Genomic DNA, 144,179 nt, shown 5'->3' with positions numbered 1-144,179 from the left:
GTGTGTCAGTGGTCCCAAGCTCTCCCTGTGGGCTCCTCCTACCCTGCCTGCTTCCTCTCTCCAGGGAAGGAGGAAACAATCACCTCTTTGCCAGGCACAGTGTAGGCACAGCCTGACCAAATTTAAGAGGTGTGAAGGTTGTTCTGAAGTCACACCTTTCCAGAGAAGAAGGCTTTGGCTTCAGCTCTTAAATGGTTTCCTGTGCTTATGGTTTCTTCAGTTCTCTCCCTTCACACTAAAGATGTGACACCAACCTGCCTCACAGGCAGCAGACTGGCAAGGATGTCAGAGACCAAGCAGATACTGTGCTAATGCATCCTGCAGAGACATGGTTTTCTGCTTGTGTTTAGTGCCTTTTACTGAAGGTATAAAAAAAAAAATTAAAAAAACCCCACACATTTTTGTCTTTTACAAAAAGGCTTTATTCTGCTTTCTGTTAGGATGCTGTGGCAGGATGTCTTTTAAAAGTCTGTAGGATAAAGAGATAATGCTATGCAAGCTTTTCCCAGAGAATTGAAAGCCATTTGTATCATTATAGTTACTGCCAGTAGGGGTTGTTCACCTACAAAATCATTAAGTTCAAGAAGCTTTAACACCATATACAAGTTCCTGTAGTCAGCAGAAGTTATATCGATATGTACTCCATCTTTTAATCTCATAAGTGATAGCTGCTGCTAAGATTTTGCGACGTGATACTAGGAGCAGGGAAAATTGCCTAGCTGAGGAAGATATATGCACTGATGTGCTTTATCACCCAGAAGTCCAGAGGTAATCTAGCAAAACCAACTCTGTTCAGAAGCTAAATTCAGCTATGGAGTTATGGAATAGCAGCTCTCTCTGGTTCATCAGTGTTATGCAAGGGATACTCAACTAATGTCACAGGAATTAATTATATGAGTGCTAGTGCTTCATTAAGAGTTCTCACTCTCAGTAGTCATTCCTCATTTATGTCCATTCACTGGTGTCATCACAGGCAGATGGCTAGAAAGATATTTAGGCATGAAAAAGCAAAAAAGAGATGGAATTCAGAAAAAAGTTTCAGAAAAAAGTGGTTGGTGCAGCAGGTAACCTGCACCTCAGTTCATCATGCAGCTTCCTTGACGATGCTGGCAGCAGGCAGATTTTTTTTCCCTCCCCTGAATTAAATAAATTTTGAAAAAAATTAAAAGGAAAATCTTAAGTTCACTGCCATGAATCAGACCAGGAAACCAGATCCACAGTAATCCTACTGAGTGCCCCATTCTCTCAGATATAAAACCAGTCTTTCTCCAAACCAAGGAATGATAAATTATTTGTTAAAACATAAGTGCTTCCCCAAAAGTGACCAAAAGGGGAAATATGTATTCTTGTTTTGTCAGGGGGGAGGAGAATTGCAAGTCTTGAAAATTAATCAGCAATATTTGAGAACAATCTGAACGGTAGAATGTTGGCAGTTGTATCTCAAGTCTCTCACTCTTTGATTTGTTACTAGAAACATTATCTTCAAACAGAGCAATCCTTTCCTGAGGACACTTTCATTGAAATTGTCACATTCTCACACAGGATTTTAATTGAATCGTATCAGAGTTTTCTGACAAAAAGGAGTCTGTCTGGAAATGCTGACCTACTTTAATGAGACTATTTACTTTTTAGGTTTGATATTAAAGCCTTTTCTTTAAAGAGGAACCTGCTAGAAAATAAACTTCTAGTGGAAATCAGGTGAATCGAGAATATTGCTAAAGTTAAAGAAACCCATAAAATCTATTTTCTAAAAGGATCCTGTTTTTCCATTATACTGCACTAAAACTATTTTCTACACAAGACAAGACTGTTAAGCAAACAAAGAATTACAGAGTAATTTTAAAAATTCACCAGATTTGTCTGGAAGATTTCTAATGACAGCTATTGCTTGTAAGTGTGCTACTCATTTTTATATCTCTCTTAAGACTCTGCTTTTCAGCCCCTTACACCTGAGGGAGGAGACACAGAGTTCTCATGTTTATGTACTTCAGAAATCTTTCTAGTGAGCTGCTCTGAAGCCACTGGCTTTTCAGATCTGAGTTTGGTCCTGACAGGATAAATAGCTAGGCTTCTCATTCCAGCATGGTATTTCTGTCCTATGTAGAAGTCACATTTCAGAAATTACTGCAGAACAGAAACAAAAGTTTTTATAAAACCTTTGAAAATATGTTATGGTCTTCACAGTATTGGTGATTCTGTGCAAATCTTCAGCAAATATGCTGTTTAAAGTATCTTTGCTCTCAACCAAGCAGCTGTATTATTTCAAATGAACTTTAGAAAGGGAAAATTTCTCCTCACCATCCACCCCCCTCCATGCAGATGCTTGTGCAGCCCTGAGGCTTACAGTAGATATTGCACAGTGGGTATGTCTTACATGGATTAGCCCATTACTGCCTGCAGTTTGGTGCTGGGGCTGTCAGAGGTAATTCTTCTTAACCATCACAGCAGAACTGGAATTCAGCCCAGATGCTGGAGAAAGCTCTGAGTTTATCATATAGCCTATAAATAATTTATTCAAACACTGCCACATCATCCATGCACAACAGGACGTGGGAGAGCTTCTCTTGGCCACCAACGTAGCCGCAACTCCTGTCACAATGCACCCATTGCTCAGTGTTTGGGGGTGCTCTCAGGAAATGTGAACTTCTGTACTTAAACACAAAAGATGACAGGCTGGAATTGTCCATGCTTTTCCTACAACTACCTCTCCACTCTTATATCCTGCTTTTCCAGGCAGAGGGGCCTTATACTTCTCAGCAACCCCAAAAGTAAAGATTTTTTTTGCGGAGTACTGCAGGGACTGCTGAACCTGAATGCTGTCACTAAGGGTTAAACACACTGTTTCCTTTTGAAGCTCTGCTGCCCAGTGAGTTACTCAATGGAAAAAAGAAGTCTCCATATGTAACCCTATTTCTTCCACTATCTCACTGTGTAAGTTTCAGCAAGAAACTTACATTGTGTTTTCACTGTGCTGTCTTTTAAACAGAGCTGACTTTGTCTGTTTTAAAGACATGTGGTGAGGTTAATTACTGATGTTTTCACAGTGTTTTGACAAAATAAAAATGCTTTTTACAGCCTAATGTTATTATAATTGTGTGTTTATACTTCTACATAAAAACTATTTTCACTAGAAAATACAATTTTGTTGAAAGAAACATTATCCCTGAAAATATATACTTCTAGAGAGAAAGATATTTCTTCTAGAGAGTGTAACAAAACAGAAGAATGTTCCTTCCCTATACAAGTAAAAAAAGGGGAAGAAATGCAGTGGTGTAGACTTCAAAACAGGTTTTCTCCCTGTAGATCCTGCCTGTCTGCTCCCTGACTGACTCTGGGTTCCAATCCTGTATCATGCCTGTAACCACTCTCATCTGAAGCACTTTCACAGAGAACATCGGAGCAGTCCAGGGTGTGGAATGTGCCAGAGCAAAGCCGCAATTACTTGCATAAATGGGATGCAAGATTAAAGTTTGCCTTCCCCAACTCTGTGTGTGTCTTAAGACACTTAAATAATGGGCTGGAGAAATGGTTTTCTATTTATTCCACTGTATTTGAAAGTCTGAGAAGCCCAAATGAGGAAAACAACATAACTTCAAATAGGAGGCAATTTGTTACAGGAATTCCCACAAATTTTTTATTTTATGATGTAGCTATAGCTTATCATTTTCTTGTCCTAGTGTGGAAATGGAATAGAAATCAAAGCAAGTTATAAATGGATTTTCCACTGATACAAAGTCTGCTAAAATTTTGCCTTTGGCAGCCTTGAGTAGCTAATAATAGAAACAAGCTACTTCTCTCATTTATTTTCAAAACCCAGAGGCAAAAGTTGGATTCCCTTATGCTCCTCCCACCCTCACACTTTCTATTTTTATCTGCTTCAGTAAGACTGGATGGAAATTATTATTTTTTAGTGTGATAGGCAACACTGCTAAGTCTTTTGACCAATGAATACTTTGATTTCTGGTTAATCTTTTTAGTTTTTTTCTGACTTCATAGAGCTCTATTAGAGATACAAGGCAGTTCAGGGGTTAAATTTTTATTTCAGATTTTGATTTTTAGTGAAAATTCTCACTGAAATATACAAAGGAATAAGAGGAATGCAGATTAAAAACTTTAATAGTGCTTCTCTGCTTTGCAATGCTTTTAATAATGCTTTCTCTGCTTGCACTATCTCAACTTTTCTGCCATATAAACTTCCAAACGAAAGAAGAATCTGTTTTTAGCAAGGATTTGCTTCCAGGTTTTCTTCTCTACAACAAATACATTTTCAAGTGGATAAAGGCAACAAATCAATCATGCACATCTTTATAGCAACCTTTATGGATTTAAAGAAACTTTTCTTTCCCACCAGCCTCAGAATTCTGCTGTTTCCTGAGTCAAACACACAGGATCATTCTGGTTTTTCTCACAAGCTATGGCTGCTGAACTTCTTACAAGATCTGTCAGTCTCCCCCCAGTTTGTCTACGGCTTTTGTAGTAGCAATACCCCAAAGAGAGCATCATATTCTTGCTGAAATCTCTGCAGCACTGCCAGGAGCTCATCAGTTACTTTTTATTTGTGCGTCTCAGAATGATGATTCCTTTGTCTAGCACAGCATCACTTTGTTGACTCCAGTTCAGGCTTCTATATAAGCCCTGTATTGGGGTTTTTTCTGACTAAATAGACTTTCTCCATTTCCACTCGCGCATACATCTTGAATATTTATGCTAAATTTTAACTAATATCTCCAGCTAATTCTGAATTTGAATTCCTTAGTCCTGAATGTTAGCAACTTCTTCCAATTTGTCATTCACCTCCAGTTTTGGAATCCTGATGTCTGTTTGGTCATGCATCTTCATAACGATATGGAATTCCATTTTAAACACAACCTTTCAACTCACAGGGAACAAGCCTTCCCAGCTGGCTGAAAAGCACTTATGATAGTTCTGATACTGAGAAGACTTTTCAAATTTTCTTTGTCCATCTGACAAGCCGTGCTATAGTCTCTAGAATATTGACATAGAGACAGCATTTTGAGGTGTTTTATTTTCTTTAAAAATGACTTCTACATTTTTTAATGTAAGTATTCTTCTACTATTTTTCATTGTCTAATACATCAATTTGATATTTTCTGGGAGTTTCATGTCTAGGAACATTTTATAATTCAACTTTAGGATAAAGGTAACATTTTTTGCACCTTCTGTTATCACTAATACTCCTATACTCTGAGATCAAGCAGTTAAAAAGATACTGTTTGGAAAAGATTTTAAGATAAATCTTGTTATTGGTCAGTGTCTCAGAGGCTTTGCTTCCACTGGGTTTTAGAAATTGTCTTACAGTTGCATTTAAGACCTCTAAAAATGGTTACAGGCAAATCATTTTGCAGCGGACAGAGAAAAGCCCTGTTAGAACATTATTTTCAAACTCCCCTTAGACTGTTTGTTCTGCACTGCTCCTCACTTTTACAGTCAGCTGTATCTTTGCAAATTACATGTGCCTGTTCTAATCCAGCAAACTTTCAGCTTGCACCCACTGAAAAAAAATCACTTTCTGGGGAATATTTATAATGCTTTATTAGCTTCAGCGGGGAAAATCCTCTGTTTTAAATTGGCTGATTAAGCCAATCCCATTTCCTTTAAGCTTTGAAAAAAATAACCTCCTTGATGGGGCTAGAACCACCCTGCACCAGTAGGTAATTTTATTGTACAATCTTTTTAGCTGGGAAAGCAAAATACTGAGTAATTTCTGATAATTGCTTTGCATCAAAGGAGCAAAGAACACTACCTTTTTCAGTTCTAATTGCAGTGCAGATCACCTGGTTTACTGCCTCTAGCTGAATTTCCTAATTGCCAAAATGTTTTAATTATTATGTACTTTTGAAGTGAACATAATATTATGACAGCTGTTTCCAATACAATGAGCATCAGCTGAACTGCATAACCACTCACTGCATGGAGAAAAGCCCTTCAATGATTTTGGGTCTCTCATCATTCTTCTCCATCCTTCATATCATGAATAGCTCAGGGGATTTTTTTATTTTTCCTTCCTCTCTACCAAGTGCTGTTCTTCAGTTCCAGGAGGCAATTGCTGGTAGGATTTGCAGACAGGTATGGTCACCTTTGTGCAAATGACTGGCTCATTACTGCTGCCTGCTTGGGCTGCTGCTGGGGGAGTGCAGGGATGTGAAGAAAGTTGTGATTTCACATACTGAAAAGAAAAGAGCTGCTGTTGTTACCCAGTGTGGATCTCAGTTAATTTGGAGAGCTGTGTTAAAACTCACAGGCAAATAAGGGAAAGGTGTCTCTGTAATGGGAGAGCTCAAGGCTGCAGTTGTGAGCACTGCTTTAAATATTGCTATTGTTCAGAGCAATAGCTGTGGGCACGTCAGGTGGTTTATATCTTAAAAAAAATTACAAAGGAATGACCTATGTCCCCTTGTGCCAAAATCTACTACATGATGCAACTGTTTTTTTAAACTCCACTCCTGCATCTGCTGACTGTATCCATCCTTCTGTGTTTTCTTATAAGTGCTACTAAGTGTGGCTGACATGTCTCTCATGATCAGAAAGGTAGAAAAATGTGGGAGCTGGTGTTGTAGAGCTGTTCATGACGTACAGGCTATGGGGATAAGGTAACAATCTTTTGAATTTTCCCTTAAATATAAAGTAAAGATTTTGTTTCATTGACAAAACTTTGTTTCTAGAAGAAATGTATATACTGAATTAGGTGGTGAGAGAGGTCCAGTTTGATAGAGCAAAGGGACCGAACAGGCTGTGTGCTGGGTGTTCTTAATCTTACACATGTAAATAGAATTAGTGAAACCAATCCTGACACTAACCTATCTACCATGTAGATATTTGGGGATTTGTATTTTTCAGAAATTATTATAAAAAGAAATGATGGTCGCTTGCTTTGTATCTGAGTTAAGTCTGCATTTGCAGCACCTTTTCAAGCCTCCCTCCAGACTGTTTTGATGTGGAATTGCTCCTTTTGTTTCTCTATAACCTGAGAACAAAAAGTGCAGTGCACAGAATAACACTCCAAATACCACTGTCATTGTCTGAGACATTTTATGCTTGTACTTGAACTACAAGCCCAGATTCAAAGCAGCTAATCTGGAAGATTTTTCCCCAAGAGATTTTTACCAGACAGTGTTTTACAAAGATGTCACTGAAAGGTCAGATACCACATAGTTCTCTAAATCTGTCGTTGTTCTTTTTTGCTTTTACTCACTACTTGCTCTAAGGGCTGCAAAGTCATAATGGTTTGGTTGTCAGTAAAGTAAAAAACACGTTAAACATAATCTTTTTATTTCTTTTTTGGTGGGAGTGCACTGTCTTCAAGCAGATGAGAGGGAAAGGGGCATACTGAATCATCCTTTCCCTGATGCCTGGAACAGGAAAATACCTTGGTGATTTCCACAGCAAAGGGAAGATGGCTTCCCGAACTGCTGTGCAGCAAAGAGCCTTTCTTGTTACCTGTGTCTTTTACATTGTAAAAACAAAATCATGCTTAGAGCTCAATCTTTCCAGGAAATTGGAGTAGCTTTACTTTTAGAGAGTAAATTAGATTACTTCATATTTGCCCCAGGCTAAGACTGTGTGGAAAATCAGGACCTTTGCTTTGGCTGACACATGGCAATTTATTAACCCACTGTAATTCAGCAGCATATGGGGATGAAAGGAAAAAGAACAGCACCCTGGGAGCACCTGGAGGTCACAGAAACTTGGGCTGAGCTGAAATTTGGTGCCACTGAGAATAAAAATTCCAGTGACCTATCTTCAACCTCCTGGATATTGAAAATCAAAAACCTGTGAGCCAAGATGGACTTAATGCTCATGTTTCACAATGCACAATATTTGTCCTGTGAGAAGGTGACACCTGGTTGTGCTGGCACACTGCCTTCCCTGGACACTGGCCACTGCGCAGGCCCCAGATCTGAGTGCATACAAACTGCAAGATCTGTCTTTCACTATCAGCACCTCTGACTTTTACTGACATTCTCTAAACCCCACAAAGTACCTCTGAGAGGATTAGGGCTATGGATTTTCTCTTCAGAAGCTGCATAAAGTGAGAAATATAAATATCCTGAGCTAGACATAAAATAGCTTGTTGGAAGAGCCTGGGGTAGGAATCAAGTCTGGGAAGACTTGCTGCCCCCCTTACTTGATTTCACTACATTTTCACATGCTGAAAAAGCTTCCCCTCAGAGGCATCTGTGGATTTTCTTCAATTGCACTATATTCATCAGCCAGCAATTTAAACAAGAAAGCTCTTGCAGAGAAAGTTATTCGGCTATTAGGGAATAGGTCAGAGAGTAAATTTTGTCACAGAATATGTTTAGGACTTCTTTTATTATGATTATTTCTGCAGCAGATTCTTGAAATTGCCAGACACACTATTGCCTCCTCTACCAGATACCCAGCAGCTTGTGACCCAGATGTAGCATTGCAAGCCTCCAAAGGTAGACACAGAAAACTGTGTCTGAACAAGTCCATTTTACAGCTACTTGACAAATGTTTCATAATTATCCAAGCAAATCAGTGCTTGCTATCTACTGCTTATGAAATGAAGCCCAACTACAGATTTAAGCCCCTTGAAATGTCAGTGAGGAATCTCACTGACAAGATGCAGTGATTTTCCAACAGATCCATCTAGATATTTGCTCAGAACTGCTTAGATGGAACCTCTTTTCGGGGGAAATTACTTTCTCAAAACCAGTTCTAAGGAGCTCAGTCTTGACTGCCATTTTTGAAATAGCATTTAGTGCTGAAGCTCTGGTAAAAAATGATGAGCATTTGCTAAATTCCTGCTCCTCTTCACAGGGACACAATAGTTGTTTTCTGTTAAGGGAACTCTTCCTGCAGTAATGTCTACTCTGTTTAATTTATTCAATCTAGAACACAGTGTATAGAATTGTGTCCAGATGGTTCTTTGCTCTCACTGAAGAGGATTCCGCAACCTCTCTGGGCAATTTGTTCCATTTTCTGTTGTTGTCTTAGAATAAGTCATTAAGTTTGAATGAATTACATGGAAAACGCCTAATCAGACAATCTGAGAACCCCAGGGGGCAGAAAACAGTGGAGATAGGACTTACAGACAGCAACAAATTATAGGTGACTGAAGACCTGATTTTCCCACAGGTGCTCACACCCAAACTACTTTTGGCTTCAGTTAGGGATGTGGGTGTTCAGAGCTTCTGAAATCCATCCTCCCAAATTCACAGGCTGGGGATTGCAGCACCAGCTCAGCTCAGAATAGCTCTCAGGAGGTCTGACTCATGGTCTCTTGCTCTAATTGCCAGACGTTGCAGAGTTTGCAGGGAAATTACTATTGTTATTCAGGAAGGGTGTATTTAACTGTATATATAGATCCATATGCTTGACTAGTGTAAATTGCAGTGATTCCATTGACTTCCAACAGCTGAGAATCTTATCTTTACATTTCAGTAGCAATAAAATTCTGACTATGTGAAAGAAACTAGGCTTGCTGGTTATTGGTTTATGAGTCCCTCTCCCATCATTGCTAACTGTCCAGTCCCAGCAAGTATGTATAAATAGACTTACCATCATGCTTTCTAATTAATACCTGCTTTTTGAAATTCATTCACAAGTATGATCACAATCCTTTCTTCATGCTTTCAGTTGGTAATTATCACTGGGAAATAATGAGTATATGAGCAAGGGTGATTAGAAGGGGTATGTAATTTTTTCTTCTTTTTTTTTATGCTTTGTATATAGATTCACTGTTTAAAATACAAAGAGGAACCTCCAATGGGGAGAGCATTCAAGCTTATTACAAGCACATACATGTTCCTAGCAGTGAATAGTTCTTAATTAATGTGAATAGCTGCTTGCTGTAAATGATGTCCCAGTTACAGATGTGAGGACTGATGCACTGAAGGGCATTCTGTGGGTGGAAGCCCACAAATCATGACCCTTTCTTTGTATTTCCCATTGCACTAAAAGAACACATACAGCTATTAATTGTTTGTACTAATATGGTGACTTCTCCTTTTTTCTTGGATGCTTTTTGTTGTGGTTCCTATTTCAAAGTAATATCCAGTTGCATACTTTCTTCCAAGAGAAAAAATTGGTTATTTTGTGCAACATGAAAGCAATGCATGCTAATGACATAGTGCAGTTCACTGATGCATGCAGTACTTAGTTTCTGTTCAAGTTAGTCCTGGAAACTTGGAGTAAAAGAGAAAATTTAACAACTTTCTATAGCAAATGCAGGCATAAGAAACTGCTCTGCAAGCAAATTCTGATTAACAAATTACTGCCACTTCTTCCCTCTTCCTCTGATGGGCATCTTCAGCACAGATTGAGTGGAGGGCAGATAAAGCAGCTGCAGAAGAAAAAAAATCCTGCTCATTCCAAAGAGGCCAAATGTTGAAGTGAGGCCACTTTCATCCTGAGTGAAAATATGGCTCAGCTAGAAAGGGACCAGCATTTTTTCCACAGGGTATGGTTATATTGCTGTTGACTTTCCCTTTTTTATTTCAACTTCAGAGAACAAGTATATCCACCCTTCTTTTTTTTTTTTTTTATCCTCCTCTATTATACAGAAAAAAAGGCAAGATACACTTTGTACTGACAGTTGCTGTGAGAACTGCACTTACAGATTGTTGTAGTTACAGCAAATTCAAAGCTGAAGTGCAATGTCTGCTTCTTTATTGCAGATAGAACGACTGGCTTGGAAAAAAATAGAGAATAGGCAGACTTCTATGTCGTAACAAACCAAATCTGAATCTGATTTTGATGACAACTAAAATACATGAGATTCAAATCTTGTTAAATCTCACCAAAAATAAAGTCCTCACAATTAATTTTTACTAACATAAAACATTAATGTGTGTCTGTGTTAAGAAAAATTCTTCTTTGAACTTTTGTTCCTTGTTGTTTTCCTCATGTTAGTGATTCCTGATGAAGGAATGCAAGGACTTTTAAATCCCTCTAGAAAGACAATAAATCAAAAAGTTAGGTTAAGCAAAATTTCATAACCATCTTGTATTTTGCAAACATTTTACGAAGTTTTGCTTATTCACAAGGTTTGGGCAAACAGCTTCATCTGTTCCAGCATTAATCAGAAAAATTCAGGCTATAACCACTTCTGAAGGAGAGAAGGGGATCTCAGTGCCTGAATAGGATCTCTGGGCTCCAGCTGCCACTCTAGAGAGCAAGTCTCACACAGGTTTTGGCAGTCTGTGACCCATGTGGATGTGTCTCCAACAGCATGCCATGTCCAGGGTGGCATGAGAGGCCTGTGTCTGGCCACCAGAATAGCTCTCAAGATGTGTAGACAAGAACTGTCACTAAAATCCCCACTAGGGAAGGGGTTGGCATGTTTCATTTTTTCCTACCCCTCCTGCTTGATCAATACGTTCTGATGCTTTTATGATATCTAGTCTTGACCTACAGATTTGCACATCATTCCTGATCTCAAAGAGTTTTCTGTGAAAGGTCTCTCTGGATTTATTTTTCGACTTGTACAAGCCTTTGCCAATTACTTCTATGCCTTGATCCTGCAAGACAAAACTCTTCTTCCAGGTAGTTAGTTTTTGCTTTGATTCGTTTGGGATATATATTAGGAAAAAAAAAAAATCAAAATTTGGAGTTCAATCCTTAAGCACTGGGCTGAATGCCCAAGCTCAGTAAATTTTTTCTTCTCTCTTTGCTCATTATACAGTCTGTGTTCAGCCTAGCACCACCTAACAAGCAGTCTTTAGTCCCTCATGTAACTCCTGAAAACTCACACTTTAATCAAGGCATCAAGAAAGCTGTGGTCTGAGAGCAGAATAATATCTGGGCTTTCCTATATTTCTCTCCAGTGGTGACATTGACTCTCTCTGTGACCTTGGAGAAGTCATTTGCATCTTAAGTCCCTTGGATTCCAAAGGACTTAGGTCATAAGAAACAAGGCTGATGGTCCACATGCCTGTCAGGAGTGAGTGGAGAGGAGAAAATGAGCCATAATTTAATATGACAAGGTATAGAGTTTTGTTTAAAGGAGCAGGAAGAGGTATCTTTCCTTCAAGTAGGGATTTCAGGCAGAGTCCAGAGTGCAGGCAAGTTTGAAAGTTCGTGTGGAACTGTACTTGCAGAGCAATTACCAAGTAAGTGTCTGCAGAAATCTCTCCTGAACCTGATGCTTATCTCTGTCTTTCTTCTCATGCAGATGGCATAGAGCATGTGAACTGGAGGAGGACAAAAAATTAGGGAGACCTGTGAGCACAGAGGGAAAAGGTTTTTGCCTAATTGGAGAAAAATTGTGATTCATGAGAGACAAATACAACCACCTGCGCTTAGGAGTAATTGTCTGCCAAAACACAGAGTGGGGAATGAGTGATAGGAAAATGATATTTAATTAACCTGGGATATGGAGGACTCTACCTTAGTGCCAGTTAACAGTGCTGCGAAAAGGGCAAGGACAAGTACTGAAAGAAAACATGTAAAAAGGAATAGACATTACAAGCTATGCCTTCTTTGGGTGCTTGTAAGGCATCAGTTGATTCAGTGTATTAATTTTCAGGTACAAAACATGGAAAAGTAAATGAGGGAATGCTCAGAGTCTGAACAGCATTGCTATTCTAATTGATTGAAGTGACAAAGTGTAATGGACAAAATCTTAAAGAAGTTCAGTTTCCTCTCCTGCTAGCAAACTTGGATGCTTTCAACAATTAGCAGGTCTTGGAAGGAGGACTGAGAATCCTCTGAATCTGCCTGCTCTGCATAATACTGTACTTGGGCTTTTCCAAAATATATAATTGATAAAGTTGGGGAAAAGGGAAAATTCTACTTAAGGAACGTTCATAGTCTTGTTTCAGCAGAGGCTCAATTGCACTTCAAGAGGAAAAAGGGGAGTAATAATTTAATTTTTTAAACTTTTTTTAATATGTATATTACTTTTCACATCTATAGTTAATTGGTTTAAATGTGATTTTTGTCTCTGGCACCACAGAAGCTCTGTGTTTATTGTCACTCTTTGGTTCCAAGAGCAAGTTTGAAAGGGAATGAACAAATAAAGACAAATAAATAAATCTACCTGTCAGTCATGCAAATTCATCTTTAGTCAAGATTGACTCTTTTATTTCTTTCTGACATTACTGTTAACACTACAACCGTCATTCTTTGTCGTGCTTCTTATCTTACTTCTTAATTGCTCTCAAAGGTACTGAGTGTTTTTCAATAAATCCTTTTCTTTAGCCATCTTATCATGTACAGCTATCTGACCTCTGGGTGATGCATGGCAAATAAAATTAGGATGTAACCTCAGGAAAACCTTATCATAAAGTTGTAAGAGCCATGCAGTACTAGAAGATATCTAGCAGAAATGGAAGAGACACCTTCTCTAACCAAAAAAAAAAAAAAAGGCATGATGGTTTTAGAAAGAAAGTGGAGAGAAATCTATGAGAAGGGGTAATAGCAGCTCTTATTTTACCTTTGCTGTAGCATAAAGCTTATACTTTCATTGATGACCAAACCCTCTAATCCTTACAGGGTCCCTGTGTGACTTTCGTGTACAAAACCCAACTTGAATGAGGCAGAGAAACAGTGACCACAGGTAAGACCCCTTGTGTGAAGCAATAGGAAAATGCTGGTAAATCTGGGTCTTGCCAAGCGCTAGAGACTCTGTGTGTCAGCAGCCAGCTCTGTTTGGTGAGGTTGCAGAGCTCAACAACAGTGCAAAAGGACAGAAATTTTTGCAGCAATATATGAGAAAAAAGTTGAGAATATTTAGATGTCTAATTACCTCAGCGAAATTGCTGCAAATCCCTGTTATGCTGCTTCTGGGACAAAGCTCTGGAAACAGAACCTTTGCAATTTCTCATGGATCCCCTGAACTGTGTATTTAAGAATCTTGCTCTAGACCTTGGTCGAAGTGGAATGTGGCACAATATCTTGATTCTCTGAGAGAGTATGCAGGGATACAGTACAAATGCATTTTCAGCTCTCCTGATCAAATCAGAGCCCCTTCCTTTCCCATTACTGGGGTTATAAATTTTATGCAGTAAATTGGAATAAACTGAACATATAATATTAAAAGTATTGGTAGGGCTGTGATAAAGTTGATACTGGAATTGGTGGGTGAAATATGAATCAGCAGGTTGTGTTGAATATTGAGGAAGAGCTTAAGACCTTTAGCTCCCAAAAAGTGAAGCTCTTCTGAGCTGTCACTATCAAAAATTTGAGAACAAAAGGTTTTAATCTACAATTCTTTTTGAACTGAAAATTTACAAAGAGCAAGTCCTGCTGTTAGTGCTAATGGAGATGAAACCAGAATAGTGCTAGGTCAGTACACTGTGTGATTTGTGGTGCTCCCACTTTTGCTCTTGGCTGAAACCATCCCAGATGAGATGAAAGGGCCCGTGCCTGGTGCTGACAGTGCAGTGATGGGGGTGGCAGGGGTAGCTGCTGCACTGTAGGAAGGCAAGTTGTTCAGATGACATATTAAATTAAAGATCTGTTTGGTTGCCTACGTGGAAATTAAAGATTCCGAGACAAGTTTTTAAAAGAGTGGAAGATAAACCAAACAATGATTTGCCTTCAGAGCTGCTGGCCTATTCAAGCATCAAACTCATTACTTTACAAAGCTTGTGGGAATACATGCACAGTGCATAAAGTGTACTAATCCATCTTTTTTCTTTTTTTTATTACCTGGAACCATGTAGGTTACACAATCTCTCAACTCCGTCACAATAGCTAGCTTAATTCTGAGCAGACTGAAACCTAACTCTAAGCTAAATCAAACTATCTCTGGAGCACAGAGGAGTTTTGAGGCCAAACCAAGAGTTCTGCAGACATACTGGTGTCATTTGTCTTTCTGAGTTTGTGATTTGAGAGCAGTGATATCCTTCACAATCACAGCTGCACTCTCCAACCTGTCCTGTCCCCCACGCTCACTCGTAGCTGAAGTGGTGACAGGTATTTGAGAGCCACTTACAGCATGTTTCAATTGCAGGTGCTGAGTACAAGCCAGGTGGCTTAATTTTCTATTGATTTTATTTCAGGGCACTGGTCCAGAAGATGTTAAAATCTCAAAACTGAAATAAGATGATCTTTATGATCTTATTTTATTATTAAATATTTCAAGTCATATTATTATTACTTACCCTCCTTTATGAGAAAGTAAATTGTTGATTTCAGTATTTGTGACAGCACACTTGCATTATATGGTGCAAGCATCAAGGCGTAAAGGCAAGAGGAAGTTATCTCAGGGCTCATTCAAAAGACAGGCTTGTTTGGGAGAGCAAATGGCAAAGGAGATTGTGAAGGATCCTGAACTCTGAGCCTCCTAAAATCCACTGGTTTTATGGGTCACTTTTAAGTAAGAATCTATGGCATATTTGGAATGTCAAAGGTTTTATTGTCTATTTCCTAAATAATGGAGATACCTTTTGAACAGCTTTGAGACAATTTTTAATTTTACTATGCACTCCTTGAATTTTGACCTGCCTAGCAATATGAAGCCATTCTAAATTGCAGAACATTAAAGCACTTGTTACTTTTCATACTAGAAAAGCATAGAAGTTGAAATAAAATATCCATAAAAGTTAATTAAATCAAGAAAGGTATTAATATGAGAATACTTAATGAATAAAGTCATCAGTATCAGGGAAGCAGGATACTCACTATGTGGAAATAAAACTCTTAAGAAGACATAAAATACATAAGAAATGAGAAGAGTTCTCTTCTTACATTGGAGACATAACTATTGTACTCTGCTGTAGGTCAGATCTTTTGGAACATAAATCACAAAAACTTCTTTGGCTGTAACTGAACTATAATTATTTACTGCAACTGACAGTGTATTCCTAATACTTTTTTTCAGTGAGCTAAGTATAGCTTATGAAAGAGAATGAAATTATAGGTTGCATCTAGGTATAGTTTTATGAATTTGAAATTTTCTTGTCTAAAAGGTGCAGCCAAATTATCCCTAGAAATAACTGTTTCTCCTCAGGATTGTCTAAATTGTTCCCATTGCATAAGAAATTACATGGAACTGTTTAAAATATTGGACTGGCCCAGAAAGAAAAATTTGGCTATTTTAGTAGTAATCCTAATTACTGACTTCATTAGAATTAGATAGGATTTACACTGCTGGACGGGAAAATAGAGTGTCTGGCAGCATTCAAGGAAATAAAGAGCAAAAGAAACCAATGCACTTTACCCAAAACCCAAAATGTGTGGTAGAGATAAAAAAGCATTGTTAATACTGTAGCTCCATGTACAGCCTTACTGGCGTGGGTGAAAGGGTGTGGCAGAAGTGACTGTAGATTTGTAAGCTAAGAAGAGAAATTTCAGGGGAGTCTCTTCTTCAAATCTCTTCTGGGCCTGAAGAAGTTAGACAAAGCCTGGGTCCCACTACACTCTGTGTGAGAAGAACACCTGCAGAGTAACTGGAGGGAGGCAGTTGCTGTTGTACTCATTAGAATTGCTCACATTGAAGCACACTCATAGAAATAATAAGATTTCTTGATGTGTGTTTATTTCCCACTGGCACACTGTGTTGCTTTATGATAGCTTTGCAGTCACAGTGTGCTTGTTCTGGTTGAAGAAACACATTCATTACAAGCTCCTCTTTTCAGATGCTTGTAAATTTCTGGAAAAGGCTAATTCTTTGGCCTGACATTTCCTTTGTTACTGTCAAACAAAAGGTGCTGGTATTACTCCTGTATTTATTAAAACATATTTGTTGCTTTGGGATTAACAAACAAATAAAATACATCCAGTTGGTTATCACCTATTCCAATAATATTTTTATCCATAGATAAACTATACTGAATTTTAACATATTCTGTCTTAGGTGGACATAATCAGGATAAACTGGCTTGTGGAAATATCTAGAAAATTGAAACAAAGCATGTAGTGATCAGAAAACACTCATGCTAAATGTTGTGTGAGCTTGATCCAGGATTCAGCCAGTTTCAGTCTTTCTTTCAAGTCATAAGCGTGACATTTCCATTTTTACAGAGAACAAATTTTGTAGACTTAAATGAATTGAGCATTTATCTTATAATCCCTACTAGATGGTTTTCCTGAACAACCAAAGCAGGCTTTTGAGGCTGAGTATGGCCTTGTTTGCCTCTATTGGCTATTCATCTCTCTTCACTTGCTACAGCATTAAAATCCTGCTTTCCAATATACACTTTGCATGTCTGCCGCCGCTGACATGTCTGCAGCATCACTCTCTGAAGCGCAACAGCAGCTGTTTAAGAGGTGTCATTTAGCCTGTCCTCATATTAACCACTCTTGACCTTCTGGACACAGCCCTCCTCCTCTCTAGGCCTGCTAGGGTGTTTAGATGAAAGCGTGATTATCGGAGCTTTCACTCCAATCAACCTTTTCATGCTTCACAGCCCTGCCTCGCGCAGCACACCACAGTCTTCACTGTATGTGTGTGCCTGCCTCAGCCTGAGCTGGGCATTCAGCAGCTGAAGGGAAGAAGAAAGAAGCCTGGCAGATTTATTTGGTTTACAGTATCCATTCAAAGCTAATCTGCCAATTTCTCCATGCTGCTGCTATGAACTGAGCAATGTTTATTAAAGCTGGTGGAATTAAGTAGATTGAAGCAGAATAGGCCAGATTGAACAAAACCTGCGCCCAATTTTAAAATTTTCTCTGTTTTAACCCCAGACGAGCCAGAATGTGTATGCCAGGTTACCCCATCCATGAAATTTTAAACAGCAAATTTAAATGAGTTGTACATTGTATTTGCTCATGAAATCCTAGGGGAAAATGTATGTTTAAATATATACAGTCATGCCTTTATAAAGACATTAGACATTTCTCTTTTAATGTGGGTTTCTGAATTGCACTACTATATAAATGTGCTAACTCTCTTGTTTCATTAAATGTGTTGAAGTATGAGTATTAAATTTTCTTCATGAATTCAGGGATAGTCCTGGAGCTGGTATGAATCGTCATAGCTTTTCTGAAGTGAAAGAGACTGTGATAATTTACAGGTGCTATTCCATAAATGTGAGTAGTACCTTTCAAGACTATGTTCCCTGGCCCAGATTTACAGTCACCTTGGGAACAATTACTCTGTATTGTATATTTAGATTCTCACTGTCACATTTTTTCTAGAACAGACTCTTAGCAGTCACTCCCAGTGTAAAATCCCCAGGATGTAGCATGATGGCAGGCATGGTCCCACAGCATAGGAACAAAATAAAGAGAAATTATGCAATCATTTAGAAAAGGCAGTGAGGGTCTGCTGTATAAGGAGAGAGTCTGCACAATTACAGTAAGCAAATGTTCTACTATTGCCTTTAGTGGAATATACTCCTTGTTGTGGAAGATCTGAGGGCTTAATGATGTGATCAATATAAAGTACTAAATGAGGCAAAGACAAGTCAGAATAAAAAGAGAGACTGATGCAATGTAAGAAAATATCATGAACGTAATAAACTCCTCAAGGAAAGAATAAAGGGATGCCACCTCTTATTACTTCATGCTTTCTGAAAGCAGAGCTCTGATCCACAAACTTGATCTGGCCACAGAAATTATAGAGACTGTATGTTTATTTCAAAGGGTAACTTTGAGAAACCTTCCCCCATTTGTGCAGTCCAGGAATCTGATTAAAGGTGTATGTATCTTTGCAATGTAAATGGATATTCACCCACAGGATTTGTTTGACAAAGGGAGAGATTGGACACACAGAAAATATGTAAACAATATATGGCAATTTTCTGGTGTAGAAAAATAACAAAATATGACCCCCCATGGTGTGTGAATGGGAGATATGACTTTTGAGCCTACTTTGCTCTTCAATTTTCTAAACCTCTCTTCGTACCATAGCCCTGTGAAAACATTCTGAATTTCACTGACTGACACCTGCTGTGTGTCACAAAGTTCCATCATGAGACAGAAATGTATTAAGTAGTTGGGAGTTACTGGTCTTGAATCTCCTAGAATTAAAGTATTCCCACAGAGATGGACCAATGTTTACTGAATGGAGCTTTGTTGTTTCTGGATGGCAACTGCATCCTCTTGGTCTTTTCTGAGTTATATGGATCAAGGACACCTCAAGTGTCCCAAATATACTTCAGATGTATTTCATTATTCCACTACAGAAAGAACCTAACACCTCAAAGGAGGAGATCACTTCACCACAGTATAACAAGTTTTTAAAATGTTTAATTGTTAGAAAGCAGTTGCACCATTACCTAGAGAGGCAGGGGACAAAAAAAGTGAAGATGGCATAATCAAATCTTCTCCTAAAAATTAATCTTATGTACCCTCAGGGTATAATCTATAAGTCCCATGGAGGGTTTTTTTCCTAGTACTATTAAATTTAATTTAACTAGATAATTTTTCATTTGTATTAAATATATTGAAGTTGCTTCACTTTGACCAAATCATGCCTGGAGTACAACTATCCAGCTATCAAAGTTAGCTTGATTATAGGGTCTTCTAGAAATAGGAAGATGTGTTTGAAACCTGAGTTTTGAGGTTTTCTATCCCTGTTTTAAGTGCAGTGGAAATTAGAGGTAACTGACCTATCACTAGCTTGGTGCAATTTTAGGTGGCATATCAGGTCTCTGAACCTTGTCTCAGTTTTAGCACAGATTTCCAGAGGAGATCTGGATATTCTCACTAAACTCACAGCATCAGAGTTTCTTGTAGGTAGTGCAGAAGTGATTGCAGTTCATTGCCAACTTCTGATTCAGGTGAGTTATATTGGTAAATCTCTTTATAGATCAAATGAGCTATATGAGCTTCACAAGGGCAAAGGTAATGTTCCTTGACTGTGGATCCCCTCAGGAACTAGAGTATAATAAAAGCCTTTCCTATTGCCACAGCAGTAACTTTTGGTGCTGAAGCAGATAAGAAATGGACTTTCTCCTCTTTCCAGAGCCCATTTGACCCTAGAGGTTTGAGATTAAAAATCCAGCCTAAAATCAGAAAAAATATCTGGTAGACTCTGTAAATCTTTTTTTGATAGATCATTGTCAAACAAAGCTCACCCCTTCTTTTCCCTAAGGACAGTGCTAGATATGTGTCTGTGCTTGAAAGGAAAATGGTGTAGGTTTCACTGTTAAGGAAAACAACCCATAACTTTTCCAACTACCCTATTTTTGAAGTGATACTGAATAGATCTTCCACATCTGTGATGATCATGGCAAGTGAGGGAGGGACTGACAGCACCAGGCAGTGATTTTCTGTAATGGAGGTAAGTTGGATGCTTACTCTTCCAAAATGATTATATTATACATCCTTTCTACATAAACCTCATTTACATAACTGAATCATGAAGCAACTTTGTGCTAAAGAAAGCTAATGTAAAAGACCACCAGAGCTTAGTTTCTGCCTAGCTAGCTTGCATTTTCCTTCTCTCTCTGCTTTGAACATCTGGAATTGGCTGTGGACAAGAGTGACATTTCCTAAAGTGCTCTTCAGAGGAACAGTGCTGGGAATACCACTCCTTGTTCCCTTACTTTCCCATTTTTGCCTGTCAGTGATTTTTTTCCTCACCATAAGCTCCTTTTCCACCCTTGGTTTCTCAAAGCACCCCTTGAACAAAAGAAGCCTTCCTATTCTACCACTAGCTACACAAGCAAATATCTTGCTTGGTTAATCATTTATCTATAGACTTCCTGTCACCACACCTTTTTGGTTATTTATCCCCTCATTGCACTTTTATGAGATTTTATGTATCTTTCCAAGCATGAAATAAGTACATGCATTGCCAGGAAATATATTTAACAGACCAGTGGGATAGATATTCTCACTGGGGTTAACAGCTCTATTCCCTATTTGACTCACTCTTTGAATGGTACAGGAGGCAGCTGGTTTTGCTTGCAACACTTGGATCTTCTTTTCTGGCTGTTACTTTTTAACAACAGTAACATATGAATTTTTAAATCTACTGTAAATATTCTGATAATAATATTTTTTACTTAAAATCCTAATCCCCTTGAATATATGACTCCAGACTTTTGTGTTAATAGAAAAGTACACGAAGTTAGTAAGAATAAGCACTTTTTAGAAGTGTTTTTATGATAAATGTGTCACACACCCCTCTTTACCATGTAAGAAGATACATTTGAGAATTTTCCTTCAAAATGCATTCAAAACTTTTAAATATGTTTCTAAATATACTCCGTGTTAGGGATTTCAAATAAATTGCTTAAAAAGCCAAAGAAAAAAACCACAAATAAGACAATATGCATCACTGATGTCTCCTCCAGTACAAGAAAAGCAGTGATAGAGCTTTCAAATTAATATACTAATTGGAACTTTGTCTGCTGCAAATTTCAAATTATATTTCTGGAAAACTAGTATCTATTCTTCAAACAGCAAAACCAGTAGGAAGGAGGTTTTCCATCAGAGAAACATTTGACACTTAGTCTGAGACAAAATATTACCTCCCATAAAGAGATGTATACTTATGCTCTAGGTGCCAAAAGAAATTACTAAATTACTGAAGAACACCTGTCTTGACACATCTATATTTAGAGCATGTACTCATCGTAAGGGTGATCTGTGTTGGTTTAGCCTAAGTTGCTTGTAACTTGTAAGACAGGGACAGTCAAATGCTGTTTGAAAACGTAGTATCTTGTGTCCCTCATCAGTAGAAAGCTGTGGTTTGACAATTTTTTTTTCCATTGGGAGAGTGGGATTCAACTCACTACCTGCTTGAATTCTGGTGTTGTACTGTGGGCAGTTAAATTTCCATGGCATAAAAAGATGAATGTAAGACTTTTCTTTCAAGGAAGCTGTTGTCCTTTAAGCTGTTAGGTTATTTATACAAATATCCACTCAATCATCAAAGTCCATAATCCTGGAATGCATCTTTCTTTCAATATTTAAGCATCTTTTTTTTTCAACATTTTAAAACATATACTTATTTTTCTGCATAACTTAAGCCCTACTGCTTTCAGTAGGACAAATACGTGTCACCAGATGTTTTCCTGATTTAGGGTTTTAGCTCAGCTAACTTTGTCATCATAAATGGTTTGTTCTAACAAAGGAAAAAAAAAATCTCCTTTTGGAGGTTTTCTTGGTCCTTACTTGCCCTGGCTCTTGTTACTTGAGAGAACAGACTGACCCCCACCTCACTAAACCTTCCTCTCAGGTGGCTGTAGAGAGTGATAAGGTGTGCCCTGGGTGTCCTTTTCTCCAGGCTAAACACCCCCAGAGCCCTCAGCCTCTCCTCACAGGTTCTTTGTTCTCTAGGTCCTTCACCAGCTCCATTGCCATTCTCCAGACATGCTCCAGCACCTCAAGTTCTTGTAGTTAGGGCCCCAAAGCTTAACACACTTGTGAATGGCCTCACCAGTGCCAAGAACAGAGAAATTACCACTTGCCTAGTCCTGCTGGGAACCTGGGAATTTATCCCACCCGAGACTCAGTTAATGATTTTTTGACTTTCAATGAGCCTTAGTGATGCTTAGCAGACCATTAAATCATGTAGCCAGAAACCCACAGAGCTTTGCCATTTCAAACCTCTTGGTTATCCAGCTCATGGTAGCAATACTGCTTTAAAAATGCATGGATTTACGTACACAGCTTCTTTATTTTCTCATTCACAAGTCTTTCTTTGGCCTCTGTCAGACACTTGGGTGGGACTTCTAAGTTTCTGCATGGGCACACCAACTTTGCCTGGGGCACTACACCACACAAAAGGAAAAAGATACACATCACAGCGTGCTCTCCCTAGTGAGTGGAATCTTTCCCAGGGCTTGCTGATGGGAAGAAAGCATGCTGAACCAGGGCTGCCTGGGCTGTGCTAGCAAGGCTGGTGTTAATTATTGTGCAAGTGTTTATAGATTCCCTGTGCTGCTGGCTCCCCTTGGCACTGCAAGGCATCTCCAAATATAGATAAATTGATTCCAGCCTTAAACCACAAGATAGAGATTGCTGTAAGCTTTGCATAAAAAGCACCAAATTGTTTTGTTTTGTTTTTTTTTTTTTTTTTTACTTCTCTTTATTCCTTGATTCTGCTCAGTCTCCCCTTCATTTCACTCTTCTTAACACGTTGCTCTGTATAATTCACTTCTGGGCCTCCTGGTTATTAATTTTTTGATTAATTTAATACAATAGTTTGAATTTAAGTTATTTAAGTTTCTGAGAAGCTATTACCCATGCCTGTCTCAATGGTAAAGAGCAGAAAAGTTCAAGTTTAAAATGGGTTTGAATGTAGCACTACTGAATTTCTTTGGATATACTTGGACTCTGTTCTAAAACTTTTACACACTGCTAGTGCAACATGTACCTGACTTTTTTTTCCTTCTAATCCTATTTTTTACATGCATGCATAAATATACCTACTCATTTATAAATGTGCACTCACAGCTTTGCAGTCTTTTCACAATGATAGAATCAATTCTCTTGGTATTCCCAGCTCAGATCAAAACCAGAAATGCCAGGCAGCTTCAAGCAGATTGTTGAGATTTCAGATCAGGTTTTATAGACCAGATTGACATATTTGGAATATTCATTTAATTATACAGAAAGCATTATCTTTCATTGAAGTTATAGAGAGTCCCAAAAGTTTCCAATGGATGGTAGTTCAATACTTTACAACAGAGTAGGAAGGTGTATAAAAAGTGCAATTTCTGTTCTAAACACATCGTGCTTTAACCTCAGCTGATGATTCTGTCCTGGTATATCTAATTCCTGGAGAGATTTCAGTGGGAACATACTCCAGAACCAAAAAAAAAGTTATGAACATGAGGCATTTTTGAAAGACAGAAAAATTGAGTGAGAGGTACATTCTGCATATTTCTGCAAGAGGGAAAGGAGAAGGAAAGAACTTGCCCAAAGGTCAGAAATACCAACACTTGTGTGGAGTCTGACTCTAAAAGCTTTAGCACCCAGAGAGTGCTAAGTCCTCACCTGCACGACACTGACTTCAAATAGAATTAAATATTGCAGTAATTACTTTTCCAAGTTCATCACAAAGTAGCACCTCCGAGGCAGCTCAGTCCTGCCTGATGATGTGGTCCAGCTTTCTGTTTTGGATCTTTCCCAGTGGACATTTTTGACTGTGTGGCACTTAGGTTATATCTGAGTGAAAAAAGAAATGTCAAGGATAAAATTATTCTGTTGAATAAAAACCCATGAAAAGTTATTTCAGAATGAGAGGTCAGGTGACACATCACAAAGAGGCTACACAGCACAAACAAAACTTGTCTAAACATAGACAACCCCACAAGACTAAAATAACTGACTTTGGTTGTTTCCTATATAATACACGGGACTGTCTGAATGACAAATGGTTAGCAAAGCTACTGCAGTCCCTATCCTCCACCAGAGATAATGAATCACTACAGGGAATTATAAGACCTATAAAACCATGGCATTCACTTTCCTAATACATGAGGATAGTTTTGTTTGTCTGTGTCATTTTATTTGGTTTGGTTTTTAACATTTGATGATACCCAACAAAGCACTGAGTTCATGTACAATTCAGTAGTTGGTTTATTTTTCCTGTTTATATGTATATCTATTTTTGGCTGCAATTTTTACCCTCTGGAGCTATTTCTATTTGCTCTTATGGATGTAAATGGCAAATGCTGTGCATGACAAAACCTCCTAAAATTGACTGCCCACAGTCAGTGTAATTCTTCTAATAAATTTTCTCCCAAAAGGTATGAGACAATCACACAACATATGCACAATGGTAGATTTGTAGTCATTATCTCCCAAATGTGTTTGTTAACAACTAGATTCTGGGCAAGCAACTCAATATGCTTGAGTATATTCTGGCTCAAGAACTACCAATGAATGTCATAAAAATGTTATCCTATTTCATGTGACAGAGGTTTCATTTTGGTTTTTATTTTTTTTTTTTCAATTTCATTTTCCATAATACCTTCAAGCCACCATTTTCACTTACTAGCTTATTTGGGGGCTTGCAAGATTTGGAAGCAGAATGCAGAGTATGGGTAAGATCAGTGTCATTTTTCTTGCATACCAGCATTGCATTTCTGTAACACAGCATCATTGCGTTTGAGCCTCCAGTAAATGAATATCACATTGTAGGTTAGTAAACAGTTTTACAGTATACACTGCTGTAAATTCTGCCAAGGAATTAATTCCACAAGCAATCCTCTGATGCCTGAAAAAAGCAGGTATGCTCATATAAATACATATACAAAGGCTTAGTGAAACTAGATAGGATTAATTCTGTACAGGCAGTGAGATTAATTCCAAAGATAACAGCTTATTTTCATAGAGAGGAGGGAGCTGCTTTGAGGTTTTTTGCAACTACATGTAAGCTGAAGGTATTACCTTAAATTTAAGCTCATGAAGACAGGTTCAGAATCTGTGAATTTCACGTCAGTTTTATCTGAGACCTAGATAATAAGACATGTTTAAGGAAAGTCAGATTAGTTTTGTCTTAACATGAAAGCATTTCATACTATAAATAAGAACTTGGTGTGCCCACGTGACTTTCTTTCATAGTAATTTGTGAGACTTGAAGAGATATCTCATAATAAGAATTATCAGCCATCTTTCTTTTCAAATCACCTGCGGTGTTTATAACACTGCCTGATATTGCAGGACTCTCGGATTTAGTATTTAGAGAGAGTTCTCCCACCATAATGAGATGTAAAAACTTTTTCAAGAGATCCTTAGTTTTTTCTTTTCAGTAATCATAACTGTCCAGATATTATCATTTCATGCACAGGGCTCTGATATACGTATTTACCTGTGCATGCATGACAAGGCAGATGGATGTGAACAATGTGCATGCAAGCACATGCGCATATTCACACACTCACCAACTCATGTACTCACTAGGAATAGTGTATGCAAGCTTATCTGCTTTATGGCAGATAAACACTTAAGGAATGGGCTAATTTCTGCAGGAAAAATTGAAAATACTTCCATTTCTTTTGCTCTTTCAAAAAGACAGTGAGAATTAATAATGGCCTAAATTGTTATTATTGTTATTATTGTTATTATTATTATTACTTCCTGGTAAAATAGCACAGAGAATTCCAGTTTTGCAGCAATAATGAGAGCAAAATATTAGGTCACTGTTTAATAACTGACAGCTTGCCTGTCTAAGGAAGACTATAGAATAACAACAACCTGCAGATAGACTCTATTCCTTGTATAGTATTCTTATGCTGTTTTAATTTATAGTAAACTAGAGAATTGAAACTCCTTGGAATTCATTACTCTGCAGCTGAAAATGTCAACTTTTTTTTTACAAAACAAGCAAGCAGGTAATTTGGGATAGAAAAACAGTGCTGAATTTGAAATACTAGATTGCAAAAAAGCTATTTTTGAATAATCTGTAATATTGGTTTGGGTTATTTTTCCTATTTTTTCAGCAATTTACTTCAACTGTACTTTATAAACTTTTAGTACAAGTTTTGTGGGGGGCTGTTCTCTGTATGATAGGCACTGTGCAAACACATAATGAGAAAGAATGCCTTCTCCAAGATGCTTTCAGTCCTACCTGGAATTTCTGAAAAGAGCTGGCTTCTACATCCCACAGCTATTCAGCAGCTCCTGTCATGGTTTTATTTAAACCCCTCAGGAAAATTCACCCTAGATTTTTATCCAAGAGGGAAAAAGAAGAGAAGTACAACAGGTTGGGTGTTGAGCTAACGGTACCTAATTCGGAAGATGCTCTTTAACTCCAAAAGGACTTTTAACTGCATAAAAGTGTGACATCCATGTAGCTTAGGGAGACTTAAGGTGCTGTATCTAGAAGTAGTTCTCTCTCCTCATTTTCAGATAATCCACCACAGCTTCATCTATTGTTGCTCTTCTTTGGTGTAGCAGAGTGGGTTTGAAGCAAACTGCCTGGTTTGAATGGACCACATCCAGAAGCTCACCTTTCAGTCCACAAAATGCAACCCACCCCCACAGGCACAGGAGGGTCCAAGACATTTATTTTGCCGCCACACAGGTTCCTTTTCATCTCCTTTCCTACTGCAAGTGATTGTGCCAGAGGCATTTCATAAGCAGAATATTTCCTTACAGGGACCATGCTGGTTAAATCTCATGTGAATTGTTTACATTTACATGGAAAATGAAACAAGTCAAATTTCTGCTTTCTGGGATAACATGTGAAAGATTGTAAAGGAAGCAAAGCAAGACAATGTATCTTACCTAATATATTTTAGTGGTTATATTTCCTTAAAAGATATATTGATCTAGTAGTTTAAGAGTGAGAAAAAAATTGTTTATGAAACGGTTTCTTCTTTATATCTTTTTTAATACTAATCAGAGTATTTTTGTGGCATTTATTATATCATTAAGTGAGGATAGAATTTCCTGACATTCCTGCTATTTTATAGACAATTTTGTGCTATTCTATTTTTTTCTGTTGTGTCTTAGCTATTGTTGATTAAAATGAATAGGAATGGCTTTGTGTAGTAAGAGAACAATTTGAAAAAAAATTATATCAGAGGCTATTTCATCTTCTGTATACCAGGTGTTTTATATTCAGGAGTTACTTTATCACTGAAATGGATTGACCCAGTTGCAGAACAGTGGGGAGCCAGAGACAGGGCAAGGGATAGTGAGTAGATGTGATGTACCTGTCAGAGAGGTCTAATCCAAACCCCCTTGGACTCTCTCCTGCATTTCAAACATCTGTAAAAACACATGCATGTATAGTATTTTTCACTACACCCAGGGAATCAGAAAACTCTGTCTCTATTTAATCTAAAGTGGTCTTTCTTAATGCATTATGGGCTGTGTAAGTTTGTAGCTAAATTCTCTGTCTTTATTGCAGAGGTGGAGACTTCAAAGCCTAAGGGTTTTTAGTTTATTAGGAATGCCTCATATCTATTATTCGTGCAATTTCAAACAGATAGCTACATTTTCAACACATAATTAATTTTAGCATCCAAGGGTATTCACCACATTTAACAAACATCTTTAATCTTTCTTTTATTTAAGCAGATACTCATTACAGTTATAAGTTCATGAAATTTGTAAGAGAAAATAAAAAAAAATAAATTTATGCTTTGTGTCAGACACATTTGCATGAACAATCACAGAAGTAAAAAAAAAAAAAGCTGGCTGGGCACACAAAAAAATAGTAGCTAATGGATATTTTGTATGGCCAAGAAGAAAACAGGAACTTTCTCAATTTGAGGGGAAAAACCCAATAGTTTTCCTGTAAAACTCTACACATATCTCACTTGTCAGAGAGCTAATACAAACCCCCCAGTGACATTAATGGAAAACTCTAAATGCATTTGAAGGGCTTTAAAAGAGGCCTTAAATCTCTTCAGTGTGGGCCACTAAAAGTCTCCCATCAATTAGTTTGTGAGTGTGAGCTTGTTTATCCCTTTCTTTTCTGTTTCTGTGTGAACTACCAGCTTTAATGCTACTGAGGAAACTAATTATATAATCATTCTTTACCCAGCAGCAGGACTGGAAACTGAGAGTGAACAGGTCTGTGGCCAGAGGAAATGGACAGAGATTGCTTGGAGCTGATGGCTCCTGCAAATCGCAAGGTGTTGTGGGCTTTTTCCTCACTCTTTGCTGAAATCCATTTGTTGCTAGAGAGGAGAAAAGGAGAAAAGAGTTCAAAGTTCAGCATAGCAAATCTCAAGCAAATGAGCTCTAAAGCAGGCCAGATGATGAGGAAAGAGAATGCACTCCTGGTCTGGAGTCGGCCCAGGTCAAAGTCCAGGTTGGCTGCAGTGCTGCAGTGGTCAAGGCAGTATTTCACTGCTTTTGCCCTGGTTAACCATATTTGCCATTCTCCTGAAGGAGTGAGAGAAGGTGTCTTTGTTCTTCATCACTGTCTGCAGACATTAGGTCACTTTGTGCTGTGGAGCAGATGTCGTGCATACTTAAGAACCCATCAGGACACATAAAATATTTAGATCTGTTCTAACTTATGCCAGTCCTTATCTTCAATTTCTAAATTCACAGAGTGACAAGAAGTAACTATGTGCAGACCTAATGCAAGCAGCTTTATCTGACACAACTCAAAGAGGTGGAGAGATGCAGAGTGTCATTTTACCTATATCCAATACTGCTATGTATGCCGTAGCCACTTATCAGACTGTTGCTCTTTTGAAAACATATTGATTCCATCCCTCCTTCAAAGACACAGCGAAGAGAACATAAGCCCCAAAGGTTCTGTGGACTTTTAAAACTCTTGCAGTTGTAATCCATAGAGGAACTCTCCAGAAGTGAGAGCCTTACATCACAGGGCATTGTATCCCCAAATCTTCATAGCTGAAGATGTTTGTTCTTGGATTTAGGCATGGCAGAGACAACAGATAGATAAGATATGAGTTTACACGTGTCATATTGTTTTCATTCACTTTAATTCTGCTACAAGAGCTTCTTCAAATCTGTCTTTTGAAAGGCACGTTCACAGGTTCTAGCAAGTTCAGAAGTACAGTGAAGGAGACTTATTTTTACAGAGAAATACAAGAAATTTGCACCTTGTGCAATACAAGGTGCACACCTTGATGGCTGGGGACCCCACTTCTGAGCAGTGAAAAGCAGCTCACCTCACTGCTCTGTGTCTTGGCTTTCCCACTCTCCACACATGGACAAAGAAACCACACTTACTGCTTTTTCATGTCACTTTGAGATCTCCTGGTAAAAAATGCTTTAAAAACTGAGTTTGCCAAGGATCCCTGTGGTCACCCCACTGTGACATAATGCTGCTCTCTGTTATCCTCGTGCCAGTGATGTCTCTTGTAACCTATGTCCCTTAGGTGTTTTGACTTCTATAAAAGCAAGCATCTTTAACCTCCAAGGAAAGCCTGTAATGACATGGGCTGTCTTGAAAACAGAGAGTGAGTTAGGGAATTCTTGGTTAATCAAACCGTAGTCACTTCGCTATATAACCTTAGTCTCTGAAACTCCACTTAAGAAAAAAACCCTTATGTTTTACCTGAAATGTAAGCTTTTTTATAGTCCAGTTGTCTTCAGGTGATAAGCACAAAAGTGAAAGACATAGGAAAACAAACCTGTGGTAGCGTTATGATTCTTTTTACTCCTTCCTATGGTGTTTGAGTACATTGTTCAGTTTCAAAATAAATTTAGCAAGAGAGTAAAGAACTCAAAGATATACAGTTTCAATAGCTTTTGTGAATGAAAAAAAAAATATTCAAGACTTAGCTCAAATTAGGCATTAATGAATCTACATAATGATATGGATACACCAGTCTGAAAATTGTGGAGTCATATTACAAACATGAGAAAAGCAGTATCACTTCATCATCCCTAGATCACCCCATCCCTTATTTCACCCTAGAAACAGCATCTCAGATGACTGCCAGCTGACAGACCTCGTAAACGTGATGGAGGTGACCTTGAGTGAGTAACTTATCTTCCTTTTTCATTTAAAAAACTGACATAATGATAATAATAATAATAATCTGATATGTACTTCACAGGAGCATGTAGCTCAATTAATGTTTCTGAAGTACTTTTAAATGAGATCTGATGATGGAAGCATTGTGCAAGCGCAAAGTATTATTATTTTTTATTATAGCTTATGGCTATGTAACTGATGAAATAGTCCAAACCTAATCCCACACAGATTCACTTCTGCACTATAAACCCTGATTATCTTCATGCAAAGACAGCTGATATTTGACTTGTCCTTATGACATTAACTGCATCAGTGGTCTCTTTTGTTCTATGTTCCTGTTGTTGACCTACTCTTCCATTATCTTTTTTGGCTTTAAATTAAAATTGTTTGCTTCGGTAACTAATGAATGCCAGCAAAAGCTGATTTTGGTATCAAATAATGGATTTAGGTGGCAGCTATCATTCTTTAATGATTTGCATTACTTGGGCCCATAAAAATAATCTAAGCTTTCCTGAAATCTATGGGGGTGATGCCAACACAAAGCAGTGGAGAGCTCAGGCACATTCATTTTTACCATGGTGTGTACATGGGAAGGGGTGGCCCCACTTTAGCTGTGGAAGAGAGGATAGAGGCAGTGGAGGAGGCAAATGAGTCCCTGCAAAGTTCCTGAAACCCAAGCAATGTAGAAGAGTGAGTTAAGGGGGCAGACTATTAACAGCAGATCACAATGGAGTCCTTGTCACGTTCTCGAGGTGATTTCTTCCCATTTATTTGCTGGAATCCAGACAGTGGCAACTAATACCTTAGGACTGGCGGATCATTGTTCCTGGTGTCCCTCTTTGCCATATGGGCAAAGAAAATTCTTTAATTGTTATCACATGACCAAGATTTTAATTTGCCAAACCACTTACAGATTTATCACAGGTTAGCACTCTCGCTTCCCAGAAATTCTGTGGTGGATAATACAGACATTGCTCAGGCACTGATGCCCAAACAGCCAACATCCAATTCCTTATTCTGTCCATGAACCAGAATTGCTGGATTTCACCTGTATGGGGAAGATGACAGGAATAGTAGAGCAAGTCATGCCAAAAGCTTGACAGTCCTTCATGAGCTTAAGAAAGGTTTCTGTTTGGAAGAAAACTTTGGAATGGTGAAGTGCACAAAACTCTGGACTTAAGCCAGCTAAGCAAAGTCCAGAACTGAGCCTGGTCCTCTGTCTGAATGCACCAGCCTGCTTGGAAAGAGTGTGTGAATCTCTAATACAGAGCTCACAGATCAGTCATACAAACACCTTGTCTGGGGACACTTTTTCAAGGGAAAAAAGGATATGGAGAAAGAAAATGACAGACTAATCAGGGCTGTGAGGAAAGCAAACTTGAATGGAGAGATTAGTAGAATCAAAGCTCTTCTTGACCTTTTTCCCAGTTTGCTTTGACACTGAAGAGTTTTCAAAGAGATTTATCTTAAGGCAGTAGCGAACAAAAATCTTTGAAGAAACTCCCAAATGGCAAACTGAGTTCCTGACCTATGTCTGGTGTCTTTGCTGTCTTACACATTCCAGTTGTTCTGTGTAACCCCAGTGCCATACAAGGTTTCATAGAAATTACAGAGCAGAGCATTTTAATAGGAGACACTGCCAGACATGCTGATGTTGGCTGAGTAGTCCCTTCCAGCAGAAAGGAAGAGTAGAGCCTACTACTGCAATGTGCCAGCACACCTGTAAGAGAAGTTGGATTTTGTGGTGAAATAAGACTTCCTCTTCTTCCTCAGTGCAACAATGAGCTCTCATTTTGGATGTCAGTGCTCCTGGGTTGGTCTTGTGTCAATGTGCCAGCAGTAGGACTGTGCTGGGGATGGGGGCAGGCAAGCCCAGGCTGCACAGAGCAGTAAATTAAAGAGAGTGTGACAAGACCCTCTGGTTATCCTGTATATCTAGATATTATCAAAGAGAATCTGAGTGTTGACAGCACCCTTACTGTGACTGAGAGTAAGTTTCTTTAAGGGTTACAGGATTTTATAAATAATCTTTCCCCTACCACATCTCTGGGTGAGGAAAGAGTTATATTTTTGCTGAAAATACACAAACAAATGAAGGTTTGCCCTCTTAATAATCCCAATGTTACAGCTTTTTACAGGCAGGTGTATGCAATCACAGTGTTTGGGTTTGCTTATTGTATTTTTTTCCTTCAAAAGCCATCATGTCTCTTTAATTTGTCTCAGACTGTCACACCAGTTTACAATTTTCCTGTTGCCCTGTGTTCTCAGTATTTCAGGGACTCCTGGGAACTATATTTGTGCTGCCCAAATGTTGACTGAAGGGGAGTGAGGAAGGAAAAGGTGTTTTTTAATCTCCAATGGTAAACAGTCCTGACACCCTGAGTGACACACAAACCTGACTGAAGAAAACAAGAAGTCAGGATGTAAAAACTGCCATCCTCAGCTCCAACAGTGTAAAGAGGGACAGAATCTTGCTAGGGGAACTTGATGAGCTTGTTTCCATGGCAGCCAGTTTGCAAATCTATAACTATCTGCAACCCCTGTTTAGAAGACCTTATTAACAAAAATCGGTCCTGAAATCAGGGGAGGTACCAAAAGGTAACGGCTCACAAAGCACTTCTAACTGCAAAGTTCCATTTCCCATTTGCTGTATCCTCTTGCCTTTTTCACTGTACTGATCCCCTTCCAATCTTATAGATACTCAATTATTTCAAAGTAAAGGAGATGCAGATGTGTGCTACATATCTGCTAGGCAGAAAACTGAGAGCTTGAAGAATTCATGACAAATCTTTCTCCATTCTGTATGCCCTCATAGAAAACAGGATTTAAACCAAGTGGCATTCACTGTCCCATTCTTCTAGAAATGCTAGGAAATCAAATAGAATTTCAATTTTACAGTCATGTCTATATGTAGTTCTTCCCTATTTTTTGTTTTCTAGCCTTGCTCTTCCTCAGCAGAGTTGGTAAATATTTGCATTCTCAAAATCCTCTACTGCTTTTCAAGGTTAATGCCACTCCATTACCCCCAGGTTAAAGTGTCATAGAGAAATGATAATAATAATATAGTATTCAAGTACAAAACTGTAAGTTAAAAGTTAGAACAAGGATTCTGCAAAGGAAAGAGATTTGAACAATATACCTCTTACTCTGTGTCAGCTAACCCTGTCTTGCCTTTTCCTACAGAAGAGGATGTGTTCCCTTGCAGAAGGATGGATGCAAACCCGTGGTTAGATGCTGGAGTAGCTGAGGCCTTGCAAGCTGGGCAGCTGCAGGGAACTGTTGAGGTTAATGGCCAAAAGCAAATTTTTGTCTTGCCCCTGGAGAGAGAGATTCTGATGTCATAGATCAGATCCAGAATAGCTCCCCTGGAAAAGCACAGAAAGCCTTCCAGTAGCAAAAGTAAATCCTTTTCTGTTCTTGCACAGGTTCACTTGGTACCTCCTGCCAGCACTGTCAATCAGTTGCAGCTACTGAAAAAAATATCTTTTTACATGCTGGATTTGATGGAGAGAAAATCCTTTTCAGGTTTCCTTGTTCTACTCTCAGCATCAATCTTTGCTTTCTCTTTTATTTATATGGGGAACTTACCTTGGCATTAAGAGGGTTCTATCTCCAGAGAGAGCATTCCTATAGCAGTTGTGGAAGAAGCAGCTGGGTCTTGGATGAGTATTAATCAGTATTTGTAATTATATCATGCATATGAGAGCTGTTATGCTTCTGCAGAACACTGTGCCAAGCTTTTAGCCCTCTGACAATTCAGCTGTGGAGCTCTACCCTTCATTGTCTAGTCTGTGGCTGAGTTTTGACACAGACTAGGAAGATAATCAGTCAGTTTGGATCCAGATTTTGTTTATTTTCTTTTCATTTGTCTTTGTATCTGTATTAAAATATGCCAGTAGTTCCTGTTGTTTCTGCAGAGAAGTGTTTCATTCGTGACTAGTGATCAAAGTATTCTTGTGAGCTCAAAGACGAAGTTGTAGAATTTGCTCTAGAGGAGAGCCTAGTGGTGGTGATGTCAGGTGGTCATGTCAGGTGGGAAGACTGCCCACATAAGGTGACATGACATATTAATGGACCTTTTGATGCACCTCTTGATGGCCTTTCTTCCATCCTGTATCCTTTTTCTCTTGACTTCTGCCGTGGTCAATTCTCTTGAGGTCACAGGACTGTGTCCCTAATCCACAGCCTCACAGAAGTACCCACTGTATTTCTTCCAAAGTCCTGCAGAGCTCATCAGGTTTTCCTGGAGAATGTGACATGCAGGAGGAAGGAGCCAGTGGGACAGACAGTCTGCAGTATCCAGGACTTGTACAACAGCATGGGGAGCTAGGACCAGTGCAAGTACTCTCCTGTGGCAGTGAGTACCTGCTTGCTAAAGTCACAGAGAAAATTCATTGGAAGGAAGAGATTTGAACTTTTTTCTCCAAAACCTCTGAGTTGTTGCCAGTTGCAAGAGGATGAGCACTGAAAGTATGCACGGACCTCAGTGCTCACTCATTTCCAGATGGGCCCCCTCCATGTTCCAGCATGCTAAGAAATAAAGCCTCCTCAGGCTTTATGCAAGCTTTTCACAGGTGTGAGAAAACAGGTCTGCAGAGCTCTGCAGGGTTGTCCCTGCAGCCATTTCAGCCTGTTCCCTGAAGGTTTTCTTCATGGGACATGTGTCAGGGTCAGGCAATTTAGGCTCTTTGGTAGTTTTCTCCAGGTGTCCCTGGAGCACATAGTTTTGCAAGTGGTGCCATGTGGTGTCCCTGCAGTGGCACCTTCATGGCTTAATGAGGACAGTTTTGGACTCAGTGCCATGTCGACTGACTGGTTCTGACTCATTGACAGGTTTAGCTGAGACTTGGAGGGATATGAACATTTTGTGGACTACTGAAATGCTTAGTGCAAGTCTCAATACATGTTTTCTAGAGACAGACAGACTGATACCCAGACAAAGATAAAACCATCAGTGCCAAGCAGAATTAACAGTGGCTGGAGAAAGAAAGCCATTCACAAATTTTCAGCATCTGAAATGCAATTACAGGACAGTATGTTTACAAAAAATTGTTGGAGCAACCTAGTGAATCAGAGAATTGACAACGTTCTGTCTTCATTTCATTTTTTCTTAATATATAGAGACTTATTTTATTAGGCAAAAACGCCTCGCTGTTTATAATGCTGGTTGCTTTTGTTCACCTTCTCAGAAAAAGGAAACAATTGAAAAAAATAAATAACCTGATGATGTCTTGATTCAATATGTGCAGTGAATAGCCTGGGCTGATAGTACTTTTTGCAGAAAAAAGAGGCAGACAAAACGCAATGAATACCCAGAATGGCTGAAGCCCAAGGTATTTTAGACTCGGATGCAGGAGTAAGCTTTTAATTGGTGTTGAAAAATAAACTGGGCAAAGAAATGGAATAAATAATAAATATGTCTTGTGGCAGTACAGCAAGAGGCTTATTGTTTGCTTGTTCTAAAGAGGGCCAGTACATCGTGTTCTTCCCACACAAGTTCCAAACAACTTTGTTTGGACTGAGAAACTTAAATCCATGTTTCTAAAACAAATCTATCTAAATATTTTTATATTAACAGCAGTACAAGAAAACCCAGACTGCCTGCACTTTCTACACAGCAGTGATGTGTTATTGTTATTGTTGCTATTAATTACAGCTGCTATTACTGCTGGTGACAGCAGAAGATGGTGCATGGCCACTGCATCTCATCCTCTGCCGAGGTCATCCCTGCTCCAGGCAGGCTGTAGCATATAGATGGAATAGAAAATATTATCCCCACAATTCTGCAGACTTTTTAATAAAATGGTGACAGAACAATCTTACTGCAAACTCCAGAAACATAACAACAAAAAAAAAAAGAAAGGGGACCAGGCTCCTCTCAGGACCATAGACCTAACAAACACACAACGGTATTTGTGTGCAAGTCTAAATGGCAGGTTTAGAACTACTGCCTTTAGATATTAAAAAAAAAAACCAAAAACAAACAACTAAAAAAACAAAAAACAAACCAACAAAACCTTTGTAAACTTGGCCCAAAGTACTTAGTCTGCTTATAGAATTGAGAAAAAAAATAAAAGAAAGGTCACTTAGTCCTTCCAATGAAGAAGCCAAAAGGTAAGACTTAATCTAACTCTACAGTTTTTTAGGCCCCCTTAGAATCCAACCTGTGTTCAGAAGAAATGGCAGCTGCTGATCAACTATACTTTTAATGCATAAAACAGCTGTAGCAGCAACAGTGATGTAATTCAGTTGGTATGGTGAAGTGGAGAGTGATGGAGTAAAAGTATCACTACATACTGAGGAGTGTATTTATCTCTCAGTTTTTTCTGCAAGCCCATTTTCTCTTCAGTTATAAAAGTTCATCTGCTTCTTAATAAAATCAGTAAATTAACAAGAATAATTCCATCTCCTTTATTAAAAAAGCTGTAAGACATCTCATTTATTGTGAGTGTTGCAGGCATGAAACTTAGAAAAATAATTTACTAGAGTTGCCTGGATCTTTGGAACAAAACACTTTTATCTTGAAAGGCACGCTGTTTTTTCCAATTAAATATTTAGCAAAAAGTTGAACGTATTCCTATTATTTTTCAAGCCTTATGAAATGTGTTACTCCATTAAAAATTAAGATTCTTAAAATGATTATTGAAAGTGATTAGCAGGAGGGAAAATATCCATAACCATTAGATTTGATTTCTTAATAATGTTCTCTGACAAAATCTGCAGGTAAAGGTTATAAAAAAAAATTGATGGAATGAAAAATTGCCCTAAACTTTTCAAAATAGGACTATTATTCTTCTTGAAAGCTTTTGTGTTTATGTGTGAGTAGGCAAATGAAACTGTTTTAATGGTTTCCTCAAGCTTTCTCCAGAAAATTCAACTTGTGTTTTAAGCCAAGTGGTATTCTAATTGTTCCTTACATACAGAAAGGCTCTTCTGTGAGGAAAAATATTTTTTCAGGATAACAGAAAAGAGGAAAAAAAAGTAGTGCTTTTCTGCATACCAGGAAATGTCTTAATATCATAAATGAACTAATGGATCCAAGGAATATCTGACATGGAGATTCATCTCACTTGCTTTCAGATATTTGAAAGTTAATTGAAGTGGTTTAATTCCTTTTATAACTGTTGGAATCCGAGTTGCAGGGAACTCTGAGAACTTTGGGCCAGTAAGCCAAATCTTAGAATTAAATGCAGGATTTGATCAGAGACCTTGGAAAAAGATTTCAAACTTAGGTGCTAGAAGTGAGAATGTGGATTTATTGTTTAAAGCAGAGACATATTAAGCTAAGTAAAATTTAGAGTTTTAGAGTTTAAGAAATGAAAATCAAAGTAGTTACAAAGGTAAACAAGGAGTTTAGAATGGAGTGCTGGAGGTTTGTGTGTCATAACATGATTGGCTAAGAAAGCTTATACTGTAGCATAAGTCCATAACACAAAATATTTAAGGATAGGGTAAAAAGCATAAATATCCTTGCTGGCAGTGTTTTGTTGGTCAAAATCCTTTTAAATCCTTAAAAGGTCTTGTAACTAGAGGTCTTGTGACCTTCTGAGCCATGGAGTGAAGATGTGAGAATTGATCATTCCTGCCTATATAGAAGATAAGAAAAATAAATCACACCATCTAAAGCAACTCAGAGGTCTCATCTAAAATTCCTTCAAAATTCCCCACACATTCCCCATATATAACCAAAGGAGTGAGACAAGACTCATGAACTGACAACCCACTGTCTTCAGGATATACCTACACTCCTAGCTTGGCTGCAAGTGGAACCTGGATAAATACAACTTTTGGGTGAATTCTTCTCTATCTGTGTCACTCTAGGCATTCCTACCAGCACAAAGGAATCTGCCTTTCTGTCTTTTTCTATGGTGGAAAAGAGATGATGAGAGCTGCTTGAACAGCAAAACAAAAAGACATTGCTTGGATATGAACAGGTAAAAAATATGGGTAGTGTTTCCTGGCTGTGGACACAAGTGAATGCATCTGTTTTATTTAAATGCTAGCAATTTATACTGACTCAGACCACTTAACTGTTTTTTTAGCTGTCACCCTACATTTATGGAAACTAGATATGCAGCCTATTTTTTTTATTTTAATTTTCCAACATATGTAGTAATTGAAATCTAAAGATTTTGCATCTTTGGTGCGATAATGGGTCAGAGCAATGGATAAAGAAATTAAATTCCCTAATGCCATAAATGGAAAAATGTAACCTTAAAATGTACTCTCTATTAGTGAAAAGTTCTTACATTTGGGAATGTACTTCACAGGATGACTCTGACCTGTTTAGATCTTCCCAGGCTGCAATATTATTCATACATGCCTTGTCTGCCCTTCAGTCCATCTTCTCCTCTGCAGAGGACATTTGTTTGCAAAAGAAGCAGTAATACACTTATGCCTCCCTTTAAACTGGCAATTCACAATTTTGAAAGAGACCTGCCATCAGCAGAAATAGAATCCACCTCCCTGCTATTTAGTTTAATTTCATGCAAATCTTGTTCCCTCCTCAGGCTTTATGCAAGCAGATCTGGACAGATCTGGCCTTTTGTTTTTACTTGCAGCTTGTGGTGCCATACAATGATGAAAAAACCTCAGCTTAAAAATCAAAACCCAATCTGTAGTCTTTAACTTTTTGGAGCTCCTGCTTACTGAGCTGTGTGTAACTCTCCCTGTGTTATCTGGCTGAGTCTGCAGCAGCTGGATCTACGTGGGAGAAACACCAAGTTGTGCTGGTGGAGTTACTGCAGTGTGTTCTGTCTGACGGGCTGTGAAGTCAGCAGATTTCCATCCTCTGGGCCTCTAGAAGTACTTTCCTCTGCAAATTTGCTGAAAGAGCAGCAGTTCTTCCACATAAACCCCAGGCATTTTGTTTTTGATTTGCAAAGGGAAAGAAAATCCTAATTGCCATTCAATAATGCGGGCAAAAACACTCAGGCAAAGCCAGCAGTTTGTAATCTGTAATTAGTAAACACTCTCAGAACAAGCCATATTTTCAAGGAAAATTTGACACAGGGTTAAGGAAGAGAGGAATGAATCTTCATAGACACATTTATACACGACTTCAAAGAGGGAAGTCTTTGCTGATTGTGAGTTGTTCTGGGATTTGTAGCCACAGCTTCTAAGCAAAGCTAAACACTTTTAAAATGTTAGCTACTGAGTCCACCTGCTTACCCCTATTATCATCTGAAAAGCATGTCAAAGAGCTTGATCAGAGACTTGGACTTTTGGATTATATTTTTTAACTATAAAGATACTATAAGAAAAGACACTGCTACCTGAATTTTTGGCCATGCAGTCATTTATTTCCCTCTCACCTTCCCTGATAGCTTTCAAAAGATAACTCATCCAAGTTTCTCAGAAAGCAGCCTTGAGTCTCCCTCCTGTGCAGAGAAGCTGATCATATAACAATTTTTGCGTCTTCTGTCTACAGTAGCATTAAAACATTAGGTATTGTAAACCCAAGAGTGTTCTCCTGAAACATGAGAAACACTTCATACCCTTGCCCTCTATCCCAAAGGGATATGTGTGTGTGGATGTGTAATACACTTGGGTTTCTGCCAGTGGATAACCTTACTGATAGTTTGGTAGCCCTAATAAAATCTTGATGTCCTTTCAGAACAACAGCTGCTATTCTTAACTGGTCCCTGAGATCTAAAAACACTATATGCTTTGGTTCATTATTTGGTTAATCTTTCCAGTCAAAAGATCATTGTTTGACTAATGTACCCCCACTTCTCAAAACTCCTAAGAAAATCCCTATAAACTTGTGTTGTGGTCTAACCCCAGTTGGTAACTAAGTATCCCCAGCCAAAATCAGCACAATTTAATAACCAGGCAATAAACAACAACCATGGCTATATCCAAACCCTCTCTTTCTTTGTATTGCCCTAAAACCAATAACACTAAGCAGTTCAGTGTGGATGGTATTAAAACAAATTAGAAGCAGCTGTTCACAGGGGCTGAACCAGATTTGCAACTGATATAAATCAGGGGAAAAAAAATCAATGGCTTTAGATTTGGGCTGCTGCTTTTCATGTCTGGTGGGTTTCTTCTTGTTATTTCCTATTTTAAATGGCTCACAAATTATTTATGTTTTAGAGAGAGAAGGCAGCAAGTCAGTCGGTTTTGTTGGCCAGAATTTTTGCCAAGGCTATTACCTCAAATGGTTTGCATCAGTAAATTTGGGAGGAAATAATTTTAAGGCGTTACTAGTGATGGCAAGTTTTCTTACTACTCCCCAGGAAGTAAGGGCACTTCCCGTGTAAGCAATTTAGCAAAGCTTCAAGCCATTGTTTAATTACATAGGGGTATGGTTTGTGGGTGATAATGTGTGAGAGAGATCTAATATAAGAGAAGAAGCCAAATATAGTTTTTATCTTTCTTTCAAGAAGCTACAAGCCTTGCTATATGTTTAGACAATGCAAAGGTGGGGCTAATTTTCACAGAAGATAGCTACATAAAACAAATAGCTAATCCTGCTGTCTTCATCAGTCTGGAGATACTTAATGTTGGAATAAAAACCAGGAAGCATTACCAACAGTAGTAACTGATATCTGCTTATTGCTGTGTACTTTCCTGTTGTAATCTCGGTGATACAATTAGAAAAAGCCTTTAATGTGCAACTACAACTATGTATCATTTCACTAGGCTAAATATTTGCAAATTATAAAGAGGACTCTAAATTTCTAGGCCTGACCTTTGAATAGGAGTTAACACTTGATTTTTTGTTTGGATTTTGATGAGGGTTTATTTGTTGAGTTTTTTAGTGTCTTAAAGTTAGGACTATAAAGAGGACTCTAAATTTCTAGGCCTGACCTTTGAATAGGAGTTTAACACTTGATTTTTTGTTTTGTTTTTGTGAGGGTTTATTTGTTGAGTTTTTTTAGTGTCTTAAAGTTAGGACACTTAACCATGCAGAACACAAAAGACTCAAAATATTTCTACATATTTTGATCATGACATCTTAAGTCAGATGGCAAATCTGTGCAACTGCAGCTTATAAATTTCTTCTGTAGATTTCCACAGGATGATTCAGATGGGGAGGGGATGTGGGGTTGCCTCTAGTTGAGCTTAGGGGTCAGAGCAACTTGTTCAAGGCTTGATTGGGTTAGATCGCAAACTTTAAAGGATGAAAATTCTGCAAACTGTGTTCAGGATTTTAGAATAGTCAGTCATCTGCATAATGAAAACCTTGGCTACAGACAGTGGCAGTCTGTCCTGGTTTAGTTTAGGAGCCTTGTTTTTCCTTTCTATCCATACACCTTAGGGAGGGGAGGACAAAATGCCTCTTCTTGGTAATCTCCTCCTAAGCAGAAGGTTACTTTTATGTCTTCCCTAAGCCTTCTCGTGTTCAGGATCGAGTTGACTCTCATGTAACCTCACTCTCTGTCCAGAAATCACACTGGTTGGTTTAGTTTTTATTTGGTTTTGACTGGGTGAGGGGGCTGAGAAGGAATGGTTTCAAACTGAACAACAAAATTGACATGTCCCGGAAATATGGCCCCATTCTGTCCCTGTTAAGTAATCTACTTTCTGTATATAAACACACAGGTGTGTAATAAGAAGCAATAGTGAGCACCTGGTTTTAATCTTTTCATCTTGCCTTTTTTCCTTGTCCTTGGTTTTTTTCTTTTTTTTTAAATTGTAAATTTTTCAGAAATTGAATTTTCTAATTTGAGCCACAAAACTTAAGCCAGTTAGGTGTAAGCACAATAGAGGTAATTATTAGAAGCATCCACATTGCTTTCTGACAGCAAAATCCTGCCAAGAACAAATAATAAGATTTCATTTTCTGCAACTGTCCCTGTCTCTGTCACTGGATACAACAAAAAGTCAGCAGATTACTTAGCTTGAAAAATGGTATTTAATCCAATTGTAGCTGAAGAGAGGTTTTGAGGTAGATGGAATAACTGCATTTGCATACAGTATTGTGTTGTAGTCCTCACAGGAGTGCAAAGAGGAGACCAGGATATGTCTGAATACTTGGTTTTTGCACTACTAAGTTGATTTTTGGTAGGCTACAAAAGCAGTCAAACAATATGGACAAGTCCTTGATGGCCACTGCCTTACAGCTCAGCATAATACAGAGCTATTTCATGTGACTGTAACAAATAAAAATTAAGTGAATAATCAAATTTTCTTCCAAAAATGATGCACCTGTCAAGATTTTTTTGACCCAAAGAATAAATATATTCCAAATATTTGAAATGATCCAAAAATTGTCTCACATTGCCTGTGAAGTAGCTATATGTCTTTGACATTAGAGCTAGAAAAGACAGGAAATTTCAACTGCTGGATGAAAATCATTACCTTCTTTCTATCAAGACCAAAGAAATAAAATGAAGATATTTTTTGTGAGCTGCTGCTTCTATGAGAAAACTACTTTGGACTTTAGGGACATTGACAGATGGTGATTTCTAAATTGGAAAGCAGGTACCAGCTGTGGTCCTGCTGTCTTCAACCTACTCTTGACTCTGCCATGGTCTGCAGTGTCTCCTCTGAGTACAATGGATCAGCTGATGGACTCAAGCTCTTCGAACACTCCTCTGAATGCAGCCCTGCAGGGTGGGGGTTCACAGGGAAAAAAATGTGGACAAGTAAGAATCACTTGGAAGGCCAGCCTCAGCTAGTCAGATTGCTCTGTCAAATTCTGATCATGACACAAATAATATTTATGCCCAGTACCTAGAGTAAAATGGCATCACTCTGTTAAGTATTGCAGTACTGAACACATGCCAGGAATGGTTATGGGGCACATCAATATTGTTCTAAAATTCTCTGCAGAAATTACTGGCAGTAACCACTCAGTCCCTTCGGATCACTACTGCATTTAACACCAGCAGCACAATTCCAAAACTTACAAATAGATAGGAAACAAATGCACTGAACCTCACATCATCAATATCATCCAGCAGAAATCTTATAGACTCATTAGGCAGCAAATTAGCACTGTTTAAACACCACTTGTTTATAAAAATGATGATGCAAATGTGAAACACGATAATCAGTTGCAGGTAGTATCTCCAGTTAGCTAACTGAGGAGATCTGTAGATGAGGTGTGTTTCTCCCATCCATTACTTTCTGCACAGAAAAAGTCCACCTGCATTTCAAATTAACTGGAAAAGTCCCTGTAGCAGTCTAATTTTGTCTTGAGATCTGTGGTACCAGGGGGAGCAAAGTTACCTCAGCAATCAGTGCTGTTCCTCACTTGCAGTTTTATCTGGTAAAGCAAGTACAGAATGAGGTGGCAAATTCTGATGACAAACAATTAAGTGAGGTGATAAAAGTGCTATGTGGAGTAGCAGAATCTCCTCAGAGTGCTAAATGATTGGGCAAAGAAATGGCAGGGAAAAAACTGGTGCAGATGAGTGTAGAATAATACAGACAGAAAAAGTCTGTCCTAAATACTAAAAACATGCTGATTGATACCAAAATATCTACATATATATATATAAAAAAATCTTCCCGTGCCATAACTGATAATTTTATTGAAATGCCAGCTCTTCACTTCTGCTTTACTCAGTCATGAGCAAAGAAAAGTCATTACCAAAAAACCCAGGAAAACAAAGCAGAAAACTTTTGTGTCACAATATTAATCCACACTGAGTACAAATCATGAACAGCCAAATATTTTCAGGTTTTAGCATCTTGAAGAATCAATGCAGAAGACTGGAAAAGGTGCAGAGAGTAGTGAGTAGTGATAAGAATGATCAAAGTTATTCAAGCTTTCCATTTGAGGGGTATGAAATAAACCAGGGCTCATCCGCATAAAGAGAAGAGAATTAACAAGAGCAGAATATGGGGCTGTGAAATTATCAGTGGCAAGAAGATGGTAAGTGAGGAACCATTATTCAGTGGTTTTGGTAACACACAGATGAGAGGCCATGAGTTGAAATTATCAGAAGGCAAGTTCCACCTAAATTATAAGATTTTTTTTTTTCCTCACCTTTCAACTCACAAAGTGTCATTAAACCCAGAGGTAGTACTTCTGCCACAGGAAGGTTTTGAAGTACATACTATTGGTTCTGGGCCAATAGATATAAAAGAAACATGATATGTTTGCTCTGCTCTTGGGATTTTCCTTCGCCATCCCTGGCTAGACAGAGCTGGAGACATTTTAGGGGGTTAAATAGACCTTTGGCTTGACTCTCTCTGTAGTTCTTAAGTACTAAAACATTATACACATTTGCAGATGAACCAGAATCAAAACTCTTGTCTTTGGTATAAAGGTTTACAATGAACTTTTCCATCTTAACATGACTGGATCTAGAACTCCTGCTGTTTTGCTTCAAGCACTTAAGATGCTGCATATAACTGCTATAGACCTTTAACTGCTACAGAGGTCCTAAAATCCTCATCCACTACAGAAACTCATTCCCTGCTTCTTCTTTAAAAAAGTAGCTAGTTATTCTGGAGTGATAGATATGAAATACTAAAAGGAAAGCTTTAACAGAGAGGCACTGAGTTTTATTTTGAAGACTCTGGGGGTTTGTTTCTTTCTTTCTTTTTTTTTTTTAATTACAACTTTTCTTTAATTAACACATGTGTGCAGCCTCCTATGAACCTCTTAGTGTGCTTTTCTGGCATAATCTTTACCCCATGGGGCTGCAGAGATAAAGTCCCTTGTTTGTGGTGCCTACCTTGTTGAGTGTTCTATGCCAAGTGCAGCAGAGCAGGAGCTCTCAGCCATCTATTTTCCTTTTGGATTAAGAGATATTTTACATACATGAACCTTGAAAACTGGAATGATTGCTGAGACATATAATTTAGCATCAAAAGCACAGTAGGAGTTCTTGAGTTCCCCGACAGTAACCCATGTGCAGGTGCACAGCTAGCAAGAAAATACACATGTTGAATTAACCAGGCTTCTATTGCTGGCATCTGTGATTAGTTATGAATAGAATAATAATGGATTTGTGTTAGAAAACAGCTTGACAGGACATGTTACTTCATTTTCTAAGGAAAATGAAAGCAGTGTAATGCTAGTACAAAAGAGAAGATCATCTCACTGCAATATATATTTACACTTAGCTTAAGGCCACAGTTCAGCTCTGCAAAATTACAGCTATGGTTTCTTGATTTACAAATATATTACTTTTTGTGCATTCTAAGCTGTGTTTTAGAGCCAAAAGTTAACACAGCAAAAAAAGCCCAAATATGGGGGAAGGAGCTGAATTTTTCTCCTAACAAACCTGCCTTCAAGAAAATTTTTAACTAATTTTGAGTGATGAAGGTAGAGTCTGCCTTCAATAACAAACAGTTTGAGATTGTACAAGTTTTATGGCACACAGACTATTACTCGTGACAATGAACAAGCTAGACAAAAAGCAGCTGGGTTTTTAAACCCCAAGTTTTTTGTAGAGCTGACAGAATAATCTCTTTATTTTTACCTCCAGCTGGCCAAATTGCTGTGAGAGATAGAAGGAGAGAAAAGAAGTTAAACTTGGGTTGATATTCCTTTTTTTTTTTAAGAGGTATATTGAAGACTGCACAAAAACAAAACATAATAAAAAAAGAACAGTCTCCTAGGTTACATTCAATCCTCAAAGTCACCCTGTTTCGCGAGCTACTCCTATGTTTGGTCACCACAATGTCAGCTCCTAGAGACTGCTTTACTAACCAGATAGCTATGGTCATCTCTAGGATTTCCATGACCTCAGGGGACCCAAGTGTCCTGGAAGTGTGTGAAGCAAAGGGAAACTGGAAAGAAATCATAAACTTTTCTATTTAAGGTGAATGAGTGGAAGCAAAATTTAAAATTCAGTGACTTATTTTTGCTATCCTTTATTTTTCTATTCCCTTCCTCATCTGAAGCAAAGCCCACAAAATACTTCCACTTCCCATTTATATCCATGGTATTATGATCCAGACCCCTTTTGTCGTTGAGTGATCCCCTAATAGGCACCTTTCCCATTCTGTTGCTAGGAGAATATTTTCCCCTTAACATATGGTTCTTGTTATGCTGTAATTTATTGTCACACAGCTATTTGGTTGTTTAAAAAAAGTTATTTTTATTGCCCTTCAGAAAGGTCATGTATGATTATTCTTGTCACTTTCCTTAATGAACACAGGTGGTTGGGAACTTAGACTAAATACAAAGAGCAGGTTTTTTTATTCAAATTTAGAAGGAAGGAAGAAATTATATTTGTCAAGACAACACAACTCTGAGGTGGTTACTCTGTTGTCAGCACAGAGTCTGCTTCCTCTGCTGCTGTACAGCTCTTGGACATAGTGGTGAGCTGCATGACATCAACAGTCGAAGGTTTAAAGTGCCATGTCTTGGTTTATTTTTACTTCTTGACTCAGCAGTGTTAGTTCTAAGATTTATTTCCCGCTGTAATTCTTTTTTTTTTTTTTTTGATGAACAGACGTTCCCTTTCATACACAGAGTGTGTACACTATTAAGTCCCTTTTAAGCACTTTTTGCAAAGATTTATAGCCATTTGAATTCAAAAATTTAAATTTCTGAATTCAAATAAAAATCCTCTCTGGATACCAATTGCTCAGCAAATACTGATGTTTCCAGTGGAAACACATTAGTTCTTCAGCTTATTCCAGAATGTTTGCTCTTAATAAAATGACCATTCAAGAAGCCTATCATATGAAAGGTTAAAAAGCCAATTATCATAGTGCATGGTCTGAAAAGAGAAGAACTCATTTCAGGTGTTTCATGTGTTTGATTTTGCATGGAGCATATTTTACTCTTCCCTTGAAATATGAAATATTTAGTAAGAGGCGTCTTGCTATCCCATCTTAAATAATATAAATCAGAATTGAGCATGGAAGTCTTTTCTACCCTTCACTTTGAGCAAGAGTCACTCTCCTTCCTGTACCAGTGCTGGCACGGAGGGCAGTCTGAGTGCTCTCCTTGTGGCAACGGCTCCCTGCAGCATTCTCTAGCCAAAATCTTTAATTATAGCCCACATGTACCCCTTCCCTCTGTCCTTCCCTGTAAGCATGAAACAAAATACACAGCCGAGGGGCAGAACATTCATTGTCCTTCTTAGAGCTTATGAGCCCTTTAATAAACCCCAGAAAGCAGAAAGCACAGCATTCATTTAGCATATGCAGCTGAAAATTAACATATTTGCCTCTTGCTCATGGTTATTTGGACCCTACACCATTGCCTTTTCAGTAATTTTATTACTTTTTTATGTAACAGAATCTTCTTCAAGGGTTATTGTGGGTTTGCTTGGTCATTTGTTAGTCTCATGCTTTAGAAATTAAGAATCAATGGTTAAATAAGGTCTAAATAGTCAAAATTCTTAAACAATAAGTCTATTGCAAGACAATTTTGGTACAGACGGACAGAAACTAAGGACAACTTTATCCTGTTTTGTGTAATGAATACTAAGTGCTGATAGCATCAGATAAAAATGTGAGTTGCATTCTCTGTGCATAATTCACTTTATTAGAGGCAGTGGTGCATAACTTCAGATATTTATTCACATTCATACAACCTGATCCTATGATGATGTTTATGCTTACAGCAAAATGGAAATACTCTTTTAGAGATCAGAGCACAGATGACTGGAAAAAAAGTCAGCTGAAGAGGAACCATGGAGTTTTCATATAATGATTTAACTTTGATCACAGAGATCAGAGTGTTCTACTGGAAAAGCAAAGAGGGAATAGTTTAAAATATTTATTTAAAATGGAGCAGGGGAAAAAAGCCCTCCTATGACATGTACTTGCAAGCATGTTATAGGGGGAAACATTAGAAATGCTAGTTGATGACAAATCCTTTAATTAACATATGGTAATTGGCTTAGGTATGCAGCAGTCAAAAAATTAGGTAGCTTTTACATATTTAAGATGTTAGAATATTAATCAGGAAAGAGTTTATCATTACTATCAGACCAGAAATGATGCAGGCAGAATAGTTAAGCAGAGATTAGCTAGAATATAGTTCCCAGTGTAAATCAGGCTGCAAATGCATCTGTTTCTCTGCTAACCAATATTCCTGGTACCTATTTTGATACAAAGGGGAGCATCACTCACCACTGCTCTCCACCCAGACATGGAGCCCTTGAGTGTGACCAACCATTCCTTATCCATCCAGTGGTCCATCCATCCAATCTTTATCTCTCAAATTGAGAGACCCAGATGTGTGAGATGTTTTTGCCCCAGCCCAGATAGTCTGTCAATTGCTCTTCCCTTATCCGTCAGTGATGTTACTTCATCAAAGAAAGCCACCAAATTTTTCAGGTGTGATTTGCCTTCAGTGAAGCAATGATGGCTATCTCAAATTGTGTCTTTATTTTTGATGTGCCTTAGGATAGTTTCCAGGAGGATCTGCTCCGTAGTCTTGCCAGGCACTGTGGTGGGACTGCCCTGTATTAGCTCTGGGTAGAAGTCAGCAATAAAGAATACGTGAAGAACAGAGTTTCAGGCAGCTTGCAAGGTGCCAGAAGCTCAGCTGGCTGGGGATTGTTACAGGAACAACTACTGGGAGCAGCAGGAACAAAGCAGGTGCCATCCATGAGCTGCCCTTGTCAGGATGGGCACCTCTGTCACACAGCACCCAGTGACAGTCAGGGTGAGCACCAGACCAGGCCACAGCCAGGCCTTCTGTGTGCTGGAGAGCATCTGCTGCAGGAGAGCAGTGTAAGGAGATGGGCCATGAACATGCAGCCTCACCATCTCCTCCTGGGAGCATTCAGCACTGGGAAAAGCGAGGCCATGCATTTTTGCCAGAAAAGGTTAATTGCCTGGCTGTCTGAAGGAAGAGCAGTGTATAATCTAAATTGTTTCTTTTCCTTTGCTTTCAACAGGTCTCTCGTCCTTTGCTTTGGAGAGAAGTAGCCCTCTTCAGAATGGTGAGGATTTGTATCTTTTTAAGTAGTTAATGTTTTTGCTAAGCAGTTAGGAAGCATCCAGCTGTTAAAAGCCTTTAATTGGTGAGTCTGCACTTCTTCAGCCCCTAAGGGCTGGAGACAAATAAGCTTGTCCTTTAGAAATACCAACAATAACTGCAGATATTATTGAAGTCAAGGTGAAAACAGACAAGCTTGACTCACTAAAACAGCCAATTCAGAAATTAAGCACACCTATTTCAGTGAAATTGTAGTGCTATACCCACAATTTTCCAAGCTGCAGGGCAATGATTTTCTGTTCACATTGTTTTGCGCTTCTTCGTTAATACCCAGACTACTCGGAAAACATCAGTAACCCCAAAAATTGACCTGCAATATTGTGGTTTATCTCTTCTCATTAGACTAGAGCTTGAAATGCAGCTGTATCCAACCAGTACATTCCTAACTTTCTTTAACGTGATTATTTGAGATTTGTGAGTTTCATTGCACTGAAACACATACTAAGCAGCAGTGGCAGAATTCTGGTTTATATTCAGTTTATTCAAATATTAGTATCTACTTAAGTTATTTCAGAAATTGATTCTTTCTGTGACAAGCACAACATCAGTTCTTACCTGAAAGCTGAGCTCTCTTATAATGCCACAAATTGCAAATCCTGCAGCAGCTTCTTTTAAACTTTTTATCTGAAGTTTGTACTGCTGTCTGTTGTCCAAGCATAGAGAAGTACAACAGTTGTCCTGTTTTAAACCAGTTGCCTGGTTTAAAATTCAGCTGAATGTACTTTGTATGGTCCTCAGGTTTTCTCTGTGCTGTAGCTGCTTTAATTTGTTACCAATTAATGGCATTGCCAAGGCTGCTTTGGGAAAATGACTGACAGAAAGAAATGGAGTCTGGGGGTAGAAGAGAAAGGATTAAAGCATTTTGTAGTTATGAGAGTAATTAATTAGTGAGGTGGCTTGGAATATGTGCGGTTAATTCCCCAGGAAAATTCCTCCCATAATCATTCTCTGCCTTGTGCTTAGTTTAGCTTGTGTTCTCCCCACACCATCAGCCATTTCCAGCTCCACACATTGCTTGCCAAAGAGGGACTTACTGCTGCCTGCTGGGGTAAGTGGCATGCAGGATGATCTGTAGCACTGCTCTATCTTCCCTGGCTCCAGCAAGGCAAAGGTCAGGAATCTCCTATTTCTGCTCTCATTCCCTAAGGCACCTGAAGCCCAAATCCTCAGGACATCAGTCTGGCCTGGGCAGACACACTGTCCACAGAGTTAGGGTTGTTTAAGCCAAGTTCTTAACCAGTTCAATATTATTACCTAAGAGGGTATAAATGAGATCATTAGTTCAGGTGAGAGTTAAACACCTATTTCCAGCAATTACTGGATTATGAAGAGATAAAACCATAAAACGTTGTTTATGACTTCACTTCAATCTTAGTTGAGAGGAAAGGATTTCTCCCTTAGGCTAGATGTGTATCCCAGCAAATCTTAACTCTGCCAGGACAGTGTGTCCTTCCTCTGTCCTTTCCTTTAAGTCTAGCTCATTGTTTGGACACTTGTTTCGTTAGAGGGCTCAGGGAATTGAATGGTGTCTCAAAGGGTGTATCTCTGAAGAGTGTTTACTGCCTGAAAGATTCAAAGCATGGCTGAATAGCTCCCTTTCCTTGAAATATTTGGGAGCTCTGTATGTAATGATCTTGTCATGCGGTGCTGTTTAGTGTCAGGAGACTGCTGTGAGAATGCTCTTTCATCTAATAAGAATTCAAGTTAAATGAAGAGGGTTATTATGTGCTGATTCCTCATCCCTTTGTATCCTCCACTGTGACCACAAATCTACATTTTTGTAAATACTTACACCTTCTGCAGTAGTTTGTCCTTCATTTTTCCCTGCCATCTTCCTCCTGTTCCTTAGCTAAAGATACAATGTGAGCCTTTTTTTTGATTCACAGTACCCTTTCAAATACCTAATAACAAAAGAGCACTGGTAATGTATCTGAAGACCTAACAGTGCCAAAAATCTGTGCTTCCCATGGATTCCACACAACAAGCCAGAAATTACATAAATAACTTGTCAGCTGGAGTCTCTCCATCTTCCCGCCTTTGACATATCTGATCAGTTCTGTCACAATTCCTACCTAAAAAATAGTGATTCAACCTATACAAAGGCTTTATTAAAAACCTTTCTTAATTGATTAAGAAGGACAAAAGAAAGTGAAAATTGTTGTTCTTCACAAGTGTTTATTTTTTCAGAGTCTTCTATATCAACAGGGCTGATCTTACACATTCAATCCTAATGTTTCTAAATGCTGGTGTTGAAAATCCAAACCACAGTGGAAAATTGAACTGCATTCTTTTTCCATCATCAGAAATAGAAGATCTGCAATCAGATCTGAGCTGTCAGGTTTATTAATGATGTGTGAAGCAAAACTGAATCCAGCTCAGCCTTCCATGGCTGTGTTGGCTCTGCAATGATAACAGTAGTAAAATCATCATTACAGTTAAAACTAAAAAAAACCCCAAATGAAATTCAAAGATCCACAGAGGGAGCCAATATATTGAGTAGGATGATGCTAGTTTCTACAATGCCTCTGCTTGCTATAATCACATTTTAAGTAACAATTTTGGTGTATGCTTAATTGTTGCTGTATTCACACAGAAATAAAATGCAATATGATGACACTGACTTCATTGGAGAATGAAGTTGTATTTAAAATAAGTTTGGAAGCATGCAAAATATCTCTGAAATAACTAAACTACAACTGTACAGAATCAAAGAATGGAACAGGAATTTAACGTTCTGAGAAATGAGAGAACACATCCAAATAGATGATCCTAATCTTTGGCAAGCAGTAAGCCGTATAGAAGTTGTGAAGTTAAATGTAAAAATACAAAATTCTTTTAATAGGTCTGTATAGTACTGGTAAATGGCTCAGGGGTTTGAGATTTTTACAATAGAACATGTAAGAAAACAGAGCTGTATTCCTTGAAGAGTGGCTGCCATGAAATATTACACAATGCAGTACATTTTCCCATTTCTTCTTATGATGATGTGTTTAGGACCGACTTTGGAAGGAAAACCTTATGGGATTTTTCTTCTCTTATTTTCTCTCCTTGAATTTATCTGTAAAGCAGGTCTGTGTGAATGTCAATGGCTGTTTGTCATTGAAGACATAATGAAACACCACCTGAATTCACAGTTTTGCATTACAAAGCACAGTATTTAAAGGATTAGAATATAATTTCCAGATAATTTTTAAAAAGAGGATCTGGCAGTCCAGTAGGAATACACTAGATAGTACTACTTTTTGTCCAATTAGTTGCCTAAATAAGTGTCACACTGTGAATAAACTACTTGGATGTCATCCAAGTACAAAAGTTTTCAAACAGTAATTGTGCAATGTAAGCAAGTCAGAAATCCTGATACTGATTTAAATAGTACAAAGATGTTATTCATGATCAGAAATAAATGTTTTTGAAGGAGACTTTTTAGATGTACATTTTCTTGTTATTTTGCTTGAAATAGAAATGCTTCATGCATGAATATATCCCCTTGCTAAAGAAAGGGTACTATTTTGGGGTCAAGCTATCATAAAAACCTTGTTCTCAAGCTGAGTCAACTTGCAATTATTTGCTATTGAACAACTTCCTTTTATTCTTACTAAGAGAAGGAATATTTTTTTTTTTTTTTTTTTTTTTTTTTTTTATTACATTACCCCAAAAACAGATTGTGACTAGAAAGACTTAGGGTACATAAGATCCAGTGTACCCTAGGTCCAGATAATCTGTAAATTGCTCTTCCTTTGTCCATCAGTGTTGTAACCCCATCATAGAAAACCACCAGATTTGTCAAGCATGATTTGCCCTTTGTTGTTATTGCTTTTTATTCAAAAAATAATTAATTAAAGCTTTTCTCATTAAGAACTTTCCAGGCAAAAATGCCACTAGTTGTTCTGAACTAGAATCATGGGCATCAGAAAGTGTAAAGGTAAGCACAGCTGAATATTCACCTGTGTATATATTCTTTAGGTTGCAGCAGTGACCAGGCTGTTTCCAGATGGAGAGTCAGACCAGAATTAAGCAGTGCAGCAAATGCTTGTTTAGGGCGTCTTGTAGTGTTGAATCAAAGACAAGGACAGGACATCATATTCTGCTGCTGCAAATTAGCACCAGTAATTGAAATTCACTCATTAATTTGTACCTGTGATTATGATGTTTTATTAGGCACACTCTATGGCATTCTAATGTTATTCTATACCAAGTAAAGCAGCTTTCTCCACAGCTGATATCAAAGCAAAGAATCAGTATAAACTTTGTATCATGTTTTCCTGCAAAGGAGAGAAATTCAGTCACGTGCCCATATTTATTTGGATTATGTTGGAAGAAACCCTGCAGCCACTGATCATCTACGTAGGACTGTGAATCCAGAAGTACTATTGCTGCCACAGACAGTGTTTAGTAATTGCTGTGAAAGGGTGTGGAGCCAAAGAGAAAACTCAGTCATCCATTTTGGACTGGGTCTAGAATTCCTGTCCCTCCAGGCCAAGCAGTTGGAGCCAGAATTATTGTCTCTACTTCTGAAAGAATAAAGTGTTTGCCTGCCCTGCTTGTGCAGGAATATTGTTCCTGAAGCTCATCTGTCTTTAAAAGGAAACCTGGATGTACTTGTGGGTGATTAATCCTTATCTGGTTTTGTGCTAGCATATTTCTTTAGTTCAAATGACCCTCCCTTTTTCCTTTGCTTTTAGCATACACTACACTTAAAATGAGCAGTAAAATCCTTTGACACCTTCCAGTCTGATAAGGTTAAAATCTGAGCTCTCCATGTTTATTCTGCCAGAATAAAACTTTTCTTCTTCTCATCCCACAAACTTCATACTGAACCTTTCTGGGCAGATAAGCAAACTTGTTCTGCATAGTGTATCAGCACTTTCCCTGTGAAGCTTCCTCACCAAACACTCTCTGCCTTCAGTATTTGCAGGCTGCGTTTGCTCTCTTCTGTGCTACCTCACACGGGTAGAATCAGGTACCATCAACCCAAGTTCCAAGGTTCCTCTCTTCTCTTGGGCCCATTGGTGAGGCCCAGCTTGCAGCAGAAGTTCTTGGTACAAGCCCTTCTGCATCTAGCCTTGCATGTTGCATTTCACTTAATTTCTGTTAAAAAGGCCAAGCACTGTTTTATACAATATGCCTGACCTTAGCAATGTTGGTACTTCCCACTGTGACACTGTCAGCAAATTTCATGAAAATGCAGTTCTACTCTTGCTATTTGAATCACTAATGAATGATAGCATACACTCTGATAATGTTTTACATTACTTACTAAGAACAGCAGTGACTGTTTCCTAGTTTGTTCACTACACAGTCACTCTAAGAACATACATGGAAGTAAATTGTGTACTTCTGTATGATGGCAAGGCTCAGAGAGAATAAGAGGGTGGTATTTGCACTTATTTGCACACTAATAGGTGCTGACTAAGTATTGAATTTTTCAGAACTTTGTATAATTAAGAATTATACAGAGGGTATTTTTTTGAAGTTTCTGCCTTCTACACAGAGCCAAATATTTGCTAAGTGTCAAAAGTATTAATTCCTCATTCTTCTCAAATATTGTCAATTAACCAGTAAATAGATGATGTGGTAATCTGAACAATTTGTCTTTATTGTACAAAGGCTAGCAATATAGTCTGAAAGACTAAGAGAGGCATGCAGGTCTGCAGGGCAGCCAGCAATCTGCCCCTCTCCATCTCATCAGGGGGAGGCTATAAACAACCAAAATACCTTTGACTGGTGTAATTTCCTGCTGAAGACTGATGTGTTTCTTCAGTGCAGCTCAAGACCATACAGCAGGATACAGTCTACTTTTTCAGGCTGAATACAAGAAAAAAATATTACCAGTACAAAATTATTATGCAGATTCCAGGTCCATGATTTCCTTCTCATGGTAATCAAAACAGTTGACAAGCTTCTGCCACCAAAGACATTTTCATTTACATTCTTCTGGTCATTAGGAAGGTGATAATAGGAATGCTTGCACACATAAATGACACATTCATTATGGGACAGGAGAAGAATTATTTCTCTGCAGGACAGAACTTGGAAAAGTGTGAAGGGTGATGTCTTAGCAGACTCTTGGTAAGTGGATCACTACTGGTGAACTGGAAGATAATTTAACAGGAAGCAGGACAAATAAACTAAGGTTTTATTGGCAAAGAATTATCCTCTTGGAATAGAAAGTGTTGGTGGCATAAACTACCTTAAAAGAGACTGAAATATTGGTACCAATGAAGTAACCATTCTCTTTCAGAAAATGTGCTAACACCTAGTCCTCAGGAAATGTTTTATCTAGGGTGCCCTTTCTGTACTGCTAGAGACTTTCAGGGCAGCCTTCAGTTCCGGAGGCTTCAATTTTAGAAAAGCAAAATGTAGGAGAAAAATACTACCTTCTTTAAGGTCTAAAAGAAAGTCAGTGTGTTAATCATTATGCCAGGCTGACAATTTTTCTGTAACTTTAAACCTGAGAAAGAAAAATATCACCTATCTTTGCAGCTAGATATTTCCTTTGGGTGTAATGAAGTAGGAAGAGCATAAGGCAATATTGTTTTTCGTGCAAATTTACTGTCTTTAGAATTTAAATTCACGCCAAAAGTGGGTGCCGTTGCTTTTCCTCAAAGATGAAGCAGAAGAAACATGAGTAAAATGAGACTCAAGTTATGCAGATACATGTAACAGCAAAATGCTTCGTGATCCTTTCAGAATTTCTATTTACTAAGAATCAGATTTTTTTTAAAAAAAATCAGCTTTGGTGTCAGAGATATAATATTTTAAAACCTAGGGTTCAATAACAATCAAACCTAAGACAGTCTTAGGAGTGTAGCAATTCTGCAGGGCTTTTGGATTACTCCCACAAGCAGGTCCCCTGTCTCCACAGTGTCTTCTCTACAGTTCTTCCTTCCCCAAGATTTCTTAGCCAGCACTGAGTGTAGCTGATAGCAGGGCTTAGGTAGGATTCCAGCCTGCACATTTGCTGCTACCCTGCAGCTAAAGACACCACACAAAGCGGCAAATGTCACACTCAAACATCACTAAATGACAGACCAAACCTTGGAACAAGAAGAGATCATTAGCAAAACTTGCCATTTCAGTATTTATGAGGCTGAAAAGCAGCACTTTATGCTTGTAAACAGACCAAACACAAGTTGCTGAATGGCAATAGAATGAAGCAGTAATGAGGCTGTGGTTTCAGCTGTGAGACAGGGAGCCACATTCTCCCATGTGCTGGTCACTCGACATGCTCTCATCAGGCCTTTATGTGGTTTGGAGAGCAAAACCAATGTTCATCATTTTATGCTGGGTGAACACAAATGGCTCTGGCTTGTCTCTGCCACCAAATTAAAATGTCCTCATTTCATTGTGGAAATCTGTGCTTACCCAAAGAAGGAACATGTTTTATATACACAGCACCAAAGTTGTGGTCTGATTCTTTGCCATCCAAATGAATCTGTTTGAACAGGCTCAAATTAGGACTGCATGAAAGGCTATACTGAAAATAGTTTTGTCAGAAATAGCTTTGTCAGTTTAAACAAATTCCTATTGGAAAAATAGTATCATTTTAGTTGAGTACTTTCACCAGGAGACAATAAGGAAATGATTCTGTTTCCAGTTCCTGAGAGGGTTGCATCATGAACATATCACAGTGCATGAAGGAAAAAGAGGCCCAAGAGTCAAGACAAACTTGACTGAAGGACTGCAGCTTTCAGCTAGACTAACATCAGTCTGCAAGTAAATGCTATCCCTTTACTGCTTGAATGTTCTGTTGCACTTTTCTTAAACTTTTGCTGTGATTTGGAGAAAGAAAAAAAAATGCCATGCTGGAATTTTCTTCAGTATTTATTAATAAGGGTACAAATTCCTGGGACAAAATGAATAACATTATGTGGCTTTGCCCAAGGCTGCCTCAAAATGTACTTTCTCCACCAGATCTCATTTTCTCAGACACAGACATCTAAAGGTTGTGCAGAGGGCAAAGAAATAACATCATGAAGGGAGCACCCCTTTGCTTTCTCCGTGTTCTAGCAGAGAATGCACATAAGATTTGTCTCCGTGCCAAAGAGGACATCATTCTCTTGCTCAGCAGAAATGTCACTGGATTTTCTTTCTTTCTCCAGGAGTCCTTTTCCCGAGTCTCAGTTATTTTTACTGGATTTATGAGGAGTGTCAGAGCCATGCAGTGACCATAAAGGTTAATACAGCAAAGACTGCGTGGCACCAGCCTCTGAGCTCCTCCTAAGCATGGACTCATTTCAGAGACCTGTTTACTGTAGCTGTGGAGGTAATGAAGGGGGGACAGGTCAGTCAATCCTACCGCGTCCATCCTGAGTGAGAGCAGACAGGGCTTGGCTGTGCAAAAACAGCACTGATTTTCCCTGTTTCTTTAATGTGCCAGAGGAGGAGCAGAGTTTATGCTGTAAACTAACCAATATAGATTTTTAAGAATCCATTTATCTTTGTATATCTTGAGGGTGATAAATAATATCTCACTAAAAATAGTCTTAAAAAAAAAAAATAAAGACCTCCTTTAGAATTAACATTGTATTTAACTATAAGTAAATAGGAAAGGTTGTCAGGACTTGTTACAGATGTTCCTTACCATGTCACCACAGCTTGCAGCACTGCTGATGTGTCTCATGCTGGAGAGCTTAGCAAGAATCTGTTCTGAAATTCAACCTGAGGAGAAAGAGGAGAATAGTTTGGATGCACATATTTCCTCTATATTTGATCAATATCTTCTGTTTACCAGCTGTTCTTCACAAAAATAACAACAAAAAAAATATTGATCCTATATAGCTGTGATAACTGCTGGGCAGGTGTGAGTAAAATATTTTACATGCTGTTTTGCTCCTTTGACCCATCCTGCCCCTTTGGGTGGTGAAACTTTCTGAATTTGTAGAAAGACTTCCTTGCTTGGAGTGGAATTTTTTTCTTTTTGCAGAAACAGAATACTTTACATTTTTCTTTTAGCCATTGTATCTCTCTCATTGTACTCCACAGAAAATAGCAGGGGGGAGTGCTAACAGCATGCATGGGACCAGTCTCATTATTTGTGAACTGATTGAGTGGAAAACATCTGTTTTCTGCCCAGCTTCACTTGTTCGTACACATCCACTGCTTCCAATGATGCAGGGCTGAGGAGAAAAAGGGAAACAAAACACAGCAAATCTGCCATTCTTGTTTGTTTTCCCAGTGCCTCTCAGCCCCACGTGTGCAGTAGCTTCCAGTACATCAACAAGAAATGATGAGCCACTGAACTAAGGGTATTAGCTGAACTCAAGTCAGTACTGTATTGGCATCTAGAGAGTCTTCATTTGTGTATGCAGATCAGTAAGCTTTGTCTTTGCCTTTTTGCACTGCAATGTGGACCCATGAAGTCCTTAGTCCTCTTGTTCAATTATGAGTGCTCTTCTTACAGCTTTCTGCTGGACATAGCCATGTAATGGCATAAATGTGAGTGGTAGAATGACAAACAGCACTATTTGACTGTACCAAGAGTAGAAACAGGGCTGCCAAACAGGAGAAATATTCCTTGTATTTAAATAGATCTTTACATTCATCAAACTTTAAATCTATTATCGCTTTTATGTCCCCTTTTTCATCTGAAGCAGTAGAAGTTGTTTCTTTTCTTTTTGAAAAAGAAAATTAAGCCAATATTGTTATGCTTCCTAGCTGTTTCCAGTCAGCTGCTTTTCTTCAGTGCTGCTTCACTACTTCTCCTTATAGAGCAACATTTTATCTTTCATACTGGTGTGCTGATGGGTCTCATCAATTCAAGTTCAGCAAGGTCCTGCACTGATATAATTGGGACCCATAAAGAGATGTTTTGCAGAAATCCCACAGGGAAATTCTGCCTTAAACTTTCTATCTTCACTGTAGACACTGCACTCCATAAAACATTCACAGCTGGGAAGAGGGCCAGGACATGTGAAGATAGGCACGGCCTGAAATTGGTTCAGATTACTCCCTGTTGACCTAATTTCATCTCCTCTAACATGGTGTCATGGTGTTTTCCAACTGAAATGAGAGTTTTTGTTGTGTAAACTATCCCATGATCAGAAACCCAAAAATATCTGCTTGTAATACCAGGCTTGAAACCAGATGTTCATCTGCATGATTTTTCCAGTTCTTGCCCCATTATTCCCTGCAACAGGCAGGACAGAAGGGAACACAACTTTTGTTTCAGATCCCTTGAGCACTTGTCCCAAAGGTCTTAGGATGGTTCAACATTACAGGCTCTTTAAGACACAAGCACTCCAAAAGCTCACACTGGCTTTGCTCAAAGAGGATACAATTGTGTCGACCATGGAAAATGACTGTACTTGAACACCGAGGAGGAAAAACCTTTCTTGAGGAAATTCTCTTCAATTTTTTTAAAAAAATAATTTCCATGTTATCCCTCAGGAGAGGTTCTCTTATAATCCTCACCTTTTGTAGGGGGTCATGTTAAAGAGCTACTTCTGTAAAACAAATACTAAACTGAAAGTGGAGAAACTCCTCTTCCATCTCCAAAAATAGAGTCTGATCATCTACTCCTTTAGTTCTACCTTCAATGTCATCGTCTTTTTCATATATCACCTAGAAATACATCAGTATCCATTGCCAATTCAATAACCTTGTAAAAATGTCTTTTTTTTAAAGTATTGTTTTTTCTTGCCATGGCCAAAGTCAGCAGTCCAGCATCCATAAAAAACCTTAAAAGAGATAAAAAGTGTACAAAATACACCACTGCTGGACCTGCTCTTTGCATACTCTATTTTGCTAATGTCGAGTAAAAAAATAAAAGGCAGAGAGGGCACTTATTTCACCCACCTGAACCCACAGACTCTGTATATAGTATGGCTGCATTATTCTACAGGAAGAATATCCGTAAACATCCTGGCAAAAGTAATTTTGCAATTCAAGGTGCTTACTGCAACTTTTCCATTTCTATTGGTATTTGGTAGACCAAGCTCTTTTCCTTGCTAACTCTTCTCACTTCTCTCTTTTCTCCACTCCAGTCCCACACAAGTTACTGTTCTGCAAATACTGGCATTATTTACCTCATGGTTCTTACAGAGCAGTACAGCTTGCCAGCTTTTGCTTCAATGCACTTCTTCTATTGTTTGTCTCATACAATGAAGGCAAACCACAGTGTCTAAAACAATTGTTTTGCAGAACAAATAATAATGATCTTGTGCTGGAGAGGGCAATGATCTGGACTTTTTTTTCCCTTGGACACAGAGTATTTGGCTCTGTTGACTATTCTATTTACAGGTTGGATTAGTAGCCAGCTTGAGTACCCTTGAACTCTTTTTACTTGTTTGTAGCACATAGCCCCTGAAAGTAATTGTACTTGGATTTCTGCAGTCATGACACTTGATGCAGGGAGTTAAGGTAATTCTGCCGATGTAAAATCCAGGAACCTGAGGAGATGGAGGGAATTGTTGAAATTCACCGAGAGTTTGAATAGGAAAGAACCAAACAACAATTTACATAGAAGAATATTAGTTCTTAGTGTTCCTGACATTGCAACATAACTATCTTGAAGGAAAAATACAGTGCCCAGTTTAGGGGGCAAGCAGAAAGAGCCTAAATACAGAGGAATTAGAAGCATCCAGCAGAGTGTTTTTCACACTATAAAATGTGTCTCTCCTTTCTCTTAATTATTTCCACAAGAAAATATGTTCTAGCACAGGACCAAATCTCTCTATCCTCACAACTTTTTATAGTAATGCTGTGGATCCAGACTTTTTGTCTACTGTCTCTTCCAGCATGAATCTGTGGTTCTGGAACCTGCTCTATTTCAGTCAATGGGTAGATTAAAGACTCAGGGAAACACAACAAAAAGTGACAAATTCCATGGAGAAAGTGAAGTGGCTTTGGCCACAAGAAGAAAGACATGAAGAGGGTGAACCTGTCAAGCTGATTAAAAAGAATAATATTATAGTACGTATTCTCTAGATTACTAGGATAACACTCTCTTAACATTTATAATGGACTTTCACAGATGAAAACTGGCTATTATATATGTGAGAGCTACCAGACCTGATGAGCTACAGGGCCCATAGGTACCTGGACATCAGTGTTGTTTTGGCAATTGCAAAATGGAAAGACCCTTGACATATTTGGAAGTCAGAAATAATTCTTTCTCTGAAATACAGCCTGTGTAAGTTTTGGTTATGGAGAGTGATTCACATTTACCTGTGCTTATCAGAAGTTAACCCATCAAAAGAGGATTTTTGGTTCTACAGAGCAATGGGTCTGGAACAATGCACAGATAGTGCCTGATATTATTTAGATACCCCATGTAATTTTAGCCACAAACTGAAGCTAAGATTCCCTCAAAGAAAAACACTCCCCAGTTTGAAGATTTCTTGTTATCTAAGAGGTACAGAAACTTTTCTCAGAACAGCAATAAAGATGGAAATACCACTTATCCATCTATATTTCCTCTTTCTCATTTTTTTACAGTATGGGCTGTGCACTACATGTTCACATTTTCTGTGCGTGCGTGACTAGGCTATTCACTACAGTGGTTTTCTGAGAATGAATATTGAGTCTGGCAGTATGGAGAACAAGGCAGACTAAAAGCACCAACACAGAGGCATTTCTGAGTTGAGAAATACACTTTATCTGCTTCTGTTTCCAGCTCTCTGGTTTTTTTGTAAGAGAATTTCTCCTGTGTAGTGCACACTGTGTCCTTCTTTCCTGTCTCCTCCCTGTGGAGTCAGGTCACCATTATCGTTTCAGTCTCCCTGAAGCTTTTTATGACTTCTGCTATCACTAAATGAAATATTTGCTCTCTGCACTCTTGTCACATCTTGCAAGGAAGCGCTAAGGCTGGAATTTAGCAGCCCTGTAGAGCAAGTGTAACTCCCAGACAATGTTCTACAAATTGACAAATTCCCTGTGCCTTTACAGTGTGTAACCATCAGTAGTTGTTGTCTTTCCCCACTTTATTTTGTGTCTTACCTGAGTGCATGAAGAGTTACCTCCATGGGCTGCCTGTGGCAAGCAACTTTACAAGATGAGAGTGCCATCAAACATTTCCATCCCTTTTGCCCAGCAAACACTAAGAGACTTGCACTGATTACATTTTTTGTGGTTTTGAGAACAATCAAGGTTCTGCCATGCTGATTGATCCCTGTGTTCTAGATGTTGCAGTCTCCTGTCTACATTGCAGATACATTATACAAGCAACGAAAGGCCATGAACTACCAATAAGGCCTAATTAAAAGAGTAGGATATAAATGAGGAAGTCGATGATTTTCATGAAATCTGTGTAGATTGCAACTTATTTTAAGACTGAAGAATCCTGCCTTTGAAAGGGTCCACTCCACGAAGGGAGGAGTTTTAGTTAAGAGACTAAAAATAAAACAATGTAAAGAAAAGATCCTCGTGTAATTACCAGAATAAAATGAAATTATTATGTCCTTTCAGGTGTGCTGTAAAACAATTTAGTGTCTGAAGGCTTGAGCTATAGTATCTTCCTCTTCCCTCTGCAAAGACTGCGATTTTGTGTTAGAGACATTAACAACTCTCCCAAAGCCTTCATTTCTATCAATAGTAGACAGGGAGTAGTTATGAAATGCTTCACATGATTTTTCTTTTTTTATGCTAAGACACTCATGAAGCCTGTAGACATTCTGAAGTATTAAAATAAAGCATCTATCTTCATTAAGGGATTAACAACAACCTGCTTTCTGTTTTATAAACATTTTATTTTCTACAAGAGAGAAAAATATCCAAGCATTGAAGCTACAGGAGCACAGCGCTGTGGAAAGAAATTGGTGCAATTGAATGAGATTCTTCATTAACTGAAACTGATTAGTTTGTGGTTATTATTTTGCCAACCCATTCCACAGAGATGTGGACAGTTGAAACATAACTTCTCCATCTGCTTCTCTTCGTTGTCAGGGATAAGTTCTTGGTTTATTTCCCTCACTTCTCACTCATCCTCCTTTCTCCTTTTTTCCCCTGCTCATTTCCCATCCCATGCTCATTTCTCTCACCTCATGCCCTTTCTCTCTCATTTTGTGTTTTGCATAAAGTATGCATTTCACCTTGTTTTCCTGAGATTAATTTTGTTCATAGCTTCCAAGGATCTCTGTGGTATCCTAGACCATCACCACCATCAAACTGAATGCCTTTGTGATTAAAAAATGAAGGATCTCTGAAGTCTACAAAAGGTGCTAATGAATGTGGCCAGGGTTTTCTTTTTCCTAGTTATCCCATGTTTGTATTTTACCTAGTCAAACAGGTGGTTACACTGGAAATGTCTAGTTTGATTGCTGTATGAGAACAAAATGCAAAACAAGAATTGTTTTCTGACAGGATAAAACATTTGAACAAAAATAAAAGTTTGAAAAAAAAAAGGGAAAGCTCAAACCCAAAGAGCAATTACATGAAAAGGGATGTCCTGCTGGAGTTATGTCCTACTTGCTTAGGTCAGGGGTTATTTAAGCACAAGTAGCTTTGTGTTTCTCTAACAAACTACAAAGGATTTGGATCATGGTTGGTATTTCCAGAAGCAGGCACTGACATAATTTTGGACATAAATCATAACATCCAAGTATGTTTCATGTCACAGTCAAAGGAAGGAAAAACTAAACTAAGCTGCAGATTTGAACAAAATTAGTGAATTCATTTCTCAAATTTCATATCCTCAGTGTCTTTTTGACAAAATGACTGTTGATCAACAGATTCATGGCAAGCTTTTGAAAAATACACTATTATGCAGCCCTCAAATACAGAATATTTGTGAACTGAAGAGTGGTAATGTTCACTAAATGCAACCAATATAAACTATATTCATTTTAAATTTATTAATGGTATTCTAGACTCTTAAGGGACTGTCTGAAACAGCTTTAAATTTTATTCCCTGTATTTCTTGATATTTACTTTGCAATGGGAGTGAAAAAAAGAATTCCTTTTAAATGTACAGCCAATGTTTTGGCTTTTTTTACTCCTTTCAATTTTTCACTGTAGTCTAAACCAAGTTACTCTCTAGCCCTTCACTTCAGCACCCTGTCTTTAAAGGGAGGTAAGAAAACTTCTTTTATTCATCTTCTTTCCTGTTTTGTCTATTTTAGTTTAAAGTAATTGAAGGCCATAATTCTCTTTGCTTTCCAAAATATCACTTAGTCCAGAGATGCCTGATGCTAGCTGGTGTCACAAAAAGATGTTGCAAGACAAAAAACCCAAAATCTCACAACTTTTGCTAATAATTCCATATAATTTATAACGTGCCTATCTTGGGTGCTTTTTTTTTCCTGATAGAATTCAGAGCTGTTCAATGTTCAAAAAACAATTTCTCTGGAGAAAGCTGTGAAAGGTTCTGTAGGGAAAGACAGTGTTAATTTATTTTTCATTAACTTAGTTTTCTGCCTTTAGGACTCAGCATATGCAAAAGCACCTATTGAATCCTCTATAGTGGATATCTGCTAATCAGTAGGCAATTTTGCTCTTGCTGAGTCCAAATGGAAAATGATGCAGCAGAAAAGTATTGCTAGACTAAAACTTGAAGTCCTTAGTTGTTCTCACCTTTATTTAATCACATCTCTAAATAAGCCAGAAGAACTGCAGGATTTGTTGTAAATGTTTAAAATGTTGACAAACACATTTCACCAAGAATCTGCATATTTGGCGTTTGGTAAGAGACTTCAACACACATTGGAAAAAAAAAAAAAAAGCAGAGAGATGAGGCAGGTCAAAGTATTTAGAAGAAAAGGGTTAAGCATTGCTGCCCATCTTTCCACCCACTTCATAAAATCTCAGACTAGAAAAGTTGTAAATCCTTACTTTTCATGAGCTTCCTCTAGTTCCTCTGGGAATTAGAAAGGCTTTTTCCAAAACCGGAAGATTTTGAAAACCTTTTTGTCAGAGACTGAGTCAACAACATGAAATTTTCTTTGTGTTCCTTTACAAAGAATCCCTATGAGGAAAACAATTCTTCAGCATTTAGAAGTTCTATATCACACTGTTTCTTCATGTGCTTCTGAAAACTTCTGTTCTAATTCTTTAGTTAGGAAAGTCCTGAGCTTCCTTCAGAGGGCAATAAAGAGGATTTCAAATATTTCTTCTTTTTTTCTGTCCCACCACCATCTGCCATCTTGTCCCTCCAAATGTGAGACATACAGAATTACTGAAGCTTTATTGTAACAGGTAAAATATGAGAGGATAGGAAGAAAGAAAGTTTGAGTGAGATATGAAGATTATGAGTTTCTACCAAGCCTGAGACATCTCTGACTCCAGTGGCAGACAATGACTTGAGACCATTAAAATGAGTGGGATAAAAGCATTATCAAAGCAGCTTGATTCCCAACAGATGTGAATGATTTCTGCACAATTCCTGAGATCCAGGCAGAGGACATGTGAATTCCCTCATTTCTGTTTGCTGCTTACTAAATGAGTGCATTTTGGATAGAGCAGGAGTGGGCATTTTGAGCTGGTCCATTCCAGTCCTGACGGGAATGGAAAAACGGCAGCTCTCCACTGGATACAGATGCTCTTCCATATCTGCAGTGAATCTTTCCAGAACAATATATGTTTTGAGCACCTTCCCAGTCCCTGCCTCAGGTACCAGTCCATGGTACATTTCAAGAATACATGACCTTATGAAAAGCCTGCTTTTCAAACATGGGGACATAATTAAAACATCTGAATTTTGCATTTCTACATTCAAATCTGGCATCAAAGGTGTTAGCAGCTGCACATGTAAATAAAAAGAACAGTTGTGCATTTTAGCACAAAACCTGTCTCTGGCAAAGGTATCATTGCCATGCTAAGGAGAATTTTTACAGATAAGCAGAGAGTGTGTTTGTGATTTGGAACCGGCTCATCTCTTTCCATCTGTCTCTAATAAAAAAGTCAAAATCTCCTCTGTAATTTTTGAGTTTGCCGTTGTTTATGTGTTAGAAGTCATGACGACCCTGGCAACTACACTCAGAAACTCAACACTTTGGGCTGAATTTAAAACATTTTTCTCTGTTTGGGGTTCATCAGTGGGAAATAAATTGTTAAAGGAAAGTCTGTCATCATTAAAGGTCTCTATCCCATCAGCAGTTAACTTTCCTATATGATGACTTTTTACACTACACACAGTCTAACCAGCTCTTCTGGACAAGACAATGAGGCCTTAAAAAATCTAAATTATGCTCCCAAGCACATGTTGCTCATCACTGGTTATCTCTGGGGTATTTAGAACTGCAACCTTTCTTCCTCTTCTGTCAATTTTTCCCTCTCTAGCTTTCCTCCATTCTAAGATTAAGCCATGTTTCCAGTCACCACATCAGACCAGGCTGTGGCATGGATTTGGTCTGGATCAGAACACACAGTCAGGTTTGTACCCGAACACTGACAAAAGCAGAACCTGACTTTCTGCTCCTATTTCAGCCGTGGGAAGAAAGACAAGGCTTAACTGGGCACAGTCTGTTCATATAGGGTAGGCCAGTGTGTTGTTAACAAACAGGAAAACAGAATCTTTCTGATATATATATGTATGTATGTATGGGCTTGTTTTGTTTGGGTTTTTGGGGTGTTATTCTAAATACAAACCCATTCCATGATCTGGTTTCCATATAAACACAATTGTGTTGGCACCACTGTGACATGAATGCAGGAAGAGCTGGGAATGCCCAATGGAGGGATACCTACTTATGTCTTTGTAGTATGGGTTTATGACCTCAGTTTTTGTCACTTTTAAAAAGTGACAAAGAAGGAGATTTCTCTGGCTAGTTTCCCTCCCCACTTTAATCTTTTTTTCTCTTCTTCCACAGCTATTTGTCTGCCTCTATTTCAGTACACTGTCAAAGTCCTTAGTTTCTGCTGTTGAGCAGAGTAATTAACATAGGTGTGTTAACCACGCAGGTGGAACCTTACAGATCACAGTAATTACATTTACATGATAAATGTATTACTTATGCTTTTATATTCCCATACAACATGGGCATTTTTTGTTTCAGGGTAACAATAAACAATGAAGTCAAGGTGGAAATTAATGCATAGCAATTTATAACTTTGTGCCTGCAATTTCCATGAGGATTGGTAGGTAAGGTAGAGAAATCTGATATTGGTACAGGCAGCATTAGTAACTAAAGCTAAAGCATGCCCTAAATAATTGTCTCATTACATTTCCCCAAGTTCATAGGCTAGACAGGAATATGACTATAGCTGACTGAATATATCTGGTAAAGTGAGGAAAAATAGAAAATAATTTCCAGGCTTAGCCCAAAAATCTTATGATTATTGACACACCAGAAAAGTTATGTGTCAGAGGTAGTTTTCTGATGATTTGGCTGCTACTGGGTTCATTATGGCTTAACTTAGAGCTGAAGTGACCTTCTTCTCTGAGTAAATAAAAAAGGGAAAAAGGAAGAAAAACACAAATACAAAACAAGGTGATAAAGGAAGATATTTAGAGAAGACTAAGGTAGCCTTTAAACAGGATCCAAGTATTTTAAATTATCTGTGAGTCAGGATGACACACTGTCTTTATATAAATAAACTTTTTTTCTCTCTTGCTCATTACTGTCTGCTATTCCCCCCATGGTACGAATTCCCATGCATCCCTGCAGTTCCCAGAGAAGGAAAAACCTGCTTTCAGCTGCACACTGTCACTTCCAAAGGTCTTGAGGAAAAGATATTGCCGGTAGGTGATACACTGGAAGTTTTCTGACCACTGTCCAGGCCTGTCTGGAACTAAATTAATCCATGAGCCATTAAGTAATAGGCCGTTTCCCTGTTTCTCTGAAGTATCAATGCATCAGTGCAGTCTGCTCAGGATGCAAGCCAATAAAATAACAGAGTTAGGAGTACCCACATACTCATCATTTTCAGCGAATTCTGCCTTGTGCCTTGCTCTTCTCATTAGAAAGAAGAAGAATTATATTTGCTTCTTTTTTAAAATTCCTTTTGTTTTTTCCCTCCTATTTATATTTCCCCATCCTTCCTTTTGGAAACCTTCCCAGAGCAGCATCCCCTCTCCTTACCTGCCTTTCTCTGGGAAGCACCTTGCTGCCAGCTGGCTTCCCAGGGGAGTTGAGGCAGCCAGATTAATTGCAACAAGACAACATGAGCCCTTCTCTTGTCTGGGAGTGAACAGGAACAATAAGCCTTTCTCATCAGCTCACTATGTCACCAACACATTTGAAACTTTCTGGTGCTTAATGTACCATTTAGTCAGTGCAAGCATCTTGCTTGTCAAAGACCAGAAAATTATGTTTGGCAATTAAGACATCAATTAATAGTACAGTGTCTATGGTAAGTACTTAGGTGTCCTGTGTGTTCCTAACCTACAAGATTTTATTCACCTGTCCTCAAACAATGCCTCACAGTGTGATAGTAAAAGATTTTAAAATCATAGAAAATTTGGGGAGTTAGAAATAAAGGCTTAGTAGGTCCTGGGAAAATGTTAAAAGTAGACTCTGGGAAATATTAGGTCTTGTGTTTGCCAGATCATGTGAAACTGTACCTGTGTAACCAGTATATGATAAATTATATAACTGTTAGATGTAATGATTGTTTAGCAATTAGTTATAATTATTGTTTAATCGTAAGAAGAATAATGAGAAACTATGTTCAAGGGTTTGAGGGGGGGATCATGAGAAACCCATGCTTGGATGAAATCAATGTATACAATAGAACAATGTAAGTTTAATAATTAATATGTAAGTTCTATAATGATAGAATATAAAATCGTGTTCATCCCGAACCCATGGCAGAGTCAGATTTGGGTCTGTACCCCTGACACCCAGAATTCTTCAATAAAAGCACCTGCATGTAATCATTCTGTGATTATGTGTTCCTGAAATCTAACAAGTGCACTAAAAAGAGACTCCAAAATGTGAGAAAAATCTGAGTAGACAGGTGAGTAGACAGGTAATTTTACCACCTTGCCTTAATGGACAATGCAAGTTTTGCCCTTAATCTCTTCTATCCTGTGTTGCACACCTTCTGCTTTACACTGCTTTGCTTCTGGGGTGATGGGTAGACACTTTGCCTGTTCTGGCTTTGCCTACAGCTTGCCTCATGCTCATATTGCAAACATCTTCTGCAGTTCTTATCCTGGATAGGAAAAGGTGCATAAATACGAATGAATATCTATTTTTTTTGGCTTGCTAATGCAGTATGACCCAAGGAGAAATTACTTCTATTCACTTGCTAAATTAAGTAAAGTATGCAGCTTCTCTTTGTCTCCTTTATTCCTTCTATAAAATGAGAGGTGCTTGCCTCCTTTGTCCGAAACAAGTTCCTTCTTTACATGGTCTTGGATAGTTTGATGTTTTCCTGGATCTTTTTTCCATGCTCTTACAAAAACAAGCATAAAAAAGAGTCATGCTCAAAACAGCCTTGAGGAATTATAGTTCCAATGCTTCTGAACCTTCAGTCAAGCTGCTTCCTGCTTCCACCGATGAAAACATTAATCTGAAACTTGTGCAAACTCTGTCATGAGTCCTGCCAGCCCCTCCAGGCAAGTGCTGCTTCATATTACATACAAAGTAATGCCTTTGGATGGGCTGTCCTAAACCTATTTACTTCAAGTCTAACTTGAAAAATCTCATCTCTTGATCATTACAAGTTACGTCAGTGTGGGGGGGGGGGTTCAGTGAGCAGTTCATGGTGCTTAATTTCAAGTTAGGCTCAAACAATGACAGTTATTTTTGAGATACCTCAAGACTGCCATATCTTTTAGCCTTCCTCCAAGCCTTGGGTTTTGGCTATGAGCTGTCAGATAACTTCTTGAGCAGTAAAGAAACCACAGACTTGAATTATGCATTGGTAGCAGGTAGGTCTAAAGTAGTCTACTTATAGCTGTACAAAAATGGAGAAGAATGAACACTTTTAAAAGCAAAAGTTTTGCTTTAAAATAAAAAGTGCCTTATCATTTATAAGCAGGGACTCATCGGTAATGATGAAATGAGAGATGTTTTACAGTACCATTGGCCTCCAGTCCTGCTTCCCTTCAATGTCTCTCCCTGGGTACTTTCAGTAAAGTTTGTGCTTTGGCTCTGCTCCCATAGCTGTCTTCGGCTCTGCTCCAATAGCTGTCTTCCTCTCACTGACTTCTTGAAATCAATTCAGATACCTGAAACACTGGCTGTGGCAAGTACAAATAACCAATATTTATTAGATGCCTGAAAATGACTTAGCAAACACAGCAGGGTTGCTACTTGATATTTATTTTATTTTGAGTGTAGGGAGCCAAAGTCTGTGATGTTATCCTTAAGAGAAAATGCCTGTCTGTGTCAGAACTGAAAGACTGATGGCATAATATATGTGGGCGTCAGCACATTCACAGTGATGCTGCTGCTTTCTGTTTCCATAGAACGAAAAGGTCTTCTCATGGGATCACTACAGCTGTATTGTGTCTAAGGATGGTAGAACTGGGGCTTCCCTTCAAAAACAGCCCTGTCCAAACTCTGTGCTCACACCAGAACAACTACTAAATATCAAAAACAGCCCTGTCCAAACTCTGTGCTCACACCAGAACAACTACTGATGTAGTTGATCATCAGTAGTTGTAATGATCTCTGAAGGCAGTGGAAAAGTTCCACCCTGAATGAAGAGTAAGCAGAAGAAGATTTGGTTCAAGCAGGGCCATTTGTAGCTTAGTGGTGTTCAGTGAATTTGGTGCTAACCTTTTAGACTCCTATTGATGCCTGGTTGTTCACTTCCAAATATATTTGCTATCAGTACCAGAGGTCCTCAGAAGTCTCCACGCAGAATTTTTCAAATGATGCTAATGTAAGAAAACTTCCCATTCCTGCTTCAGGACCTCTGACAACCATCACCTGTGAATTATTGAAGTTCTTTTTTTTAAAATTTGATTTCTGTCAATTCATACAGCCCATTGTTACATCTCATTAGGACCTTTAAAGCATGTCATATCCATTTTGAGCTTTTAATTTTGTTTTTGTTTGTAGTTGAAATGTGGATTAGAACTTTAAACTGTTCTTTCGTGTTATTTTAGTGTTAATTTTAGAATTATTTTATTGGAAAGGAAGAATGCAGATTATTAGCAGAGTTCCCCTTTTAGAGTAGCTGGCTTTCCTTCTGGAGCAGCAACTAAAGAGAGTTTTATAATTTTTTTGTTTTAAAAAACCCTTTTCTCACTCTGTGAACTGATATTGTCACTGGCAGAAATGGTGCCTGATATCTCTGAATAGGAAATGTACTGATTATTTCTAAAGTCCCATTAAACATTGTCAGCAATCACTCCATAAGCTTTTCATCTCTGTCTAATGTTACAGTCATCCATGTGGGAAGGTCAGACCACATCTGGGAGTGCTCTGGAAATTCTCCTTCTCTAAAGATATTGTTTCCATTAATTATTTTATCAGAACTGAACTTCTGTAGCTGTTTCTTTTCACTCTGCCTGTCTGGATGTTCAAGTGAGTAGCTCTCTGAAAAGCACGCATTGTTTGACTGTCAGAGGCTCTGTCTAAGGATGGACACTGCAATCCACACTGCAGAAAAGAGAAGGGGCCAGTTGATTTTAGTGGGATGTGAGTCAGATCAGATTGAAACCAATACTACCTTTGTGGCTTGAAGCAGATTGTTTTTGTACATATATTTGCTTTAATCTCCTTCAACTAAAACCAAAATCCTGGAGAAAATAAGCTGGTTTCTGTTGGTAGGTTATACTTGCACAAGAGAACAAGAAATGATGCCACAATGTTGTAGTGAGGTTTTATTTGAAGTGGACACCTGCACACTGGGAGCTGGCTTGCAACCAATGATTCATTCATTTCTCAATTCAGTTCAATTCAAAGTGATTTAATTGCCATGATAGGCTATAGAATTGTATCCAATGGATCAAAGAGGAAGATTTTTCACATGTGCTTTAGAGGATAGATCTAATCTACTCGTCTGTGTTTAGAAGAGTTTGGTCTCCAACACACATTTAGCTGCTATTTAGTCCACCCCTCCTTTGATATGAAGTTAATGTATGTTTTTTTCTGTACAGACTCTGCAGACTTTTCCTTGGTTTGTGTGCATACATATGAATAATTGTGTTTTCATGACTGTGATGGTTGTTCCTAACTATCAACAGTAGAAAATTTTCTTGCTGGTCATTGTGTTTGGGACATTACAATGGATGTTACATCTTTGTCTTCCCACTGTCACTTTGTTTGTAAGGACAGTAATGGATGTGTTCATCCTGTGGGTTTCTCTAACTGAAGAAGCCATAGTCCAAATGCATACATTACGAAGAAAGCATTTCTTAGGAATTTTTTTTTTTTTTGAGACAGGTAATCCATTTCAAAAATATAGGACTATCTAAATTCTAAAAAGGTTCTTCTCAAGGAAGATTCAGCTCTGAAACACAAAACTAAAAATTTACAAATTTTTTTTAAAAGTATTTTTTCTGATGTAACCATCAATTGTGATGCCACACTAGAATCTTTTTTGACAAGGTAAAAATGCTGAAGCAGCTTGTGAAATTAGCCATTGAATTGTCACTTCATTTTTCTCTTGGTACAAACAATAATCTTGGAAGACTGTCCAGTAAACAAAAAAATGATTGTACCAGGAAAGAACTTTTACATCTAGGTGCACGGAATAGTTTCCCTAGATGGTACAAACAATAATCTTGGAAGACTGTCCAGTAAACAAAAAAAATGAGTGTACCAGGAAAGAACTTTTACCTCTAGGTGCACGGAATAGTTTCCCTAGGCAACTAATTCTTTTCCCTTTTTCCATCTTTCCTGTGATTCCAATGTCTTCAGTAAAACTTCTTCAAACATGGTCAAGCACTTGGACTGTATTACCTGCAAAGAGAACATCTCTTAATGCCCAACATCAACCTTTTCAGAGTTTTTGAAAACACCATCTCTGAAATATTCATCCCAGACCTGAACTTAAGTAAGAGTGCACCTGGACAGTACAAGAAAGAAACCCTTGGAAATAAGAAAAAGCCAAATGTAGAAATTGCACTGGAACTAAATGATGGAAATGTTGCAGCACAATTTATTCTTTGACATTAGTACCAATCATGATGAGCTCCAGGAGATGCACTCTGACAGTTTCTGAGAATCCCTCGTGCATTGCCTACTTTGGGTCCAACATATGAAGCAGTGGCTGAAGTTTGAGCCACCAACTTGCAAAACTCGGGCTTCAGCACAGGGCAGGAGGGCAGGGGAGAAGAGAGGAAGGGGAATCCTTGTTCTCTTCCCAGGAGGACAAGCTCCACATACCTATTCCTTCTCACTCCCATGAATGTCTTCTGTAGCTTTATTTTGTGAAATTTTCAAGATAGGATTTTGGTTGCTAAATCTTGTAAGGAAAGCCATGGTCCATATCTTTATGCTTGCATTTATGTAATAGTTACACCAGGATAATTCCTTTTTGGCTGAAACATCTCCTTTCCTTCATTTAAATATTTTTTTGTGTCTGTTGTGCCCATAAGATTCAGTTTTGCTCTACTCTGTGTACATAAATAAAAGGGAAATCCTACACCTACAGATTTAAAATTTATGTGTTTGCAGCCCTCAAAAGAGCGTTTGACTTATGAGCACAGCTAATAGACTTATGAGCACAGGTGATAAACGGCAAAAAAAGGAAACTGTCCTTCAACCTGAGGTCATCTAAGTGACCACTGATACTATTCAAAACTAAATAGGAAATTAATTTTCACTAACACATATTTTAGAGTTCCTCTTTTCTAGGAAAACTAAGAATGTGAAGTCTAGTTTGGTCTTTGCTTTTTTTTTTTCTTGAAAGGGAAAGAAAACAAGTAAGCAGACTGAGAAAAAGGCACCCTAAAAGAGCTCTACTCTGCAACACAGAAGACTGGAGCTAGAATCTCTGCAACCTTTAGGTGAGCATATTGAACATCCTTCCCTCTGGAATCACTGCTCTCAGGTGCCTCCCACAGTGCAATACTCAGCCAAAGCATCTTCCTGAGATAAGACTGGGAAATGCTGTGCTCCACAGCCTGCTGAACCAGCCCTTGGACCTGAACTTGGACTGAGCTGCAACATGCCCTAGATCTGCAAAAGCTTTATGAGAAAAGTTTTAAGTTCTACCAGAACAAGTAGTTCCTTCCCCCCAAAAAAGTTCTGTTTCAATACACTAGGCTTTTTCCCAGCAAGAAAATAATTAATTAAAAATACTGAATAAGTTTTATCCGTTATTTCTGTTGCAGAACTGGCACTAGCTAACAGCACTAGCTGTTTCTTGTGTTTTCTGCATAGTAAAGTATCTTACTTGTGGAGCCAGACCTCTTCATCTTCTGACCAAGAGGTAAAGTGTTCAACTGAGATGAGAAAATAAAAGCCTAAGTAGTGTTAGAACAGAGAGGGACTGGTTAAAATGAGTGAAAGCATATAAATGCCACATTAAACAAAGCAAAACGCACAAGTACAGCAGGGCACAGTGATGTTAATTTGGAAACATTGATACTTGAAAGGGACATCACAGGCTTGAAAGTTACCTCTCAGTCTGCTGCATGTGGAGACTCTCTGCTCTGACAGCATTCTGGTGGTAACAACTCCTGCATCCACCTTGGGCAATACTGCAGACAGGTCAGCTGTGAGAGCTTATTGTGTGCTGCCAAAAGGAATGCTTAATGAGGCTCCTAAAGCAACCTTTCTAGTTCCAACTGGGTATGTTAAAAAAAGAAAAAGAAATCTATTCTGTAAATAAGGAAAAAACCTCAAAAACAAAACAAAACAAAACAAAAAAAAAAACCCAAAAAAACCCACAACACCCTCAAACAATCCCAAACAAATGCAAAAAAAACCCCCACAAGATTAACTTAACAACCTCCTATGATGAATTCTCAAAATAAAATTTCTCAAGGGGTCTACTTCATCTGATATCTAATTCAGCTTTCTAAGTACTGGTTTTATTTAAGAATCAATCTATGTGGTTGGTGGAAGAAAAAAAAAACCAACAACACTGTTATTACCAATTCTTGACAACCAATTGCTGGAAATTTCCTTCTTGCAATAAGATGTATTTAATCTTATTCAAAGAGAAGCTAAGGTTTAGATGCCACAGAGCATCAATTAAAAGCACCATGTGCTGGTCTTGTGTTACTATTCCACAAACACAGGTGTAATTTTCTGACTCATCTTTGAAAAAGCTTCCCCCACCTTCATATCCATTACAGCAATGTCTGTCTACCTGCAGAGATCCTAAAATATAGTTTCAAAGGGAATTGCTTGATCCTGTCACTTAAAGGCTGTTCAGCCCTGAGGCTATTCCTCATCCCTCACCACCAGCAGAGCGCTCAATGTGAGGCAGGACTGAGGAAGGACAACCAGCTCCCCAGTCAGAATTTTTGGGATTTCCCTTCCTGACAGTGTGCTTCCATAAGAAGAGGAAGAATAGAAAGGTCTCCAGCTACCACCTGGAAAATCACAAAATCATTTAGTTTGAAAAAAACCTTTAAGATCCTGAAGTCCACCTGTAGTGCTGCAGGGGTTGTTGTGGTCACAGTGCAGGACCCAGAACCTCATCTGTCCTGGTATTTGATCCTAATATGGCCAGATTCCATGCACTTCCAGCACAATAGAACTGCCTAATCTTATGATGAGACACCACAGTTTCAGGAGCAAACAAACTTCTGAGAATGCAGCTGCTGAACAAGGACTGGAGAAGCCAAAAGGAAGGCAAAATAACAGCCTGCAGGTGTGTTCCTCATCCTGCTTGCCTCTTCTCAAGATCCCCTTCTGAACACATGTGCTCATGCATTCAGGCAAACTAAATTTGCATTGGTCATAGACCTAGTGCTTTAATAAAAGGTAATATTCATTATGTGAGTGTTATTAACTTGGAGGATGCTTCATTTTATGCTCACCTTCAAAACTACTGGCAATCAGCCTGTCTCAGATGGCTCTGTGCCAGGCCCAGCAGGTTGTTGGATTTATTGCCTACAATCACCACTTTTGTCCAGATTTATCACACCTCACTGTGACCATTAGCACCCTTGATTACCTCTTCATCTTGACTGTTTTGAATCATGACTTTGAGGTATATTATCTCCTCAAGCAAGGACATTTCCCCTTCAACAGCAATTCTGAATGGTACACAAACTACTGGAAATACCCCAGCAGCTTTTTCAGGTAGAGAGAGTTTGTGATAAGGCTTTTATTTTTAAGAATATCAAGTTTTTTTTTTTCTGATAATTATTCCATTCCAACTAGCAGTCATCATGGTATGCCTGTGTAATTCAGATTCAGGACAACCATTCTAAGCAATAAACACTAAAGGGAGCAGAAATTTATCTAAAAGACACAGGACCTCCTAATTGATTCTTCAGACAAAAACATCCTTCCTTATGATCACCTGTCTGGAAATATCTGCAAAATTCCCTACAATTGTCTATTAGTTTTTAACTGAGCCACAGGAAACAACAAACTGACTCTGGCATATTGGTCAGTTTTTCTCACTTCTCACTCACCTTGAGAGATGTGATTCGTAGCAACATTGTCCAGGAAAAAGCAGGTGGACAATTATGAATGTTCTTGCTTCTTGGGCCCAGAGCACAGGGGTAGCAGGTGAGTTCAATTCCATTTCCTCAAACAGTTTATCCTTCTGCCTGGCACACCAAAAATCCCCAGAGCTGTGCTTGCTGACCTAGCTGTGAGCACAGTTACATGCAGGCACATGCTCACAGCTGTGAGGCTCTGCAGACATCACATTTCCCACCACAGGATGCAGTGATTACTCAGTGGGTACCAGCCCAGCAAGTTCACCTCTGGCAAGAAGCAAAACCCTAAGAAATACAGTACGGCACCTAATGAACATTACTACCTTCCGTCTGCCGAGCTTAACTGCCTACTCTTTTTGAGCTGTAGAATTCCCTGCCTCTCTGCTGCGTCAGTGAGGCCCACAGGTAAAAAATTCCACACTTTATCTCCAGCATCTCAATTTTTTTATAGTCATTCTAAACATCTCTTCTGCTTTTGTTCCTATTCCTTCTTTCCTAGCCTGGCAAATTCTTAAGTATGTGCCTTCTTTATAATTAAAACAAGTCCCATAAAGGAAGTCTATAATGGCAACTGCCCTGACAGGTGGAAGATTAAAACTGGTGGATAAGGAAGAGGTTCAAAGAAAAATTGTAGTAATGAGTCCACGCAGGAGCCTGCATTTTCTTAGTTCGTTGGAAGATTAAAACTGGTGGATAAGGAAGAGGTTCAAAGAAAAATTGTAGTAATGGAGCCTGCATTTTCTTAGTTCGCTTGCTACTGGGATCCTCACAGCCACCAGAACACCTGTTTTCTGTCACTACTGCTCAGCTGTTGTTCACAAATTTCAAATATTTGTGCCAGTAATTAAATTGTGCCAGCAAAGCACTATTAAATTTAGTTATTGCAGAAAGGAGCTAAAATAATTTATCAGATCTGAGTGGATCATCAATGTGTTTTTGAATTTAATGAAAATGAGAACTGGGTCAGCAGGAGGAAGAGGAGACATCAATTAAAAAATATATCTATACTGGAGTCTCAAAAGCCATTAACATTGATTTCAATCCAGGACAGAGACCCTGGCTGGAAAAAAAACCATTGAAGAGTAGTTAAAGAGGCTTTTTTTTTTTTTTTTCCCCTATGGTGAGACTACAGTAACAGAGCTTCAAGAAGTAGAAGTAAATAGGATGTAATCACTCCAGAGAGCTATAAAGGGCTATGAGAAGCTGTTAATGCTACTGCTTTTGTTTGGTCTCCTTTCATATCTTTATTTGCATTTTTAAAGTTGAATATTTGCTTTTAATGGAAAGGAATGTGGGACTGGAGCTGGAATTCATACTGCCCCTTCAAGTTGTTCTGCTCCCAGGCTTGTCACTGCACTGAAGCATGGTGAGAGCTGCTGTTGCTGAAGATGATACAGTCAGACAGGTTCCTCACAGCTGAATGCTGTCCAGGTAGGGCTGGTAACTGGCTTGGTTTAACTGTGTTTTGATGTTTGTAATATCCCCACCATAAATAATGTAACTATTCCATTCTTGAGTCAAGAATTTGTCACTTCTGAGTAAGCCAAATCATGTGGAGACTATAGATGACATAGATTAACTTCTCTCATCTTCCTGCTCTTTATTGCCAGGTCAATGTGCTCTGCTCTGAACGACCCAAACAGGATTGACTTTTCTCTAAAACATAAATCACAGATCTGGTATGTGGCCATACGAACCATGTTGCAGACTGGATCCAAGAAGATCTTTGAGTCTGCTAGCAGCAACTCTTCTGCTTCTGTCCTTGAAGGATTTTCAAAACTCCAGCTACACAACTACCAAGGTCAGTGTTTTTTCAGTGTGGTTTGTGAATGAGAGAAATTACATGATAAAGAACAAAACTAAAATTCAACCTCCATATAAATGTATTCCTTCCTCACATATTCTTGAGTAAATATCTATAATTCTGCTTTTGCATATTTGGTAGACCTTTTCTCAATGAATTCAACCCACTAATGCTACAGAAAAAACTCTCCAGGCTCAAGGATTTTTCTTTTTCTTCAGCTAATGAGTTGACCACTCACACAGTAGTCCAGTAAGTGCTAAGCTTCCTGAAAGTGAGAAACGGGGGAGAGAGGCAGAACAATCCAGGGGCTTGAGTAATTCCTAAGAACTAGCATACACACCACCTGTTTGTTTGTACCCTACTTCAAGAGCCATTCATTGATTTTTGCTGGACTGTCATTCACAAGGAAGGAAGGTAGGTTTGTATTCTTCTTAAACTTAATGCACTCAGGCTAGAAAAACAAGAACAAAACAATTCTGTATGGGCTTGTTTGGCACATATTAGCCCTAATTCCACTAATTAGTGGAAAAGAGCCTTTCAAAGGCTGAGTACTCTGTTCTCTGCACCAGACAATACTTGAAAACCTTCTAGTGCTATACCAGCCACACAGGTTAGCTAGTTTATGTGTGCCAAATCAAGTTACCCATCAGAACCTTAATAGTTTTCTTTTCTGAAAAAGGCAATTTACTTCATTTAGACATAAATGTATTTTAATTAATGCATATTTATGTTGGAAACAGTTCTCAGAAAAATGACAACATCTTGATCAGAAGTCTTGTTGGTCTAAGACTTGAGACCTGGTAGTCAAACATCTTCTGGGGATCACTTTACTTTCTTCCATTTGCTTTTTTTCCCATTGGCTGTGATAAACCAAGCCACATGGCATTTAAGGAACCTTGCAAAACTCATAGCTCTTGCCATGTTACTGTCTGTAAGTATGAAAATTTGAGCTTGCTGTTATTTGGAGTCACTGTCCCTGGAGGTGTTTAAGTAAAGACTGGATGTGGCACTCAGTGCCATTGTCTGGTTGACAAAGTGGTGTTAGGTCACAGGTTGGGGTCCATAATGTCAAAGGTATTTCCCAACCTAGCTGATTCTGTGTCTTTTTGTGTCTAATTATTCTGTATGAGCAGTGTAGCTGAAAAAGATGTATACCCTGAGATGCACATTCATGTTATTAAAAAAAAAAACAAACAAACAAAAACCAGCAACTGAAATGCAGTTGAAGTTTTGCAATGCAAACATTATCTGACATCTGCCTGGTGGATACATTTGCACCTTTACAGTAACTAAAACATTTCCCTGTATGTGCAGGAATTCTGCATCAGATATGCACTCTATCAATGTTGGCTTAAAAAAATTGGAAAAAAAATCGCCTAAGCTATTAGGTAATTTTCCTGATACTTTTCTTTCTTAGATAAAATCAACTGACATCACTATGTCTTCATTAAACTGCAGCACAGTCAGTGACATACTACATGTAACTTTTAGATATTTTTGAGAAACAAAAATAATTGCCAAAAATATGGACAATTGCAGCATGAACAGGTGAAGGCAGAAAGTAGGGCTACAGATCTTGAAAACAGCACACTTTGGCAGTCATTTTGAAAATTAATTGTACTGGACTATAATTATTAGCAAAATTACTTGACAAATAGAAGGCCCAGCAATTACTGGTTTATGATTTTAGCTAAAATCTCATTAAAATTATATTCTCTTACTAAACAAAGTATTTTGGTGCAGATTATCTCTACCTAATATCACGGGGGCTTCTACAGATCAGTTGGAACTCAGCTCCTAACACTTACATGCATCTGCTTTCAGCACATTTTGACACGCTTCCTTATCTTGCATTTACATTGGTCTGAGAAGGACACATGAGTGATCTCTGAAACCTCTGGAGGAAAACAAATATGTTGATTAGTTAGTCTTGTTTTGTTTTGCTGTCTGAAATTTTGGGAAGATCAAGGGAGTATTTTATCAACAATTTCCTAAGTCTATAATAGATTTTTTTCTCTTTTGAGGAAAATCAGAGGCTTAAGTTAAAGTCAGTTTGTTTAATATTAATGACTTTTATAGAGCATCAAACTGGCCCACAAATCAGCTCTTGGAGAAGTCATTCTATTTCTGAAAATATTTGGTTAGATAAATAAATTTGCTTTTAAATTCTTCTCAAGCTCTTCTTTTGCACAGAAATAAATTCATGTGGAATTTGGGAGTCTGGAATGAAGGAAGTGACACAGGAATATTTGCTCTCCACTACTTCTGGAAAAAAAAATCTCGTAAGTTGTTAGGCTCAAACATAGACCCTTTGATCACAGGACTAAAACATCCTTCAATTTTCAGATACAACCCCATCATGACATTTAGAACCAAAGTGGCATCAAATGTTCAACTGACAGTGTTAAAAGACAAAAAGTAATTTTTAGGGATTATGAGTAGTTGGGGTGGAAAATGAAATTGCAGAACTTCTAATGTTCCCTGACTTTACACAGGCAGAACTTAGCATTGAACAAAATCAGTCTGAGGATCCCAATCATATTTGTGAGTGCAAGTCTCAAGTGCACAGTTAAATTTGTACTTTCAACATGTTTGCACTTAAAAGTGCAGATGTTAAAATAGAGCCATTTCTAAAACATTTCCAGAATATCAATTTATTGCTGTCTAGAGAAGATGTTCTCATAGAGGAGCCACTAGCAGGGGTAGGCCAGGGGCACAGCCAATGTAGCAAAGGAATTTGAAAAGCCACCTCAGGTGGGTGGGCTTCAAGATCTGAGGGGAATTTATTATCACCTGACCCTATCCCTATGTAAACTGCACCTGGACTTAATAAATAAGTTCTATCTGAAGATAGACCATTTTAATTTATTCTTCCACTCCTGTAAAATTCCAAGTTCCTTTGCCTTGATGACACATCCTGTCCCAGGCTTTTCTGCATCTTAGCAGCCAGCAAAATACTGTCCTCTATCTTGTACTCATCATACCAAACCCTCCAGTCCACAACCCCTCAGTTCAGGGATTTTTTTCCAGGAAAATCCCTGAACATCCCATTCATCTCTGGCTGAAAAATGCCTGCCCTGTTAGTGCACACTTCCAGACCTTGCATTTGTTAATCCTCCTCCTTCCTCCACTGGTTTAACTCCAGCTTCCTCTGACCCTCTGCACAGTCTCTTGCCATCTGCAACAGCATTCCAGTATTGCTCTGCCTCATTAACTCTCCCCCATCCCTTATCAGATCTCATCTGCAAACCTCTCCTCATTCCTCTGCCTGCACTTCTTAATTTCTTCCACTCTTTTCTCTTTGTTATTGGCCTTTGTCTCTCTTTAATATGTTCTGCAGGCAGTATATTTCTGCCTCAGTTGGTCTGTAATTTATACAGTAGAATATCTATAGTCTTGTATTATTTATTTTATAAAGCATTTTAGGAGAAGTGTTTACATGAAAGGAGTGATGAAAAATAAACTTGCATTGAATTATTGATAGTCTGTTAAGATGAGCTTGTACTATTGTCATCTCTTTTCTTACTCTTTCTTTTCTGTCTATTCACTTCCCTTCCCAAAATATCCAGAAATTTTATCTAAGTCTGAAGTATGCACCTCCTGCTAACTGAATAGCAATAGCTTCATGCAGTTAAATGTGATTGATAGGGTCTGAAAGCAATGCTGTACAGGACACCTCAAAGAAAGAATGAAACTTTGAAAGAGAGCTCACCAAAAGAAAATGGAAAAGATTATTCAATGTAATTCTCAGGGGCTTATGGCCTTGGATAATCAAACTTCATAGTTTGATTGGGGACAGAGAGAGAAGAGAGCAGCAGGAGGCTCTAAGTGAGATCTGTCAACTTGCAGATACACCAGCATCACTGAGGAAATATGAGGAGTGCAAATCTCTTCCTTCTTCCTAAGGCCAAGTTTGAGGAGCATGGTGGAGGTGCCAAGTCTCCAGAGTACAAAAGCCACCTGGCAGATTTTATGTCCAGAGTATCAGCTAAAAACTGGGGAGTCACATTACTGGCCACAGCAGCGTCAGGCCTTTAATACATTGGAAAAGGGTTTTGCAGAAAGGAAGGAGGTGCCAACTGAGAATGAAACTTGGGAATGAATCTTGTCATTCTAGTCAACTGAACAACCCAGCTGAATAATTACAAAGCAACAGCAAAGGTAGTCGGGCAGAATAACTTTTACATATATATTAAATTCATTCTTTTAATTTAATTTTCAATTCTTTTTTCATTAATTGCATAGATAGGAATATCAGTCATCAGTCACAGTAGATCTTGAAAGTCTTTCATAAAAATATTTCTCCAAGTCTCCATTTTCATTTTGCCTTTCTGTTTCTTTCTCTCTCTCGTACTTTCCTTGTTTTTTTTTATTTCTTTTCATTTTGCTTGCAATTACATGCATGAAGCTTATTTATACGTTTAATTTACCTTATGATTACAGGTACATTCTCACACTCTGGTAATTATCTCTGGAGCAGGATATGATTGGCATAGGTAATGATAGCTAGCTTCAGCAGAAGAGTCTGCAGTTCTCTCCTTTCCCTGAGAAATGACATATTTTTACACAAAGATTTACAATATGAGGAGGAAGTTCATCTCAGTCTATGGCCCAGTTGTTGTAGGTTATAAGTTAAGTCATTAGCTGAGGCAAGTCATTGCTACTTTGGGTTACTAGAAGTGAATTACAAGGTCTAAAGCTCTGCTCCCTATATCTTATGTACTGCCTTTCTTGCACTGTTAACATTGCAGAATACTTTATGGCCACTTTATGTTCTGCAGGTAATTGAGATGTTATGAGATGCTCAGGAAAACTTTAAAAAAAAAAATTAAAAATTTTTTTAAAATCGCTCATCAAAGCAACATTTATAGAAATGAGAGTGTGGGAGTAAAATGTGAAAAGATTAAATTGCAGCCAAAGATAATATCTGAGTAAAACACGCTCTGAGATTTATTGTACTAATGTAAAGGTGTTAAGAATTATCCCACTACAAAATTTTTAGCTGCAGCCAAGGGTGGAGAAAACAGCCCCATTGGCTGTATCTGGTGCTGCTAGGGAGGCAACAAGTAGGGAAATAGAAGGGAAAGAAAGACTGGTGTTAAGGAATTTAGGACTTTTAGGTCAAATGCATACTCAGCCAAAGTGAGAGACATACCAGTGCTTGGCCAGTCCTGGATTCTGAATGTGGCTGAGCTGCCCCATTTGTTACAGGTGACAGGTATCCTCACTCTACTCAGTGCTGGACTGCTGCTAAGGAAGACCCAAACTAAATTTCAGCATAGGAGAACTGCCTTCAATAAAATCAGGTGGGATTTCTTTCCCCAGTGGGTTAACACATATAATTAATACAAGAGCAGTAAGGGCACTGATCTGATATTTGTATTCAGTGTTTCATGGAATAAATTAAGAAATTTCCTTGCTTATATCTCCAGACAAAGCACAGCCTAATCAGTACAACTTCTGAATTTGCATTTGAGGACAAAAATTAAAGATTTTTTTTTTTTTAAAGAGTCATGTAGCAGATTTTGTGATGCAACAGATTAGAAATAGGGCTACACAATGGCTTGTTACAGATGAACTGCTGTGAGGACAAATTATTAGATGACATTTAACCTATGCTGGCTTTTTTGTTTGCCCTTAGAACATCACCTAATTAAATGTGGATTTATTCTGACAAGCCAGATGGTCCTTTGGTAACTGCAAGAAGTCATGACATGCCAGATCTATTCCTGGCTCTGCCACTTAACTGTCCTGTGACATTTGCAAACCACTTAACCTCTTTACACCTCCAAATTCCATTTATGATACCAGAAGGATAATGTGATTTTTTACTATGTAAAGGCTTGGTGCAGTCCGGTGCATTAAGATCACTAGCTGCACCACTGTTAATGAGAGGACAACAGGTTGAAGTTTGTGGAGCTACATGATCAGCTGGCATTAACTGCTCCATCTCCTCCGAGATGAACTCTGATTAATTAATGCTCTCTGAGGATTTGCCTCATTTTTTGTTCCCATTTAATTTGCAATCTGAATATTTCATTTGCTGTATTTTACCATTAAGGTCCCATTCTCTTATATTGTTTTTAATAAGCTATTAACAAATTTATTCAAGGGTTGTAAATCCTTATGAAGTCATACAAATCAATTACTTCCTCTTATTGTTGCTAATAGATACCTCGCATTTCAGCCATGTGTGCTTCCACGATATTTTATCAAAAGTAGTTATAGCTATGTCAATTTAAATTTTTTAATTAGAAGTCATTTTAATCTCTTAGAATTCACTTTTTTTGGGAAATACTTCTATGCCTTTGAAACATAAGAGGTTCTTTTCCCTTTAAATTGGGACATTTATCAAAACTAAGAAAACATGAAAACCTTCCCTTACACTTTTCTCAAGCTTTCCAAGAAATACCAAAGTAATTTAAAAAATATAACTGGTTTTCCAGAAAGGAAATCTAGAAAAAAGGTGTAGCTGTCACAAATGCAAGCAGAGCATTTGATTAAAAAATTCTCTCTATTCCTTTATACTGGGCTCAGGGATGCTCCTTCTTATCAGAGTAAATAAAGAAACGTGTCAGAAGGAGCTCATACAGTCATGTCCTATCTCACTCTTATCTTCACCTCCTAATTTTCTAAAATTTTTACATACTTTACCATTTTCATGTATATTTACAGAAGATTTTTTTTGATCCACAGCATCACTCAGCAATAAATAGGTGTCCTGGTTCAGGACAAATTTGAGAGATAACTCCTAAAGAGGCTCTGTTACAAAAGCAGATTGGCCCGGCCCGGTGGCCACAGGTGGAGCTGCCCGTGCTCTGCTGGGTGTTCAGTCCAGAGCAGGCTTGAACAGGTCCAAGAAAAAGAAAAACCACAGTCCAGGGAACTTCCTTGCCTCAGCTAGCTAAAACTAACTAAAAGCAAAAAAGAGCTCTGTCCTGCTGTCTGTCCATCCACAGACAATACAGTCCAGGAGCAGGAATACGGAGGAGTGAGTGTGGTCTGAAAAAAAACTTCGCGCTTCTTCCCTCCCCTCTTCACTCTCTGGAAGAGAGTCTTAAAGGTGTAAAACTTATTATTCAGTATAAACAGAACAAGACGATTGGGGATAAAAGCATCATATAGTCAACCCAGGACAGTAGGTCCTTCAAAGTATTTTGTGTTAATTTATTTGCAACCCATCCAGTAAAGATGCTTAGAATTCAAAGCAGGGGCAACTACTTTTTTTTCCATGTTTTGCTGATGTTGGAACTGTGATTTTTCAGTTATAAACTTAATAATTTGCATTTTTAATTATTTGCTTCTATAAATTCAACTTTCAATGCCATTGTGCCTACATTTGGAATCTGAGGTCTCTGAGGCATGTGATTAATTACAAACAGGTTTCTCTTAAACACTTTTTCTGTCGACTTATTTACTTGAGAGAAGATGAAGATGATATGGATGTGTCTTTCGTATCCCAAATAGAAAAGTTGACAGTTTCTGCAAATGCTTTCTGCCTTCCTGATGCCATGGATCGTTGCTTCAACCTCTTCAATAATAGAGGCAAATTTAAAAAATAAATGTAAAGTGTAAGAAAAACTTATTACTGCAACACTGACGGGTCTGAGATACCTGCTCAGTTTATAACATTTTGGATTGTAATTGGTTTCTGGAAGTTAAAATAGATAGAAATTGGCAGGATCAGTACCAGATGAGGTGTTTCTGTAGGAAATCTCAGTGATTCCTCAAGTAGACATATGGCTACATTTCTTCAGGAGCCCAAGATATATAATGGACTTTTAATAATACCCCTGGAATCCAGTTTTAACAACTTGATTTAAAGCTCTTGGTAGGGAATATTTCCATTGGCAATGCTGGGCTTTTAGTCAGTATGCTCATACCTCCAGAAAGCCTTCATTTGCCCTGGACATGCTACTCATGAGTCACCTACACCTCTGGCACTGAGCCCAGGCAGCATCATTTGGCTCTAGAACCAAATTTGCCTCAGGATGATGGATGTGTTGATTTGGGGTTTTGACTCGGACTCCTACAAGACATATTATTCCTTCTTAGCTCTCAACTGAGCATTAAAATTAATAAAAGATGGAAATCCCATGGCCTTCCTTAACTATGCAATAGCACATGATTCCAGCAACCCTGAGGTACTCCTCCTTGCATGTGACTTCTCTAATCTGACCCTCACAAGGGCTCTCCCATCAATTCAGCAGTATCAGTGTTATTCCACCTTAAGCTTTTCCACAACATTTTCCTGACCTCTCAAAAACATTTCTCAAAGGCTTGCCTGCTACTTCATTAAAATGAGCATGTGTTTCTCTTCCCCTCAACAGTGGCAACAAACCTACTTTTCCCAGGAAAAGCTCTGACACTTGTGAAGAAGCTGTGCTGTAAGTGACCCCTGTTTCAACATTTTACAGAAGATAGGCTCTTTCTAGGGAGGCTCTTTCTAGGGCTCTCAGCTCAGTTTTGCTGTTCTGTGCAGCTCTGTGTTAGAACTGCATGTAGGCTGTCTAAACACCATCCAAATTATTCAAACTATTTATTAAAAATAGAGAGTTCAGTCATGTTTGCTCTTCTTGTGCTTGGTGCATTTCATACCCGTCCAAACAAGAGAGCTGAGATCTTTCTGCGCAAACAAAAGCATCCATGCTCTGATTTTTTATATACTTCACATCATTTGCTGTTTTAAAATGTTCACTAATTCAACTGGGGAGCAGAAACCTTGTCATGTGATGTAACTGTTCAGTCGCTGCGAGCAACAAATAACATGTAAATAAAGGCATGTGGAGCTGCCATATGCTGAAGTTTACTGCTAGAAACTATGTGATGAGAGCTGTGACTAGGAAACACTTGTTGCATCTGTACAATGAATATTTTTGACCAGTTTTCTCAGCACATGCATGAGTGCAAAATAATATTTTCTAAGGAAAGTCTTTCTAGAAATGTCAATTATGACTTAAAGTAAAAAACCCAAAGTCCTAGCATGATGCTATCTTTTTTCCTAAGGAATGTATTCAGCTGGTGTTCTGGGTATGTTTATTGCTCTGAAATGTGAGTCAAATTCCATTAAAAGTTTACAGTGTTTTTCTGAACAAAGAACACTGAACACAGTGAAACTTGCTGAAAAGGTTGCATAAATTTTAAGTCCTCCTGCATGAACAACACTGTGGGATTAAAAGTAAAAAGGCTGGGTTTATAAACTTCCAATCTCTATCTACATGAAACAAAGGAATAAGAAGGTAAGTGAACTGAAAGAATCTTTTGCTGCAAACCATCCAAAAACTCAAGCATCTTTTCCATGAGTCTCATTGAGAACACCACCCTATATAAATCCATCATGCTTTTGCAAGTCACATTGACAGAGCCAGGACTTTGCCCTCTGACCACAGAAACATGAAAGGTTATTACAAGTTTGTCATATTATTGCTGTATGGTAAATTTCCTACTTACCTGCAAAACACACACAAAGGAGGCAAGGAATATTTAAATATTCTTTTAAGTTACTTTTTACCAAAGCATGCTCTCTTTTTTTTGCCTCTTTTTCTCTGAATAGAATACACCATTTCTTCAGGTTTATTTTTGGGTATGTTTTGAAGTGGGCAGGAATCATCTCTTTTGCAAATGACTTTCTACACTGTGGAACCTGTTCTCCTCTCCATAAACAAAGTAAGGCTATGGTAGCAAGTACAAGAATATTTTGTCCTCTGTTCCCTGGCACCATGCAAATATGTCTCATAACATTTGAAGATGATATCAGAACGATATCTTCAGCAGTATATACATTTTGTTTTTTTGATAAAGTTTTAAACATCTGTTCTTCTTCAGAGCTTTCTTAATTTCCATCACTCAGTCTTCATGACAGTTATTATTTTCATGAGCCTTCATAAAGGTGTTTGGTTTTGCAAATTTCTTTGGACCTACAAAAATATTGTATATGGCAAGTATCCAGCATTTACTACAATTTTCTCTTTTTAGACCACAGGCCATGTTTGTCCTTTCACTAAATGAGAATAATTACCTTGAAACACATGTAGCTGCCCCAGTGCAAAACCAGTGTAATTGGCAGAGAAATCATGCTCCATAGATTTATGTTCGTTCCCTTATAATAAAATTACTTGATGTTATTTTAATTCTGATTCTGTTTTTAAAGGCAGAAGAAAATGAACCAATGTGTTTCCTTAGACACACAGCTACAAGCTTCCTACATTGATCTTCACTTCCACACAAGCTGCAGAAACTTCACACTCAGCAGAGAATTCCCAACGAGGCCTTGGGAACATTCAGTATCTGCCTCCAACAAATTAATCCCTCAGGAGATAAGTATCCAGCATCTTAGAAGGAATGTATACCTTTTGTAAGTGAATGCTTTTACTGTCTGTTACAGTCCTCATATGAGTTTACTTAACAGAGACTTGCCAAGAGACCACTGATACTTTGCATTTTCTGCAGGTCCTTATGTATTTTCTGCAATACACAGGAAACTGCTGTAAATTTATAGAACAGTTTGTTCTGGTGCATCCTAGTCACAGCGGTGTGTGTTCATGTCATGAGTAATTAGGCAGGCAGAAGAGGTGTGTATAACATCTTTACTCATTTTAACCAACAGCCTCTTTCAAATTCCCTCCTGTTGTTTCCTCAAGGGGTGGCAGGGAAATTTCTACTAGCACATTTAATTAAGTAAACAGAGATTAGTTAAGACCCCTCTAGCTCCATTAAATTAAAACACATTCCTCCTAGGGAAAAGATCATAATAAGTTTTTCTACACCTGGTCATTATCACAATTCCTGAGTCCTAGAAATCTCCTGAAAGCCTCTGGTCTGTCATGTGCAAAGGCAAAGAATTTGCCTTTGACTGGTGTGGGATGTATGGTGAGGTCAAACACTCAAATTGTGCCTCTTGATACAATTTTCTCAAGCACTGCCAAAGAAGTGTTTAACAGCACAGGTTTCAGGTGTATCTTAGCTGGAGCCCTCGCTTTCAAAACTGAGTCTGTTGCACCTGCTCCACAACCTAGAGCTGCTCAGGGGGTGTGAGCTGTACACACAGCCTGGCAACTTGAACTCTCCCTTGCCAGTGGCAGTCTGTCCACCCAGGATGTGCAGATGGGAACTGCAGTCCTCTGGAACCTGGAGCTGACTAAAGGACCAGGTCTCTGGACCTCAGAAATCACTGCTCATAATTCAGCATTTTTAGAGTCCCTGCTAAAACAGAAGGCAGTAGATCAAGCTGCTCTGTTTAATTTCAGCTTTAGCAGGGAAAGAGAAATGAAAGCAAGGAGGATACTTGAGATGTAGAAACCACTTTCTTCTTCGGTAGCCCAATGTTTGATGCTGATTTTTGGCTCAGAGACCAAAACCTTTGGTTTTTAGCTAAAAACAAGAATAGGGTTAATGCTTACTAAATACAAGTAAGACCTCTTTTAGACTAGACACTCAAGAATGTGTTCTATAGAATATTATTTTTCCTGGCTTTTTTTCCTTCTCTTCTTTGCAGTCAGTGAGATATAACCAATAGGTAATCTAAATCATTCCAAATCCATAACCATTCCAGTGAGTGAGGTCTTTCTACCAGACAAAGATGGGCTTGCTCTGGCTTTTCTGAGCTGCCTAATAATGTCAGTGGGGAGGACCCTGCTGGCAGATGAAGGAACAACGTTGTTAGGAATTTATTTTAATCTATCTCCTTCATTCACCCAAGGTACCCAACTGAAGTGTAAAGCAGTAGTTTTTTTAGCATATTTGATTATAACACAAAGAAAATAAATCTGGAATTATCTAGCACACCTGGAGTGATGGTTACAGACAGGGATAGCAACTGGTTTATGAATCAGAAAAAAAACTATAGAAAACCTTACACCATAAAATTCATTTTTTATTGCAACTGAAAACAATCTATTCTTTCTCATTCAGGCAACTAAATATAAATATGTATGTTCATATATAGAGATCCCACAAGGACTTCATCCATGGATCCTTTAAAGCATACATTTTCCTCTCTAAAGACATTATTAAAAAGGCCTGAAATTATTTATTTAAACTTTATTACAAGTATAAACAAAAATTGAGTCTGTCTAAAAATCTAATTTTTAATTTCTATGGAGTTGTAGACATACTAAATCTTAAAGTCTGAACCCTCTCTGAAAAAAAAAAAAAAGATATTTTTTATATTCAGACATATGGTGAAATAGGAACAATATGCACTGTCTTTTCCATAAATCTATTCCACCATGGCAAAAAGCCATTTTCTGAGAGTGGCATAATCATTGAATTATTTCTCAGCTACCATTGTCACTGATATTCTATTGAGTAACGTAAATTTGAAATACATAAATGAAAAAATTATTATATACTATATTGATCAACCAGTGCTGACCTTAAAACCATTTCAAACCCTGTACACTTATTTGTGCAACTTCCACCGCATTTTCTGAGTGAATAATAATAAAGGAAAATATAGTTTTGTTGAAAGACCTGAGTCCCAAAGGTACCCCATGCTCTTCAAATAAAGAATGATTCTGTATATTGTTATTGTGTGTTGTCTACCTTCAGACACTGAGATCTGCTCCTGCCAGATTAAAAAAAGACCTGTTATATTCGTCAGTCTAAAAATATTGTTTCTCTCTCTTTTTGTTGCATGTCAGACTCCATCAGCTCTCTCCCACAAGATACGTCTTGCTACTCCATCCCTACATCCATGCTGCAGAGGAGGTCTGTCAAACCCTAAAACTCTGCAGAGAACACTGATAGTTTGCTTGACTCTAACCTCAACATACAGGAAACTCACCTTTTATATCTCTGTTTTCCAGTGGTTTGTCTACAACCCCCCGGGGATACTTTGGCTATTTCTAGGGAAGGCAGGAAATATAGCTAACAAAAATAAATCTGTATTCACTAGCCTTATATTTGCAGCTCCATTAGGATTTTTTTTTCAGGGTGTATAAAACTCAAAATTTTGAAAATTTTTGCTCTAGGATCTTACAGTCTAGACATTGGGCACCTGGCAGTATATGGAAGAAAGATAAGTAACAAGGAAACTGGGGAAAAAAGGATGCAACAGAAATTTACTGAAAGTGCAGATGCTGAAGGGGTAGAATTATTATTATTAATATTATTGTTGTTGTTGTTTTGTTGTTATTATTGCTCTTGTTGTTGTTATATAATCTGAAAAGCAAACCATAACACTTGAGCAGAAAAGTATCAGTGCAGGGAAAATATTCCATATGCCTGTGTCTAAAGAGATCTGGTAGGGAACATAACAATAGCTCTGCTGCTGCTCTCTCAGAGCTGGGCTGAACCTGATAAAAACAACGGGTTTCTTGCTGCTTTCACTGAAGATGTGAGGGAGCCATTGTAATGGGACTGCCTATTAACAGGGATGTAACTCAGTGAGGCAAACAGTAATTATACAACAGGAAGAGCAGACTGGGTAGGTTTGACATGTCCTCAAATTGTTTGTCTCTGTTGGAAAGCAGTGGCAAGCTCTGCCTCTGCCCCCCAAATACTTAAAGGAAAGAACAGACTGCAAGTGCTCGTTGCCCTGTAGTGTGGGTTAATCTCAGAATAATCAGTTTCTGTGACTCATGTCTGTAGGAATCATATAGAACCACAGAATCACAGAAATTCTGTGCTGGAAGGGATCTAAAAGATCATCTAAATCCAATTCCCCTGTCATGGGCAGGGATACTTTCCACTAGGCTAAGTTGCTCAAAGCCCCATGCAGCCTGGTCTGGGACATTTACAGAGATGAAACATCTGCAGCTTCTCTGGGAAACCTGTACCAGAGTCTCACAATGCTCACAGTGAAGAATTTCTTCTGAATGTCTAATCTAAACCTACCTCTATTGGTTTGAAGCCATCACTCCCTGTCCTATCACGAGGTGACCTTGTAACATGTCCCTCTCCAGCTTTCCTGTAGGGCTCCTTTAGATGCTGTAAGGTGCCCTAAGATCTCCTTGGACCCCTCCCTTCTCCTGGTTGAACAATCTCAATTCTCTCATCCTGTCAGCATAGGAGGTGCTCCAGCTTTCTGACCTTCTTCATGGCTCTTGTCTGGACTCCAACACATCCACATGCTTCTGATGCTGGGGGCATCCCACCTCCTTGCTCACCACACTGAATAAGAGGAGCTGAACTTGCTCTGTGGTGTCATAACCAAAGTAACTCAAAAGATGCCAATTAGCTGATCACTGTAAAATACAGAAGGCAGCTGTACTTCACATTTAGTTTGTGTAGTGTCTTTCCTTTAAGAAACAAATTGCATCAAAATAGAAACCGTTCTTTGGCGGTTTTTTTCATATTTTTCCTTCTCCTTCGTGTGTGTGCCTGTGTTTTGGGCATTCATTTCCTATACCCTAGAAGGCATTAATAAAGATATATATTTTCATTTTGTGGTAATGAGTCTGATTACACCATTCAAGGGAACATGCAATGGGCAGTATTTGTATGATTTCGTGAAGACAAATATTTATCTTCCACAAGGGTGTTATGGCTAAGCAATTTATACTTCATTACATAAGTCACATCTGAGAACACCCTCTTGATGTATTGTCTGTGACAGAATTGGACTGCCAGCTCTGAGCTATACTTTCTTACATGTCAAATTCTGAAGTACTAATACATCTAATTCTTTTATATATATATATGTCTGAGGGGAGTAAATGATAAGAATTATTAAAGTTCTTCAGTTCTTCAACCCTTATTTTCAATCTTAATTGCCAGAGTCTACCATTTAGATCTAATGGAAATGTTGTAGGAAAAATATTTTTTAAATTTATTGAAGCATTTTATTGAATTTTATTTGGTGGCTTTAAGGCAGATTGTTTTGGCAACAGAAATCTCCCTGGTGTCTATTGGTTATGGAGAAAGAACCTTTCCCCTGCCCTCCTCCTCTTAAGGTTGACTTCAGAGGATCACAACTTGATGTTCTGACACTTCTCTGAGAAATAAAAAACTTGTTTCAGAGTTCTCTTCTTCACAGGGAACAACAACAACAAATTATGAAACATTGATGGGTGCCACAAAATGAAATTGGCCTTCTCCAGCTGGTTGTAATTTCCACAGTAAGAGCACACACAACTTCCTTAGTCCTTTGTGAGTTCATCTACTTGAGACTCCCTATGTAGGCATTATTCCATGAGCTGCCACACATAGGGTAATCTCAAGTGGCTTCTGCTGTATTTACATTCAAACATTTTCTCAAAGGAAATGATAACCTGTAGTTCATGTTAGTTTTTTAATCAGAAATCCTGGACAAGCACTTTTCTTATAATAAACTTATTTTTGCCAGATTTTAAACACTAGAAAAGAAGCTCCTTTGTTAAAAAAAAAAAAAAAAAAAAAAAAAAAAAGCAAGTAAACAAATGGGAATTTGTGAAGGCAGCAATTTTCCTCTTGATTATCCCTTCTACTGAAAAAGAAAAAAACCACAATTCAGATGTCCAAAGTCTGGACAACCTGAGCCCAATGGTCTAAAATGCATTAGCAGACATCTAGAGCTTGGGATTTCTGCATCACACAAGCTGGCCAAAAAACTATGGCTGGCCAGTGTTGTGGTTTTATCCTGGCAGTTAGTTTAATACCACAGAGCTACTATCTCATTTTCCCCACCAATCGAAACAAAACAAAACAAAACAAAAACAACCAAAAAAAAAAAAAAAAAAAAAGAAAACCAACCACTCAAAAAGCCAAAACCTAACAATATAAGCAACTGGTGCAAAAAAATCCAATAACTCACAACCAGCCAACAGACTCTCAGCCTGCCCCCACGCAGTGCCAATCCTTGCAAACTTCTTCTACCACTGTATTTATTACTGAGCACAGCACAGCATCATATGGAATATTGGAATATTCCTTTGGTTAGTTGGGGTCAACGGTCCAGACCATGTTCTCTCCCAAATTGTTACCCAGAATAAAGAGTAAAAAAGACCTGGATGCTGTGTCAGCACTGCTCAGCAATAACTAATACACCCATGTGTTACCAAGGCTGCTGCCATCACCCATCCAGAACACAGCACTATAGAAGGTGCTATAAGGAAAACCAACTTTATCACAGACTAAGCCCATATTATTATTATGTGGGCAGAAACTAGCCAGCAAGAAGTCCCAAATCTTCTTGACCAGAGACACACGCAGAGGATGAAACTTAATCTAGTGGTATATAAAGATCCAGAAAGACTGAGCACCAAGGGTCATTCTTTGCCTGGACTCTCGTAAGTCAGTTGCTGCACTTGCCTGATGACTGAACTATCTCTTATATCTCTTATGTATCCAAAGTCTTAAACTTCTACAAGAAGATTCAAGGGCCTAAGTCCAAGCTCTGGAGTCTGCAAGTTAATGTTGTACTAACTGGTTCATTTTGCAGGGCTAGATCTAGTTGCTTATCCTTCAGAGACCCCGAGGATGGCTTGGGATGATGAAAGAGAGTTTTTGTTCTGTTACTCTTTCCCTGTATATTATTATTGCCTGGAATTGAAAAGATTTTGGTCCTTGTTCTCCAGCATGTTTTGTTTGGGTTCTACTCAGGTAACAACCTGTACAAAAATCCTGGGATTGATATAAGGAAGCTTTTTCTGGTATTGCCATTTTCTTTCTATAAAATCAAGCTCAGTGTAGATCAGAGGTGGAAATCTCTGACAGAAAGGACCATTAGATAACAGCAGGAATTCTGTAAAATGTGCTTTAAAAAAGAGGAATAAACAAAATTTCACACTACCATAGCTAACAGATAAAAAAAAAATTTCTGATGCGTTTTTCTTTCATTTTAAAGAACTGTATAAACAAGACTATCTATTTCTGCTTACTGGTACAGTGAGTGGATCCTAAATAAATGAAACAGCTGTACAGAGATGTAATATTAATTGTGAACATGAATCTAATGTTATTTTATGAGCATTTGACCATGTAAATTTTAACTTTGTTGAACCAGAGACATGAATAGGAGGAAGGAATAGCCCACCCATTACATGAAATAGATATGTGCCTCTCTGCTCCTGTCTTAATAATTTGTGCTATGGCATCATTTCCACATGAACTTCAGTTAGTAATGCCTCACAACACTCCTTTCAGGGGGATAATCTCTGGAGTGAATTCTCAAATGAGAAAAGGAAACCAACAGAGATTGTAACCTATATGTTACTAAGTTCTTCAAGTTTTAAGCAACTAACTTGACAAAGCAAAGCCCAGATTCTCAGTATAAGCTGCTCTGCTCAACAGCCACACACAGAGTAGATATTCAGCAGTTCTGTCTGAACAGCCTCGTGTTTGGAGCACAAGAGCTGTATAACCTGCACTTGAAGGAACTGTTCTGAAATCTGGCATCAAGCGAGTATCAAAGTAATACCTCTGACTCCTGAGCTTAATCTTTACTCCCTGAGGTCCAGGTGAGAACATAACATCCACATTCAGGTCCCTTAAACCAACAGTTTTGTGCAGAACACTGAGCACTCACTTAGGCATTCTCATGAACTATTTTAATGAACTATCAGAATAATAATTCTGAAGACACCATTTTACATAAGATATAAATTTCAAGGTTTATCTTATATATGGAAATAGGCACAAAAAGATCTTCTGTAATTGTTTACAGAGGTAGCCTTTTTACTTTGGCCAGTTTTTGTGCACAGATTCAGCTTCAATGCTAAGTATAATCTTTAAAAATACACTATACAGGGTTTGACAGTTCAGGTACTCAGGAATATCTTTTCTTGAGGAGAAAAATCAGGAACAGAATATTAACAGTCTCAGTAGCTTATTAAGTTTGCACTAGAGAGAACTTCTAAAGGTTCTAAAAAACATTGACATGCTAATATTTCAAGTGGAATAATTGAATGCAATTAACTTTAGTCACCTTGTATGTATGTCATTAACGTCAAAAGGGTCTATCTATACACTTTGGAAGAAAACACATATTTTCTTCTCTTCTTAAAAGTCATATACAGAGTTTCACTGCATCATCTGTTGTCTCTGCAAGTGATGCAGAAGGAACTTATCTTAATAAATGCTATACAGTTGTTGAAATGTGTGGTAAGAGTGAGGAAGAGTAAAAATTAAAATAATTTGGTATTTCTGTTAAACACGGTTTTATGAAAGTACAGTTTGATTAAATAGTGTTTGACCTAGCAGAAGTCCACACTGACAACTTGGAATGTGAAAAAAAAAAACCAAAACCATGAAAGGAAGGGGACTTTCAGCTATTTCTCATTCTAAGGATTCACAAGAGAATCAGACAGCCATGGATACAAATCTCTGTTCCTGTGTAAGATTGCCACATGCTGTGATCTACAGTCTTGCTGGATCACCAAACAGTATTAAGTATTAAAAATGTGACTGCAAGACACATTCTAAAAGTGCTCCAAAACTAAATTATTTTGCTGGCTGAGCTTGACCCCACATGATTCATTGCTCTTAATAATCACTGCAGCAATGTAGAACTTCATCTGAGAGTTTTCTCCTTCTAATTTAAAAGCTTATTAGAAAGGCTGCTTATACCTGATTTAATACCAGCTTGAGCTACAAAACTATTGTCATGTCTTTCCTCATGCTTCTAATACAAATCAATTCAACCAAAAACTTAATGCAGAGGAATGTGGAAACAGGTAATTGTAAGCAGTACAATATAGAAATACTGATAGAGGGTATATAAATGTTGTGTTTGTTGAGTCAAACTGAATCAGAAAATTTTGTTACTGTTTTTATTAGTATTGTCATGATTAAATATGTCTTATTGACAAGAAATAACCTAAAACCATAGAAAGAGGCAAAGAATGGCTCCTACATTTCACTTTTTCTAGGTGGGAGTAGTTTTCAGCAAAATACACAAGTAAATTCTCCAGGATGCTTAGGAATATATTGAAGTTCTTTTTGTGTGGATAATGGAGGTGAGGAGATAAAAAAAACATGGTTGGATTTTTAATTTTTTATGGAATGAAAATATTGGCTACAGTTCAAAGCTGCACAAGAAAAAAAAAGTATTTAAGAGTAAAAAATTGAGTTAGGGGATATGTGAAGGTAACTGTTACTAATCTTATCTTGATTTACAAGCAGAAGGTTGAGAAGCTGTAGGTACACAGATGATGTGAGTCAGTACAACTTCAGCGTAACTGCTAGAAGAAAGAGGGGAAGTCTAGTAGAAAGGAGCAACTCCATTTAGTGAAGTTCTATTCTCTTTCAAAGAATAAGCAGATGAGATAGGAATGATGTAATAAAGGAAGTAAGAGTGGGAACTTAGCACTCAAACATTAGTAATAAATGAGTTTGCAAATTGATTCTGACAAAGGGACTCCAGTAGCAGTTCAGAAGAATGCAGTGAATTTGAGAATGGGTTTTGTGTTGGACTGGAAGCATTAGAAAAAGTGAAGAACATTGAATGCATTAAAAAAATCTGGTGGCTGAACAACAACACAGTTGACAAACTCAATGTTGAAAAATAAAAAGTAGTAGATGCTGAAGAAGAAAAAAAAAATATATGCTGTTGTATTTTTTTGAAGTTTTTCAGTTAAACATACCAGTGTCACAAGTATAAAACAAAACAGATTAGCGAAGGTGTGTTAGAGCTTAGCTAAGTAAATAAGGCAGAAGGATATTAGGCAACAAGGTTTATGCTGATTTATGAAATAATATTGGGCAATTGTATTAGATGTTATACAGCCCATCTATCTAAATGGTGTGGTTTCATCCAGAATAATATCTTCAATAAAATGAACTTGTCTCAAGAAAGACTCGGTAAAAGGGGAGCAGAAAGGGGGAAAAATAATTGCCATGAAGAAAGAAAAAAACAGAAACACTTGGCTGAACAGAGGGCGAAGAAAAAAAAACCCTGGAATTCTAACCCTTAGAGAGTAGGGACATAAGAGAAAATACAGAAAAAGTAAAGATACAGTGAATATTTCCAATCTGGGAATTTGCTTTTACAAGATGGGAAATCACTTGTTTTGCCACTTCAGATAAAAAACCAAAACATTGTGGGTCCATCAGTTGAGGTACTAGGTATCAACTGTATCAACTTCAAAACCCATATAAGAAAATACATTTTTTCACAGACCTTTGAAGTATAGAACATGTACTTATACTGTAGTTCTCTAAGCCAAGGATGACCTTGGGTCTGAAAACTTCCCAAGGTTCAAAGAACAGGGTATTTCTAGATGTATTAGCAATATCCTAAGTTACAGAATGTAATGCTAAGATAAACAGGAGAAGTGACAACAAAAAACATGCAGGAGAATTTATGCAACCATAATTCTCTGTGATTAGGAGGAGCCTTCTAGGTAGATTTTGTCATGTCTAAGTGTTAAAGTGCTTGGCTCTTTCTACAGAAATACCTGACTCTGGCCATCACTGGAGAAAGTTTGGCTAAATTTGCCAGCCTACAGATTGGAAATTGTTTCCTTTCCTCATGCTGTGAGCCTGAGACAAAGGGAAAAAATCTTCAAGAGAAATTCAAGCTGTGAAGGAGAAGAAGTGAAGAATGTAGAAAAATAAGAACATGAAACTCAGGTTAAAGAGTAAGGTAAACAAAAGGAAAACGTGTTTTAAGGCCATATCTGCAGAGGACACAAGAGTGCAATGGTTCAGGGGTTGAAAACAGAGGCACAACAACATGGAGCTTTATGTGAGCCCATAAGACCTGATGCATAGAAGAGATACTTATAAAATATTCTGTCTCATCGCAGAAACGCCTCTGACACCTCAGGACTCCTGGCACTGTGCGGTGCAAACCCTTTGGTGAGTGTGTAACTCCCATCACTAGCAGCAGGAGACAGGAAAAGGCTAAAATAATGTCATATTAATCCTGAGCATAAGGAGTGATGTCAGCCCTATAATACTCAACAAATAGAGCTACTTTCACTCTGATTCAAATCAGCAACTCACTGGACACTGAGGAGAAGGTGCTATCCAGTACTATTAATGCTTGGTTTTAAATGAAATGGCTGAAAGTTTTGCTATTATTGCTTGAATTCTCATCCCAGCTGGTGTGACCAATATGAATTTAAGCCAATTAATCAGGCAATGTCTTCCTTCTGCAAGCATCCAGTAACTCTCCAGTAATCTCCAGTTACTGACAAAAGGCACAAAACACAACATTTTCAAAAGGCGAAAACAAGAATCTCATAGAAAAATGCTCACAGGGAATCTAGAAGAAAGGCTCAGAAACACCCTTCTCCACCTTCCTGCAGGGAGTCGTCTTCCAGGTAATGTGGGATTCACAGCTAGAGATGTGATCTCAAGGGACGTGCAGCTGCTTACTGCATGAACAGCTGCAAGCACAAGTACAAGCAAGGGGTGTTTGAGCAAAGGGGGATGCATGTGCATGTGTCTGTGTGTCTGTGTGTGTGTGTGTCTGTGTGTCTGTATGTGCGTGTGTGTGTGTCTGTGTCTGTGTGTGCGTGTGTGTGTGCGCACAGACTCACGGGCACAGGGACACAAGGACACAGGGAATCAGGGAAAGCCCGTGCGGGCAGGCCGCTCTCCAGGGTGCTGCAGGCAGAGGCTCCCAACTCCTCCAGCGGCTCCGTCCATTTCAGGGTTTTCCCATTTTCTCCCATTAGAGACACTTCAGGATATGAAACGCTGAGGTTCAGGTCAGGGAGAGTCTAGTTTTCTATGGTCAAGTAAAGCTTTTATAAGGCAGAGAACCCACTCCACACACCTGAACACAATTTAGAGAGAATTTTAATTCTTTGCCTTTTAAGAGCTTTGTGTCCCAGCTATAAAACTTACTATGTTAAAAAACAAAATCATTTCCGTGCTTGTCCCCTTGTTAATGTTTTTTTACTCCCATATCACATAAATTGAGGCAAAATACTTCTTTCTCATTTTCTTTTTCCTGAAACAAACAATTCTGTCTGTAATCTGAAGTATGTCTGACAATCTTGAATGCATGCTATATCATGATTATCAGTCACTGTCTTCCAAAATCTGGACAAATTTGACACTGATTCTCAGCAGATATATTTTGCAGCTTGTTCTGTAATTCGTTTCAGATCTGCCCACCTAGCTCACTGCAGCATTTGCAAGGAATAATTATTTCTACACAAAACAAACAAATAAAAAAACCCAAACAGAAAACCAAAACAAACCTATAAAAACTGCAGTGAAGATCTGCAGTTGATAGGGGTTTATTGCTAGGATGATAACTACCTGCATGCTTATATTAAAAAGTGTTCCATGAGTTTTGCTGTACCTAGCAGAATGCCCTCTAGATACTGTGCTTATCTTTAATAAAACAGTAGATTTGATTTTCCAGTTCGCCATCTAGCTGCTCCACAAGAAAAAGGATCAGTTTGGCTCTTAGAATTAGACCCTGAGCCCCATCTAAGCCTGCTGGGAATTTCCACTGCATTCATTTTCATCTGATTTGAATAATTCCCAGTATGTTGGGCTTTGAGACTCAAAGGGGACACAAAAAAAAATTGAAAAAAAAATCATTCTGTGGAAATGGAAAAGAAAAGCTTGTTGATTTTGTATTAACAAGGCAGTTTAATGTAACTGGTAGGTGAAAGCAACACCCCTCCTTGCCACCTGTTCTGGAAGACTTTAAAGTTTGAACGGAGAAGAAACCAAGGTGTTCCTAGTTCCCTGGTACTGGTGAGATCCAGGCTACCACGGCTTAACACTTCACTTCCTATCCTGGCAGATCTAACAGTGATTTGCAACACTCCTAGAAATGCACTGCCCCGAACATAGCTGAGGGATTACATATCATTTTCTGTTAAAGGTTTGGCCATCAGTTTATTTAACTCATTTAATTTCCTCATATTTGCATCTCTTAGGAATTTATTTTCACGTAGTCTGGCTTGCTTTTGTCTCAGTTTGGATTTGTTCCTTTCTTTCCCCTTTCTCTCTGTGTTCTACACTGTCAGGATGATTTGCAGTTCCATTGTCGCACTCTCACCAGCAGTTTCCCATCATCTTTCAGGCACCTGCCTCCCCCTTGCATTAGACTCAACTATCCACTGCAAGGCTGGGAGTAAATAAATGTAGCAGTCCAAGGGTCTTTCACTATTTGCACTAAGAATCTGTTTGCCTGGTGTTTTCTTGCACAGAGAAATTAGGGCTTTGTCCTGCCCTTCCCAGTCCTGTTTGCCTAGAACTGCTAGTAAAACCTCACAGGAAAGAGGTGCTGTCAACAAACATGGCTCTCAGACTCACTTCTTTCCCCTGGGAGGTGACATGTCCAGCTCCAGCAGACACCAGGGAGAGGACCATACCTCCTAAGGAAAATCAAGCATTTTGGTTAGCAAAGCTGGCTGCTCCCTGGCCTTGCTCTCTCAGTCCCCCAGGAAAGCTGCGAGCTGGCTGGGAAGCCAGTCACCTAAGCCATGGAGAACATGGAGCTAAATGATCAGATTACCATCCACTGGGCATTTGCACATCTAAGCGTGTGCCTCCCTGTTTCCCTCCTCCTAGGAAATTTGGCAAGCAGGAAACAGCCCTGGCTCTAGGTGGACATGAAAGCCTCTGGGAGTGGGAGGGAAGTCATAGTCTGCCCTTTTCTCATACCCTCTCTAACACCAACCTTGTGACAATGGGATGAAGCAGGCATTCCCCCCATTGAGAAGAGGGAAATAGGTGCTGTGGGAGCATGGGGACTACCTACCCAGCCCCTTGGCAGCCTCCCTCTCTCTTGAGGGAACCTTGAGTTCCTGCAATATCTCTGTGACCCTCAGGTGCAGATAAGAGCTGAATCAGAGAGGGAGCTCACCCTACAAATACAACAGAAAAGCTCCCCTTGGAAGTGGCTGCCGGGGACACCACTCCTCCCTCTCCGCCCAAGCTATGAATCCATGGGGACAGGGGACTCATCCTGCCGAAGCAAACCCCAACGAGGCAGCTCCACGCCGGGAGGAGCCATTTGGGACACGTGTAGCCAAAAACAAGGAGAGCCCCCAGCAAAATCTCACTAGAGATCACTGGGCATCTCTGGATATGTATGCGGTTTCCTTTGGAATAGCCTCTCTGAAAGTTGCTGTCTTCGCCTGCGCTCACCGGGAGCGACTCCCAGTCCCTGTGCGGGAGGGGAAGTTCAGCATGAGCAAATAATCGCTTCCTCACGAGCCTTCTTTTTGTTTCCTCCCAGCGAAGGGCTGAGTGCTTTGTTCTGTGGTTCTAGGAAGAATTTAACTCCACTGCGGTTTAGCACACTGTAAATGACTCGGCTCCCTCGCCCTCCCTCTTGCATGAGCCGCGGACGAGGGGCCGGGGAGCGGCTGGGGAGTGGGGGGGGAAGGGATTTGTTTTAAACATTTTAAGCTCAGAAGAGGCATTTTTTTCCCCTCAGGAGGCGTGTCTAGCACGTAGATCTATAAAGAGGAGAGCCGCTAATGACGGATGTTCTGTCAAACTTAAAAGGTGCCAATTACCACGGAGTCACCAGGTGCCATCAAGATGTATCTGCCGAGACTGATTAAGAGCCGGACTTAGGAAGGCAGCGCTGCTCACACGCGTGTCGGTCGCCGGGGGGGGGAATCTCCGCTCTCCCCGGGCGGGCGGCAGACAAGGCACGGCGGAGGTGAGGGTCACACGCCAGGGGTTTTGAGGACCGGGCTTTTATTTCCTTGGGAGACCACGGCGCGGGGGTGTGCTTGCGAGGAAGTGAGATGCTCCCCGCTCGGGCGAGGCTGGCGGGGCGGAGGATGTCCCTCCAGCGGTCCGTGACGAGCGCACGGCGCTGAGCAGCGTGGCACTGGGGAGCCCCCTGCAGCTGGCGGTAGAGCCGGCTCGGAGCTGCCTCCTGCCTTCACTCCAGCCGTGCTGCTGGAAGCGATTCCCGGAACTCTGTCCTTTTCTCCAGTGCAGGAAGGCAGGCTGGGGAGACCCCAAGACTGCCGGGGTCATCCCAGGGCAGGGACGCCACCCGCTCCCTGCTCGCCTCTGTGGGAAGGGCTGACTCGTGCTCGCAGCCACTGAACTCTAATTAAATCTCCAGAAATCAACGTGCACAATCAAACACTCGCTGGGAGGGAAAGAATAACAGTAATGATAATAATAAAGGGAAGAAGAAGCAGGCGTTGTGACTTTTGAGGCTGCTGATCATCCTGATTAATTAATGTTAAAGTGTGTTAAGTGCCAAGGTCTGAGAGACAAGCCATGGGAGGTACAGGCGCAGCCGGGGCTGAGGCTCTGTCTGGCAAAGGAAGGGACACCTAGACTGTGGAGGTGGCTGTCCCCTGCCCTGGCACTTGAAGTAAAGCGAGCAATCAATCCCATGGGCCTGTGGAGTGCTTATGGCATGCTTCCAGCCTCCCAATACCAAATATTGTCTGAGTTGCCTGGATAGGTGTCTTCCAACTCCACTGTGGAATCCAGGCAAAATTTCTGTGAAAGCTGAGAAACCAAGGGGCAGAAGTCAGGTCCCAGGTGCCTTGATTTTCCTGAAGAGCTACAAGTAATACAGCCCTTAAGTCATGTGAAAGTGCTTTCAGGTAGAGAAACACAGCCTTGTGTAACACTAAAGGACAAGCACCACCAAAATTCAGAGCTCCCCACCTCCAAATTAGCTGGTAGTAAGGAACATAAAAGATTTAGCTCCAACCCCACTGCCAGAGGCAGGAACATCTTCCACTAGATCAGGTTGCTCAAATCCCCATCCAGCCTGGCTTTGAACACTTCCAGGCAATAGCCCTACCCTGAAGGCACAGCACCCTCTTTGGGGTAAATCCACCCCTAAGAGTCTTCCAGGAGCAGCAGCTACTTACATGTCAGTTGTGTAGACAGCTCTCTTCCTGCAGCAATCTCAGGCCAAGAAATATTTGGAGTAGAGGTTGGAATGAAGTGGAGGTGAGTGGTTGGGCTGTGGCTCCTTCAGTCTTTCAAGACAAGAGATGGGGCAGGGGAGGCAGCAGCCAAAAGCCTGGATTGCCTTCATAAAGTCCACTTCTCTTTCCTGCACTTAGCACTTTCCCCCTACTATTCTTTGGACAATAGATGAGATGTTTCCGCTCTCCTGCTTCCCACTCCGACAGCCCTGTCCCAAGGGAAAAAGCAAACTTCAGACCACAAATCAGTTCTGGTCCAGGAGAAAGGCAAATAAAAACAAAGAAAACCTAAACATTTTAGAGATTATAGATTACATCCATATAACTGGTAAGTTTCCTTGAACAAAGTGAACATTTCTTAGCCTACTTAGTTAAAGAGGAATTCTTTACCCCCTACAAGAATTAATTCTTGTTCTCAGAATGTATCTGTTTTCCCTAATTTATTTGTCATTGTGCAAAGGAAACCTCTCCCCGTGAAAATTTCAGAACAATAATCAAGTTTAAGAAACTGAACTGGATTTAGTGTAACAACATTTTTCCACAATGTGCGGAGTCTATGATGACTGAAATAATCTAAAACCAAGATCTCTTTCACTCTTTCTCCTCCCATACATTGCTTTTACACTTACAGCTATCAAGGAGTTGGAAAAAAAAAAGAAAGAAAGAAAGAAAGAAAGAAAGAAAGAAAAAAAAAAAGAAAGAAAGAAAAAAAGAAAGAAAAAAACCACCAGAAATAAAGAGGATAGCATTGCACGGAAAGATGGGGAGAAGGTAATTGAAAAAACAAAAAAAAAAAATTGGTTATGATGTGCAAATTATAGATAAAGACTTGTGATGAGAAAGAGGGGAGTGCCTGATGAGGAAGACAGGAGAGTGTGTTGAGAGATAACAAGAACCAGTAATTTCTATTCAGCAAAGCCACCAAATCAGAGAGCAGTGCGATCTTATTGGAGGAGAGCCTTCAACAGCAACTAATCCTGTCATATTGAAAGAAAATTGTAAATGTTCTCTGCAGAAATTGCCTTCCCATTGCAGCTAATCGAGCCCACTTGGCGCTCACACACATCACACACCCCTGCACACCCCTCCGGACGGTCAGCGAGCGGACCCACAGCCGCAGCACCCGACAAGGACATTCACCCGAGATGCTCACCTAGGCACCCTGCTTCCTTCGCTTGCCACCAGCCCAGCGAGGGCGGCAGCTTAACCTCATTTCCCCACGAGCTCTGGGGGAAGTATAAATTATTACCGGCTCACTCACGAGTCCCGGCTTCACCTGTTTTTAATTACTCCAGTTTTGTCTAAACATTTAAGTCAGGCTCGATAGCACTATTGCTCTATTTTCTTTTCAAATTTTTTTTTTTTTTTTTTTTTTTTAAAGCTCAGCTTGGCTGAACTGAAGCAGCGACTCCCGAGGGTGTGTGTGTATATGTGCGTGCCTGTGGGTGTGGGAGGGCGAGAGGGATCGAGAGACAAAAACTCCATCAGCCCGGACAATGCCATCTCTTCTTTAGAGCTTCCAACCTGTTATTCATTCCCCCCACTATCACGGTACCAAGTGATCTGTATTTCCCCCAGCCCAACCCCCCTCCCTCCTCGTGGAAGATATGGAAGAGGAAGATAAAGCCGCTGGCTGCGGGCGCTGACGGCGCGCAGCCCGCATGCCTCTGCCGCCACAGCCGGGGCCGCTCCGCAGCCACCGCTCCTGCGAGCCACTTGCAGCGGGAGGAGATGCAACTTCGGCTAATTGGATCAAAGGTAGGAAAGCTTTGGCTTTTACTGACGTTTCCTCTCTCTCTCTCCTTTTTTTTCCTTTTTCCTTTCCATCTTCTTTCTTTTTTTTTTTTTTTTTTTTTTTTTTTTTTTTTTTTTTTTCCCTCTCTTGGCTTTTCTTTCACATCCTCTACCCTCCGCCCCTTCTTCGCCGCACCTAGGATTTCATCCGCTGCTGTCATAGGAAAGCTCCCGCCAAGGAAATAAGGTCTAAGAAACGAGCTTTTGCTTCCTGACAGAAGAAGCAGAACAGACCATAGGGAAACTTTTGCTGAATGGGTCACAGCTGAGCGGGCCACCGGAGAGAGGCAGCGACAGGAGATTAGGCAAAGCGATTGTCCCCAGCACAGAGCCCTTCTCTGTTGCTTTTCAGTTGCGATATTAATCCCAAAGCCGAGCCTATCATGGTAAAGCGGGAGAGACGCAGTAGCCTGATTTAGAGAAACCTTCACATTTTTCAAGCGCTGTACACAGTGGGGTTTATTACAAAAGCTACATTCCGACACAGGTTCATCCCCCGAGCTACCGTTCCCAAATCTCGCTGTGACACGTTTGTCGACGACTGCTGCAAAATGTCACCGGCAGCGGGGAGCGGAGCCGTCCCCGGGAGCGGAGCCTGCCCGCGGTGCGCTCTCGCTGTCGGGCGGGCAGGAAGGGACGGGGCGGGCGGGATCCCTGCCCTGCGGGACCAGGAGGGATGCGAGGTACCGGGGAGGGAGTGCCGCTGTGCCGGCGGGGTCCCTCGGCCCCAGAATCCCTGCTGTGCCCGGGAGCCGCTCCCGCTCCCGCTGCCTCATATCTCGCGTCCTGCTCGGGGAGGGGAGCGCGGGCTCGGGGAGCCGCCGGAGGTGGGAAGGGTCTGGGCTTTCCCCGCTCATTTCCGGCCCCGCTTCCCCGCATCCTTGCCCCTGGGCTTCGCTCCCCGGAGCAGGAAGCAAGGTACTGCGGAAAAGGATGCTCCGGGGCCGGCTCGTCCCTCTGCCCCGGTCCGGCTGAGAGCCCGGCGGGGCAGAGTCGGTCCCGGCCGTGCCTCCGGGCTCCCTTTGCTTTCGCCCGTGCCGCCACCATGGGGTGCTTAGGGCCAGAAGCAGCGAGCTGACACTTTGAGAGGGAGCTCAGATCAAGCTGTGGGAGAAAAATTACCTCCCAGAAACAGCGCTGGCGTATCGAGGTCCTGATGCAGCCCCACAATAAGGCTGTATCGGGGGCTCTGAAGGGACAAAGTGCTTTCTGCTTCTTCTCGGGCAAAAGCCGATTCTGGCCATCCCTCCAGCTAGGGCACTTCTCCTGGCTTTGCACCTTCCCACCAGCCTGCCCCGTGGTAGGCTTGGCGGCTGCCCCAACAGCAGGGTGATGGGGAAAGGCAGGTTGGGAGCTCCTCTGCTTGTCCCCTGCATGGCAGCCGAGCAGGAGGGCCCTGATGCCAGGTGCTCCTGGAGAATGGCTGTGCCCGCTGCCAGCTCTGAGGGCTTGTAACTCATCCCCACTGGCCCATGGGTGAGCCCTTACCCCTTTGCTGGGTGAAGAACAAGGGATGCTTCTTCCCACCCCTGTAAGAATGTTTATTCTTATGATTTTGATTTGCTAAAGTTCCTCCTAGGGCAAGGAGATTACTTTATTTCCAGCTGGAAATTCTTGTTGCAAATCTAGCCAGAATGACATCTATTCCCATTTTTATGTATCAACCAGTGTGTTGGCACACACTGGCTTGTTCTTGTCCCTCAAGGAAGATAGTCTCTTTGCAAAAAGAAAAAGGCAAGGACAAAAAAAAAGGAGGTCTAACCTCTGCTTGATAGCCTGTTCGTGCAGCTATTTGGTGGGAAAAGCAAATCCACAAACTATAAAAAAGGTTAAGGAAGGAAGGAAGCAAAAAATGATAAGGAAGGTTAATACAGGAGAGCAGAAGTATGCATGCTGTCTGCCTTTATGATATTGCATCTCTTGCAAACACAACCCCTGTCTGAATACACACCAGCTTTGATTGTGTGGTTTATGACACCAGCTGCTCTTGGTGATTCATCTGTAAAACTCTCTAAGTTACACAGAATACACTTTCTCTTTCCTTTAGGATCAGAATCTATACACAAAACTTTTTTTCTTCCTAGGTGTTCAGCCCAGTGCCCACTGCCACTTTGGTTGTCACCTCTGGGCTGAATCCCTGTGTGTGTGTGATGGGTCTCAGCTACTCAAAATGCTTGGCTCTTTCAGCCCAAGCATTTTTTTTGGTGTCTCATTCAAAAGTCTTTTGAGGACACCTACTATGAAATCACTCACTGTTGTTAATATAATCCCAGGAAGTTGCTCTGTCGCATTTCACTCCTGTAACCCACTCACCCGTTCACCCAGCTTTCTCTTCTCCACTAATATCATGACCTACATGCAAAAGACTTATTTTCTGGTCCTGTTTCCATAGCAATGCAGCGTGGGGAACTCAGACAAACCAGTAGTAACAAAGCCAATTCCTCTTCTGTGAAATCAAGACCTCTTTGAAAGTTGAGTTCAGTTTAAGGCGGAGTAGGAAGCTGTGGAGAGTTTTATTTCCATCCCGGAGGCCAGATCTCCGCGCCCTCTAGTGCCAGAGGCAGACGAGGAAGAGCATCCTCGGGACCAAGGAATGTGAGGCATCATAGCCAACTACAGCACAGGGAGACAAGCAAGTAGTGTGAGAAAAGGGCATTCTTCCATTCTTCCCAGCGTCTGTTACCAATCAGATCTTCCCCCTTCTAAATACCAAGCTGAAAAAAAGGGCAGATAGTGTTCAGTTGATTCAACTGATCCTGGTTTGGTCACTCAGAGATTATGGCTTGGGTGGATTAAACTGTGGAATAAAAAGTGGGAAGAAATTGAAGCTGGGAAGCTCAGACTATGTCTGAGCATTTTTTTGGAAATCCATTTTGGATCTCTCTGGCTTTGAGCTTTACATCTTGAAGCAACTCTCAGCTAATTCTGAGAGATTTGGAGGCACAGAAGAGGATTACTGGCTTGTGAAACTGCTGCCCTGACCTTCTACTGGCTGTTTAGGTGGGTGGATGGGATAGGCAACAGTAATCAGGCTAGGGGAAGCTGAAGGGGTTTAGATGCAGCTCATATGAATGACAGGGATAACTTTTCCACAAATGCTTGTAGCCTTAAATCTTAAAAAGCTTAAATTGTATGCTGATATATAATGTATGGTAGCATTAAATTGTATGACAGCTTTCCAAGCCCTGTTAAACCCATCTTAGAGATTCCCATCTCTAAGAACCAGGCTGCAGAATGAGCCAAGCACTGAGAGCTCCTGTAGCTAAGTGAGACTCCACGCACAACACCTACCCATCTTTTCCAGTTTCTATACTTTGGCAAAGGTAGCTTTCAGTTTTGTCAGGGTCTCCACAGCTTTTCCTGTGTCAGAGCTGCCCAAAAAATACAGTTCCCTACTTGCTTGTCCACATCCCACCAGATGACTGCCAAACACCTGTGCCTAGCAGATTGCATTCCCTAGCTCTCCATATTAAATCGAGGAGGAACCCCTTGCTGAATTATACCACCACCTTCCTTCACTTTCCTGATTGAAGTGGGCAGAATTAAAAGTTGAGACCACTCCTGAAGTTGCATTAAAGGGCTGCCTCATTTCCCCATACACCGTGAACTTGCTGCTATGTAAAAATTCTTTAGGCTGTGGACTGCCTGTTGTTTTCGACTGCCTATCCTACCTTATGATCTATATTACTACCTATGTCTAACACCATCTATTCCCTATAGAAAGGGCTATATATCAGCATGTCTTCCAAATAATAATTTCATATAATACAATTTATAATTCCAGGAGGATAGGATAGGGTGAAGTGAGTTTCATTTAATTTCCATCAAGCACTTCCTAGACAATGCTTGCCAATACCACTAAGACGGGCAAAGGGATTTCAGTAGTCCACGTGCTTCATGTATTTGTTTTTAAGGATATGATACAGATTAAATGAAACCACATTTAGGGCCAGCTGCTTTGCTGAGTCTTCTGCATGTTTTCTGTTTGACAAGATGATTCTTTGATTCCGATCGTTCCAGTATTTCTTGAGACTACATGGGCTAGATTTTGATCTTAATTACCTTCTTTCAAATCAGGGGTGTCTCCAGTGATTTTAATTGCGTCTAATTTATTCTGGTGCAATTGAGCTCAGAATTTGACTTTACAGAAACATTGCAAGTATTGTAATTAGAATATGCCAGTGTTTTGACAACTGTTCATGGAACAGTTCTGTTTCATCAGACTCTGCTGAAAGGGAAATGCAATGTCATAATGGGCATTGGGAATAGCACAGGGCACCTCTTGCAGTGATGGCAATAAAGATCTCTGTGAGAAGCCACAACATAAATAGGCAAGAAATTCTGTAAATCAGCATTTCCCAGGGTTTCCTTCAAGCTCTTAGAAAAGCTCTGAGTAAACTGTGGGCATGTGTGGGTTTTCTTAGTTTTTTGGTTGCTTGTGTTTTACGGTTTGGTGTTTTGTTTGGGGTATTTTGGGTTTTTTTGAGAGAGATATAATGAGACAAAAATATCTCCATAGGTCTTTCTTCTGAATCATTGTCAAAATTAGTGTTGGAAACCAAGGTGATAAAACAAACCTAGTAATTTAAAAGAATTTTCTTGCTTAGTGATTTCTCTGGCTCAGGATTTTCAGGTAGCCTGAATATATAAAGATCTCTTTATTTCTGTGCAGACAGGATGATCTTCAAACATGAAGATTAGATCCTTCTCTTTTGTAATCCATTCCAGCTTGTGAGAAAAAATTAGCAAAAAATATACATGGGGAAAAAAAAAGTTTCTGATATAGACTATAGCATTTTCATAGATTCCTGAGAAATTTTCTCTCAGATTTGCAATGAATTACTGATGTCTATTTTAAACTCATCTGTCTCATGTTCAGTCAATTAGAAAACAGAGCAGTCATATATTGAAAATTATTCATAACTTTGTTCATGAGTAATGGCAACAAGCTTATTCCGCTATTATTTCTGAAATCCTTTAAAGCAAGCCAGTGACCAATGATTTATTCATGAAAATATTCACACATTTCAAAAGTTTCATGAATGTTAGCATGAATAATTAAGAGAATTGTGTTATTTGTTCTCATTGCTCATTACTTTCCTATTCAAAAAGGCATCAGTCATCCACTTACAGAGCATTAGAACATAATGATTACAGCATTGGATCAGACAGGTGTTTTGTCTCATCCTGTAGAGTGTTTTGATCAATGTTGGTTACCCAAAAGGTAGGTGTAGTGAATGCTGCCCTAGATATCTGCACTGCCCTCAGGTAAAAGGTTTTTATACCCATCAGCTTGGGTTTGCTCTCTACCCAGAGATCTTTTCCAAATGACAAAAAGATCTACTCACCTCCCTCCCCACATGGAAACCTCTAGAGATTTTAGACAAGCTGCAGATGTATTCACTGGCCAGATAAGCAACTAATCTGGTTTTGCCTCCCAGTGAGTTCAATGCCTTAGTGATAGCATGTAGCAGGGAATTCAGTAGGTTAATGAAATATTTTCTTTGGAAAATCATATTCCAGACAACTTTTGATCTATTTAAATTAGTTGTCTTTCAGTGTTATTGATACCTCTCTGTTATATTAAATGAAAAGACCAACTGGAGCACCCAGTTCATTGTATAGGTGCCACTTATTTAATCCACCATGAGAGAAGAAAAGAACAATAAACTAATTTTCATTTAAACACCTCTTACTCCTCCCATGCTAATGAAAGTTTTGGTTTGTCGTTTGGTTTGGGCTTCTTTTTATTTTCTGACCACTGCTGTAATAGAGCAGAATAGGGTTGTTCACTGTAATGTCATCATGAGTGGCCACAGCTGGCTTAGAATCCAGAAAGGCTTCCAAATATTTTACTCCACCTGTGGCTGTTCTGCCTCAGCCAATGTTCATTTCCATTAGCTACCCAAATGTTAGGTTCTCCCAACTTAATTAACATACTATGAAATACTTCAGTCCTTATTCTCTCTTTCTAAGACCAATAATTTCAGCAAAGAAGTTCTAAGTTCTTGGACAACCTGGCTGTTAATATTTTGCTGTGAAAAAGGATCACTCATGTGTAGCTTCTGTTTTCTCTTTCTCATCCAGCTTCCAGCTTGTAATAATAATTTATCTATTCTATCACAACTTAAATTTGTCAAAGAATTTAATGCAATATATAAATAACTATATATGGAGACTTGTCAGATTGGTTTTCTTGGTCTTTTAGCTTGATGCTTCAAAGAACATATATCAGACAACATTTTTTTTTAGAAAAAGCTATGGTTCTTTTTTATCCTCTCCTGTATGTAAATCTAGTTTTTGTTAGTTTCAATCAAGGTGGAAGTAGAATGAGGCTTTTCAGTACATAATACCTAAGATTAATCCTGTGCCTGTCCTAAAGATAGGCATGCTTGTTGCTACCCTCCCGTCCTTCTGCAGCGTATCTGACTCCAGCGACAACTTGCATATTTTTGCTATCAGCGTAGCCACTTCAATTTCAAATGTTTTCCAAAACCTTTTATATATAGCCATGAGGTCCTTTTGATATGCTGCTGTTTAGTTTATCAATTTGTTCCAATGTTTCCCCTTGCAGAGTTTCACGTTCTGACAGCTCACGTGCTTTCTTGTCTTGAAAAAAATAAGGTCTAACATGGATATCGGCGCTGCATCATTTGCAGAGAAGATTTAACCAAAAAAACAATTCAGTACCTCTGCAAAGTCCTTTTCCTCATTAATTATTCCAAATAGTCCCTTGATGTGCAGCAGATCCCACTAGTTCCCTCCTAAGCTGGCTGGATTTAACACCTTGGAGGAATGTCCTGCAGTTCTCCTCTCTGCACACACCCCCACCAGCTCTTGTCAGTTTGTGCATCCTCAGTCCTCTTCATTTACAACTGTCATTTTGTTTGTGTTTTATTTTAACTCTCTCCCTTAGCCGTCGGCTTCACCAGAGATGAAGTGTCATTTCCACAAATGTGGCTGCTTGGCTCAAACAACTTCTTGGACCTTAACATTTCACAATACCTTTTTTCCTGTCTTACCTTCCTGCTTGCTTTCTGCATGACCTCACTAAATCAGAAACTGTCTGTTGATTTAAATCCATGGATTTTACTTTCTCTTTCATTCTTTGGTTTTTTGTTTATTTTTAATTTCATTTATTTCTGCCTTCAGTACTTTTTAGGCAGTTCACGAATTATAAGCAGTTTGTCTTGCACTCTTAATGCAGTAATAAATTTATTATTTTTCAGTGTTTTGACTGCATCATGTCTTCAGCTATTTAGTTAGGAGCACCTGCTCCTGTGTTCTTCATTTGTTCTAGAAATCACTTAGAAATTGATGGGGTTTTTTTAATCTGTTTGTACTAGTTGTTTTACTAACATACAGGTGGGTGGACTCACCAATGGTTACCATTTTAGTAGACTTTCCTATTTCTTTGATTTCTCTCCATAATAACCCTTTGAATACCCCAGACATTTCCTGGAATAAGGGTGCTGGTCCTTTGTGCAAGCATCAGGGTAGAAGTAAGGAGGATATTTTTTCACTTAGCACACTGGACTGAGACCAAGTTGATCACAGATAAGCTCCTGATCATGCCACCCACCTGCTGCCTGATTTTTGACACATTCCTATGGCCTGACAATAAGCCTGCTGAGGTCAGAGACCAACTCTTGTTACCTCGGGTAGGCTTTGGCTTGGCATCCTGAGGCAGGGACAATAATTCTTCCTGGTCCCACGACAGTGTTGTAGGGATCTGCTTCCCACAGATTGTGAGATAGAGAAGTTCAGCTGTGTTGCCGCCAAATGAAAAAAAAGGAACAGACAGACTCCATACACAGGGGTTTTCTTTGCACTGGAGTGTTGGAAAATTGAGCCTTTAAGAGATGCTGACTGGGAAAGTTTCTGTTCAGGAAAGGAGGATAAGCGAAAAAGTTAGGTATCTGTCAAACAAAAAGGGACTGAAGCTGCAACTGCTCCAGATCTTGGTAAGACGTAACAAAGAGATACTTTCTCTGCTGTTGCTTTTCCATGTTCAAACTGATCCCCTGATCCATTACTGGCCTCTTTCACTCACACTAATTTCACTTTTCTAGCAGTGTATATTCAGCTGATGAAAGCTGTCAGAACACAACTGACATGAAAGGAGAGGCCATCACCAAAGAAAGTGCTATATTTAACCTGGCAATGTCATGCCTTCTCAGTATGACCTTGAGCCCTAGCACTGAGAATCTAAACAGGGAATCTTGGTTGTGAAGTTTCTTCCTTTAGCCAGACATGGAAGGCTCTTAAATATGAGGGAAAGCAGGGCAGAAGGAAGGTAAAATAAGTTATTCTTCTGCTTTTGACATTTGTGATAGCCAGCATACTTAACTGCCACTAGAAGGAAAGAACACATGAAGGGCTCACTGTTAAATTCTCATTAAAAATGTCTGTTTGATGTCTGCTACTCATTTTCACAATCTGATCCACTGAGAGTAAATGTAGGGATTTTTACTGAAAGGTTTTGACATCAGAAGCAGTTTCCTGCAAGAAATATGCTACTTTTATTAATTATTTTGCTATGTGCTTCAGTAAAGTGGAAAAAAATCCCAAAACTACACAATTGGAAAAAAAAAAGTAAGGAAAGAAAGAAGAAAGAAAATGAACAAAAGCATTTGTTATGTTTTGTCTGCAACTATCTCTCTCACTTTCTTTAGCAAAAATTGAGACTGTTTATCTCTTACTTTGAAGCACATGGGAACGCAAAATATCAGGATTAAAAAAGCCCAGGTAAGTCAGGCATTGCCATCCTTTCTGAATGACAGATCTGACAATATTCCACATTATTGTCTTCAATTCCTCTTAAAAATCAAAGTGGGGTGTGGAAATGACACATAGCTAAAAATATGAGGAGTCATTTTCTTGTTAGTCCTTTCAGAAAGTAGCGACAATGGCTGAGTTCCTGGTTTCATCACAGGTTGCTGACATGGCCTTGGACAAACTCAGCAACCTCCTGTACCTCAGCTTCTAACATGGAAATAGTATAAAATAACATTTTCATTCTCACAAGATTTGTCTGCTCTTCCTGTTTAGATTTTTAAAGTGTTTGGCAGCATTTCTGGAACAGCCAGCACTAAACTTGCCCTTAAACATACCTATATTTGGGCATCCATAGAAAGAAATGAATTATATATTATCTTTCAAATATTCAGTTTCTTTTTATTCCATGTGCAAATTACCTAATAACATGGGTCTTTGGAGAGTAAGAGCCTTTCCACTGACCCCTGGTGTTGCTGGAGCAGGCAGCTATACCTGGCATGGTATACCAGTTTATGCTGGGGTGGTGCTGCCACTGTGTGCCTATTCCCTTTGCTGCCACACACTTCTGAGAGAGAAAAGTGGGAACTCTTGCTTACGGAGAGTTGCTTTTGCAGCCAGAGTCATCAGGTGAGCCCTCTTCTTTGGACAATCCTCAGCCTGCTTTACTTTTTCTGCTCACCAGAATTTTTTTGTCCTTCTTGGCTGCGTTCTTAGTAAAACTAAAACTACTACAAGACACTTTGGAAACTTGTCCTGAGGGAAAGGCAGATGCAAAGCTGCAGAGAGAAAGCATTTAGCCCCACAAACCAGCAGCAGCAGTATTTACCCAGTTTGGGGATTAGTGGCAGCCCAGATACCAAATGTGCTGCTCTTCAGGGATAGTCATTGGCTGCTGTGGACAAAATGTGCAGTTTCTAAAGACTCAATCCCACTGAAGACTGTCTGTATCAGCCTTTCCTGGGGCACAGGACGGCTGGGCTTTCTCTCTTGAGGGCGAGCTTCTGGCCATCAGCATGTTCTGTGATGCTGTGACTTGAATGAGAATGAGCCCCTTGACCTCCCTGCACCTTTCTTTTCTCCACTGTTTAAGAGTGGGAACATCAAGTTTCCTCTATGCAGGTCAGTGGACAGGACCAGCTGAAGGTGCCTTGATTTTGTGACAGCATAACAAATGCCTACAGCACAACAGCAAAGGAAAAATGCATCCTCTGCATTTTCTGATATTCTTTGGATGCTATGTTAAGGTTGAGTCAGCTGGGAGGCTCAGAGACTTCTGATTGCACCTCTCAGTGAGTGAAAAGCTCTCAGTTTAACTTTTATTCCAGTTTGAGTAGATGGAGGAAACAAAAAGCCCTTTCCTTCAAGGTGTGAGGAAACTGTGGTTAAACCTATTTCCTAAGCTTCTGGCAGTGGTGCTAATGAAATACAATGAAAAAAAAAAAAAAGCAAGGAAAAAAGCCCAGGAGAGCTCTCACTTTTTAAAAATTTTTCTTTAATAATTTATTTATTTCTCAAGAATAGTTCCAGATCAACATTTTATTCATTGCACATTATTGCTTCTTAAACAAAGGAACAAAATTAAAAGCACAACAATCAGAAAGGAAGAATTTTTTTGCAGCTGAAACATAGAGAAGAGATGATAACTAAATAAAGAGCAATCACTTTCTTATTTTGAAGGTCTACTAAGACTTCGTTGTTAGACTAGACTTCGTCACAGCAACATATTTTTGTTGTGCTAACACCCTCATCTCTTCAGCCTCCTGTGCTCTGCCATGAAGCCAGTTCCTGCACTGCAGTGTTAAGGAGTAATTACCACCCTTTCCTTGCAATGATTAGTTATTGTTCAGGCCACCTAGAAGCCTCCTGTGGTCGTCACGCCAACTCTCTCCCCCGGTCTACTTTAACCTGCTCTTTGCTGCAATGGTCAGCCACAGGTGGGGTTCGGGGGGATTCAGGCTGTGCACAGCCCAGCCTGGATTCACAGCACCCTGGACACTGAAAGGGCACACAGGGTCACCGAGTGAGTACAGACACAGGGATTTTAAAGGCCGTTGTCTCTTGCTCAGCCTGTGTTCCCTGCCATGATGCGAGAGGATTAGAATGTGCGCTGAGTGCCAGACCTCTTGCTGCTCTGCAGTGAGCCACTCTGGGTGCACTCCGAGTGCAGCCTCAGAAGGAGCTGCATCCACGCCCTGTCAGCTGGCAGCATGTTTTCTCTGACACCAGGGCCTGACAAGCTGGGGCTTGGTGGGTGTTTATGAGGCAGGCATGAAAGCAGGAGGAGAGGTGCTAAAGGAAGACAGCACCTCAGGGTACTTAGACACACTTCTTTGCTCTGGTAGGATCCAAGGTGTGTTTTCAGCTACCCCTCAGTGCTGCTAAGATGTCAGTCCTTTTCAGTGGTGGAATCGATTAGCTAGAAAGTGAGAACATCACTGTCTGCTTTAAAGTGGTGGGCATCTCTCACCAGGGAAAAGGAAGGAGGACTCCGTGTTGTCTGATCTCCCACCATTCCTTAAACTCTGAATTGAATTGCACAGTGACAAAAATGAGAGCTGGTCTTTGCTTAGATAAGCATTCTCAAGTAAATTAACAAAACAATGACACAGCAATTTTTGTTCCTGTAGGAAATTGTCATATGGGCTAGGGTGCAGTCCTGCAGGCTGAATGGTGCAGGAGCAGAACCAGCTCCCTCAGCTCAGGAATACCTGGGATTTGGTACAATACCTATTTTTTTTTCTCTTGCTGATTGCTGAAATGACTACCTACAGTCCCTCAAGGGCAAAAGAAAAAAAATTCTGAAAAAACCCTCCATATTCTCCACAATAGAGTACACGCAGTTGCTTTTATCACTATTTATACATAGATGATTCTGCTATCTTCCACACAGTGAGGAATGAAAGGATTAAATGGGGAAATAATCTGAAAATCAAATACTTCTTTCCTTGATGTTTTTTAAAAGGATAGATTTTGCCAAAGCTGTCCCACGTTTATTTTTAATAATCCATTATTACTTTAATTAAGCATCTAACTGAAGAGAGCAACATTTTTACAAAAACAAGTTAAAGATTTATTATTATATGGAAACCAATGCTCTGTTTTGGGTTGGGAGAAGAGAGAGGAAACCTTCTCTCTTTGGTCTACATCCATCAGATTGAAAACGGAAAACTCTTCTGTTCCGTTTCCCTTTTACTCATTCACCCTCCATACTCCTCTTAATTCCAACATGCACTTCTCATCACTCTTTTCAAAGACACAGCCTTGTCAGTCACAAAATGACTTTGTCTGCTGTTTGAGTTTTTGAGTCAATGAGTTATGATCACCTATCCAGCCCCATTCACACACAGAACTACTGATTTTCTTGGTTTTACACATTCACTGCAGGAGCACATTGCTGTTTTGAGCAGTTTGCAGTCTGTCCCTTCTGTGGGGTTGTCTGGCTGTTATCTTTGTCCTCTCAGCCTAAGGAAGAGAGGGCAGGACACAAAAAGTTGTTAGGCTTGTGAGAAAACTTGTGTCTTCCCAATAGCCTCAAAGAGGGCTGTGTGAAGATGGACTTTTCTGATCACAGACATTCCCTCAGTCTGGGTCTCATCAGTCACAGGTCTCATCAGACAGCTGATGCTTTCTTCTGCTTTCAGATCACTGAAAATAAAATGACCTATGCTGAACAAAATGTTAATTGTCATTAATTTGTCCACTGGATATTCCCCCCCTATATTTTAAATTGTACATCTGCAAGTGTGCTGGCTAAGCTTCACAGTCTGATTAATAGTTTCAATTATGTCAAGGCCAAGAAATTCTTTAAAGCTTTTCACATTCAGTATTGAGAACTTTTCACATTCAGTATCGAGAACTTTGTGTGTGACTGCTCACTTAATGCATGTGAACCAGCTTCTCACCTCTAAATTAATGGCCTGATACCTGTAGGCAGAGGCTGAAGGTGCTCTAGACAGGCTGGACAACAGCTTCTGCCTTTTGCTCCAGGAAGGGCTCCAGAGCAGCTCAGCTGAAAGCAGAGATGACAAACCAGAAATATCTTGGAGAAAAGACAAAACCAAAGGCATGGGCTGTTCAGCAGGGGTTGTATTTATTGTTCCTTTCCCCACATCAGATAATTATTGCAAATCACTGGTGGCTGACTCCATACCTCAGCCTGTCCTTGATCACATCTTGCAGGAGGATCTTTTGGTTCAATGCCTGTGAACATAACACTGATCTGTTATGGTTTAGCACCATTTTGCATCATCCACTTGTCTTTTTAGAGGCAAGTGCCTTTAAAGAGATATTAAAGTGGAGGTCTACACTGTGGGTAGTAGTAGAAGCTCCCTTTGGGCATGTTTTCCTTGAGTACACCAGGACTGCTTCCACACAAAACAGAAACTCTGCTGCATCTCCTCCATACTGGAAGTGGAACAGAGTTCAGTCCACTCCAAAAGTGCAAACCTGGTTGGCCACGTGTGTCCCAAGGAAAATGTGTGATCTTAAAATAGACTTGGCTTCCCTGGGGAGTTAATTTTTGTCTCACGGTCTCCTTCGCTTCGGCATTGGCTGCTCCATCATCCCCTTTCTTGAAAGCTTTGCAAAAACTTGCACAGCAAGCAAAGGGATTCCTGTCTTATGATATTTCTGCTGCTTTAGCACTGCTCTTTTTTATACTACCTGCTGTCTCTTCAGTTCACTTTAAGGTAACTGCTCTTTTATTCTCTTTGGGTAGTATTTCACCACTGAACAAACACCCCAGAAATGTTTGTCACATCAACTGCTCCATACTGTGAGTGATAGTCCCTGGATCTGGCACAAAATACTAAAGGAATGAAATAGTATCTAATCTGAGCAAAGACTGCAAAATCTTTCATTAGCTTTTCACCCACATTTGTTAGCATCTCCTCTTTTACACATAAAACCTGTTCACACACGTTGAAAATACAGGCCAGCAAGTTTGAAAGTGTTTGCAAAGTATATTTTATTCAGTCACTTTCTTACTGTTAGGCAGCAGAATATAGACAGTCGCTGAACTAAGAAATATAATGCATTTTTAAGAACTAGTGGTTAATCATGTGGAAATAGACATCACTCTCAAGTATGATTAAAATTACTAGTGGTATCAGATCTCATGTGCCTGATTTTACATTGATTACTGAGGTCAGAGTGGTATCCTTCCACTTAATAAAAGGCTGTTGATTATTGAGGAAATTGATTTTCAAAGAATTAAATATAATTACTATATTATTTTATTATAGTATATTTATTTACTGCATAATTTTATATATATATATATGCATATATTAAAAAGTCAACTTGTGACTGCTGTACTCTTGAATAGGGGCATCAGTGATGTCTGCCTACTTGGAAGTTCTTATGTTTCAAAAATGTCTCAGAGCCCTAAAAAAAAAATGCCCAAAAAGAGCATGGGAGACTCACAGGGCCCCAGGGACCTGTAAATAGACAGACAAGTGTGATAACTGGCAGGGTTAGATAAATTCTATTTGAGACGTCACTTCTAAAGAGTCTGTTCTTCATTTGTTGCACTTTGTTAGCAAAGCAGAGCTTCTAGAAATCTATTTCAATGCATCAGAGTAAACAAAGGCAGCAGGAAGAATAAATGTGTTCTGTCTAGTCTTATGCTGATGCCAAGGGGCCAGAACCCAGATGTCCTGACCCTGAGTTCAGCACCATGCTCTTATTACTGGACTATAATTTTACATGGAGCTTTCTTTCTTTTTCTTTTATTTTTTTTCCCCCAGAGTGTTGGGGGGTGGTGGTACATTGTATTTGTTCACATCAGCCAAGACTGAAGCAAAAATATTATGCATAATTAGAGAGCAAGGCAGGCTCATACGTCACCCATCAGCATTGTCTAATGGCTGGTATTATTCTCTGTTCTTCTTCACCCTCATGTCACTGCTGCCTCTCTTTCCACCTCGGAGGCTTAACCCCTCCTTCCTCTGACAGGGTGTACAATAGCCAGAGCAGTATAAATCAAAGCCTAGAATCAGGAGAATTAGAACAGATTGGAAGTGCCAGTTCCTCAAGAAGGAAAAGAACGAAACAGGACGGCAGGAGATCAGAAGAATGATTGCAGCTTCATTACAAGGGCTGCTCTACCGTCACTACAGGTTATTGCCTGTCACAAACTGTTTTTATTTGCCAGCTCCTGACTGGTGAAGATCTTGATCTGAAATAAATACCAGCCATCCACTTATTTTATAAATCTCCTTGCTGTGATCACATTTAATATTTACTTGCCATCACTTTTTTCAAGTAAAATCTGATTTTGTACATTTGGTATCTTTATTGTAAAGCAGCAGCAGAGAGGTTGAGACTTACTGAGGAGCTTTTACAAGTCCATGCTGCAGTGGGACTGAGAGGAAATGAACTCAGGCTGATCAAAAGGCAGGCTAAACTGTGATGTGGCTTCCATGCAGTGCACTCAATTTCCATGCAGTGCTTCCTGGACATTAATCACACAAGTCTGGACATTAATCAAGCGGTCAAAATACTGCAATATTGAATTTTTAAAACTTCATTTCATTAATTTACTTACTAGTTAAAAGAAAGGAAAAAAAAACCACCAAACCCACAACCAAGGAACCCTCAAAAAAAGAATCTTATTCTCAGTAATTCTGTAACATCGGGTTGAAAGTTAAGGGCTTCAACAGCATACCATTGGGACTTTCAGATTTCAAGAGAGCAGTAAAAAAATGCCTGCAGCAGAAAGAGGTAAAGGCAGTTTCTGCCTGAATGCTGGATCTTTCTTTGCTAAGTGTTTTTGTTGACAGTAGATCTCCATACTGACTTTTCCATGGGAGGCAAAGTAATCTCTTGAGGATAAAGAATTTTTTTTTTTATTTTAAGATTTATGTGTAAAACAATAACTGATTTTTTAGCAACATCTATAATTGTTAGATCTCCTATTTACACAGCTGGCAATGCCCAGGTTTGTTTTGTAGAAGTTGTGTTTGGAGGTAACGAGCACCATTTGCAGCTTTGCTCACAAACTCGTGGGCTGGCCTATCCTCCCTGTGCTCTGCAGACAGCCAAGAGCTTGGGGTTATACTGTTTGAGTGGCTGCCATCTCTAAAGCACCCTCTGTGGTTTTAGTTTGAGGTCGAATGAGTGTTCTTCTCCTGCTGACACTTTGAGCACTGTCGCTCTCACAAGTGGTCCCTCAGAAGAAGTTAGGAGATTTGGATGAGTAACAGGCATTTTTTTGAGCCAGAACTACAGGATTTGAGTCCTGAGCTGGCAATGAGGATCTCTCTTTGACTGTCTCCAAACAGTGAGCAAGAGATCCAGCTCTGCTTTCCCACCTGTGTGCTGTAAATATGCAGAGGAAGGCTGCCAGTGGCACAGCACAGGAACTGTTTTTTCTGAAACATGCAGGATGTAAGGGTACCTGTACAAGCATGAGAAAATCTGCAGGTTTTCAGGATGGGCTCACTGAAAGAGCTGGCAGTGAGCAGTCTGCTTGGGTTTGTAGTTATGCACTGGCACTTCACTTTACTGCTGAATTTTTGTGCCCCAGTGCCATTAGTCAGGATTTTAACGTACAGCCAGTGGAAGACAAAATGTTCACTCAATATTTTACAATAAGTTGTTTGAGACCAAAATGATCTGATTTTGGTACTTTAATGAAGTGTCCCAGTGCTGCTTTAGATTAACATTTCGTTGACAGGATAATTGTCCTGAATAGACCAGGCTAAGTTGAAGTCTCATTGCAATAACAGGAACAAAAAAAAATCATCAGGTTTGCTTCATGAACCTGTTTCTCATCTGAGGTACATTTTCAGTGTCTATATGGAATTGAAGAGTAAGATTTTAGCTATACTTATCTCTATTGAATGTCCAGATGTAAAATGAACTATTACCATTTTAGTGATTTTTTTTTTTATCCTTTCTCTTAACATTCCTTAATTAATTTTAAGACTCTAAGCTGACACCACATTTGCAAGGAGCTTTCCATTTCCAACGGAGTCTTCTTTCTAAACAGTCTTACTCTTTCATTTTCAGTCTTTATAGTATTTCTTTATGTATTGCACTTCCTTGTTAGTATGTATAGTATAGAATTACTGCTGTCTCTAACGAAAACCAGTATTTTAGAGCAGAGAGGGTTTACTTCTTTTCAGATTCAGTGATTTCCTATGCTTAAGAACAAGACCTATTAGGAGAGGAAGATAGAAAAAAGAAAACAGCTCCAACTGTCAGTACCTGCAATTTATTTGTATTAAAAAACAATGACTGCCAAAAATTACAGAAGTTCAAGAAAGTTATTGCTTTAATAAATTTATTTAAAAAGTTTCCTCAGTAAAATATTTGATTTTCTATTAGCTAAAAATTCTAGTGGAAACATCTGCCTAGATTAAAAAGAAACAAAACAACAAAAACTAATAATTTCTTCTTTAGAAATGCAAAAAAAAAATGCAAATCCATATTCTCAGGTTTCAACAGCTTGTTGAAACTCTGCCTTCAATTTCTTTCATTTTAAAACAAAGTTTTAAGAACCTTGCTGAAATTTTTGCTTAATATTGTTTTGAGAGATCAAAGTACCAGCTCAGCAGTGTGCAAGGTGCATGTGAAGAAACCAAATGCAATGACAAATCTAATTAGTGGAGAAAAGGAGAATAAGGATCTATAAGCCTTAGGAGAGAATGGTAATTTTATAAAAATGTACTTTTTACTACAATGATGTAGCCCACTACCTGATGAGTTTGTGTCCTAAAAATTTGTTGTTTTTCTACAGGAGAGTAGAATATATATTTGGTTGGGTTGGATTCATTTAAATTTGGAAATTTTGTTTTGGTTCATTGGTTTTAGTTTGTTTGTTTTTATTTTTCTTTTTTTTTGACACTAGGAGAATTTCTTAGAACAGGCTTCTTTTGCTACTTTGAACAGAAATACTTTTTTTGTGCCTGCTGTGGGCTCTTCATGTGTTTGGGCAAAGTAGGCAAAGAGCAAGTTAGGTATGAGTTTGAAAGTAACCCTTTTTCCATATTTTCCTGTCTAGAGTCCTGCCTAGGTTGGTTGAAAGGACGGTTGCCTTTCTACCAATATCACCATAAAACATCAGTGCTTGTTTGGGATGAAATATGATCACAGTTTGTGGCAGGGCTTTGATTACCAGGCAGTTTCTTCAAATTGTCACCAGGTGCAGTTTCTTTTACCACATGGTCTCTTGGAGGGGCATGGCAATTCATGGACAGGACAAACCATAGCACTGGAGAGAATAATGCTGAGGCAACTTTTTTTGGCTAAATATTAAAAAAAAAAAAAAAAAAAAATCTACCTCAGTAAAATTATCTAGCTTACACAATTTTTTAAATTTTTTAATCATTCCAAACCAATTATGCCTCTCTGTTCTGAGCTAAAGTAAGTACTAATGTGTGTCTTGTCTTTATTGTATGGAAAATGTACAGGAAAATAAATAAAAAGCATCACAATAGTTCCCAATATCTGCCCCATGGAGAATGCAATTTAAAGATGAAGGAATGGATTTAGAATGGATTTGAGATAACCACTGTACCCTTGCAGCAAAACACAGACAGATCAGTTGACTGAAAAATGAACAATGTCAGCAAACACAGATAGTTGTTTTAGATAAATAGATTGGGGATGGATACATCCCACTGCTCTAAGCCAAACTCTTGTTTGTCTCTTAAACTCTGTTTAGCTGTCAGTCATTTCTTCTCCAGCTGTCTTCCTCCTTACCCATTTTTTTTTTTTTTTAACTAGATTACATTTTTGGCTGGAGTTCACAAATAGTTTGATTATGTCACCTAATTTGCTAGTTTTGGGGGTTTTTTCTTTCTTTTTATTTTCTGGGGGATTTTGTCTGGGTTTTTTTGTTGTTTTTTGTTTGTTTGTTTGTTTTGTTTTGTTTTTCTGTTATATTTCTGGTGTATGATCCTTTTCCATTCTTCCTTTTCATGTTTATTTAATACTTATACACAGGGATTTTCTTGGTTTTTTCCTGCCTCTGCTTTCTCTTTTCTACCTCCCCATCTGATATCTAATTCCCTGTATGTTCATCTGCAGAGATATTTGCAGAGTAAATGAGATGGCACAATCTTATCCCCTGATCCTTTGCAGGCTCTGAGTCACAGAGGGAATTCTAAAACTGAGTAAAATAGCTAGAATTTGGTTCACAAATGTGGGGATTGATTTTTGTTTTACTTTTAATGCATTCTCTTGAAGGTACAGTACCAACTTAATTTTCATTTTCTGCCTCCCCTTTTTTCTACCAGCGCAGAGGGGTTTGGTATTCCAGCTCCTGTCACACAGGGTGATTGAAAGAGACCTATCCCAGGATAATTTATAACTTGCTTGCCAGCAAAGCTGTACCAGCTGCTGTGGCCTTCCATCATATCCACAGGTTCATATCCACAGGTAGATGCTGACACAGGGAGTCCAACCTCAAACCCACTGGTATTTCTCACCTCCACAGTGCATGGAGCAGCCATGCTGCTGTGCCAGCTATGGTCCGAGCCTTGCATTTGTATTTCTTTTAAAAATGTCTGGATACTAGAAGAGGGCAAGAGCAGTGTCTCCTTCATGCTGTCAGCTACCAGTAACAGCAATTACTTCAGAGGCAGCAGATAAACAGCAGACAAACACCCTTTGTCTGCCTGCTCCCAGCACCCTCACACCTGCACTGCTACCTACCAGCAGTGTCCACAAACCCAATAATACCAGGAACACTAAAGTAACAGAGAGTGGCAATTGCAGGCCAGAGAGACTTCAAAGGCCTCCTACATTAAGCACTTAATAATGAGCCCTGAAGGGCAACCTGTGCCTGGAGCAGACATGAGAGAGAACCCGCATGTGTCTGCTTCGCTCATGCCATGTCACCTTAGCAGAGCTTTGGAGCCCAGGCTGTTTCCAGACTCCTGGATATAAAACACACACCTGATGCTGCCTCTCTGAGCATCTCTGTGACCTGACTGCTCAGAATGTGCCCCAGCAGAGCTTGTAGAGGGTGGTTTTTGTCCCAGTCAGAGTCCCCTGAGATTAAAAAAACCACCTTTCAGCTCTAAAGATGGAAGATTATTCTCAAAGCCCAGGCTGCTTTGGAAAAAAAATACAGCTCTGTTCTTTATAATTTTAACAATTGGAATTTTTTTCCTACACTAGAAGATAATTTATAGGCAGATATATAAATAAAACCATCCCAAAAATGCACAAAGAAACAATCTTATTCTTTTTTTCTTTCTCCTTATTACTATTATTAATATTCTCTTCTTATTTTCATTCTACATATCTGTGTGAATTTCCTTGAAATGTTACTGAAAAAGCTCCTGAAAGGCTTTGAAGAAGTCCAAAACTTAATTCGAAAGCCTTGCTTGCTGCTTCAACTCAGTAGCATTCTTCTGAAGGAGACTTTTCTTTGTTAATGCTGATGTTTGAATAGAAATCTTTTTGGCATCTATGGCTGCTTGCAGCTGACATCCTTTTATCCAGGAACAGTGGGAGCAAGTCTTACACTTTACCCTGAAACTATTTAGAAAGTAGTTTGGTCTTTTAACTGTAAAAGGAAAAGACTTCACAAGAAAACTGGAGTGTGTGGGCAATATGAAAAGCCACACCGAATTACAGGAAGCCTTCTGCAGAGGAGAACAGCTTTGAGTTGTGCTGGGAAATTACCTGACAGCTGGTAAACATCACTTCTATATGACACATTATTCTGCTTTTATTAAAGCAAGAAATCTGGAAAATTACTTAAAGCCTGGGATAGCAAAAAGCCCCCAAAAAGCAAAGATAACCAAAATACCTTTAAACAGTCTCTTTCTCCAGGGTATTGCCATGAGAATTCTTTCTGTCAATTACCATCTGCTTTCTGACAAGATGCAAAGTATTTCTTGGTATTACTTAACTGATTCTGTGCAGTTCTTCAAAGAATTAACATGAAATAGCAGCAGCAATTAATATCTGCTCTTGTTTTTATGTTGGTGCACACTGACCTGAGCTGAATTCAAAATTTTTTCCTGATTTTGTATACTTTACTGATCTGTTCTATCCAGTTAACTCTGATATGCACACCAGCCTGCTCAAAAAATACGATATTTCTTGTGAGCTCCAGTAGTAAGGGAAAAAATCAGATTTTGTTCCGTTTACCTGGGAAAAATCAGTTCTTCTAAAACAATGATTCAACTGGTCAAAAGAGCAATCATCATTTTCTGAAAGCAAAAAGTAATAAACCCCTCATCTTCCAGGGTTTTGTTCTGCTGGTGGTGGTTTTTTCTTTTTGTCCTGCAACACATCACAGCCCTTTAATATAATTTTGTTTTCTTCATTTTAATCAGTTTATCCTTTAACTACAAGATTTCTCTGCCTGCCTGTCTTTTCCCTTGAGCTTTTAGACAAAATTATTACAAAGTAGGAAAACCAAAAGAAAAACAGACCAAACCAAAAAGTTGGATTTCCAGTAAAGTCTCTAAGTAAGACCATCTCAAAATAAGAACATCCTGCTGGAGATATTTCTGTTTGGAAAGAGCAACTTTCCTTTAAGATAAATGTCCAGTTTTTTGTTTAGTTTGGTCAGTGTCATTGACAGGAGAAGAGATCATACACTATATACCCATTTTCAATGTAATGCATGGTATAGTAAGCAGCATTTAAGTTTTATTGGGTGGCACTGCTGCCCCTTAGATTGTTCTTTCTCTTTGGTCAGTGTTCTTTCTCTTTGCGACCTGTCATGAGTGATGTGTAGCAGACTTACAGAATTTAGGAGCTTTCAGATGCTGGCAAAGCAGAGTGTCTCCCTGAAAATTAATCTAATTTCCTGAGTTTGGCATTGCAGCAGAAACACAAGGCTGGGACATGAGAGAATAAGTCGTCTCTTACCTTTCATCTCATCAGTTTCTTTCTGGCATCATGAGTTTTACACAAACACACAAGCCTGCACAAACCCATTACACAAACAAGCAAACAAGCAAACACACACCAAAATTAACATCAGAAAGAAAACACCAAAGCCTTCTTAAAGCCACTCTTCAGGCAAGATGTAGCTTTCTATTAAAGCTCATGCTTAGTTCTTAATAGATCAGAACCCTTATGAAAATATTGGGTTTTCTGACACCAGTGTTACACTCTTATAAAAATTATCCTCTTCTTGTCAGGACTGATGCCCTACCTAAAGCCCAGTTATAAAACAGCAGGATGAAAAAGGACTACTTTTGCGAGGCTAATTTTTTTAATAGTGTAAGAGACAGAGTGCAATTTGTGTAAATACCACGACTATCTTGAAGTGCAAGACTAAAAGGTGCCTTTTAGTGCAAGAAATGGCGTAGATGGCTCATTCTTTGGCATTAAGCAAATGACTAGCACACTGAGGAGTGAGCTGGTAAGGAGCTAAAAATCTGAATGTGAAAGATAATCTCTTTTGAAAATGCCAGGGACATCAAGGTGTTCCTTGTCCCATTTGATCAAGATTAAACATCCTATGTTCCTCACAGCAGAAACCAAACTCATCAAAGAGGCAAGGTTTTGTAGGCAAAGCTTAGCAGGCTATTTGTTTTCAATGTATAATGGTACAGCCAGTAGGAGTCTTTTTCAAAGGGTTGTCTGATTTAAATCCCTGATGGGAATGACCTCCCATGGACTGGGGTAAGATTGTCTCTTTGGTGAAAAAAAATTGTGGTCTCTTAGTTTTCAAGCAAATTTCTGTATTGACTGAAGCCTCTGATATTTCTGTAGATAATTTTGGTAACAATTTAGCACACTGTCCTGTGTAACACTCTTCAGGATTCAAATTTTCCTCTCCTTTTTTTATGGACACATCTCATGAGCAAGTGTTTCAAATTGATGATCTCTAATGCATACCTTGGAGTAGATTAAATGTTTTCAGACTTGTGTGTTTTGTCTTGGCTTCTGCCACAGTGTTATCATAGACTCATAGAATATCCTTGAGTTGAAAGGGACCCACAGCGTCATCAAAGCCCAACCCCTGGCCCTGCGTAGGACACCCCAAGAATCACCCCATGTGCCTGAGAGTATTGTCCAAATACTTCTTGAACTCTTGCTGTGATCACTTCTCTGGGGAGCCTGTTCCAGTGCCCAGCCACCCTCTGGGTGAAGAACCTTTTTCTAATATCTAACTTAAGCCTTCCCTGACACAACTTCAGGCCATTCCCTCGAGGGGGTCCTGTCACTGGGCACCACAGAAAAGAGATCAGTGCCTGCCCCTCCTTTTCCCCTCTTGAGGAAGTTGTAACTGCAGTGAATTTCCCCCCAGTCTCTTCTCCAGGCTGAACAGACCAAGAGACCTCCATTGCTCCTCATATGGCTTCCCTTCAACGCCCTTCATCATCTTTGGAGCTCTCCTTTGGATGCTCTCTAACAGCTTTATACCTTTCTTTTTTTGTGGCACCCAAAACTGCACACAGGACTCGAGGAGAGGCTGCCCAGTTGGAGTAAAGCAGGACAATCACCTCCTGTACTTATCAGAGCTACTGGGTTTCATAAGGCAATTAAAGCAATTATAGCAAGTGGTTCATCATTTCAGTATTGATTATAACTCTCTCATGGAAGAGGGCATGTGGCAGTATTTGGGGGCAGGCAGTTTGCATGGTCAGTTGCTAAGATATTGGCTAATGTCAAAATCGTGTCTGAAATGCTGGATTGTTCTGTCCCTTGAAAGGATTTTAGCTGCATGTTGGTCTTTATTTGTCTTCAGAAAAACGCTGGTCCTTAGAAGAATCATTTCATTTTTGACATACTGCAAAAACTATGTGACTCAGCAGAGTGAAATGCCCTGCAGATACCATATCCATCAGGAGCTATTCATTAGTTCAATACTACACAACACATAGTACACATCAAATTAATTCTGCCCATTAGGTAAAAAAAATCTAGAAATCTCAGCTCACAAACAGTTGGATTGGGAGAAATCTTGTTTCCACAGGGGTCAAAGTAGATCTTCTTTCTCTCCTAATTGTCATAAAATTTCATCTTACACTTTTGTGGGCAGGTAGTATTAGACAACATCTTATTCCAAATTAAAATGAAGCAGCACAGACACACTTCCCCAGAGATACTAAGAGAGATGAAAATTTTTTATTCTTGAGAGAAGGCTGCAAAACAGATATCTGTCTTGATCAAATCCTCCAAAGAAATTAGTGGAAATTTTTGACTCAAATTCACTTTGAAATGATTCTACAGTGACATAAATTTTATAAAAATATTAATCAATTTCTTTGACATTTCCCTTCGACTAGTAACTTTACATAGGCAGAAAAAGACTTGACTTAGAAGAACTTTCATCTTATAACTTCTACCCAGGAACTTTCACTTGATAATTATAAAGATTACTATCCGGAGCTTTCATCTTGTCTCTGCTGCATTCCCTCATGTTACTAGCAGTAATTACAGGAAAGTCTTCTGTAGCATTTTAGGGAAGCCCATGAGGCAGATTTACTGAGATTTTGGGAATCTCTTTGCTTTCATAGCCTTTCACTGGAGGTGTTAGAGCTCAACACTACCAAAAACCATGCCTTCTCGATAATCAAGTGCTACTGGAAATGGTTTGCAGTTTCATGTTATCTATCACCTTAAGGGAATAATAAAATATATTACCAACTGATTCAACTCCAGTACACTAAAAACTCTCCAATGCATCATATTCAGCACACTTCTGGGCTGAAATATGCCAGCTACTTCAGAGTATTTAGCAGAATTACACCTTATCAAAGGGTAGGAAGTGGAGTATGGTATCTCATTGCAATGCCAGATAGAATTCTACATATTGAAATTTAATTACCCAAGTTGTATTAGGGTAGCAATTCTCTATCTGCTTTAATCCAGCTCATTATCATTTCAGGGAATAGCACAATTGCTGGTAATTTACTGCTGGTGATACCAATGGTCTCTAGAAGTAGTTTTATCCAGCCCTTGTAATGTTAAAAGAGGCCTACCAGAGCTGTTTAAAGGAAAAAGTGAAGAATAAAAGAAGATCTACTTTGAAGAATGTCTTTCACATGCCTTAAATCAATCACTGAAAGACTCTGCAATAACAGACAGCTGGGATCTAATATTTTACATATTGTACATTAACAGTATTTTAATATTGTTTTGTAGTATCATAACAACAAATTTGAACTCCAAACCAGAAAACCTCAACAGTGTTCATGGCCTTTGGGAGGAATTGACTCTCTTAAAATTCCTCTTTGCCTTCTGAGGACAGAGGAAATCATAGAGATGAGGTCATTTTTTGAGACCTGCAAAAGAGATTTTTCCCCTCCTCCATTCCATCAAATTCTGCTTGGATGGGATCTAGAAAGTAATCAGCAGGTGCTATATATAATCAGGCATATTAAAGAAACCTTGGAGCAAATCCCCAGTCAGGAACTTTGACAGAAGTAGAAACAAAATCTAAATATTTTCTGTGCCAATAAAGAACATTTCAAACTTTTTTTTTAAGGGTTTTTTTTGTTTTGTTTTGTTTTGGTTTGGTTTTTTGGGGTTTTTTGACACACTTATCAGTTTGCTCTGTTGTTGACAATCAGGAAGTTCTTAATGGTGGTGCAGTGAAATTTGCTGTTATAGTGATAATATCATAAGGGAGACTGACAGAACACAACATCAATTATCTTTCCACCGTACATTAGCATCATTGCTGTCAGTCACCACTGCACCATGTTTGAAGCTTACAGTCCTACCTGAGCAGGGAAGGAGGCAGGAGAGCTATGTGAAAATGAAAAGAGCACTGGAAGGTCAAACTATACATTTAATTTGTTTGTCACCTTCCTTAGTACCTTTTGGCAGCTCCCAGTCCCTGTTCTTTAAAGATCTCATGACAATTGCTTTAGTAAAACTTTATTTAGATTCATGTTTGATGGAAATGAAACAGGAAACAACAAATCTACAGTGCCATTACACAGTAAAGTGATCAAAGGGCTGCTGCTAAGTTGTATAAAACTTGCTGAAACACAGTCTTGTAATTTATTTATGTATCAGATTCTGTGTCTTTTACCTACTTTTTCCTTACAGTTAGATCTTCAAACATTATTTCATTCTAAGAGCTAGTTTTCCTACCAGTCTTGCACATTTCTGTGGGTTTTCTCAGCAGCAGTTCACGTATTCCAACTGGGCTGTTTGAGGAATAATGTCTTACTAAGCAGGAATCCCATGTATTTCCCCACAGCAACTCAGGGAGTAATTACTATTCACCATAAACTAAGTATATGTCATCAACATAATTTGAATTACTGTGCATATATTTACTAGAAACAACTGTTGGTAAATGCATGAAAGCGGACTAAGATTTCATTTGTCCTTTCTGCTTATACTCATTATTTGCCACTGCATTGACATCATCAGCATCTCTGCTGCAACTAAATTTAATGGCACAAACAGCATTGTAATTTGAAATAAAGATAAAGCAGCAAGAACAGACACACATCCCTAAAACCCCTCAGCTCTAGCACATGTATTTTGACTCTGAGCAAAAAATCATGCCAATACATTGCAGAAGAAAATAAACACCAAACTCATCCATTGTAGAAACCAAAAATTTCTTTAATTCAGATACTTTCATGACAGTTATGTGAGACATCTTTACAGGGATGAACTGTGAGATGCAGCAATGATTTCTTTGCTTTAAGTAGTCCTTCCATGATACAGGGGAGTTTTGAAAACTGAATTGTCATTGGCATCTCTTTATATGTTTTTAGGAATATATCATATATCAATATTAAATGTTAGATCTGCTTTTTTTGTTCCTTTTTCAAGGTTCTAGAAAAAGGGAAGATTAGAGAGTAACTTTTACTGGGCTGTTGAACATTAGCCTAAATGTGTACAAGGTCTCTCCTTAAGCTTTTCCTGGGTTATCAGGTTTTTACGGAGTCAGGCGGCTGTGTGTGCTTCTTCCCTGTGAAGAGTGGTGGGGCATGCATGAGTCTTATCTTTGTGTCCTTTCTAGCCAAGAAACACTGGCATGTACTGTCATTGTATATCAGTAGTGAATAATTACAGCCTCTTCCCCCTGAAAAGAAAAAGAAAATCATTTAGGTGGCAGAAAAATGAATGGCAAACCTACCTGCCAACTTACAAGTATTGGGGTTTTCTAGTGCCTGCTTTTCTGTGTGTAGTTCACTTTTCTGTGTACAGCTGCACAATTTATCCTAAGTCTAGCTCTCAAGATCTGCTTCTCCATTCATGTATTTACAACCTCAGAGATACTTATGGGATATGAAGTCTCCAGAAATTATGCTTTGGAGTGATGTTTTTCCTCTTTGTTTTTTTTTTTTTTTTAATAATTTTCAAAAAAAAAAAAAAAAAAGGAAAAAAAAAAAGGAAAAAAAAAAAGGAAAAAAAAAAAGGAAAAAAAAAAAGGAAAAAAAAAAAGGAAAAAAAAAAAGGAAAAAAAAAAAGGAAAAAAAGTACAAGCGCAGTTTATACAAATTGCTTTTGCACAAGCACTGAAAAATTAAGAAAGCTAGGTTACAAATCAGTAGGGGAGATGAGTTCCAAAATATATGCCTATTTGTTCAAAATGTCCTGCTATCACTCACAGTGAAGCAAGCTAAAGAGTATGTCACCACAAAATTTAATCACCACACTGGTCAGCTGTTTGCATGAAATAATAATGTGGCATTTAGTCTTTCTGTGAACCTCAGCATACCTATCTGTAAAATGCATAGCATGTTGTAAAATTCATATAATACCTTGGAGGAGTTTTGTAAGGCTAGGCTAATTAATGTCAAACAGTCAGCTGAAATTTGTTCTTTAAGCAAAATTAGTTTGTCTTTATAGAAAGAAGATTTCTTAATACTTTTCCCTAAAGGTCCTATAGCCATCACGCTGATCATTTATTACTTATACATCAAACCCAAAGTGTAGGAGAATAATGGGCAGGGCAGAAAGCTTGAAAAGAATAAGTTGCAAGCAAGGTCTCATTAGAGGCACCAAAGTGCTTCTTTATCTCCACAGTCAGTGGAGATAAAGAACAGCTTGTGACACTGTGCCTGCACATTGCCTCTGTGCTTGGAAATAGTAGAATAATTTCTAAGATCACCATGATCACCACAGCATACATTTTTCCTTGGACATAAGCATGTGATTTGAGGCTGGAAACACAATTCACATTCTGCTCATCTTTGAGAAATACTGAGGAATCTCCTTTTATTAATCTTTCTTGGCTGACCAGAATATATTTCTCACATTTTTACTCACATTATTCAGCATCGCTGCAAAACAAAGCAGCCACCCCAAAAACTTCTTCAGAGATGGTTAGGACATGAAAGGAATCCCAGATTTTGCAATTCCTCATGGAGGTCTCACCTTGATGCTCTAGTTGACACAGAAGGTGCTCAGTATGGAAGGTGTAGAGTGACTGCCATTTACCAAATGCTGAAAGGAAAGGTGTGTGTGACCTCTTACCTATGTGTATTAAACTGTACAGTGGTGGAAAAGGGCTACTAAAAGGGAGCAAAGGAATTTGCCTGTCATAGAAGAACTGGTAGAGGATTCAGCAGTTCCCTGTCCAACGCACTGAGGATGAAGATGAACACTGGAAGCAGTGCTGTCTCCATGAGTTCATGGTTCGACACCATGGATCTCCAGGTGGGTCAAGGTTATAGAGATACACCAACCTGGAGGACTCCATGCTGTCGAGCTGTTCATAAGCAGCGGAAGCCAATAAACTCCTCTCAGCTACCAGGTTGTTTTCCCTGTCTGCCTCTGGAGCGCTCCTGACTGCACTGTTTGCACTCACTTTGGAGGAAATCCCCCGTGGAGAAAACCCAAAACCTTCCACCACTGACGAGACAGAGCAAACCATCTCTCTGTTGGAGACTAAAGCATGATCGATACTGATGCACAGCTGAGGAGATTTTGGGGCTGTTACTAAGTGAGAGCGTGTGCATGCATGTGTCCAAAATGGATTTTCTTCCATCTTGCTGTGAATGCTGAAAACTTCAGTTCTTTGTCACAGGGAGAGGTGAATGGGCAGATGATGTTCTCTGTGCAACCATTAAAATAGTACGTGGGTAACTATCTAAAGCAAAGAAATCAGGCATGTTCTGAAGGGGTATGCCTACACTGTCAAAAATTAATGGGCATGAGACCATTCTCCAACACATGTGGATAGACGCCTTCCATCCCCATTGAATACCTGCGGTGGTGGTAGCAGCTCTGAATTCAGGTTATTTATGATTCTTCTGAGAGAGGACAGCCTGAGCCCATTCCCAACCTCTGCATGAGCCCAAATCTTATTTAAGTGTTCTAGGCAGAGCAGGCTGTGGCCGGGCAAAGCATGTTACTCTCCCACTATGTCAGCACATGTGTGAGGGACAGCTTTTTCCTTTTTCCTGGAAATCTGAGCTATAAATGCCAGTGTGGATGGAAAACTTTGAGGTCATGGGGAATGGCACCCTTACATCTATGTCTGAGCCCACTTTGCACCTGGAAGTGTAGACATACCTATAGAGGATCATGCATGACAATATGTGTTTATGTAGGTTGATGTAATTCAATACTGAATCCTCTGTGGCTCACTTGGGTAAAGGCAAGCCTTGTCACTCTGGAAGAGGGAATTACCTTGGAACAGAAGACAGCTGCTCAGGTTGAAGACCTTGGGGCTGTTGGATCACTCACTTTTTGCCTGAGTGCACCAAGGCTTTTCAAGGATATTGACAATGGATTGTTGCAAACCAGGAATTTTTGCTCTCAGGAATTGTCAGTGGTAAAGCTTAGGCTATTGTTTACTGGACTTTTTTGTTTACTGTTTACTGTACAGGATTTCTAATTGTTTAGAAATTTTCTGTTTAATGTACAGGATTTCGAATTGAGGGTAGAATAGGAGGTTGGAAAAGAATAGACAGGAGCAAGAGCTCTGTAAAGCAGGTTGTATCCTTATGCATGCTTCACTGAGCTGTGATTTAAGTATATCTGGTCTGCCACTGACGAGCAATCTAAAAGTGATGAGATTTTCAGAGACCTCTTTTGCTTTCCATAAGGCATTTCTCTTTTCCTTGGGGAAAAAACAAAGGAAAAGAGATTAAGAGAGTGAAAGAGTTCTTTAGGAGATAAAATGACTTTCAGAGACAAACAGTGCACCTGTATTATACAGGATTGATTGTGACATGGCCGTGAGTTACATGGAATTACGAGCTCCCTTGCTCTCTGTTTCACCAGGGCTGTTTCATGTGTATAAATTGACACAGGACCCATAGCTGAGGGGCTGTTTTTTGCCCTTTTACCTGAACCCTTAGAGCTGTTGGTAATGACTGAGAAAAGGGGGGAGCTGATAATCAGGGAGAGTGGAGGCAGTGTATTGCTCCCTTCCAGCACCTTATTATCACACTGCTGAGCTGCCTGGGATAACAGCCCTCTCTCAAAGCAACCTGCAGTAGTGCCATTTACCTCCAGCAGACAGAGAGCAAGAAAGCACATCGGGTGTGACTTTTGTGCTGGTTATCTAATGTCATGAAAGAAACTTTTTGAACTCCAAAGTGGCCAGGAGTCACCAGATATTTTTACTAAGCAAAAACAATTTGAATCAGGAACAAATGAATGCTTTCACTTATTCAAAAGGGTTCTGTGATGTAGCATGTTAAATTTTGGCTGTGTGAGTGGATTATACTCAAGTAGATCACTGATGTTTTTGAAAACAAACCCATGTTTCATTGTCCTCAAGCAACTCCTGGAGTAGTGTAGGACTTTGCTGAGGCTGAGGGGTTCCAAACTGTCTATGCTGATAGGTCTGGATGTGCCCTTAGAGAGTAGGGTGTATTCATTTTCCCTGTTTTTCCCTTGTCTTCTGAAAAAGAAAATATGTTCCTATTCCCTCAAGTTCCCTTAAGAAACTCTTCACCATTTTTTATGGGTTTAGGGCTTTTTTTCCCCATGTTTATGGCTCTTATTTTTAGACTGTGATTGGTGCTGAACTACAACACACCATGACAGCTGCTTATTCACATGTTTGTAGCTGTAGCTTTAACTTCAGTTTCTCTCTGTCTCATTGCAACATCTCTTAAAAATGCAAACACACTTAAAAAGTAGATTATATTTTAAGCCAAAGTGAAAAAACATGACTAATTTTCTTTGTTTATGAATTTTTGTGGCATATGGATGTTTGCTAGCAGGGTAGCTAGTCCCAGCTGGTGTGTTTATTTTGCAAAGTTTAAAGTGTACTGCAAACTGGCTAATCAACTTGTCCTTTTCAACCTGCTGATTTCATAAGAGTTATAAATTCATGCTTCCCATTATGGTGTGGCTGGATAAACAATGCAGCAGCTATTTGATTCTGGGTACCACAAGCTGCAAAAAAGATCCATCAGACTAATCCAGTTTAATATTGCAACGGGCAGGGTTTCTAAACCTACTCAGTGTAGTGCACCTCAGTATGAGTTGGAATTTCCTTTTTCCTTTCCCTTATTTAGTCATTTACACATGGAAAGAAAAAGGGGTAGAGACAAGTGAAGGAAATCTCATCTTCTAGCATGTAAACTAAGAGAGTGTAGGTTTTAAGTTGTGCCACCCTCAGCACAACAAGGATTTCTGTCTTTCCTCACTAGCAGCCCAAGCCAGTTCATATATAGGACACTAGACAGCAATAACCTTTATTTTAGTGTGAAGGTTTCATTGGGTTCCTTTGTGATTCCTTTCTACAAACAACAGATATAGAATCATCTTCACCTCAACCCTGTAAATCTCCCCAGATCAGTCTCAAGGAAGATCATTCCTCAACAAGTATTTTTTAAAACAAAACCTTTGGGTTGTTCTCAATTCCTTCCAGATGTTGGAATGTTTTGAGAACTGGAAACTTATTTCCTTTCAAAATACTAGATGCTATCATAACCTGATTCACAGAAGTGAGATTTTAAGGGAGAGAAACAAAATTTAAAAACCCAAACACATGAGGCATTAAAATTACAGGATCTGGCAGTACTATATTTAGCACCTGATTTATAGAGGCTTTGAGGCTGGGGGGGGGGAGAGTCTTCCGAGTACATTATTATTGTCATTTTTAGGAAAAAAAAATACCAAAAAAAGAGGAAAACGAAACCCAAAAAAGAACAAACCCACAAAGAAAAACACAACAACCAAAACATAGATCAAAATTTCATCTTGTTAATCAATATTACTTTATTGGACCAGGAAATTAACAATCTCCTGAAGGATTTCAGTAAGATGAAAGCCAGTTTTAAATGTGAATAGAACCTGTTCACCAGTTGGACTACTGCTCTCCTTTTCTTTTTATGGCTTGAAGGATGTAGCCATCTCATTGCTTTGTTTTCTGCTCAGAGAATAGAAACTGTGAGCTTCGTGCTTGTACCCTCCTACCCCTAATTACAACACCTGTGACCCAGATTCCTTCTTTGAGGGCTAGGTGACAGGAGAGATCCTGCATTAAATTCCCAGCTAATATCAGGCCACTTTCATCAACACTGCTTGCTGCCCTCTTGAAGGCAACAGGATGAGCTTTCTTGTTTTCTCCATCAAAGCTTTTCATTATGAGGCTCCTCAGCGGGTGCTTTTGATGGGCTGTGGTGAAACAATGTCATTAACAGTGTTGTGAAGCCACAGCAGAGTGAGGCTACACAGTGAATGTAGCCTCAGTCTAAAGTGTGAGAAAGACACTTCTTGATGCCCATTATGTATGTGTCCTTGAAGATTTCTGCCTAGTTTACTGATCAAGATTTTCTATTGTTAGCAAGGCAGAGCCATTACAATCTGGGAGAATGAGCTGTGCTCAGATCTGATGTGTGCACTGTCAGCAGAATTGTCAGCTCTGCCTTAGTCACTCCACTTTTATTATAGGAGGGTTTAGGCACGAGGCTGGGTTTGCAGGCCTTGTAGACACTCAGATTGACTTTTTATTTGTACACTGAGCTAAGATGACAGAGAAATCTACATAAGGCAGCAAATGTGAACTAGAACACTACTTGGTACTTTCACAGTGTGGCTTTTGTGGTTGCTACCAATCTTTGCAGTGAGGGTAAAAAAATCTCATTATTACTCTGTTTTGTTTTCAGAACTCCCTTCCAGCTCATTTCCACCAACTGTGAGCTCTGTCTCACACACGTAATGGAAAGAAGGAAATAATACCTTTAGCTTGAAAGCTTTCTAATCACAGGCTGGAGGACTGACATTTTACCTAACAATAGCCAAAGAAATCTATGTGTTTTAAGAGCCCTTTCTAATGCCAAAAAAGAAACATAAAAATGAATAGCAGGAAAATGAATAATAGCTTTACTACTTAGTAGGCACTGAGAATTCCATAACACAGTTTTGATGATGTGTCTTTTCTTGAAGGTTCGCAAGTGAAATTTACTCAGTCCAGTGCGGTATTCCAGTTTAGTATGGGAGGTGGGAATCCCCCCAGTTAGGTTTCAAAATCCAGTTACAAGCTGGCATTCTAGTCTACCAGGTCTGACTAGTGTTCCTGTGTAGTAAAGAAGTATCTACTAGTGGCACGTAATTCCATTCTACCCTGGGGATAAGGAAGAGAGGGCAGTGTCCCTTCTGGATTCCCTTCTCGGTGATGTTCTTTGCTGTAGAAGGATCCTAAACAGCTTTGTTAAGGTTCCTAACTTTCAGAACACTAAAATCAGGCAAAGAGTATCCCATGGAAGGAGAGGAAAATCTCTGCTGAAGTCTGCTTTTCTTGCTGTTTCCTCTTTCCAACCTCAAAACCCAATGAACCTTTGTTTCAACCAGAAAGGGATACCTTCTACAGCCCTTGATATAAAGCTTCTGATTAATATGAAGAACAAGGAACAAAGGGTGAAATACCCCAGTGACACAGACCTGGAGCCTCTTTCCCTTGGTACTTGAAAGAAGAAATTTTCCTTGTTCTTCTCCCTTGCCACCTACTTTTCTGAGGCTTCAGATTTTTCTGTGGAAGTTCTTGGGAGCAGATCCATTGACTTCAGCAGGATTTTTATCAGCAGGTGTGTCTGTGAAGAACTTGTTACGCATTTGCACAGTGTCAATCATTTCAGTAGCCTCTGCTTTTGGAAAAGAAAACATCTATGATCTGGGACCCTGAGCTGGGAACATACCCTAACCCCCAACACAATATTTGTAATGCTCTGCCTGACTTGTAAGGTATAGGGCAAACGACTTCTGTAGATTAGGGTTTTTCTAGCAAATAAAGATATGCCCAAAGTTGCCATACCTAATTCCTATTTAGTTAATGGTGCTACTAAAGGAGGATTCAAAGTTCCCATGAAAATTCCCCTTGTACTAGATACTGAATAAACAGTGAGTTCTGACTTAGCTCCAGACTTGATTCTTGAAGTTTCATAAAGAAATTATTTTCAAAAAAAAGTAGATGACCAATGCTCCATAAAGTTACTATCAATGAACTTAGTCCTCCTTTCCAACTTTATATTCTTTGTGTTTCTGGAATTTATAATGTGAAAACTCAAAGCCTGAAGTGGGAAAAAAATGTTGTGAGGTTTTTGTTTTTGTTCTTTTTGTTTTTTTTTTTTTTGGGGGGGGGGTTTTGTTTGGAGGTTTTTTTCTCTTCTTTTTCTAATTCATTTTGCTTTTTAAGAGGAAAAAAATTTTTTGAGGTTTTTTTTTTTGTTTTTTTTGTTTTTTTTTTTTTTGGGGGGGGGGTATTTGTTTGGAGGTTTTTTTTCTTCTTTTTCTAATTCATTTTGCTTTTTAAGACTACAACATGCTGCACTTTTTATCAATTACTATTTTATTTACCTATGTATAAATCTCTCTGATATGTCAAACAATTTCTCTTCCCAGGAGAAAAACTTAATTCCAAATTACTGAATTCCATTTGAATATTTTACTTTGGTCACATAATAATTAAAAAAAAAACCTATCCAAGTAGAATTTCAGGCAATGAAATTTGGAATTCTACTTTTGTTTTGTTGGGGTTTTTTTTTTGGTTTTTTTGTTTGTTTGTTTTTTGTTTGTTTGGTTTTGGTTTTTTTTTTTTTTTTTTGGTTTTTTTTTGGTTTTTTTTTCTGATGCCAGGTAACACAACCAAGGACTGAATAATGCTGTCCTTTTTGCAGTGTACAGTTTTCAAAATACCATTGTGTAGTTTCCTTTCCATCTATCCATTTTGTTGAATCAGCCACAAGTTGCCTCAGTGTTAAAATTTCAGATTTCTCTTTCTCTATGTGGTTTTAAGTTATCTCAAAATTAAATTGCTGTAATATAAAATACTGCAGAATCACTAAAGCCCACAAAATTAGTTTTCTGTATACCCCAGAGCAGGTGAATTGCATGTTACAAAGCCAGACAGATTTTAAATTCTTATGTAGTTCAGTTCCATGCACTTTCTTAATGTACCTATACTGAGAATTACTAGGGCTAACAGCTTCTGTCCTGCTGTGAAGGATTGCTTTGAACTCCTAATTCTCCTGATAGCTTTTCCCAAATGGACATATATTTGGAAGTAATGCCCAATTGAATACATTTTCAGATGTTCTGTCAGCAAAAAAATGAATCCTAAAAAATGAAAGTACTGAGCAGGTTTGTTTTACGCTGAGGTCACTCACCTTTGTTGCCCTGCCCTGTAGCATTTTATAAGTATTGGAAGCTGGAATCTGATTTCAGATTCCAAAGATCTGTGTAGGAAATTTTACACCACTATTGTATTCTTTAAACCATTTAATTCTTCATTTGATCTTGGCAGAATTATTAAGTGAGCCCAGTAGAAGTATGAAGTGACTTGATTTAGAAAACATACAAAGATAAATGCTTGTATTTTTAGATTGTATGTAAAGACAAATTACTGTAAATAGAACTCCCATTAAGTCAAAAGGCATTTTATCTTTAGTAAGTTCTAATGTCAGCGTCTCAGCAACTGTTACGTGACAGCTTCATTACAGTCAATAGAAGGACAATTTGGTATAGTCATAATATTTCCAGAAGCTCAGAAACTACAGGGAGCCCTGTGCAGAGAATTCTTCTTCCATTTGAATGCAAGTCATTTTAGGAGGTGTGTGCAAGTAACTTCCTCAAATTGTGTCAATATGGGTAAAAAATTCAATTGCACTCACACAGGAATATTTTTTCCCCCCTTCTCCTTACTTTTACATCCAACACCACCACCATCACATCTGAGAGTCTTTTACCACTGATTGCTCCAATTTATTCTTTCTGAGCTCCTTCCAGAATTTTCAAGAGAGGTGAATGTAGATTGTGTTGCATAGCTACAGTGAAATTATGACAGAGATCTCTTTGCTTCTTCCCATAGGTTCAGATGTTGTATAAGAGAGTCCCTTCTTCATTTGGAAGAATTTCTGGTTTTTTTTTAATATAACTTATCCCACTCTGATACAGAATGGTACTGTTGCTCTGTGCACTCATAGACATTCCCTTCACTAAAACTGTATGTGACTTTGCTAGCCATCCTTCAGAATGCCAAACAAGCTCCATAAGGTAAAGGTGAAAATAACAGAGAGTAAAAATGGAAAAGAGCTATCAAACCACCCACGGGTGTATGCCCCCTTTTCAGAATTATCCTGCAAGCCTTGTAATGGTGTCCTGATCAGACAAATTATACCAGAAAGTGCTAGAAAGGGGGCTGTGATGCTTTTACCCTTACTCCATGGAAGCAGTGCTGAGAATATCTTAATTATCCTTGATAGGTATCTGTAAGCCCTGATATTAAAGATCTCCATGGATGGAGATGATACAAAACTCTGTTGGTACACTGATCCAGCATTTAACTTTCTTTTTTAGCTAGAACCTTTACCCAATTAGGAATCAAAATCTCTTTTTCTGCAGGTCAAAGTAATTATTCCTTGTGCTATTGCTTATGAATGTAGAGAATACTTTCTCATAGTTTGAAACAGCTTTCTGAAATTCAAACTTCTCTAGAATGAATAAAATCCTATTCTCCCAATTTCTAGTCTATTAAAGGATTTCTTGACCTCTGTTCAGTTTTATTCTACTGCCCAGGACCCCGATAATACATTTGGGAATTTCTGAAAGTGGTGTGTGAAATAGAATGTAGTATTCCAGCTGAATACTCATTATTGTAAGGCGCCAAAATAATTATTTTCCTCAACTTGCAGATTTGCATGTTCCATAATCACATTTATCTTTTCATAGCAACACTGAATATTGGATCTTCCTGATATGAAGATCTTTTCCACAAGAACAATATTCTCCATTTTTTCTTTGCCTATCTAACTTCCACTTCCTTCACGTAGGACACTGTTCTTGCCTTTATTGAACTTTAATTTCTGATTCAATTTTTTTTTTTTCCAGTGTACTGGATCACTTGAGATTCTCATTGTTGTGCTAGTTCCTTATCATTCATACTCACATATTAACATTGGCAAAGTTTGTGGGTGATAGGATTTTCTTGGGGAAAGATTATCAGCTTTGTGGAATCCCCTGTAGTTTGTCTCTACCTTGCCCATTGAGGGAAATGTGCTTATCCATGTTGTGATCTCAGCAGAGTGGTGTGGGAGGCCAGCTGCTGCTTTTTGTTTGCTAAATCAGCTTTCTAAAGAAAGTTCTAATTAATACTGTTCCTTGAGATCCATCTTGCAGTGTAATACACTACCTAACCATTTTTCCTTATTGCTCAACCCTCTCTAAATATACTAATTTTTCTCATTTTCATTGTAAATTAATACTCTGACAATTTTTCTTCAAACATCACAATTGATAGAGCTTTACTCCTGGTTCCAAATCTCCTGGGCACTCAATTCACAAAAATATCTCCTTGAACAGCAAGTTTAAGGATACTTTTAGGACTAATCCTGAGTTTCAATTCAAAATTGCAGCATCATATTTCACAGCTAAGGGGAAAAATGTCTTCCCCTCCTCTCATTCCTGCACTCATGAGGACATATGACAAAAAGAAGTGTCACTGTGCAATGACTTCCATGAACATTCTGGCCACCAGTAATACAGACATATTCCTAAAATTTGATATTTCACTCTAAAAATTTTGCTAAGTGCCTGCTTAAGTGCTTTCCCAAATCAGAGCTCAAGTTAATTTGTATTATTTTCCATCTGCTCCATTATTTCTTATAATATATTCATATTGCTTCATTTCTAAGCTGTTTGTGTTCCTGAATTAAAAATTGTGCTAAATAAAATTAAATCAAACAGCTCTCCCAGTAGCCACATTAGAGGATATCACTCCCCAGATCAGACATATCACAGAACTGTTATCTTTATTTGCAGTCTCTTGTTTTTTCTTAGTTCACAGACAGTAGTGCTCCTATTTAAGTCAGATGGGGTTTCTGGGGATAACAACATTTTATAGAAATCTACATTACATACTTTAATACAGTATTACATCACTTTAGAAAAAAATTTTATATTCTGTCTCCTAGAGCATTATCTGCAAAATTAATATGCAGATAGAGGATATGATAGGGATGCAAATTTTAAAAATCTATCTGTTATGCATTTATTTTTAGTACCTACAGTTACTGAACTGAGGGCTCTGGTACTCATTAAACACATTGTGATCTTCCAGTAAAACTCCAGGATGTTGGTGCACATAATTCAGAGCGGGCTTAAAGCTTCTCAGTGGTGACCAAATCTTCCTGCCTCCAGCACAGAGGCAGGAGAAGGTGGAGCAA

This window comes from Onychostruthus taczanowskii, unplaced genomic scaffold (genome assembly GCF_017590055.1).
Source record: "Onychostruthus taczanowskii isolate IOZ18803 unplaced genomic scaffold, ASM1759005v1 scaffold15, whole genome shotgun sequence".
Taxonomy (NCBI): domain Eukaryota; kingdom Metazoa; phylum Chordata; class Aves; order Passeriformes; family Passeridae; genus Onychostruthus; species Onychostruthus taczanowskii.
Note: the sequence above shows the minus strand (reverse complement) of the source record.